Below are 121,896 nucleotides of genomic sequence, written 5' to 3'. Positions count from 1 at the left end.
AAAGATTTTGATTCAACGGGTCTAGGGAAATACACCAGCAGTTTAAAGCTCCCCCAACATGGATTTAAGCATGCAGCCAGGACTGGGAATCGCGGATGTATTTCAAAAGAATGTGAAGCCACGTTTAAAGAATCTTTTTAGGTAAAGGCAGACCTTTCTTAGGCAAAACAAAAAGCAGATATTTAAGAAAAATTTGTTTCTAATCATACAACTATAAATAAAAAGCCACATAAAATACTAAAGTAGTCATAAACCAATTATTTAATTGAAGCTATAAAAAAGAGGCAATATAATTGATAAAATAATTAGGAAAGAATATTTAGCATGTTTCAAAAGATTTAAAACAGGAGCAGGACACTTTACAAAAAGTTGTGTGGGAAATAAAATTCTTAAACTATAAGTAGAAATGTAACATATTACAGAGTATCTTATAAAGTACAATGACAGAAATATAAAAGGACTATGTATGCTCTAAGTCTGAAAACTATTAGTAGTGGCTACATATTTAAATGTACAGTTCCTGGGTATGAGATTCATATTACTATACACAACTTCCAAACCAGTGGACAATATTTTCCGTTTAACCATGAGTAGTATCATCTTCTACAAAGTCTTTGGCCATCTCTGCTGTGATCACGTCAATATGACTAACCTGAAGAAAAAATGTTAAAAACTGTGTTAAACCTTAAAAAAATATCAGTGTTCTCACTGTTCAGAGTAATATTTTAAAAATATGGCCTCTCACCTATAAATTTTACATATCAAGTCAAATGAGTCTAAAACACTGATGGATAAGACCTTTATAATATTGTTTGTCGAAAGCATGAGTTGAAAAATTTTCTGCATTTTAGAACTCTGAAGATCTGGGTAAGTACTAACGTCTAATTATCAAATCATGTTTTTTCAGTTTTTATTATTTTGCTATTTCAAAGAATCTTAAGGCTGAAGACATCAGGAAGAGATGTGTGGCCCAGCCAAATAGAAATGACCGTATATAACTTAAAGACTGTACACTACAGGATATTGTCTCTTAATGCCGATGAAAATAAAACCAATGCAACGAATGCCACAAAAACTAAACTTCACAGGCATTTGAAAGAAAAGGTTTTTTTTTTTTTTTTACAAACTCATAAGATAAGCAACAAATTTCTAAGTTTTCCTTTATGATTTAAGTAACATAAAACAAGAATTTGACAAATACAATACAAACTTAAACTCAATGTAAAAAAAATTTTTTTTTACCTTATTTCTAAACTTTACACCATAGAATTTGTCAGCTGACTCAAGCAGTTCAGGCCTAAAAGTAGTTGTAATAAATTGTGCATGTACAGCAAGTTCCATAATCATATCTATAAAAAGAAATAGTTAATAAAACCATTTTCTGAGTAGATCTGAACATTTAAAAAGCAACTATCTTCACTCTTACCTAAAATTCAAAACAGCCTGTGACTTTATTTTTCATACATATATGCAAAATTACCAACTTACTCTCTTACATTAGGGATAGATCTTTTACCCAGTATCTTAAAGTTACAGAATATGAAGTAGTGGCTACTCAACTCATAACACAGCATTAAAATTGTCAGAGCAAAACAACTTTTCTCACACACAAAACAAGAACAACCTACCCCTGCTACCCACGTCCCCAAAGATCTTTTGAATTTACTAAAGATCAAATATAGATTCTTTATTTATTTTTAAAGATTTTATTTATCTTTAGAGAGAGAGCATGAGTAGTGGGGGAGAGGCAGAGGGAGAAGCAGGCTCCCTGCTGAGCAGGGAACCCCACTCAGGGCTTGATCCCAGGACTCTGGGATCATGACCTGAGCCGAAGGCAGATGCTTAACTGACTGAGCCACCCAGGCATCCCCAAATATAGATTCTTTAAATACAGAATCAACATTTAATGTCAGGGGTTATTCAAACATTGAGAAAAGCAAGTTTTAAAAAGAGAGACTTCTGTGTAAAAGTTTAACTGAAGGATTTTCAATTGACAAACACATCGACCTCTCACAGAATTAAGCTTTGTAGTCTAATACTAAATTCTAAAAAACTTACTAAAAGAAATTTTAATTATAGAATATACACCCTGTCTAGTCCCCCCAAATATCTTAGGCAACAAGAATTCACTACCAAAGAGGCAAGTTATCATTTTTAAGCAAGTTCTCATTGTTAAGTACAAACCCAAACTACCTGACACAGCCTTTCTGTGCTGGGCATCCAGAGCCTGGTCAATTTCATCAAACAGGTAAAAAGGAGCTGGGTCACATTTCTGAATAGCAAAAATCAGAGCAAGAGCTACCAAGGATTTCTGTCCACCAGAAAGCTGTTGCATTTCTCTCATTTCACCCTGTTTTCCTGTAAATGACACCTAAGAGAACATTTAACTGAGTTAATACCCAAAAGGGGTAGAATCACCATCACCTCTTAAATCACATACAGTGCACCAATTTAATTTGTAAAATATTCTACAAATGCCACTACGGTAATACTGGGGAAAATTGGATATAAAGGTATTTTACCCTAATTCCAACTCCAGTGAACTGGTCAACTGATGGGACACTGCTTTGTGACCCAGAACCCCTCTCACTTTCACCACTTCCTTCTCCTTCATCCTGAGACTGACTGCCCTCCACATCTCCTTTCTTCATCACCAAAGTAGCTTTGCCACCAGGTACCAACTTCTGGAATACTTCACTGAAGTTCTTGGATACCTTTAAAAAGAATGAATGAACAAATGAATAAACTACGTGGTGATTCAAATATAAATTCTGCTTAGGTGGCACTGCACGTATTATTTCTTAAGGCAAAGACAAATATTTAAAAGCAATCACAAACATTTTAACCAGAGCAACAGACTGAATCCTTTTAAGAGCTGTGTAGGATATTCTAATTAGTGTGTTAGAAAACTATATGCTGGATTTGTTCACTTGTATTAGATCCAACTATCAGTGGGGGAAAAAACTTAAAAACCTTTACAAATTGAGTAATAAACTGAATAACAGCTGAAGCTTTTGTCTTGTGTATGCAGTAAATACAAACAGAAACATACCTGCTTGAAAGTTAACTGAATAGCTTCATATTTTCGAAGTTCAAGTACATTCATCAGTTCCATGATTGATTTGTACCCCCTATCCAACTCTTCTTGTCGTTTTATTAACTTTTCTTTCTGCTCAGAGAAATTTACAAACTGATCTAAAGCTTTTTTGTTAACATGGCTGTACTTCTTCAATTCTGTGTTGCACTGTTCAAGTTTTCGAAACAACTACAAAGAGAAAAATAAATGTATAAATAAATTCACATGAAGAGAAATTTGCAATAAGATTTCAAATTTAAAACTACACAATATACCTGTTTGAGGCTCAGTGTCTGGTACTTTTCAAATGCTTCCTGGGGAAGTGATCCAAGTTCTCGAATTTTCTTCATACACTCTTCTTTCTTCTTCAGTAGCATGCCTTGTCGATTTGTCATCTTTTCTAGTTCTTTAGTATCATGATTTATAGCATCCATGTGTTCTTTTTCCATATTTTTCCAGCGTTCCATACTCTTCTGAAGCTCCTTAATTCCAGCTTCTGTTTTATCAATGGAATTGTCCAAATCTAAAATAGGGGGAAAAAAACAAATTAAGCCATAATGCCTATTTTAAAGCTAGAGTACTATTTGATTGAAGATTTTAATGGCCAAATCGATCAAAATAAATAGGTTTTAGGTTTTTTCTCTTTGTTTAAATTGTACTGTGTAAATCCATGAAACATTTAATTCAGGACAAAAATAAGAGTGTACATTAGTCAAGTATATATTTCTCATTAAATGTTTATAAAAAATTTAAAAAATTTTCTTCTCAGCAACTAGGTGATAAACTTAATTCAGCTACTTCACATTTTTGGAAACAAAATTAATAATTATGGTCTCTCATAAAATTGTCAAAAACATTTCAACAAAACAAAGGTTACTATTTATAATCAACCCACTAAACTCCATTCACCATAAATTATTTATTGTGATGGAAAACACACAAAATCATTAGTGCATGCTTTTGCCTATTTGGGTATTTCATTTTGTAGTAAACAATTTTATCAAATAAATAAGCTAACTTTTAACAAAATATAAAAAAAAATTTTTACTAAACAAAAATTCACCTTCTGATCGTGCCATAGTATCTTTTACTCTTTTATTGATTGCTTCAAGTTCTGAGGTTGTAGCAGTGAGAACAGTACCCCCTTCTGTCTCTCTCAGTTCATTAAGTTCCTGCAAGATAAAAGAAACTTAAGATCATTAAACCACAGAATATGAATTTTGTTAGTTTCAAAATAATTACGTCAACAGTTTCCAATAACTGTTACTTTTTTTGCATTAATATATAAAAATTTAATCATCCAATTGTTGATATACATTTGTACGGTTTTTAGTTTTTGACTATTATAAATAATGCTATGAATATTCTTGTCTTTTTAATCAACCTCAATAAAGTATAATTTACATCCAATAAAATGAGCCAATTTTAAGTGCAGAGCTCAGTGAGCTGTGATAATGTATATACCCACAGAAGTACCACTAAAATGAAGATACAGTTTTTCATTAAACCAAGAAGCTCCCTTGTACCCTCTATAATCAGTTCCCTCTACTCATGGCCCCAGAAAACTATCATTCTGCTTTCTATTGCTAAAGATTACTTTCCCCAATAGCTGTTATTTTGAATAAGCATTCAAGAGAGAAAGAAAGTACACTCTGTATAATTGCAAATAGTTAAAGTATCCATTAAAGGGGGAAAAAAAGGTAACAATATAGTAACTAGAAAATTTCTCAGCGACTGACTATACTGAGAAAACATTAGTTACTAACACTTACTGAGTACCTAGAATGGGCCAGGATAATCATACAAAACAGGTTTTACTGTTATGCTCATTTTTCACAAGAGGACACTGAGGCTTAGGAATAATACATTACTTGCAAAAGATCGTACACTAGATGGCAGTGCCAGAACTCCAACTCAGGGTATGTGCTTTCTGTCCCCAAAGCCCATGCTATCAAAGCCACTCGTGTTTAAGTTCTTTCAAAAGGTTATGGTCATCAACAAACCCCCAAAAAAGAACATACCTGTTCTACTTGGTCCAAGCGTTTCCTCAAATTCTCATTTAGGTATGTCTCCACTCGAGTAATGATACCTTCTAATTTAATTCTTTCATTCAACAACTGTCTGTTTTCCTAGAAGAAAAGAAAATTATTTGTCTACATAGGCACGCACATTTCACACACAGGAATGCTGTTAATCTGCTGTCCTCTCCATTACTTGTGTTCAAAGGGCCTGTAATAGAAAGCCCTATATTTTCTTCATTTTCTGTCTTACCTATTCAGAATGCTCAGTTTGTGTGCTTGGTTCTTTTTATAAGACATCCTGCCAAAAATATTTATCTACTTTTCATTTTTTGGACTTAGTATTTACGTCTCTGTAATACAAAAATCAAATGTTTAACCAAGGGGTGTCTGGGTGGCTCAGTCCGTTTAGCATCCAACTCTTGATTTTGGCTCATGTCATGATCTCAGGGTCCTGGGACTGAGACCCAGGTCAGGCTCTATGCTCAGCATGGAGTCTGCTTGACCCTCTCCCCCTGACTCCTCCCCCCACTCGTGCTCTAATAAACAAAATCTTTAAAAAAAAGTTTAATCAAAAACAGTGTTAATTATATAAAGGCAGTCAGATCAAAAGAGACAGCAAAGCTAACAAGCTCAATCTTACTACTAATAAAAGTGCATTAAATAAGATGAAGAAAATAAAGACTTCTTGTATAATCCTAACATACCCAGAATGGTTTAGAAAAACTTACTTACTCTTACAGGTATGAGAAGTTCAAGTCTCATTTTTCTATTTTCTCAAAGTTCCCTTCTTTTGCATTCCCTTAGTAGCAAGAAACTTTTTACAACAGCCAATTATACTTTTACAACAGCCAATTATAAACTTTTTACAACAACCAATTATACTTATATAAATTGTACTTGCCTGCTGAAGTTGACGAATTTCATCATTCAGTGCATCTACTCTCTTCTGATCTTCCAGACTAAGTTGTGAAAGCAAATCAGTTCCCAGTTCTGCTTTCAACGATTCTCTGGTGGACTCCATAGCATGCAAACTTGCCTCCAAACTTTGTAAGCTACGTTGCTATGTGACAGATCATCCATTTATTAATAAAGGTATTAGTCACTGCATTACTTATTAATAGTGAAAAATTGAGAACAATCTATATTTGATATTAAAGTGAACTGAATCATATCAACTCAAGTAACTATTAGGTATCCACTTAATTTGATAATTATAACTAAATAGCAGTAAGAAAAATACTTATGATACAATACTATCAGGGTATATGGGACCAATCATATTCCATGACTGAATCATATAAAAATCTTCTTACATATTAAATATTAATAAGAACAAAAAGAAAAAACTGCTAGAATGTGTTAGGGTGGTATAGCTGGACAATTAAAAACTATTATTTTAGTACTACTGATGAACTAAACAGTTTTTGTCAAAGCTTATGAGACTAACGTGTTATTACTTTTAATTTAGCAATAATAGTTTGGCTTCTACCCTGTTTAGTAGAATTTGGATAAAATATTCAAACAACTCCATAAATAGTGCTTAACAGACAAAAATGATTACTAACAAATTAACGATCATCAGAAAATACTATTATGCTATAGCTCAAAATGCCTACTTGTTCACTGAAGCTGGACAATCTGAATGCGGACTACAAAATGAGACTTTGGGTACCCATGGGTGTAAGTGCAGTATAGATAGGGGAAGTCCAAAAGTACAGGTCTACAAAAAATGGAACATATAAACTCCAGATAATAACCTATGTAATATATGGTCCATCCCAATTCTAAATAATTAAAATAGATCTGTAACAAAAGGGACATACTTACGAACCTTTGGCATAAAGGTTTTCTCTGACTGCTGCCTCTTCTCTTTTAACATCTTCATTTCTGATAATATGCTATCTCGAGATGCTTTAAATTTCCTTTGCTGGGTCTCTATCTGCTGCATTTGGTTCATCAACTGATCAATTTCATTATTAATCCATATACAAGGCTAAGGAAAATTCTCTCTAGTTCTTTTAAAAACATGTGTATCCCCTCCCTTTTCTTTACCTCCAAATAAAAGTTATTTCCTCAAATTTATGGACCATAACAATGCTAAGTTAAATACTACACTGTATTATATCATAAAGAAGCTTAAAACATTTTACCCCACCATTTCTCTCAAAATAACATATATTTTACTTAAAGCTATATAAAAAAAATTCTTGGGAAACCCTAAGAGAATCTGAATGAGGTGTATGCTTTTTGTATCTTTTCAAGAAATATTTACTGTGTTATCTATTATCCTTAAAGCACTATAGAAGGTAGTTATGTATGAAGAGGAGGCCTTGTCCAATGTAGAAAAATACCACCTAGCTGGATTATCAAATACAGGAAGGTAGTTGATGTATGTTGTCAATATCCTCCTTTTTCTTATGTTTCCCAATGTTTTCTTTGCGCCAACATCTTGCCAAATTTGGGCAGTTCTAAATATGCTCTGCAGACCCCTGCAAAGTCAAAACTAACATGTTTATCTACCTTTTGCTCTGTGCTGCGGCTTGCACTGATGGAACAGAAGCTATAAACCCACTTAAAAAAAAAAATTGCCACTTTCAATTAAGAATATCCCAGGGGTGCCTGGGTGGCTCAGTCGGTTAAGTGTCTGCCTTCGGCTCAGGTCACAATCCCGTGGTCCTGGGATCAAGCCCCACGTCAGGCTCCCTGCTCAGTAGGGAGCCTGTTTTTCCCTCTCCCTCTCCTCCCCTGTTCCTGCTCTCTAGCTCACTATCTCCAAAAAAAGAGAAAGAAATCATTAAGAGTATTCCAATGACTCAGTAAAAATGGTTTTTCTTGATGCTTGAGTACCTATTAGGTAATCTTCACACCCAATGTGGGGCTTAAACTCATGACCCAGAAATCAAGAGTTGGATGCTCTACCGACTGAGCACAGTAGGTGCCCCTCAAGTATCTACATTTTTAAAATTGTGTGATGTAATTCAAAGTACACATAAAACACTTTTGCCTTATACCAAAGTACTGGGGTTAATTTAAGAAAATGCAGAGGTACAATGTTTCTGTTGTGAGCTAAACTAGCCACTCTTCATGGAACACCAGTTTTATCTGAAAGAAGTGAAAGTACTATGTTTACTAAGACTTGGATTTTGATAGCCTTCGTCCACTAATACATCTGCACCAAATGACCTTGAAATAAAAATCTAATGCACATTTTTCAACCCCTGTGTTTAACTTCTATGCAGTAATGTGGCATTAGAGGCCCCAACCCTTCTTTGAAACACTAACCTCATTTTCTTTCTACAATGCTGACCAATCCTCCTCAGTTTCCTCTATAACTTTAAATTTTAGTGCACCTCAGGTTCTTTGCTCTCAGAAATAGACTGACTCACTGCTCTCAGCTTTAAATATTAACAGCTAAGGAAAGAATCAATATTACAAGAATTTTTTCCTTGTCTTCAGAAGTTAACTTTTGACAACAATATAAACTCCCATGCTTAAATAAAAGTCAAATGTGGAATTTTTTCCCCGCTGTATGAGAAAACACACTTAACATGTAAAAGATTACATATTTCAACCCAAACAGTTCTCCATCGTGGCACAAGACAAAAAGATATTTTCAATATTTCTGCGCAGGTTTTCATTGAGCTTTGCTTCAAGCTCACCTAGTTCTTCTTCTGCTTTTCTAACATCTTTTTGCAATTCAAGTCTAGACTTCCTTGTGTCATAATAACCTCCGGTTAGAGCACCCCGATGACTAACTTGGTCACCTATAAACAAAGCACAAGGAAGGTAGAAATTCTGTATAACAATTTCTTTATTCAGTGATAAACTGATTTATAATCAAACAACTAATTTAAAGGCTTTACCTATTTAATGAGAATTTAAAAGGATTTAAGCCACTCTGAGAAACTTCTGCTTTCCAACTGTTAAAATTTGCATTAAAAAAGGTGCCTTCTAGGTGAACCTGAACATCTGCCAGAAAGGAAGGAAGTGCTAAAGACCAACAGGGACAGGTCAAGAGGACACAGGACTTGGGAGTTTGGAATTCCACTGGCCATATTTGGGACAATGTGAACATCCACAATAATAATGGCAAGTCTTGAGAAGTTTTTGAATGCTTTTAAAAGCAGAGATGGGGTGCCTGGGTGGCTCCGTTGGTTAAGCATCCGACTCTTGATTGAAGCTCAGGTCATGATCTCAGGGTGTTAAGACTGAGCACTGTGTCAGGGTCTTCACTGAGCATGGAGCCTGCTTGAGAGTCTCTCTCTTCCTCTCTCCCCACCCCTGCTAGTTCTCTTTCTCTTAAAAAACAAAAACAAAAACAAAACAGAAGACTTGAAAGAATTTAAGAATCACCATTTGGAAACCCCCAGTGTATTGAGTCAAACCACTGGTAAAAAAATTGTTGGGGTGGGGTGCTTGGGTGGCTCAAATGGTTAAGTGTCTGCCTTCATCTCAGATCACGATCCCAGGGTCCTGGGATCAAACCCCACATTGGGCTCCCGGCTCAGCGGGGAGTCTGCTTCTCTCTCTCCCTCTGCCTCTCCCCTGCTCATGCTCCCTCTAGCTCTCTGTCTCAAATGAGTAAAAAATCTTAAAAAAAAACCCCCAAAGTTGTTGGGGAACCTGATATTCATGTTTTCTTAAAGCATAGTCCCACATATCACTTATTAATTACGAAGAGGAAAGGGCACCTTTACAACTGAGAGATTGCTACTGGTCAAACTTAGCACCACTAACAGTGGGACACATTGTGTGATGCAGTAAGAATATACATCACTCATGCCAAGAATGTTTAAACTGAATCTCATGATGAGGAAGCAGTAGGACTAATCCAGAAAATGGGACATTCTATGAGAAAGTCAATTTCCTGAGGGTGGGAAGGAACAGGAGCTGTCCTATATTGAAAGAATCCAAAGAGACGACATTGCATGTATCCTTGATCGGATTCTGGACGGAAAAATATTTTGGGACAACTGGGAAATTTTTAATGTACTTTTTAAATGATGGTATTACTGGGTTATGTTAAATTACTTAGGTGTAAAAACTAATGATGTAATGTATGGGGATTAACAGAAGAATAAAAAATAAATAAATAAATAGAAAAAAAACAAAAAACAAACAAACAATACATGCTTAACTTTTAGAAATAAAGCATCATAATTTTTATAACTTATTCTCAGAGGTAGTTCAAAACAGCAAAAAAATTATCTATAAAGATAAAGCTGGGGGGGTGTGTTACCTTCTTTCATCAACAAATAAATTATAAAGAAAAGGAAAAAATTGAAAAATGAGAGTAGGTGAACTTATATACCAAAGGTTCTTAACCTAGACTCCGTGGATAAAATTCAGGATATCCATGACTTAGGTAGGAAAAAAAATTTACATCTTTATTTTTATACTAACTTCAAAATGAAATTTAGCAAATCCTTCTGTTATAACAAATAAGAATCACAGTGGTATTATCAGTACTTGTGTAACTCTGTTACCAAGAGAAATAACAGCTATTTTCTATCAGATTATATTTGTTGCAAATCTCAAAATATTGTTTACGTGTATCAGTAGTTCAAAGTTTTATTTATTAGACCCACTGCTAAATCTTGTTTTTGAATACCCTTAAGAATAAATTATTATGTCATATTTGAAAAAATATTGTGATTACCATGTCAATATGATTGGCTTCTTTTGTGATCCAAAGCATTTTATTTTATGCTCTTAAAAATATTTTGAGAAAGGGCTCATAGGCTTTACCAAAGAGCCAAAGGAGTCCACAGTGCAAAAAACGTTAAGAATCCCCACTACAGACCAAATGATTATACTTAAGAGACATCAACTAAATATAAAGTGTGGATCCTGTCTGAACTCAAACCATTTAAAAATGATAAAAAACTGGACATGAATTTTGAAATACTTTTAAAACTAAAATGGAATTTATCTGTTCAAAGCTAAGAATTACTATTACAAACCTTCCAGGGTAATGCAGTCCATAGTAAAAGCACGGGCTAGCTGAGTTGAAACTTCCATGCTACGACAAATAAGTGTTTTCCCAAACACATGTTTGAAAGCTTTGTCAAATCTGGGATTGTACCTCAATTTACTTATCATAGGAATCGCATCCTAAAAATGAATATTTTGTCAGGATAGAGATCACAACACAGTTAATTAAAACATGTTAGCAAAATTATGAATTACATCTTTATGAAATATAAACACAAATGCTTTCATTTTATTCTGAAGAAGTTAGAAAAATCACTCTACTGAAATATCGTGGAAATTATGTTCATGTAATCATCCAAGTTTTCAAGAGCAGAGAAAAATGACAAAGAGTTTAGTAGCTGTGGAGTCAGACAGCTCAAGTTCAAATCCTAGTTCTGACACTCATCAGATATATGCTCTGGACAAGTTGCTTAACTTCTCCATTTAATAGTTACTTCATCTACAGAACTGCAGTAGCAGTACTTTCCTGATAAAGTTGTTAAGACTAGACTAGACCAGACAAACTAATAATATGTGAAACACATAGGATAGCATCTGTCACACAGAAGGGCTAAATAGGGGAGTCTGGGGGGCTCAGTCAGTTGAGCGTCTGACTTTTGATTTTGGATCAGGTCACGATCTCAGGGTTGTGAGATCAAGCCCCATGTAGGGCTCCAGGCTGGGCATGGAGCCTGCTTAAGATTCTCTCCCCCTCCCTCTCTCTCCCCCCACCTCCCACCTTCCTGCTCCCCCTGCTGGCTTGCACTCTTTCTAAAAAGAAAAACATTAAAAAAATTTAAAAAATGCTAAAAAAAATGTAAACTAATACTATTTCCTCAAAATGTTTTCATTTTATTTTATGTATGTCTTAGGTATTCAGGAAAATATTTTTTACATAAAATTTTCCCTTTTTACATTCTTCTAATTCTTCTAAACTATTAGGAAAGGATTTTTCTAATTTTCAAATTAGGAAATATAACCTAAAACAGTGCAATAAATATGTTAAGCTTAAATCAGTAATTATAAAGAGAACACCAATGTAACTACCATGGAGGACAAGAAATAGAACACTGCTGACACTAAGAACTGTGCCCCTTTCCTAATCACATAGTGGTTACCTATTGGAGGTGACCACTATCATAACTTTTGTGATAACCATTTCCTTGTACTTCTTTCAAATTCTATCATCTAAATTTAGTTTTGTCTTTATTTATTTATAAGATTTTTTTATTTACTTATTTTGGGAGAGTGGTGAGGGGCAGAGGGAGGAGAGAGAGAATCTCAAGCAGACACCCCGCTAAGCGTGGAGCCCAGTCTCAGCCAACGTGGGGCTCGGTCTCAGGACTATGAGGATCATGACCTGAGCTGAAATCAAGAGTAAGACGCTTAACCAACTGAGCCACCCAGGTGCCCCTGTCTGTGTATTTAAAGGGAACCATACTATATGCATTCTTTTTTTTTTTTTTTTTTTAAAGATTTATTTATTTATTTCAGAGAGAGAGAGCATGAAAGGGGAGAGGGTCAGAGGGAGAAGCAGACTCCCTGCTGAGCAGGGAGCCTGATGCGGGACTCGATCCTGGGACTCCAGCCAGGATCATGACCTGAGCTGAAGGCAGTCGCTTAACCAACTGAGCCACCCAGGCGCCCCACTACATGCATTCTTGAGTCTTGCTTCATTCACAGCATCACATCTGTGATTACATTTTCCTCCCCAAAACTTCAAGGATAATTTATAGATTTAAAAGAAGAAAAAGGTGGACCCTTTAAAGCAGCTTTTAAGATTCTCACTGTACCAGGAGCACCTGGGTGGCTCAGTCATGATCCAGGGGTCCTGGGATCAAGCTCTGCGTGGGGTTCCCTGCTCGGGGCGGGGGGGGGGAGTCTGTGTCTCCTTCTCCCTTTGCCCCTCCTCCCTCTCGTGCTAATAAATAAATAAAATCTTAAAAAAAAAAGATTCTCACTGTTCCACTTAAATTCTTACCATTATCATAGAGTTTCAGCTCTAACCTTAGACTAGGATAGTAAAATAGTTGCTAATACCATCAACATTCTGAAACCAAACGCCTCAAAGCAATTACATTTTTCTCAAGAACACTGTCTGAGGAATATTCTTAATCCATTTAAACGTATACCAGCAAGTAACAAAAGCAACATTGTTTTCAGGGCCTATTATCTTACTAAACATTTTTATTTAATTTATAAGCCATTTAAAAAGTATATTCAAAAAACTTAAAAAAAAATTTACTTCAAATGACAGTTCCTTAGGGATTTCTTCTCCTTAATTTTGTCACCCTGGGATAATCTCTCAAAGTATCCTGTACTTATGTATTTTAACACTTTACACATTTGCAGTGATTTGTTTCATGTGTCGCCTGTGACCTGTCTCCCTTCCCATCCCTACCCAGTAGTGACTATGCTGTAACAGAAGCATGTTTATCTCACAGACCAGTGAATCCTAACGTACAGTGCCGTGCACTAGTATGTGCTAACCACAAGAAGAAATAACCTATTGAAAGAAAGATAGACCTTCACACACACCAACTCACATTGGTTTCAGGATAGGCAGTATCCCTGACATCTAACTTGTTAAGAGGAAGAAAAGTGACCTCTCCAGGAAGATTCATTTTATTAAACTCCATCAAAATCTTTGTGCTGACTTCATCTGAATCAACAATATGATAAAATAACCTGCATGTAAACAAAACAAGACACATCTTTATTGCTAGACTTTAAAGTGCTATAAACATTTAGGCAAACAATTCACTTTTTTTTCTATGCAACCCAATTTGTACTGAGGTAGGGTGGGAGGGAAACTACTTAGAAAATTCCAATGAGGAGAAGGAGAGGAAGCCCCAAAAGGGATAGTTCTAGCTTCTACAGTTAGGAATACTTAACATGTACATCTTTAAAAAATTAAATAAGCAACTAGGATAAAAGAAGGTAGTGGGAGACAGATTATACTAAAATTCCAAAAAGCTTATTCTTATTCCTTCTTTCCTTCAAAAATTCAAAATATCAAACAAAAACTTTACCTGTTGCCAGCAGTGACTTCCACGCATGTGTAGAAAGCAGGCTCACATTCGAAGTTATTCATCACGATGCCGTGATAGCCATTTTGAACATGCTGGTTTATTCCTTTCCTACGAAAGTGGTCCAGTACTTTGTTTATGCTGTCTATTCCATTTAAAATAGCCTGTCAAATTGTCAGAGATGAAAAATATTAAAATAATATTTCTAGTGGCATTCCTGCTGGTAAGAAACAAATCCATTACTTTATACATTAAAAAATACTTCAGAGATTAAACATCCTCCCCAATGCCACATCACCCCCTTGAAAAATGCCAATTACATGAAACACTTTATTATGGGTTCTGTTCTGACACTAACATTAAAAATGGGACTCTTCATCTAAAAATCAAAAGTGTTATCATTAATGCATGGGTTATAGTAACGCTGCTTAAACAAGACCCATCATTTCAAATTTATAGGACAAGTGATTTACACTCTTATTTATCACCTGAAACCAAGGACTTACAGCTTGAAAACTAACAAATTCTTGTGTAATAACTGGCTCAATGTAAACTGAAGTAATGAAAAGAACCTGCTCACCTTTCCTGTTGCTGCTCTAAGAAGTTGCTGTTTCTTTTCAAGATCTTCTCTTTTAGCAGCGAGTGCTTGCTGTTCTGCATTCTCCTCTCTCCACAAGTAACTAATCAATAAAAATTAGACTGTCTTTAATTTTAAAAGCATTAAGATGCACCAACAGTATATAGTTTAGGATAAAATACTGAAAAAAATATCAAATTTGAATAGTTCATTTACAACTTTTTAAGATTTTTAAAAAGATTTATTTGAGAGAGTGAGCAAGCATGCACACGTCTGGGGGAGGTGAAGCAGACCTCCCCACTGAGCAGGAAGCCCAGCTCGGGGCTCGGTCCCAGGACACCGAGATCATGACCTGAGCCAAAGGCAAATGCTTAACCGACTGAGCCACCCAGGAGCCCCAACATTTTCTTCAAGTAATTTCTACACCCAAAGTGGGGCTTGAACTCACAACCCCAAGATCAAGAGTTGCATATGCTCCACCAACTGAGCCAGCCAGGTACCCCTAGCTCATTTATAACTTAAAGACCATTTAACAGCTAGTAATTAGTGTTACTCAAAAAAAATTAAGGCATCGGGACACCTGCTGGCTCAGTCATTAAGCATCTGCCTTTGGTTCAGGTCATGATCCCAGGGTCCCGGGACTGAGCCCCGCATCGGGCTCCCTGCTCCACGGGAAGCCTGCTTCTCCCTCTCCCACTCCCCCTGCTTGTGTTCCCTCTCTCGCTGTGTCTCTCTCTGTCAAATAAATAAATCTTAAAAAAAAAAAAAAATTAAGGCATATTTTAGTCTATACTAACTTTCTTTCACTTTGTAATTCATCTTTCTTATTTTTTACTTCGTAGTATTTTCTGTCCAGTTCTTCTACTCGAGCTTTGACTTCATTAAGATCCTGATCCAGTTTCTATGGAAATAAAAATAATTTAAACTTAAAATACAATTTCATGCAAACTAGTCCATAGTAAGAGCAAGATCAGTAGTTGCTAGGGGAAGAAGGAAGGGGAAACATTTTGGGGTGATGAACAGGCTTGTTATCTTAAGCGTGGTCATGATTTCACAGATGCACTCATATGTCAAAACTTATCAAATGATACATTTTAAACACATGCAATTTATCGTTATGTCAACTGTACCTTAATAAAGCTATTAAAAAATTCAATTCTAACTTTTTAAAAATGCCTTTAGGCAAAAGAACACATCAAGAGAAAACATAAACCATAAAATGAATTACTCTATAAAATACTGCTAAAATAGAATTTACTCACTAATAATCTAAACCTTTCTACTAGAATTTTAGAAGAAAACAATACATTCACACCAATCTCAAAATACTGCTCAATAGTTTTCACACCACTCCCTCACACACATACGATAGATTGAGAATTATACTAAGAAGCAAAAGGCCATTCTACATAATTCAGTCAGCACTATAAAATCATCTCTATCCAGTATAAAGGACAGACTTCACCAGTGGAAGGTGTAGCTGAAATACTGCAAATATAATGAAGTTCAAGCTTGAGAAAGAATGAATAAAAACTACTGAAAAATCTTGGCTCTTCACCAGGCTGTTTCAAAAAGAGCATTTGTTGAGGTTGTTTCCATGAACTCATGACAAACACATTTTCTTTCTTTTAGGAAAGGACACGTAGCTATCACAGCTGAAACTATATTAATTTCCAAATAACTACCTGGGATCAACCTGTGTTTTCCACTCCCTCCATAAAATATCCTGACCAAAGCACACTGGACTCTAGAGGCTATGAGGCTACTGTCTATTACTCCTGGTCACTTTTCTACCAGTTATTTATGATTACAGAGCCAGTGGGTTTGCTCCCCACTATGTTTTCATTTATGCTGTGATTACATTAAATATTAAACAGAATATGAAGACAAAGAAAAGAGCTGTTTCTTTAAAAACTTGATTTAGTTCTGGATACACTCAATGGTGACACACTAAAAACTGAATTAAATGGGGAAATTAACTCTAAAAGATCGAAAAATAACGTAATACATAAACACATATAGTAATATGTATTTTATAATAAAAAATCATAATTCAAAATGTCAAATCACAAAGTTAAAGACTAGAAAACTGGTCCAGATTACAAGATAACAGAAATATGACAACTAAATGCAATACATGATCCTAGATTGAATCCTGAATTCTGTTTTCATCCAGCTTTAAGAACTGTATTTATATATGTGGCTCCTAACAAAATAGTCTCCTGAGAACTCCCAATCACTACTCATACTCAAAAGAAACATCTTGGGCTCTACATGAAAAGACTGGTATGTACTCTGGTGGGGGGATGTTGATAATGGGGGAGCCTATGCATTTGTGGTGGTAGGAGGTATATGGGAAACCTCTGTACCTTCCTCCCAATTTTGCTATGAACCCAAAACTACTCTAAAAAATGGTCTTAAAAAAAGACTGGTACATGAGCAAACATTTATCTTTTTAAGCAAAATACTTACAATATATATAAATATATGTATGTTTACATGTGTATAAACACAAATACTACTACATATAAAATTTAATATACACACATACATATATGAAGATTTTATGCATTTAGTGACTTTGATATAAACCAGTAACCAACTGGTACAGATCTCATGAGATAAGAGGATTCCTCTGTGTAGGTACATATATAACTTCCTCACCCTACACTTGTCCTACATAATCCCTTCTCATCACTTCTATCATCTTATATACAGCCACACATAACACTTCACAAAGCATTTTCCCCCTTTCTCATTTTAAATAACATGAGATCTTTCTTATTCTGGAAGTGATTTTATCTTCTACTTCAATTTTTAAGAAAATGCTACTAAACATGCACAGTACATAATGTTTTATTCATTTAGAAAATCTTATAAAATCACCACTGCCTTAACCAACAAAAAATATATTCTGCAGTAAGTTATTAAATTGACAGAGAATTGTAAAAGACTGTAAAAATGGGAAAAAAATTAAATTAGTTACTCTGAAATTATATTTTAGACTTGTTTATCACATTAAAATTAAGGGTAGTTCAGGAACATTCTACCAATTCATAAAAATATATTTTAAAATATACTCAATCTACAGGAACACTCACAGATATGGAAAAAATCTTCCTTGAAAACGAAAACTACCATATAAATATTAATGTATATGTGTAAATATTATGTATATAAATATTAAATTGTGCTGGTCTTTTCTAAATAAGTACCTGTTTCATATATTTTAAGAGTAGCAGTGTACTGTTCAAAAATAAAACTTAAATAGGTAAAATGTACATGCCTTCTGAAAAATTTTCACAAAGCAGCTATAAAAGTTCTTACGTTATACTGCTCCAGGTTTTTCTCTTTATTTGCCTCAGTGTCCTCCAAATCCTTATGGATAGCAGCAATCTGTCTTTTCTTGTCATTAATAGCCTGATCTAAAGACTTGAGTTCCTTTTTAATCCATTTATCCCTTTCTTCCTTTGATGTAAACTGGCTTCCTCGACCCTGCTTTGCATAAAGATCTGTTCTTTCCTGGGTAGCTTGGGCCAATCTATATAAGACAGAAGAAAAGAATGGATTAAAAAGGAGAAAATAAGCAAGTTTAACTACAATCAATATGTCAAGAACACAGAGATAACAGTCATTTTCAAAATTCCGTAAAAAAAATATAGAAAGCAACTGGTATCTAAAAGAGCTCCTTGGGCCAATACTATATAAATTTCATTTTGAAAAGTCACAGTTAAAGTCATGTGAAACAGCCCATATCCTAAGGATTTTGGGCAATGTCTTTACTCCAGTTCTGGGTTAGTCAGTAAAGCTAGAGACAATTCTAATATCCTATCTCAGGAATTTTCAAACTCTATTTAACTATATAAACATTTCTGGGGCGCCTGGGTGGCTCAGTTGTTAAGCGGCTGCCTTCGGCTCAGGTCATGATCCCAGGGTCCTGGGATCGAGCCCCGCATCGGGCTCCCTGCTCGGCGGGGAGCCTGCTTCTCCCTCTCCCACTCCCCCTGCTTGTGTTCCCTCTCTCGCTGTCTCTCTCTCTCTGTCAAATAAATAAATAAAAAATCTTAAAAAAAAAAACAAAAACTATATAAACATTTCTAATTCCTTATAATAAAAGACCATCAACGTTAAAAGGCAAGAGAAAGACAAAGAAAATATTTACAATACACAGAATACTAAAACAAATACAGATTACAGACAACCTTATCAAAGAATAAGAAAAAAAGGGGCAAAGGAAATAAAGAATTCACTAAAAAAAATACTGGTGGCATAAAAACATAATAATGCACTAAACCATGAAATCAGCAAAAGTTGGCATGTTCAATCTACATACAGATACTAAAATGTCTAGATGCTAAAACAGCAATAAAAAAAGGAAATAGGATGAAACAGAGTAAGATGTCATGTGGGTAAAAAACAAAAAAACAAACCATCATCCATGTTTTTAAAAGCCCAACAACATCTAGGCAAGTTATTTATCTTAGGCACGTTATTTAACCTCCCAGAGCCTCAAGTATGAACTTACAGTGAGGATACTGTGAATCTCTTAGGGCTTCTAAGTGAAAAAAATGTACGTGATATGTATACAATAACGCTTGGCCCACAGTAGCTGTTTAACACAGGCTATTACTTTGAAATTGGATTTAACTTTTGCCCTTACTGTGTCTTCTTAACTCATAACTATTTAGCTTTCACAGAGGAACTATGTAGAAGGTAGAAGTATTGGTGAAAGAAATCCCAGACCTAGCAATTCCTCGCTCTTCTTTTTCTTTCACACTGTTGAATTTAGGTTCTGTTTCTGCCAGTTCTTTCTGCTTTTCTTCTATTTTTTCAAGCAGCTTCTGCCTCTCTTTTAATAAGCGTTTCTGTAAATAAAGCAGGATAAGTAAAAATGCAACCTTAAAAATTTGTTTAAGTTTAGCATAAAATATTTTCTCATGACAAAAAAATTCATGAGAAAACTGATCCTGCAACACAAAACTAATTTTTAAATAAAAGAAACAAGGAGACAGTACTGAGTTGCTACTTAAGTGAAAATTATTTTAATGTGCCAGATCTTCTACAAAAATTTAAGCATGCACCCCCGTCACAGAAAGGATGGTCTTCTGTAATTCCTATTCAACTGAACACTTACGTCTTTCATTTTTAGCATTTTAACTTACCCTTTGTTCACTATTGCCTGCCAATTCATCTTGTAAATCCTTGGCTTTAAGCTCTAACTTAGTCCTCTGCTTAATTTGCTCTTGTCTTTCAGCGCTGAGCTGCTCCTTTTCTTCTTTCATAGCTGAAATTTTTGTTTTCAGTTCTCTAACTTGGCGCTCAATATCCTAGTCAAAAAGTATGAAATAGAAATGAGTCAAACAATTAGAAGTATAAAAGCAGAGTTTTTACACCATTAGTTCTGTCCCTTTTTCCTTCATTTACACTTTCAGTACTATTCTGTCTTTCCAATACTCAATCCCAATGACATGCATTTGAAGTTACCATTCCCTAATTCTGGTACAAAAGGATTTACTGTGCTCAAAAAATGTATGTTAACCCAAGCCTAGTTTATAATCTTACCTCCATCTTATCTCTTGCATCCTGCTGGGCATCTCTTAATTGTCTGGATTTTTCTCCACTAGTCTCTCGCTTAGCAGAAAGCTGCAGGGAACAAAAAGCTGTAATTTCTAACTCATTTTGTATTTTGTTTAATACTTCATAACATGTAGTAAAACTGTAAAATATCTGCTAAAACAAAATCAATTCACCTGAAGTTTTTTTTAATTTTTAGTGGTTTTAAAGTAAAAAGCCCCTTTAGTTTTAAGTATTACTAAAAAGCCAAGAAAAAAATTCATGAAGTTTTTTATTATTAAGTAAACTCCACCCCCAACATGGGGCTTGAACTCATAACCCCGATATCAAGAGTCCCATGCTCCACTGACTGAGCCAGCCAGGCACCCCTTCATGAAGCTTTTAAAGGTGGCTTCCCTCATTTTGGTTTGCCTTGCACCACCACCTGATGACATTTCAGATAAAACTATAGCAAGGACGATACAGGTCTAGGCATTTTCCTTGGAATAAATTGAAAGAACAAATTTACTGACCAATGATTTCATTAAGAGGTTTAAATTTTTTTTTTTTTTATTTGACAGAGAGAGAGATAGCAAGAGCAGGGACACAACAAGCAGGCGGAGTGGGCGAGGGAGAAGCAGGCTTCCCGCTGAGCAGGGAGCCCGATGTGGGGCTCGAGCCCAGGACCCTGGGATCACGACCTGAGCCGAAGGCAGACGCTTAACGACTGAGCCACCCAGGCGCCCAAGAGGTTTAAAATTTTTTTTAAGTTTCTATTTAAGAATCCCTGAAAAGTATAAATATAGAATGAGCTTAACCTAGTCATTAAATAAAATCACTCTGAATTTAAATAACAAAATTCTTTTACCTCATCAAGTTTAGCACGAGTCTCGTTAAGTTCCTGGTTGTAAATGGTATATTCCAGGGCTCGTCTCATTTTATCCCATTTTTGATACTGAGCTAGTTCTTCCTTTTCTTCCTCTAAGGTATGTAATCTCTCTTCAATGTATTTTAACAACTCATTGATTTTTTCCCGTTTGCCCTCTTAAAAAGAAATGAGAGAGGGGTGAAGGAGTTGAATAAAATTTTTATGTAAATAGTATCTATTCTCAAATATACCGTGAGTTAAAATTAATCTTAAGAACTACAGCATTATAGAATAGTATGTGGTAACCAAATCTAAGATACTAAAATGACAAAATGCTTTATTATGAAAAGCATCAGAGAACGTTACACATGGTGACACTTTTTAAGTTTTTATTATTTTAGTTCATATATAATGTTATATCAGTTTCAGGTATACAGTACAGTGATTCCATAATTCGATACATTATACAATGCTCACTGTAAGTGTAGTTACCATCTTTCACCACACAATGTTATTACAATATCATGGGCTATATTCCCTATACTGTACTTTTCATCTCTGTGACTTACTTTATACCTGCAAGTTTTTCCTCTTAATCCCTTTTACCTATTTTACCCATCTTCCCCCAGCACCACCACCCTGGCAACCACCAGGTGGTTCTCTATATTTATGAGTCTGTTTTGTTTGCTTGGTTTTTTTTTAGATTCCAAATATTAGTGAAATCATGTATTTGCTTTTCTCTGACTTATTTCATCAGCATAATACCCTCTAGGTTCATCCATGTTGTCACAAATGGCAAGATCTCATTTTTTAAAAAGTGGCTAGGTAATACTCCATTGTATGCATATACCACAACTTCTTTATCCACTCGTCTATTGATGGACACCTAGGTTGCTTCTACCTCTTGGCTACTGTTAAGTAATGCTGTAATAAATGTATGGGTGCATGTATCTTTTTGAACCAGTGTTCACTAATTCTTTTATTACATGTGGTTAAGGGCCTCAGTTTAAACTTCCTTTAAAGGCAACTGTGCCTTTCCACAATATTTTAAAAAACCCTACTAATATCATTGATGTCACTGATTTTCAACTTTTATAGTAATAGCATTATCTATAACTTCCATATATTGAACACCCACTATATTCCAATCATGGTGCTACTCTGCTCCTCTACTCACCACCATAAACTATGAAAAAGAATTTTACAGATGGAGAGGTTTTAGACCAGAGAGATCAAGTCACAGTGTCAGTTAATTATTAGTTATTAGTCAGATTTTGAACTCAAAACTGTCTGACTCTTAAGACATGACAGAACACAGAACTTGAAAAGCAAAGTAGGGTTTCCATAAATACATGTACTAAAGAAGATTCAAAGTTTTCCATTTACTTGCTCCTGAACAACTTAAAACCTAATGCCAGCTGACACTCCCAGCAATTTTGAGGACTGCATCCAATTCTGTTATCTTCACTAACAATGAGGACAGTGGAGGCACAAAATAGTTGACCTACAAAGGCATTATTATCTAACAGCAATTCTTTATTTAAAGAGAGAAATTTGAAATCTCAAAACTTAAAATGTCACAAACTAATTTTCTCTCCATTCAGTACATAGGCCAATTACCAAACAGTATACTGGTGAGAAAAGACAGAAGCCCTTTCAACTATAATAACACAATGAAAAAGTAATTCATAAAATATGGCAGAATCACACTTCTTTACCTGTTTCTTTCATTAAAGATATGCTTTCTTCTTTTCGTTCATCATATACTCTAGTACCAGCTACTTCTCTTAATAGTTTTAGTCTCTGAGAATCTGGTGCTGTGGCCATCTGGTTGATCTACAAATTTCAGAAAAATAATTATTATGTAGCTACAGATTGCTCTTTAAGAACTCTACCTTGAAAGAGTTTTCACATGCTAAGTTTTGAGTATCACGTCAAGAATGTAATTTGTGCAGTGCATATACCTACACACCTATATGTCCTTTATTTAAATGAAATTTATCAAATGAAAATCCAAATAGAATTGATACATTCATCAATCTAATTTATGAATAAAACTCTAAAAACAAACATCCCATCACCACACTTTTTCTCAGTCAACACTGTAAGTTGTATAAAAGATGAACTCCACTTGGAAAGAGCAAAGTATTTTTACAAGGCGGAAACTATAACTCTATATTTTTAAAAAGCTATAATGATACTATTAAAAATGTAACAGGGGCACCTGGGTGGCTCAGTTGCTTGAGCGTCCAACCCTTGGTTTTAGCTCAGGTCATGATCTCAGGGTTGTGAGATCAAGCCCTGAGTCCATCTCTGTGCTCAGTGCAGAGTCCGCTTGAGATTTTCTCCCTCTGTCCCTGCCCCCACTTGTGTGCACTCTCTCTAAAATAGAATCTAAATAAATAAATAAATATATATATATATATATATAACAAAAATAATATGCATTATTATTACTTTTTAAGTAAACTCTACACCCAATATGGGACTTAAACTTACAACCCCAAGAGTCACATGCTCTACTGACTGAGCCATCCAGGTACCCCAAAAATGGTATGCTTTAAATAGAGACAGATAAAAATAACTAACAGGGGTAGTGACCATTAAATAAAATAAGCAAAAGCATCTTTAAAATCTTAAAAATATATGGCAGGGCACCCAGGTGGCTCAGTCAGTTCAGTGTCCGACTCTTGGTTTTGGCTCAGGTCGTGCTCTCAAAAGCAGGTGATGGAGCCCCACATCAGGATCCACGCTGGGCAGAGTCTGCTTGAGATTGTCTCTCTCCCTCTGCCCCTTTCCCTGCTCGCATACTCTCTAAAATAAATAAATAAAATCTTGAAAAAATATATATGGCCAAAAAAACCACAGAAAGTGGTACAAACTAGTGTCATGCAACTTTAAACAACAAGCATGAGTTTACCATATTCATAAAAATAAAACTAATCATTAAAGGCAAAAAATGCTCTCACTGCATTAAAAAAGTGAAGTGAGTTACTCTCACTTTCACATAAAAAGAGAACCAGCTCTGAACTAAGACAGTATAGTCTATCAAAAGCATATAAATCAAAGAATCCCTCTTCAGATCTTTTTTTTTTTTTTTTTAAAGATTCATTCGAGAGAGAGAGAGAGAATGAGAGAGTGTGCACGCACACTCAAGTGCGGGGAGGGGCCAAGGAAGAGGTAGAGAGAGAATCCCCAAGCAGACTTCCCAGCGAACATGGAGTCTGACGCAAGGCCTGATCTCAGGATCTGGAGATCATGACCCAAGCTGAAATTAAGAGTCGACTACTCAACCGACTAAGCCACCCAGATGGACCCCCTCCATCAGATCCTTATCCCTGATTACCCCAAATATGGTCATTCAACATATTCACTTAAAAAATATTTAACAAATGCCTACAACATTATGCCACTCTGCTGGGCACTGGGAAAGGAGCAATGAACAAACAGAAAAGGTCTTTCCCTCCTGGAACTTACATTCTAAGTGGAAGACAACAGGAAATAAATATATACCAGTACAGTCTAACTGTTAGGAAAAACAGAGAATAGAGAAAACATGTAGGGCTGGAGTAAAGGCAATGCTCTTTTAGTTGAGGTAACTTCCTGAATGGCTTATATGAAATGACATATAAGTAGAAACTGAAATGAAGTATAAGGGCCTATGTTGTATGTGCGTAGGGAAGACTCAGATAAATAGTCTTTCATAATCAGCCTCCTTTTAAAGAAATTCCTTGCTTATAAAGCTGGTCTTTTCAAAAACTTGTTCTGCATTTCCCAAATGCAAAACACCATACTCTTCCTAATCACTTCTCCTGGATGCTACCTTTCCAACACATATCTAAAAATCCTCCAATATGAAATAAGTGGACATTTAAAAAGAACTTTCCCCTAGTCCAAAAAAAAACACTACAATAAACTATGAGAAGACTGCAGGCTATGTTCTAAAAAAAGAAATTATCTTAGATATAGTTTAAAGTATATGAAGAAACAGTAAAAGTATGTAACTACTAAAAACTATAGAAAATATAATCTCTACAAGAAAAAATAATATGTGGCATTATGGTAGATTTCTGACAATGTAAGCTTTCTAACTATTTTAGCTGTGTGATATATTAAGTAACAAAGCATTAATTTTAGGAAGTAAATTTTTTTTTTTTTAAAGATTTTATTTATTTATTTGACAGAGAGAGACACAGTGAGAGAGGGAACACAAGCAGGGGGAGTGAGAGAGGGAGAAGCAGGCTTCCCGTGGAGCAGGGAGCCCGATGCAGGACTTGATCCCAGGACCCCGGGATCACGACCTGAGCCGAAGGCAGACACTTAATGACTGAGCCACCCAGGCGCCCCTAGGAAGTAATTTTTTTCAAATGTTATTTTTATAGAATTTCTATAGTATTTTTTTTTTTTTAAGTTAGGCTTCATGCCCAGCGTGGAGCCCAACGCAGGGCTTGAACTCACAACCCTGAGATCAAGACCTGAGCTGACATCAAGAGTTGGACGCTTAGCCAGCTGAGCCACCCAGGCACCCCTCTATACTATTCTTAAATACGATCGTTGTGACTTTCACAAACCAAAAACGTCTTCCAGTACAGGACATCTTATTAAGTGATACAGGCCACCAAGAAGACAAAATCCACCAACTGCAGAAATGATTCTATCCCACTACACAATAGATCTACTTTGTACTTTATGGACACATAAAAGGTAATACTATCAATACAAAATAAATCAATGAAAACAAAAGACAGTAAGATCCATTTTTGCTTCAACTTAACCACTAAAAACAATAAACCAAGTTCATCATTCAAGGGAATATACTCAGAAAACAAATTCTATAAAAAAAGGACATACAATTTTTTTACCTTTCCTTGTTTTACAATATAATAAGGATTGCTTCGAGAAAAACCAGCACTTTCAAGGAGATTCATCACATCATTTTTCCTGTTAATAAACATTGAAAAAATTTTTTCAGATAAATAACCCAATAAGCAAAAAAATGAAGGCTGACTCCTGGGTTAAGCATGAGGGACTATAGTCATTAAACCATCTATTATATCAGCCTCAGAGAATCCTGATTTTTTTTTTCCCCAAAAAAGATATTAGCTATTTGACAGAGAGCGAGCGAGAAGAGAGAGCACACACACACAAGTAGGCAGAGCAAGAGGGAGAAGCAGGCACCCCACTGAGCACAGAGCCCAATGCGTGGCTCGATCCCAGCCTCTTGGGATCATGACCTGAGCCAAAGGCAGATGCCCAACCAACAGAGCCACCCAGGTGCCCCGAGAATCCTTTTTCTTATGTTAATGCTCTAAATACTGGTTTGTTGAACACAAGGTATATATAAAACCCATATAATGAGCTAAGTAAAGTACTTTCACTCTTTTGTAAAGAAATTAAAATGTAAAGAAAATGCTTACGTGACCATTTTCTTGTCTAGGAAATACTGATCCTTTTTGGCACCAATAACTCTTCTAAGTGAAACTTCTTCTTTATCAATCTAAGAGAAAATGTAAAAGCCTAAAATTAATTTCACAGTAAAAGTGGGAAACTTTTTAGTTAATAAGGTCATTCTATAGTCCCTAACCATAACAATTATTTTGAAACTTCAATTCTCACTAAAGATATGCTATGAATATCAATTCTTAAGACAGACACTTTTTCACAACAGCTTACACACCCCCATCTGTTTACTAGAATGTTCATTATAATTTTAAGACAAAATTAGTATGTAAACTGTATAGCTATTTTAGCAAAAACTAAATTATAAGACCTTAAGTACAGTTGTAAATGTTTCAAAGCTTGGAAGAAAATCAGCTGCATCAATAAAATTCTCAACATTATTACTGGGGAAAAAATCCATTACTCACTGGCAACCGGTTGTCTGAATTATCAAAAATAATCTCCACAAAAGCAGAAATGACACGAGGACCAGTACCCTCCTAAAACATGCAAAAATTAAACATCATTTAACCGGTATTTTCACATTCTTTATCTTTTTTTTTTTTTCCTTTAAATACCTTTAAAATTTAGTACATGGTAACAAACCTAATTTAATGGAGAAAAATTTCTATCAGACTAGTATATATCCTTCTTGTCAAACGAGCAAAGACACTGGCTTAGGATAACAATACTTCTCAACCAAATGGCTTTAGATTCTAACTAAAAACATGAGAACTATTCAAGAGATATCAAAGTCAGATGTATTTAGGTCTTATTCTGAAGATCACTTTATTAGAACCTAAGACTCCAGGCACACCTAATTCTACCTATTTGCTAATACCTGTAATACTTGAGGCTTTTCTCTTATAGACTCATTTAATGCTGGAAAGGAACCCTAACAAATTATATAATTACTGGAACTCAGCTTTTTTAAACAATTTGCAATATGCTACATAATCTTAAATCTGCTATGACAAGACACACATTTAACATGTGTCACATATAGACCAACTTATGACCCAGCTACTGCTATACCAAGTCCGGAAAATTTCCAGAGTTTAGAAACTGTTACTACATAGTGATTCAACACAATAAAGAATGATACTTAAAGAGACTATTCTTTCAATGCCAATCTTAGAAACCTAAAAAAAAAGTTCATCTACAGGTAACCAGTTCTGATTACTGGGCTAAAAATTCAAGTTTAAGAGAGCAAAATAAAAGATAATGGTTAAAAAAACAAAAATAACCAAAACACCTCCCTAGTAACTGTGAGATACTCTATTGAGATATACTAAGGAATTTCACTTTCTGGTCTTAAAACTAATTATAAGCCACATTCAAACCAAAAAGAAATCTTATCATTTTACTACAGCCTTTTATAATTTTTTATCCTTAAATTTCTTTAGTTCATTATTCATAATTATTCCATGAAAAATTCTAACAATTTTATTTACTATAAATACACTTACCTTTCATATTGGAAAATGCTGTTACCATTTGACTTACAAATACGGCCAGAAATAAAACAAGTATGTTGTTTAGTTTACAATTGTTGCTTCCCTATACTCCCAATTAACTTCTGGTTCTAAGTCTCAAAATTCCTAATTCCCAACCTCAAACTCTTTTTTTCTCCTCAGCAAACCTGCTTCTGAGCATTACCAGACCATACTCTTAATAAAGAATTTATTTGGAAGACATACCCATCTATAGAAAAATCCTACAATTTTCTTACCATTATATAAAAATTAGGCCTTTGTCATGCATAATATAGGAGGCTAAACTCCACAGCAGAATACACTTAAGAGAGACTGTATCATGTTTACAAAAGATCTGAAGCCTGAACAAATGATTTTATTTACCAGAATCAACAGGGTAGTTTAAAAAATACAAAGTATCAGTAACCTCTCAAAGCAATTTCACTCACATGCAACAAAGCCAATCGCTGTTCCGGACGAAGATGACTGAACTCATCACTAAGAACAAACTGAATTGCTAAAAATACAAAAATGTAACTATTAGTACAGTCCAAAAAAATATCTATGCCTTATTTATAACTCCCCATACTTTCTACCAGGTAATGAACAAGGCAGAAAAAGTAGATTATTTATTCCATATATGCAGAAGATCTGCATGTATTTCAGACTAATTAGCTTGGAAATGATAAGAAAAATACGAAGAAGTTTCCACTGAAACATTTAAGGGAAGAAAAAGAGAACACTGAGGTAACAAAAAGAGACATGCAAACTAAAGTCTACCTCTTGATCAAAGTATACACTGAGTGGTTAACACTTTGTACCCACTGGATATAAATAATATATATCAAAATATTTATTAACAAAATAGAATATATTCCTAGAATATCCTTAACTGGATACTTTTTGTCAAAAGAAATTGAACTAAGTGGGAAATACAGGGACATTATTTCAGATTCCCACCTTCTACTGCAATGCTTGCACTGCCCTTACCTGCTGTAAGAAACTATTCCTGCTTCCATATAGGGTACCTAACTAGACCACCCTGTCCTAGAAATGAAACTCTACTCAGCTGTCCTGTTTCCAGTCCACCCCCAAGAGACCTTTGACATTCTAAGAGTCGAGTGTGCATGTATGAATGTGTACACTAAGGGTGGAGTGGTTTATCTTTTATAATCACCTTGGGAGGATAGATTCAAATTGCCTTCATCCCCTGGAGATCATGAAGTACTTCTACTCCAATCCCATTCTCTTATCACCAAATTACAACCACTGAAGGCCTATTGATTTGTGAGCACAGAAGGGATTTGTGAGCACAGAAGGGATACTTACTAAGTCCCCCGCTATTCTCAAGCACTACTCAACTAAGAGGTTCAATATTTTTCAACTTGCTTCTTGTATAGTCCAAAACTGTTAAAATGTTTTTTCTCTCCGAAGGATTTAACAGAGGCATTATTATACTTAATTGCGTTTTTTAAAGATTTGTTTATTTGAGAGAGAGAGAATGAGAGTGTGGTGGGGAAAGGCAGAGAAAGAGAGAGGGAGAGAGGATCTCAAGCGGATTCTGCACTAAGTGCAGAGCCCAATGGGGGGCTTGATCCCACAACCCCAAGATTATGACCTGAGCTGAAACCAAGAGTTGGATGCTTAACTGACTGAGCCACCAGGTGCCCCACTTAATTTTCAAAGCTATTTAACTATTTTCTTTTTTTTTTTAATATTTTATTTATTTATTTGAGAGAGAGAATGAGATAGAGAGATCATGAGGGTCAGAGGGAGAAGCAGACTCCCTGCTGAGCAGGAAGCCCGATGCGGGACTCGATCCCAGGACCCAAAGATCATGACCTGAGCCAAGGGCAGACGCTTAACTGACTGAGCCATCCAGGCGCCCCTATTTAACTATTTTCAAATTGACAACAGTCTTTGTTGAATCTGTGATTTTTTACACCCATCTTTCAAAAAAAAAGATTTAGAAAGCATTTTTCTAGAAGATGAAACAGAGGGGTGCCTGACTGGCTCAGTCAGTAGAGCATGTGACTCTTGATCTTGGGGTCATGAGTTCAAGACCTAGAATGGGTACAAAGCTTACTTTAAAAACAAATAAATAGGGCGCCTGGGTGGCTCAGTTGGTTAAGCAGCTGCCTTCGGCTCAGGTCATGATCCTGGAGTCCCTGGATCGAGTCCCGCATCGGGCTCCCTGCTTGGCGAGGAGCCTGCTTCTCTCTCTAACCCTCCCCCCTCTCATGTACTCTCTCTCTCATTCTCGCTCTCTCAAATAAATAATCTTTATAAATAAATAAATGAATGAATGAATGAATGAATGAAAGAAACAAGCAGATAAGCCATTCTCCAAAACAGTATTAGCTATTCTACTGCATTTATATTTTTATATATATATACATACATATATATATGCATTTGCAAAATTTAGATACTGCACTCAAGTTTAAAAAGCACTTCCATTTGTGTTATCTCATGATTCTCACAGCCCATCAAAGTAGGCAGGTCAAAGACCTCTTTTTATTTTTTTTATTTTTTAAAGATTTTATTTATTTATTTGGGAGAGAGAGAGAGAGAAACAGCATGAGAGGGGACAGGGTCAGAGGGAGAAGCAGGCTCCCCGCTGAGTCGGGAGCCCGATGTGGGACTTGATCCCAGAACTCCAGGATCATGACCTGAGCCGAAGGCAGTCACTTAACCAACTGAGCCACCCAGGCGCCCTCAAAGACCTCTTTTTAAAGTGCAAAGAGTACCTTAAGAGATTTTTGCCTAGTTTTTCACCTAATTAATCACTAGGTATAGAGAACTCAGATCATTATATCATTATACTTGAAATCCTCTACACTAAACTACAACCCTGTGTGAAGAAGTATTTTGAGTTTCATGCAGACCCAACCTCAGAAAACCAATTTTTCTAAGTAGGCTCCACACCAAGCATGGAGCACAATGAGGGGCTTGAACTCACAACCCTGAGATTAAGACTTGGGCTGAGATCAAGAGTCAGATGCTTAACCAACTGAGCCACCCAGGCACCCCTCAGAAGGAGCCTCTCAGAAAACCAATTTTTATTTTTTATTTGTATTTTTTAGAAAACCAATTTTTAAAATAAATTACCTGAAGATACCCAGGTCTTAACATATTTAGAATTTAAAAAACAATACTTACCATAAAAAAAGTTACTTTTTCCAGATCCATTTCTTCCCACTATAAAATTTCAAAAAGTACATGTTACTTTGCATAGAAACCAATAAAATTAAAACTTTACTGAAAATATTAAAAAATTTATATTCTACTAACTTAACATCTTAATATTTGAAGTTAAATACAAAAGAGTAAACAAAAGAAATCAATAAACAAAACAGCTTCAATCACCAAATGAGTACAATTTTTGTATAGACATCAGATGGTTTTTTCTCTTATATTTATTTCATTGATTATTTTGCTCTTTTCTATTTTTTTTTTAAGATTTTATTTATTTATTTGACAGAGACAGAGATAGCGAGAGCAGGAACACAAGCAGCAGGAGTGGGAGAGGGAGAAGCAGGCTTCCCCCTGAAAGGAGGGAGCCCGATGTGGGACTCGATGCCAGGACCCTGGGATCATGACCTGAGCTGAAGGCAGACGCTTAACGACTGAGCCATCCAGGCGCCCTTTTGCTCTTTTCTAATAGTTTAAAATTAATAGGAATAACCAAACGTTACCAGGTTTTCATAATTTACAATCATTACTATGGACATATAATTCTTTTTAAATTATATATAATGGAAAAAAAAATAAAAAAATAAATTATATATAATGGAAATCCTTTTAATAATTTAAAGATTCACGTTACTTAAATTTTTAATGCTTAAATAATCATTTTAAATTCTCAAACTATTTGCTTATTAAAGTACTTATGATCAGCCCTACATATCATGTATAATCTCAGAATCACAAAAGTATAGGTTAAGTATAAGGTATTTTTTTTTAACTCCCTGAATTCAGAAATAAACAATTCTATACATAAAAAGATATCAAATGTTTCAGATTTAATGAATTCATTTGAATTTTGTTCTTCAGCAAAATTCCCAATCTCTCTCATCTTGACCAAGATACCTGAACAAATTAGTCCTTACAGTTATCATCTTTAGTGCAAAGTAAAGCCTAAAAAAACAAATCATTTCTGTTGTGCCAGAAAGTAATAAATCGCTTTTTAAAAAAGGCATATGACTGGGCGCCTGGGTGGCTCAGTCGTTAAGCGTCTGCCTTCAGCTCAGGTCATGATCCCAGGGTCCTGGCAATCGAGTCCCACATCGGGCTCCCTCCTTTCGGGGGGAAGCCTGCTTCTCCCTCTCCCACTCCTGCTGCTTGTGTTCCTGCTCTCGCTCTCTCTCTCTGTCAAATGGATAAGTAAAATCTTAAATAAATAAAAAAAATTCTTAAAAAAAATAAATAAAAAAGGTATATGACACAGAGGCCAGCTTGAAAAAGATTTCCACTGGCTTAATCTAGGACAATCTGAGCACCAAAATAATTGGATGAATTATAAATTTGTGCTGGAAGGGGGAAATAATCCATGACTCCAAACTGATAATAAAATGACAAATAGCTAAGGAAGGAGAACTCTTGCTCACAGAATACCACACAGTAAATGTGAAAGGAATGCTGGAAATGGAAAATCATCATTTTGTAACCATCAGAATAAAGGCAAGAATTATCAATGGATGCTAAATCTAGGGGGAAATTCTGAAAAGGAGCACAATATTTGCATGGTCCAAAAGTATTTCCCATCCTCATACTATTTATTATTTGCAAGAGAACAAACACTATACAGTAGAAAAACCAGATAACTACCTAGACTAGGTGATCAAAAGTAACATCATTTAAAAAGAAGTAGAAAGAATGATTCTTTACCTCCAGATGTAATATCCTCAGAAGACCATATAATTTATGTAGTATTTTTTAAAAACAATGTTATAAAAGACAAAGAAAGGCTGTGGAACTGATCCAGATCAAAGGAGACTAAAGAGACATGACAACTAGTGGCAGTACCTAATGCTAAATTAAATTAGATCCTGTAGTAAAGGAGGAAAAAATACTATAAAGAACGTTTTTGGGTCAATCAGTATAACTGGAAAATGAAGAGTTTATTTTATTAATGTCAAATTTACTGAAGTTGATAACTGTACTGTGTTTTATGTAAGAAAACATCCCTATTCTTAGAAAGTATACATTGAATTCAAAGGTAAAGGACCATGACCTACATAACTTACTCTATGGAAAAAAAAAGTGTGAGAGTGAGTGCAAATGATAAAGCAAGTGAAGAAAATGTTAACAGGTAGATTAGCGCCCCAAGACTTAAACAGAAAAAAAAAAGATTACCAACAGATTACACAAGCCCATTTTTATTTAAAAAGGCTTATTTATAGGGGCGCCTGGGTGGCTCAGTCGTTAAGCGTCTGCCTTCGGCTCAGGTCATGATCCCAGGGTCCTGGGATCGAGCCCCACATCGGGCTCCTGCTCAGCGGGAAGCCTGCTTCTCCCTCTCCCTCTGCCCCTGCTTGTGTTCCCTTTCTAGCTGTCTCTCTCTCTGTCAAATAAATAAATAAATTCTTTAAAAAAAAAAAAAAGGCTTATTTATATAGACGTACACGAGGTAGATCCAGTTTATATGTGCCCCAGATTCACCTGCCCCAACCCAAGTCTTGGTTGCCTGTCAATGGAGAGGCTCAGTATCCATCACCGTAGGTTGTTTCAGCCTACCCTAAGTATGCACTGAGGTCAGATCTGTGAAAAACCAAAGGAGGCTATAGTTCCCTGACTACTTAAGGGAGGGTTAGTCCCCAGAGTAACACCATCCAAGAGCATGGGGGAAATTAATGCCCTGTGTGGTAAACTTTGACCAATCAGAGACAGAGACTATTCCTTTCCCATCTGATCTTTCCCACACATGGTGGGTTCCCAAAGTCCCTCTGCAAGTTATCTAATTTGACCACAAACTAGCTGCGCCTTCTTTATAAAGCTATGACCAGCTTTCCCACTCACTCTTGCCCTCAGACTGCACCTTCCCATTAAAGCTTATTAGTAGCTGAGTGCGCCTTGCACTGTTTTCTAGGAAACCAGGTTTAACACAGGGATAGATTGTTACTATTAAGAATGGCTAGGGCGCCTGGGTGGCTCAGTTGGTTAAGCGACTGCCTTCGGCTCAGGTCATGATCCTGGAGTCCCGGGATCGAGTCCCGCATTGGGCTCCCTGCTCGGCGGGGAGTCTGCTTCTCCCTCTGACCCTCCCCCCTCTCATGTGCTCTCTCTCATTCTCTCTCTCTCAAATAAATAAATAAAATCTTAAAAAAAAAAAAAAAGAATGGCTATTTCTGGGCAGGATTACAGTTTATAGTTTTTTTTCCTTTTAGCGTTTAAACTCTTCCATAATGTTCTATAATTAACATATTTCTTTTGTTAAAAAGCTACAGAAAAGGTAACCTTAAAAAGGTATATGCTTGGGGGCGCCTGGGTAGCTCAGATAGTTAAGCGTCTGCCTTCAGCTCAGGTGATGATCCCAGGATCCTGGGATCGAATCCCGCATCAGGCTCCCTGCTCAGCGGGGAGCCTGCTTCTCCCTCTCCCACTACCACTGCTTGTGTTTCTGCTCTCCCTATCTCTCTCTGTCAAATAAATAAATAAAATCTTAAAAAAAAAAAGGTATATGCTTGGTACATTCAAGCATCATTTAACTATTAAAACAAGAGTTTCCAACATCAAACATCACCACAAGAGATACCTGCTTCCCAATCTTTTTTTTTTCAAGGTCAGAATCATTAAATAACCAAAGTAGTATGCTTTTACAGGATATTTTTAATGTCCATCTCAGTCTATACTACTTTGGATCTTTCTTATATTATTAAGGTACCTGTTTTTAAAACATGTTTAAGCAGTAAAATCGTATTAGGTTTGTTAAAACAAAGAAAAGAAAGAACACTTAGACAATTTCCTTTGTAACTGTAACTATTAACAACACTAATGTTGCAAACAAAGTAGTAAACAGCTATCTGATAATAGCTAAAACAAAAATATTTGATAGATCCTACAGACAAAATCTAATCATCATAGGTAATAACGGTCATCATTATAGCTCATTTATAAAATTATACCATTGATATAATTAAGATATCCACCTACTTTTAACCTGTAAGAAATAATATAAATCTAGTAATTATTCATTTTTTTCCATTTCTAAAGATTTTCTGATTGATGACAATCAGAAGGCACTTGTAATCAAAATGTAAGTAAAATACTGGATCAAGCTATCCTTATGGCACACAAATTATTAACTATTCAATAGGTACAGCAGGGAGGAAAATGTTTTCATAATTTATTTCCAACTACAAGCTACAAGTGATGTACTGAGGGTAGGTTTTTTTCTTGCCCTCAATTTTTTTTTTAACTGAAGTATATTGACATTCTTGCCCTCAATTTTTAAAATTTATTTATTTATTTATTTTTAAGATTTTATTTATTTATTTGACAGAGAGAAAGAACACAAGTAGGCAGAGTGGCAGGCAGAGAGAGAGGGAGAAGCAGGCTCCCCGCCGAGCAGGGAGCCCGATGCGGGGCTCGATCCCAGGACCCTGGGATCATGACCTGAGCCGAAGGCAGATGCTTAACTGACTGAGCCACCCAGGCGCCCCTAAATAATGTTTGCCCTTTACTAATCTCGGTGAGTGCGACACACTGAATTGTGTCATTCCCCTCCCCCCCATTCATATGTTGGAAGTCCTAATCCCAAATGTGATGGTATTTGGAGATGGGGGCCTTTGGGAGATAAATCAGGATCAGGTCAGGTTGTGAGGGTGGGGCCTTCATGATGGAATTAGTGTTCTAGTAAGGAAGAGGGAGAGAGAACCAAAGAGGTCATGTGAGCATGATGATGAAGATGGTGACTTCCAGAATGTGACTATGCTGGCACCCTCATCATGGACTTGAATTTCCAAAACAGAAAATAAATTACTGTTGTTTAAGCCACCCAGTCTATACTTAATGGTAGTCCTAGCAGTCTAATATACCAATAAACCACATAAGGGGGATAACGTATAGAAGTCTGTTTATAAGAGTTTCATCTAGCCTTTAAAAATTCAGCAGGATGTCAAAAAACACTTTTGCTGGCTGTATCAGCAAAAAATGGACACTCTCATCCGAAGAGTCTTTAGACTAAATACTGTATTTCATTTCTTTTTTTTTTTTTTTAAAGATTTTATTTATTTGACAGAGAGACACAGCAAGAGCAGGAACACAAGCAGGGGGAGTGGGAGAGGGAGAAGCAGGCTTCCCGCCGAGCAGGGAGCCTGACGCGGGGCTTGATCCCAGGACCCTGGGATCAGGACCTGAGCTGAAGGCAGATACCTAACGACTGAGCCACCCAGGTGCCCCTAAATACTGTACTTCAGAACAGTAATCATTGTAACTCTTTATCCTCACACATATACTTTCTCATTTAATTTTCCCAACAGCCCTATAAGATGGGTATCATTAGGTCCACTTTACAAATGAGAAAACTAAAGCCCCTCCCGGAGTCAAGTTTGAAAGAGTATGTATCAGAACTGGGATCTGAAACTCATTCTGTTATGCTCCAAAGTTTATGCTCTTCCCAACAAGCTGTATGGTGTAACTTTAAACAGTATGACAGAAAAAAAAATCTGGGAACAATCTAATTTGTGAATAAATAATGGTCATCTTTGACATAAGGCAACAGTGGGCATTTTAATTAGGAAATGACATCTCAAGAACAGAATAGCTCAAATGTTAAATTTAGTGTCATTCGCTATAATCATAGACACACTTTCACACATACAAGGCTACCTAAATAAAAATGAGTAACTAATGATCGTCTTATGCAAATATTTTAAATGTATAAAATAAGCAATTCATCAGTGTAGATAAAAGACATGCTATTTCATATAGAAAAAATATGTATAAATTCATGTAATATTCAAACCCAATTCCTCTTTCCTTAAGCCTAGACAGAATTTAAATGGTCTATACATATCAATCTGATTTTGTAAACCACCAACACTTACCGATAACATTATGTTTTGAGCTGAAGGGATCTACAATTGTTTGATCTCTGTAACTCCGGAAACCCTGGATAATAACCTAATAAATAAAAAAGATACTTTTCAGAGAATACATACTAAAAGAAGTAACTCCTAAACTAACGTTTTTCCTTGCTCTTCTCTTTCCGGTTTCTCATGTAATGCAAGATGGAGAACTTTCTATTCCTTGTAAGAGAAAGTCATTCTGAAAAGTGGTGATTAAAAATCTTCTTAGAAAAGTCCGTTTAAGTGAATCATGGAACACTTCACCTAGAACTAATGATGTAATGTATGGGGATTAACATAAGAATAAAAAAAAAAGTCCGTTTATTATTAACCACTGGCTTTTTTTTTAAGGAATTGTAATTAGTAACCTGTTAAGGAACTCTCAGAATCAAGTACATTGTGTGTAAGATTCGCTGGGATGCTAAACATTACATTGCTTTGATAAAAACGTGTCAAGCAGGCAGGCTGGCCTCCGCTTCCCTTGCTCCAGGAGCGGTGGGCGCTTCTTTCGGACACACCCGCCCGCCCAAATAAGCAGCCGTTCCGAGAAGAAGGTGCTTCAAGTCCAACACACCCAACGGGGAAACTTCTCTCCAAGAGCGTGAACGGGCTCATCTTTGCGGTGGACTCTTGCGCGGGAAGACCCCTTTGACAGGAGTAAACAAGCGAACGAGGCGGCGCTACATATTCTGCCAGGAGGAGGGTCCCTTTCACGTCTCCCGCAATTCGGGGACAAAGACCCCGGGCTAAGCTGACACCCCAAGCTGAGCCCCCCAGAGGCGCCTCCGGGCCGGGAGACCACCGCTCCATACACCCCACGCAAAAGGCCCGCGCGGGGCCATCCGCGCAGGGCAACACAGCTTCCCGCCCCGCCGCCGCCGCCCCCGGCGCGGCCCCCAGCCAGCTCGGGGCCCTCAGCCCGCACCCGGCCCACCCGGGAAGGCCCGCGCCCTCCAAAGCTCTCGGAGAGACTGCTCCGTCAGACGCACGCCCTGCGAGGAGGCCCGCGCTGCAGGCAGGCGCCCCAATTCTCCGCTGCCCCCCGCGCTCGCGGGGCGGGGCCTCTCCCCTCCCCCGCCGCCCGCGTCCAGCTCTGGGTCCACCCTGCCGGGAGGCGGGAGGCCCCGGGTCGCGTCGCGACACCCTAGCCTCCAGGAGTGTTCCTCAGAGGCCCGTGAGGGGGTGGGCGGCACGCACAGGCCTCACCTGTTTTATGTACATGGTTCCGCGCCCCTCGCCGGGGAGGACTCCCCCCGAGAAGCGACAGCGCGGCCGCGGGGTCCAGTGAGGCGCCTACAGGACCCCTCCCCCAAAGCGTCGCTCGCTCCCGTCCAGCCAAACAAAATGGCGGCGCCCGTGGAGGCGGAGTCCGCGCCTTAGACGGAACCATCCTCGCGGCCCCTACAGAGCGTAGGGGGAGTCAGGGTCAGGTCTGTTCTTTCCTTTTGACCAGAGGAGCCTTCTACGGCGTCCCTAAGTGGGTTTCATTTGATTGCTTTATTTGTAGCTGAACTTTTCCTGAGAATTCGCTGGAAGCTTCTTTCGGAAAAGCCTTGATCGTGAGGTTGGCTCGTATTCCCTCCGAGAGCGGAGCGAATGGTTGCGTCCACAAGGGGGGAAAGGTTCGGCGCCAAAGCCAAGTGTGAGAGTCCGAGGGCCAGTAGCGGAGCTTGCCGGTGAGCACGTGATCCCTGGCTGTTTAAAAATGCTCACCGCGCGCCGCGGGCGCCTGTGCGCGAGCTTGCGGAGCGCTGTGGACGTGCGGTGTTCGGCGTGCGGAATCCTTGTTGCTTTCTGTGTTCTCCCTCGCTCTGGGAACTTGTGTCAACTTAGAATGGCCCCCACTGGCTCGGGACCGCACACTCACAGCACAGCCCGGAAGGGGCTTGACGCTCGAGAATTTGTTTTAATAACGTGATAATTAATACCCTGGGAGCTCTTACTACTTTTCCGTTTGTTGTAAATCTAGTCAGACATGGACAATTGCAACAAAAAGAAATTAGGTAAGAATAAAAGCTCTTCTATTTTTTTAACAGCCTGAAAGATAATAGGTGCTAGCAGCACCCTAGATGTATCTAATCTCATCGGTCTTTTTTTTTTTTTTTAAAGATTTTATGTATTTATTTGAGAGAGAGAGAATGAGAGCGAGCACATGAGAGGGGGGAGGGTCAGAGGGAGAAGCAGACCCCCCGCCGAGCAGGGAGCCCGATGCGGGACTCGATCCCGGGACTCCAGGATCATGACCTGAGCCGAAGGCAGTCGCTCAACCAACTGAGCCACCCAGGTGCCCTTTTATTTATTTTTTATTTTTTTAAAGATTTTATTTATTTATTTGAGAGAGAATGAGATAGAGAGAGAGAGCATGAGAGGGGGGAGGGTCAGAGGGAGAAGCAGGCCCCCCGCCGAGCAGGGAGCCCGACGCGGGACTCGATCCAGGGACTCCAGGATCATGACCTGAGCCGAAGGCAGTCGCTCAACCAACTGAGCCACCCAGGCGCCCTAATCTCATCAGTCTTAAGGGAAAAACTTCAGTTAGTTAGAAATTGGATCTCTGGGCCGCTGTGAAATTACCTGCCATTCACATTGGCGGTCCTTGCTGCCCCTCCCGCAGCTGTGGGCTGTTCCAGCCACAATTATTTCTAGATGGAACTATTTTTAATAGCCTGCTAACTTCATCCTTGTCAGCACTCCTTGGTGCTGGCAGAATCCAATCCTTTACAGCTCTTGGGGTTAAAAAAAAAAAAACCTCTTAAACATTTCTCCAGGATTAGTGTCCCTACACTGTCAATTTCTGTGGGATTGTAGGCATGTTAATAAAGTTCGAAACCTCCAGTTCCTATTCTATAAAATGAGGACGGTAAAAATCACTTAATTTTTAGAATTAAAAATAGAATCTATAAAATAATTATATTTACTCAAATTGTGGAGATGGATGCCCCTGGGGCTTATATGAAATTGCAGTCTGGCTGACATCTTGATTTCAGCTTAATGACACCTGAGGAGAGGACCCAATTATGCTTTGCTCAGACTTAGGACCGTATTTCAAAAAATTCTGAGGCTGTAGACCTTTTCTCACAAATACTCAACCTGGTTTACAGTATCTGGAGCAATAAAGACTCCAAGGACCCTGAAGGTGAAGTGTAGGGCAAGGGCTAAGTACACACATGATATAAGACCCTGGATGTCATAGTTTCTCATTCTCCTCCTCATACTCCTCCGTTGTTAAGACATTCCAAAATAAAGCTCTATCTCTAAGCTATTGTCAGTTCACAATCTTTTATCATCCCGGGAAGGGATCACAGACTGAATTTACCTATCTCTAAGTTACTTCTCCCAACCTCTTTTTTTTTTTTTTTAAAGATTTTATTTATTTATTTGAGAGAGAGAGAGAGAGCACGAGAAGGGGGAACGGGAGAGGGAGAAGCAGACTCCCCACTGAGCAGGGAGCCCGATGCGGGACTCGATCCTGGGACTCCAGGATCATGACCTGAGCTGAAGGCAGTCGCCCAACCAACTGAGCCACCCAGGCGCCCACTTCTCCCAACCTCTTAAAAAAGATTCTTTTTTAAAGTGTGCCCTATCTATTCTTAGGCTACACAGATTTTCTATGGGTACCTTCCAGTCCAGTGATCAGGAAGGAAATATCTCATTATCGCTCAGTTCATTTTCAGTTCTTAGGGTCCCTAAGAGATAGAACTAGCACAGCAGAGATGATCCCAAATTATAGTTTTCAATTGGTGACTCCTTGGTCAAGTCCCAAATCACCTAAGAAAACCTAGAAAACTCTCATCCAAGCAAGATAGAACTATAGCATTTGTGGGAAGATGAGATTCAAAAGAAAGACAAAATCTTTTATTGCTTCCCTCCTGGATATATAGGAGACATTGCAAAACTTCTTTAGGGAAAAAACTTGGGAGGAAGCCTTTTCAGTTACCATGCCCCCAAAGCCAAGACTAAACACTTGATACTGTTGGCAGGATTTTTTTTCTCTGTTGGTGCCCGCGTCACGCCACTTCGAAGAATGAAAGAGGTAGACCAGACAGAGTGGTGGGCAGGCTTATTGAACAATATCAAAGTGATAGCACAAAGGAGGAGAGAGAGGACCCGAGAGGGTTGCCATCGGGGTTTCTAAGTCTAGGGGTTTTTATGGGCTTTGTTGGAGGGCTGTTTTAACCTGATTAACCCTCCCTGTACCTGTCATCCAATCAGGGTCTTGTCATCTATCTATCACATGCAAAAGGGTGGAGGGCTCCTTTGTGTAAAATCCTTTAAAGGGTGGTTTCCTCTTAGGTCAGGAGGCCTCCTCGTCCCCGCCTGCCTTTCTTCCAGTTATTCTTCATCAATACCTCACAGGAAGTAAAGATTCTCATCCCTCATTCTCATCCCTCTACTGGATGATGTTGGGGAAATTGTCATTATTGGAAAAACCCATTCAAACCCATTCAAAAAACAACTGCCTGAAAACCACCAATAACCTTCACTTCGATTCCCTATTTGTGTTATCTTTATGCCACAGTAATCTTCTCATCCCTCTACTGGATGATGTTGGGGAAATTGTCATTATTGGAAAAACCCATTCAAACCCATTCAAAAAACAACTACCTGAAAAACCGCCAATAACCTTCACTTCGATTCCCTATTTGTGTTATCTTTATGCCACAGTAATCTTCATATTTTTATTTTTAAAAACTCAAATTCATGTGTTAACATTCTATTTAATTCATTAATGAGAAGCTCAATAAGATGACGAAGCTGGTTTAAAAGATCAAAAACTGAAATTTAGATAGTCATTGGGAGAAAAAAGAATGCTAAAATATTATTCCTAAATTAGACACAAAACTGGTAAATACAGGGTGATAAACTATAACCTTTAAGATAATCTAGTCTACTAGTCAAAAGAGATTCATCACAGGTTATCAGTTTTCTTACAGTTTTTACAAAATTATACACTATTTGGGCCCTAATCAATTGTGAATACTAAGTTGTTAGTAACATTAAAAGGTCATGCAATCTTTTTTTTTTTTCCCCCTGTAGTTCCAAGTTTGGAGTCATTTTTCCGAATAAAGACCTTGCGAATAAAAATAAAACTTAGAGATAAACTTTCTTGGGTACCTTAAATATTCCCAACAAGTTAAGGACCAAATTCTCAACACCTTACAGAATGTACAGTCACTCCCTCCATAGAATCAATCACATTGGGGAAATTGGAGCTATAATGAAAAACTTAGTCATTGGAAAAATAATTGCCTGAATAAACCTTGGGTTAACCTCCATAATTACCTCTATACTTGCACCAAATCCCCACAGCCTTCATATTCCATAAAAATGATACTATACAATGTGTGGCCTTTTGTGCCCGGCTTCTTTCACTTAGCATAATGTTCTCAAGGTTCATTCATGTTGGAGCCTGTAGCATATAGTAATAGTACAGAGGCTACATTCCCTCTTACGGTCGAATAATATCCCATCGTAGGAATAGATCACGTTCTGTTTGTCCATTCATCAGCTGATGGACACATGGGTTGCTTCCACTTTCTATTAGGAATAAAATGGCTATGAACATTCATGCTCAAGTTTTTGTGTGGATATAGGTTTCCATTCTTCCGAGTATGTCCCCAGGTGTATAAGAGCTGGGTCATATGGGAACTCTCCATTTAACTTTTTGAAGAAGTGCCCAACTGATATCCAAAGGGGCTGTGCCATTTTATTTATTTATTTGTTTTATTTATTTATTTATTTAATTTATTTATATTTGACACAAGCAGGGGGGAGCAGCAGAGGGAGAGGGAGAAGCAGGTTCCCCTGCTGAGCAGAGAGCCCAATGCAGGGCTCAATCCCAGGACCCTGAGACCGTGACCTGAGCCAAAGGCAGCCGTTTAACTGACTGAGCCCCCCAGGTGCCCCAGGCTGTGCCATTTTATATTCACACCAGCAATGTGTGAAGGTTCCAGGTCTTGGCAAAACTTGTTATTGTTGTCTTTTTTTTATTTATTTATTTTTTATTTATTTTTTTTTTCAAAGATTTTTTATTTATTTATTTGAGACAGAGAGAATGAGAGACAGAGAGCAAGAGAGGGAGGAGGGTCAGAGGGAGAAGCAGACTCCCCACCGAGCAGGGAGCCCAATGCGGGACTCGATCCCAGGACTCCAGGATCATGACCTGAGCTGAAGGCAGTCGCTTAACCAACTGAGCCACCCGGGCGCCCCAAGTTGTCTTTTTTATTTTAACAGCCCTAGTGGATGTGAAGTGGTATCTCATTGTAATTTTGATTTTCATTTCCCTAATGACTAATGATGTTGAGCATCTGCTCATGTCTTTCATGTTAATTTATGTATTTGACTTGGAGAAAATACCTTGTCCATTTTTAAGTTTGTCTTTTTGCTGCATTGTAAGAGTTCTTCATACATTCTGGACACTAGATCTTTAGGTCAGATACAAGATTTGCAAGTATTTTCTATTTCTTTGGGTTGTCTTTTCCCTTTCTTAATAATCTCCCTTGAAGTACATAACTTTTACATTTTAATGTCATCTGATTAATCTGTTTTTTGATTTGGTTGCTTGTGGTTTTGGTGTCATATCTAAGAAATCATTGCCTAAATTTTAGTCCAATTTTGATAACTGATATCTATGAAAGGAGTCAGCTGACTACTTTACACTGCCTGGAAAACACTTCTCCAGAAATCTCAAGTACTCACCCCTCACCTCATTTAGGCCTCTGCTCAATTTTAACTTTTCAGTAAGGTCTCCTTTGACTACCTTATCTAAAGTAACCTACCCCTTGGTTACTCACCATCCTTGATACTGCTTTATTTTTCTTACAGCACTCTCTATCTGACATTCTCTCTCTCTTTCTCTGTCTCTCCTCTTTTTCATTTTCATTTATTGCATACCTCACTCTCACATTGGAATGTATGCTCCTGGAAAGAAGGAATTTTTGTTTACTTTGTCAACTGTTGGTTACTCAGTGCCCAGCATAGACTTGTAATAGGTGATCAATGATACTTTGTTAATGATTCCTCAAATCTCCAACGCGGTGTTAACAAACTTTTTCATCTTTGCCAATCTGAAATATGAAAAATGGTATTTAAACATCTTTCAATTTGCATTTCTATTTCTGTGAGTGAGGTTTAGCACTTTCTCATACATTAAAATTCATCAGGGCTCCTGGCTGGCTCAGTGGGTAGAGCATGTGACTCTTAATCTTGGGGTCATGAGTTTGAGCCCCACATTGGGGTAGAGGCTACTTAAAAGTAAATAAGTAAAAATGGTTTTTTAAAAATCATCTTTAGGGGCGCCTGGGTGGCTCAGTCGTTAAGCGTCTGCCTTCGGCCCAGGTCATGATCCCAGGGTCCTGGGATCGAGCCCCGCATCGGGCTCCCTGCTCCGCGGGAAGCCTGCTTCTTCCTCTCCCGCTCCCCCCGCTTGTGTTCCCTCTCTCGCTGTATCTCTCTCTGTCAAATAAATAAAATCTTAAAAAAAAAAAAATCATCTTTATTTCTTTCTGTATAAACATCATTGTTTTCAATAGATGCTATTTTAATAAGTAAATACATTTCTTTAAAAGGATTATAGATGTCATAGAGTTTGGTCATTCTGTACTTTATCAGGGTTTGGAATAGTGCCTGTTGAATGAATAAAAAATAACTACCGGAGACAACTATGAGAAAGTGAACAGAGGCTCCATGAAACTTTTCAATGTTTAAAAAGAGTCCTCCTAACTGAAGGGGATCTCCTAGGCTCAAATATAGAGAAGAAAGGATTAGCTTCCTTGGCAGCTACTCATGGACCTTCTTTTAGTTTCCCTGCACTAGCAGAGCCTGAGAGTAGGATTTGGGGGCAGGGAGTGATCCCAGGGAGCAGAAGTGATAGAGTGGGAAGTGACAGAACAGGAAGGGAGAAAAGTCGAGAACGTGTGCAATGGTGAAATTTTTGCTCACGTGGGCACAGATGATCAATCCCGCTGGGAGACTCCTGAGGAAACATGTACCACATGCCTCAGGACTGTCACACCAAAGGACAGAGAGACTGAGGCATTCATCTGCCAATTCCCATCTCCCACTGCTTGAAAAGTACCCTTGGATGCGTACCTCACCCATGCTTGGGAACTGCACCTGTAGTTAGCTGTGCAGCCTTCCCCAGCCTCAGAAAGACTGAAGGCAGAAAACCAGACAGCCGTAGTGGCACACCCTTGAGGAGAGAGTCTGCCGACATGTATGGAATCTCTAGTCGCCCGCACTGAGAGCATGTGTGTGGCCTTTGTGTTGTTACTCTTTAGTCTTCTATTGGCTTTGAATGTTTCCACGTGCTTTTGTCTTATCTCACCATCTGGATTTCACACGCCTTGAAGGCTGGACTATTGGCCACTCTAAGGTGTATCATACAGTCTCTTGGGATTATATAATGACATACACACACTTGTTGATTGTTTTTCATTCATTCGTGCATTCGTCAGAAAATGTGACGATCATGGTTCTGCGAAGAAGAAAGGAAGATACGCTCTTCGAATTTTTACCTAGCAACCTTGCCTTTTGTTGTCCAGGGTCCTGGATTTGCCTTTGTCCCAGCATTTGTGCATCCCAGAGAAGGAAACTAGACAGTCTCATCAGCCCTAGACCAGATGTCTAGGTGAACATTAGCTACAGGGTGTACTGGGCGAAAGAGTCGGAAGTCATGAAATGAAATCTTTGCTGTCTGCAGATCATGTCTGAAATATGTTACCTTCTCAATTGATTTGTTAAAAGGAGAAAGGGGTGGTCATTGGGGTCCTGATTATATTATCTAAGCTGGTTTTATAGTCTTAATAATGACTTCTGTGGGAGGAAAGCTGGTGAGTCTGTTATATGGAAGAGGACTGTGTCCCTGTGCCCAGGTTTCATCCTAGTTGGTCTAGACAATGCCACCAAGTACAACTGTGTAGACTGCACCACACAGCTCCTGGGGGCACCATTCCCATAGTTGTGCAATATGGAGACCTATAGATAAAAATTGCAAATGGAAGCTCCTTCACAAACAGGAAAGACTGAGAGATGAGAAGTTTGGTAGGTGTCTCTGCTCATTGAATGGTGCCAAGTAACTGACCCCTCCCCACATGACTTTACCCTGGGGAAGATATTGAAGGCTGGGAAGCTGGTGGGTGAGATCTCATCTCCCTTACACCAGTGAGTTGAAAATAATAGTTGTGGCATCTACTCTATACCAGACTGTGCTAAACAATTCATGGATAATATTTAGTCCTCAACAACCTTGGGAACCTTGGGCAAGCCATGCAGGTCTTCAGGTCGGTACTACTTCAAGTGCACTCCGAATCCTTGAAGCCTATGAACTGCTCGTTACCAGTTCACAAGGAAAGCAGTACAGAATTAAGAGTAGGCTTTTAGAAAAGTTCATAGTCATTTAATATCCAAGTGCATGATCAGGGAACTTACCTTGTTGAACAAGGGATAGACCAAGTACTGTCCATGAGTCATGTGTTTTGAGAGCTGTGTATGTAGTAGGACCATGTTACCATGTGTGATATTTCAAGGTTAGTTGGTCAACGGTAAACAACACATGTAAAAATCTGAGAAAATAAAAGTATTTCTTTAGATTGTTATTTTTACCTATTAAAGATAACTTCTTTTTGTAAAAACTATATTTAAAATTTATCATTTAAAAATATTAGCTAAGGGACGCCTGGGTGGCTCAGTCAGTTAAGCGTCTGCCTTAAGCTCAGGTCATGATCTCAGGGTCCTGGGATCAAGTCCCACATCGGGCTCCTCGCTCAGCAGGGAGCCTGTTTCTCCCTCTGCCAGCCGCTCCCCCTGCTTGTGTTCCCTCTCTCTCTCTGACAAATAAATAAATAAAATCTTTAATAAAAATATTAGCTAAATTAGGGAAGCAAATTTTCATAGTAATATTTAACTATAATTTACAGGTGTCAAACTTCACTCAACTGCTTTTAATCAAGAAAAAACATACTTTTCCTACCATGCAAGCAGCAACAATAGTACAACAACAATGACTAATGAAAGTGGTTCTGAAGAAATTAAAACCAAAAGAATTTGTACCAGTTTTACTTGGAAGTATGGTTCCTCACATATTGAGCTCAGTTTTGTAGCCATAATTGCTACTGAAGTGCTGAAACTCTAGTGTGTTATTTGCAGAGTTGTATTAGCTGATAAAGCTAGTAAATAAAGTCATCGAACTTAGGTAGCATTTACACAGAAAACAAAAGAAATACATTCAAAACCTTAAGAGAGAGGGAAACAAATCATGAGAGATTCACTTCTCTTTCTCGCTCTCTCTTTTTTTTTTTTAAGAACACTTGGGAAGGGGCGCCTGGGTGGCTCAGTTGGTTAAGCAACTGCCTTCGGCTCAGGTCATGATCCTGGAGTCCCGGGATCGAGTCCCGCATCGGGCTCCCCCTGCTCGGCGGGGAGTCTGCTTCTCCCTCTGACCCTCTTCCCTCTTGTGCTCTCTGTCTCTCATTCTCTCTGTCTCAAATAAATAAATAAAAAATCTTTAAAAAAAAAAAAAAAAAAGAACACTTGGGAAGAGGGGCGCCTGGGTGGCTCAGTTGTTGAGCGTCTGCCTTTGGCTCAGGTCATGGTCCCAGGGTCCTGGGATCGAGCCCCACATCGGGCTCCCTGCTCAGCGGGAAGCCTGCTTCCCCCTCTCCCACTCCTCCTGCTTGTGTTCCCTCTCTCACTGTGTCTCTCTCTCTGTCAAATAAATAAATAAAATCTTTAAAAAAAAAAAAAAAAGAACACTTGGAAAGAAAGACCATTGAATTTAAAAAACTGATAGAAGCAGAGGTTCCATATTTCACATATAAACATTGGAAATTTGTGTCTTACAAAGTAGCATTTTGAGATGCTAAAATTGAAAAAATAGACATTAGCAAGGACTGTCTTAACGATCTTGGAAATTATGGCTGAATCTGTGCCAAAGAAGGTAAGTCAAGTATTATTTTTCATAGCTAGATAAATTTATCAACCAGCTAATGACATGGCAGATTGTCACAAAAGAAATACAGCTAGTAAAGTATTTTTCATTGCAAGTTGTTGAATGTTCACATACTGCTAACGTGACAATTACTTGAGTGTACAGGCAATTTGAACATGGTGGAGATATGAGGGAGAATTATTTTTTTTTTAAGATTTTTTTTTTAAGATTTTTTATTTATTTACCTGACGGAGAGAGACACAGCGAGAGAGGGAACACAAGCAGGGGGAGTGAGCCACCCAGGCACCCCAAGGGAGAATTTTTTTCAGCTTCATTGATGACAAACACAACTAACAGTGAACCATATAAAACTATGAAGAACTATGTTGTTAATGAATGTGGCTTGAGTTTAAGTTTGGCGTAGGAATATGCTCTAATGGTGCAGCTCCTTTGACAGAAAAACATCCTGAAATTATTACCCAAATTAAATAGCTTGCATGAGAATGTAAATCAACACACTGCTTTGTTCATCAAGAAAATTTTACAGTGAGGGGCGCCTGGGTAGCTCAGTTGGTTAGGCGACTGCCTTCCGCTCGGGTCATGCTCCCGGAGTCCCTGGATAGAGCCTCTCATCGGGATCCCAGCTCAGTGGGGAGCCTGCTTCTCCCTCTGACCCTCTCCCCTCTCATGCTGTTTCTCTCTCTCTCTCAAATAAATAAATAAAATCTTAAAAAAAAAAAAAGAAAATTTTACAATGAGAACATTTCAGTTAAACAGGGTCTAGTTCATATCAAAAAATTATGAATTATGCAAAAGCTAATGTATTAAATTTGAGATTATTCTCTTTTTTATGTGATAACATGGAAGCTAATCATCAACAACCATTGTTGCATACTAAGATAGGGTGCTTCCTGAAGGGGAAAGTTCTATTGGGAATGTTTGAATGTGAAACAAACTTTTGGTGTTTCTAGAAAGTAAAAACCACCAACCCTTATAAGGGCCCAACCTTTTGAAAATGTGGTTTGAACAACAGACTTGTTTATTTGTGTGATATTTTTGGCATTTTTGATGATGTTACTATTTCTAAGCAAGGAAAGACTATAATATGATTTTCAATGGCAGATAAGATCAGAGAATAAGAATAAAAGCAGCTTGGAAGAAAAGAGTTTCCACACTGTTATACCATGCTCCATCATTTAACAGCAATTACCAAAAAAGTAGGTGATGATCTTGTTATTGCACATCTATAAAACGATACAGCCAAATGACTTACAGATTTGACAAAATTGTTTAAATTTTATTTCCATCAAAAGAAGATCTGTGCATGGGAAATTCACAGATCCTGAAACCATTGCCTTCATTGAAAAATAATTTTCAGCACTATCAACAATAGCCAGACTATGGAAGGAGCCCAAATGCCCATCAACTGATGACTGCATAAAGAAGATGTGGTAAATGTATATATACAATGGAATACTACTCAGTCGTCAAAAACAATGAAACCTTGCCATTTACAATGACGCAGATAGAGCTAGAGTGTATTACGCTAAGCAAAATAAGTCCGTCAGAGAAAGACAGATACGATATGATTTCACTCATATGTGGAATTTAAGAAACAAAACAGATGAACATTTGGGAGGTGGGAAAAAAGGAGAGAGAGGGAAACAAATCATGAGAGACTCTCTCTCTTTTTTAAGATTTACTTATTTATTTTAGGTGGGAAAGGCAGAGGGTAGAGGGAGAGGGAAAGAGAATTGTCCACTGAGCGTGGAGCCCAACTCAGGGCTCTATCTCATAACCCTGATGAGATCATGACCTCAGCTGAAATCAAGAATCAGACACTTAGTTGACTGAGCCACCCAGGGGCCCCAAGAGGGACTCTTAACTATAGAGAACAAATTGAGGGTTGATGGAGGGAGGTGAATGGGGGATGAGATAGATGGGTGATAGGTGTTAAGGAGGGCACTTGTTATGATGAGCACTGTGTGTTGTATGCAAATGATGAACCACTGAACTCTACTACTGAATCAATATTGAACTGTATGTCAACTAATTAGAATTTAAAAAAAGATAATTTGATTTAACTGTACAATTGTTGAACAATACAGGTTTGAACTGTGCAGGTCCACTTCTACGCAGAGTTTTTTCAGTAAATACAGTACTGTCAATGTCTTTTCTCTTCCTTAGGATTTTCTTTTTCTTTTTTTTTAGAGATTTTATTTATTTATTTGACAGAAAGAGACACAGCAAGAGAGGGAACACAAGCAGGGGGAGTGGGAGAGGGAGAAGCAGGCCTCCCGCCGAGCAGGGAGCCCGATGTGGGGCTCGATCCCAGGACCCTGAGATCATGACCTGAGCCGAAGGCAGAAGCTTAACCACTGAGCCACCCAGGCAGGCGCCCTTCCTTAGGATTTTCTTAATGACATTTTCCTTTCTCTAGCTTACTTTATTATAATAACACAGTATATAATACATATAACATACAAAATGTAAGTTAATTGCTTATGTTACCAGTAAGTCTTCTGGTTGACGGTAGGCTATAAATAGTTAAGTTTTGGGGAAAGTCAAAAGTCACACATGGATTTTCAACATCATGGGGTTGCCCAACCCCCATGTTGTTCAAGGGTCAGCTGTATCACTTTACAGGATAAATTGGTGGAACTGGCAAAGGATGGAGAGGTGAGATGTATTTTGAAAATCAGAATCATTTGCTTCATCTTGGATAAAAGTAAAATATGAAAATCCTGAGCTTCGTGAAATTGCTTTAAAATTTCTTCTTCCAGGCATGCCTGGGTGGCTCAGTTGGATGAGCGTCCGACTCTTGATTTCAGCTCAGGTCATGATCTCAGTGTCGTGAGATAGAGCTCCAACTTGGACTCTGTGCTCAGCAGGAAGTCTGCTTGAGATTCTCTCTCTTCCTCTCTCTTCCCCTCCCCACAGTGTGCTCATGCTCTCTCTCTCTCCAAGATAAATAAATAATCTTTAAAAAAATGTCTTCTTCCATTCCCATCAACAAACCTCTATGAGACTGATTTCTCCACTAAAGCTCTTATTAAGACAAAACATAAAAGCAGTTTTGCTGAGCATTGTACGTTGTGAGTAGCATTATATTCCATTCTGCATGGACTAAATAGGCTAACAAGCCATAAAAATGTGCATTTGTCCATTAAAAACCCATAATCTTGATATACTGTTTATTTGAAGTAGGGAATCACTATATTTCACTTATAATTTTCTGTTTAATTGTGAATGCAGAACGACAAAATGTCATTAGCACAATAGCAATTCTCTATATTAATCATCTATAATATGCACATTGAATGAACAACATGTAGAGATTTTGCATTTATTTTACTTTTTCCTGTGTTATGTTTTGATTATATTATTATATTAGGTTTTTAAAATTTTTGTATTATAATTTATCTATTAACTCATTTTTTTTTGAATTTTATAAATGGATTGATTTGCAACAGATAATTTTTTTTAAATACTGGTTCTTCACCATAGTGTGAGAGCTCTGTACATGTCACCTTCATCTGTAAGGTTAGGATAAACTGCCAACTTGAATCCAACACAGTTTTGGATGGTGTAAAGTCCAATGAGTTAGGAAAAAAAGGACCACTCAGTCTATGGCCATATCATCCTGAATGCACCCAATCTTGTCTGATCTGGGAAGCTAAGCAGGGTCAGGCCTGAGTAGTACTTAGATTGGATTCCGCCTAGGAATACTAGGTGCTGTGGGCTTAAAACAAAACAAAACAAAACAAAACACAGAAAGGGACCACTCATTCCTGCAGGAAAGATGAGCTGTTTGGGGTTTCAATTTTTCATGCTTCCCACTAGAGGGCAGTCAAGAAGTACTTGTAATTGTGGGTGCATCTTAAAGCCAAAATTGCTCTTAAACCAAGAGACTGAAACATGTAGGAAACAATAAAACAGAGCAAGCACAATTACCCAGTGATCATTTATTGAGTATAGTTAACACTACCAAACTGTACGTTTAAAAATGCTTAAGATGGGGGCGCCTGGGTGGCTCAGTCGTTAAGCGTCTGCCTTCTGCTCAGGTCATGATCCCAGGGTCCTGGGATCAAGCCCCGCATCAGGCTCCCTGCTCCGCGGGAAGCCTGCTTCTCCCTCTCCCACTCCCCCTGCTTGTGTTCCTGCTCTCGCTATCTCTCTCTCTGTCAAATAAATAAAAAATAAAAATCTTTAAAAAAAAAAATGCTTAAGATGGTAACATTTGTATTATGTGTATTTCCCCACCACTGAGAGAGAGACAGAGAGAGACTCTTCAGGCCAGAAGCCTGGAGTGGGCAGGAACCGTCCACATTGACAACTCCAGCTCACAAGATGTGGAGAGAAGTGGAGACACACAGGCTGACCCATCACAGGGGCGGTTGAGCCTCTTTTCTGGGGCACACACACTTACACACACATGTACTTTTATTCCGGTATTGCTTTACCCTACTTTTCCAAAGTCAACTGTTTTAGGACCCCTCTCTCCATAATTAGTCAGTTCATTCAACATTTACCAACTACCTCCTTGTTCCAGGCACCTTGGAAGGCTCTGGAGAACAGCTGTGAATGAGCTTCTGCCTCGAGGTGTTTAGAGAAGATAGTTCTTTCTGTTTGGGGCCTTGAAGGTCCTGCATCTCCTTCAATCACTGGCAAGTGGGCCACTTGGAGCTGTTTCTCAAGCGTTCTCTTGAGAAGGTGGGGAGACAAGGAAGCAAGAGGGAGAAGAGCTATAGAACCACAGAGCGATCTAGGGTCGCCTTGACAACAAGATCAGGGGAAATGGCCAAGCCCTTGAGGTACCAGGGCTGGACTCAGCCTTGGCCAACTGTCTGTGGAAGGATGTCACCTTTTGACTCTAACAGAACTTCACTGAAGTGATTCTTTGAGATCCAAAGGAAGAGGGGCCCACGCTTTGAGGAACTCATCCCACGTCTATTCCAGCCTTTTTCCGAATCTGTAGGAACACAGGAATGTCCTCACTCTGAAGGCGGGCTGACACCTCTGGGAGCAGTGTAGGGTATGGGTAAGGGTTTGGCTTAAGAATCAAACAAGCCTTAGTTAAAACCCAGGCTGTGCCCCGTGGTAGCTCTCTAACCTTGCACAATGTCTGTATGTCTGAGCCCCACTATCTTCATTTTTAAAGTGGAAACATCCTCAAAGGGTGTTGTAAGGATGATATTATAAAATGTATGTGAAGTTCTCAGCACAGTGCCTGGCATGCAATAAGCACACAATAAAGCTGAACTGGAGCTCAGAGTGCATCTTACCCCACTTCATTCTACAGATGGGAGAAGTGAGGCCCAGTAGCCTAGTAATGGTGGAAAGATGATAGATTTTGGAGTTAGACCTGGTTTGAATCCTGACTCTACCCCTGGACTTTAGGAAGTTCCCTTAAGCTCTCTAAACCTCAGTTTCCTCATCTGAGAAATGGGACAATCAGGTTGTTCTGAGGACTAAATGGAGATATTCTGTAAAGCACCTGGTACCAGGGCCTGGCATATAGTAGTTGCCCAATAAAATGTTCCTTTGGGTCCTTTCTTCTCTTTGGTTGTCCAAAGTCATATTTGGCTCACTTTCTTTCTCTCTCTTTCTTTCTTTCTTTCTTTCTTTCTTTCTTTCTTTCTTTCTTTCTTTCTTTCTTTCTCTTTTTCTTTTTCTTTTTTTTCAGTAGCATCTGTGCCCAGTATGGAGGCCAATGTGAGGCTGAGATCAAGACCTGAGCTGAGATCAAGAGCTGGACACTCAACAGAATGAACCACCCAGGTGCCCTGGTCCTAACTTTAAAAATGCAAGCCTCAGGGAGTTCATGCCGACATTCATGATGCAAACATGGAAGTCAAGCAGCTTTATCTCAACTCAAATCCAATTCCTGACCTTGGGCAAGTTACTGATCCTCTTTCTGCTGCATTTAACTTGTCTGTAAAATGAGGATAATAATAGTACCTAGCTCCTGGTGCTGGTACGAGGATCAAGCTCTTTTGAAGTGACCCACAAATGTTTATTAGCATGTCCTGCAACCATGGCTCTGATCTATAAGAGACTCTCAGGTAGATAAGTAGTAATGCCCATCTTCCTTCCTTCCTTCCTACCTTCCTTCCTTCCTTCCTGCCTTCCTGCCTTCCTGCCTTCCTGCCTTCCTGCCTTCCTGCCTTCCTGCCTTCCTGCCTTCCTTTTTTGTTCATTTGTGTGCCAGGCTGTTAGAGCTGGGATTCACAGAATTAGACAAGGCCCCTGCTCTTGAGTTGCTCACAATCTACAAAACTTAAACAATGGCTACCTGATTGTGTGTCAAGGGCTTTGAGGAGAGGCCAGACTCTGCAGTCAGACTTCAGCCCTGCCACTCTGTGACCTTACCCGAGTGACTCAACCTCTCTGTGCCTCTATAAAATAATATAAAATGGGGATTATCAGTCCATTTCATTCATGGGTTTGTTATGAAGTTTGAATGGTTTCGTAGCTGCGAAGTGCTTAGAACAGACTGGCACATGGTAAGCAAACTATGTGGGCTTGTTCAGTCGATAGAAGCATAAGCAGAAATGACATCAGCAGCATTCAGGGGAGAGGGTGGAGTCCTAGAGGAAGAAATAGGGAAACCCAAAGAAATTCAGTGCACTTCCTACATGTCAGGCCCCCTACATTTCATGTTTTGAAATAGTCCCACCAGCCAAACCTGGAAGGGACCCTGGAGAATATTTTGTTAAAGATTCACAGTTTACAGATGAGAAAACTCAGGTCAGGTGAGGTGAATAGAATAATAGCCCCCAAATATGTCCAAGTCCTAATCCTCAGAACCTATGATTATGTGACCTTACATGGCAAAAAGGACTTTGCTTATGTGATTAAGGATTTTGAGTTGGGGAGATTATCCTGGATTTCCCGGGTGGGCCCAGTGTAATCACAAGGGTCCTTGGAAAGAAGGAAACAGGAGAGTCAGAGAAGTCAACGTGATGATAGAAACAGGACCTGGATTGATGTGGGGCCAATGATTTGAGGAACCCGTGCATGCGTGAACAGGGAGCTCTGATTTCCCCATACCCCTTTACTCCACGGGTGCCCTTCCATCGATCTGAGCCTTCGTTCGCTGCTCATTGTCCCAGGAACCAAATTTGCTATTTTCAGCTTTGATGCAGTGCCCTCCTCCCCACCCCCGCCTTTAGAGACAAAGCCAGAGCTTTACTCTCGAAGTGGAAACCAGGAGTGCCAACAGGAAATGAGTGCTATTAGCTATCTGGAAATCTTTTCAAGAAAGAACTCACCCTAGATGAGATTTGTGAACAAGGCTGATGAGATTTGGGAAATGTAGCCAATAGCAGATAAGCAGTCGTCTAATTGTCATGGGTCCTCTGTGAGAAAGATGTGGTGGCTGGCTTGGAAAATTGGTAGGAGACAATCATCAGACCACAACTGGACAGGGCAGAGGAGGACTTACGAGGCTGGGAAGCCAAATTTACGTATTTGGACAGGAATATCCCTAGAATGGAGAAGAGAAAATAGACTACTGCTGCTGGAGAGAATAAAAGGGTTCACTAGTGATCAAGGAAACAGGCCCTACTGGACTTGGTAGGTGGGAGCACAACCTGACATCAAGTTCTTGGAAGGCTCTTTGTTAGTTTCTACCAACAACTCTCCTTTAGGAAACTCATCATAGGGGACAAATAAAAGACGTTCAGCTGCTAAGATGTTCATTTTAGCATTGTTTATCATGGTGCAAATGCTCAGCAATATGGGATTGTTAAATAAATGATGGTATGGCCATGTAGTAGGACACTATGCCAGATTTAAAATGTCGAAGACCAGGGCGCCTGGGTGGCTCAGTTGGTTAAGCGACTGCCTTCGGCTCAGGTCATGATCCTGGAGTCCCGGGATCGAGTCCCTCATCGGGCTCCCTGCTCAATGGGGAGTCTGCTTCACCCTCTGACCGTCTCCCCTCTCATGCTCTTTCTCACTCTCTCTCTAAAATAGATAAATAAAATCTTTAAAAAATAAATAAATAAATAAATAAAATGTCGAAGACCATTTCAAGACATGAGATGTTAGTACACACTCATAATTGAAGAGTGGATTGTAAGATGGCAGGAGAGTGGGATTCCATCTTTTTTGTTTGTTTGTTTTGTTTTTATTTTTTATTTTTATTTTTTTTTAAAGATTTTATTTATTTATTTGAGAGAGAGAGAATGAGAGACAGAGAGCATGAGAGGGAGGAGGGTCAGAGGGAGAAGCAGACTCCCTGCCGAGCAGGGAGCCCGATGCGGGACTCGATCCTGGGACTCCAGGATCATGACCTGAGCCGAAGGCAGTCGCTTAACCAACTGAGCCACCCAGGCGCCCTGTTTTGTTTTTAAAAAGCATGCAAAGCCTGGAAGGACAATTACTAAAATGCTACCAATAGCACCCTTTGGATGATGGGATTATGGAAGGTTTTAGTGTTTTATCTTTTAGCTTATAGGATATTTTCGATATTCAATTATTAACATGTGTTACCTTTGCAAATGAAAGTTATCTATAAAAAATAATTAAAAGGAAGTGACCAATTGCTTCTGTCTAGTTTGTGCCTGGATCTTCCCATACGCGTTATCCCACTTATACTTTAGCACAGTATGGGGGGCGCCTGGGTGGCTCAGTCGTTAAGCGTCTGCCTTCGGCTCGGGTCATGATCCCGGGGTCCTGGGATCGAGCCCCACATCGGGCTCCCTGCTCAGCGGGAAGCCTGCTTCTCCCTCTCCCACTCCCCCTGCTTGTGTTCCGTCTCTCTCTGTCAAATAAATAAATAAAATCTTTAAAAAAATAAAAAAACAAAACAGTATGAGTTAGGTGTTATTGTGCCCACTTTGTTTACCGGGAAACTGATACAAAGACTTGAAGCAACTTGCTCAAGGTCACACAGTTAAATAAGTGCCGGAGCCACGATTTCAAACCAATTCCTTCGCGCTCATAGGCCACCCTCTTTCTACGACACCACTTGCTTCCCCCTAAAGAATTGCCAGTTCTCTCTATGCTCTTTCTGTGGTCGGAGCAACCCTCGGCTTATGTAGTAGCCTTGGCTTGCCTTATCCTCAGGAGAGGGAACAGTTCTGCTGTTGGACTCCAGGAATCGCCTTATAAATGAATACCTTCATTTCCTGTTTCCTCATTTCCACTCTTGTTATGCCTTAGAGTACATCGGTCCCTCCAGACCCGATGAGGGCTGGGGGACTTGGTGGGTCAAGGCCCAGGGACCGTGCTCGCAGGCATTGCTACCCTAGCTGCTTTCCTGCTTAGCCTCCTTCACTCTAGCTCCCAGTGGGTCATCTGAAATAAGCTGGGGCTTCTATAAATACCAGAAGGTGGGTGATCCCCGCCCCCTCCCCGCCCCTACATGCGGTAACCCAGGGCATTGAGATAAACGCTCAGTTTCCATTGTGCAAGTCGACCTGGGAGGGATGTATCTGAATGGTCTCAGTCTCCACACCACTTAGCACAGTGCTTGGTGTGGAGAAGACACTCCGTCACTATAAACTGTATCCATGGCTACAAGGAATCAGCTAGGTCACTCTCCCCGCCAGCCGTTTTCCTCTTCTCTCCCCTTAGGTCAAACATTGTCCAAGTGGCAGAGAACTGAGCAAGCCACTAGTATAGTCTGAAGACTTCCTACTATCCAAAATGACTAAAGGGAGGGTGACAGAATCAAACAATTTTTGAGTGCCTGCCTGGGATCAGCATTCTGCTCTTTCTAGTATTCATTCATATTCAGCTTGTTGAATGTCTATGGGCTAAGCCTTGTGCTGGATGCCACAGAAAATAAACAGGTAAAAAAAGGATATGTAAGGAGCTTCTTATTTGAAGCATAGGATTTAAAAAAAAAATTATTTAAAAATTATTATACAGTAAAATTGATTTCTTTCCTTCTGATGTATGTTCCGTGCATTTTAGTATGTATAGATTCATGTAACTAGCATCACAATCAGGATGCAGAACGAAGTGTAGGAATTTTAATTTCCATTTAGCTATTGAGGAAATTGAGGTCCAGAGAGTCTGAGCGATGCCCCGAGGACAAGCACCCTGGTGTTAACACAGATGACAGAAGGAAATTGGGATTTTGCTGTGGAGTCCGAGAGAGGCTAAGGAAGGGATCTGGTTCCAGGTATTGGACCTTGAAGTGGAAATTTTCGCTTTTCCAGGGATGGTTGCAAACTTCAGTGAAGTCTATTCTGAAGATTTTAAGAAAACCTTCTGGGAATTTAGAATTTAGCTGGGTCCAGTGATTTACTCTCTCTGATTACCTGCCCAGCCTCAAAGTCTATAGCTTGTCTGCAATAGCTGATTTTATGAAGCATTTGGACTCATTTTCTTTACACAATATGAATACTTGGTAATCTTTTGCCAGTCACTCCTGGTCATATTTGTGACTGTCACTTGATGTACCCAAAATGAAACAATCGCTTTTCCGACTCCTCTCTTGGGGAAAGCGTGCTTGGCTGCCCTTATCACAAGCCTGCTTTTAACTTGATGTGTTTAATGAGTGCCATCCTGGAAAACATTTCAGTGTTGTGAAAATGTAAATTAAAAGTCAATAAAGTGGATTAAAAGATCGAGAGTCTCTTCCAAGGAGTGTCATGCACTCACATCTAATACCTCTCAAATACCCACTGTGGTTGCTGAAAGTTTATGTAATTAATAAATACACATGGTTAAAACTGATATTAAGTGACCAATAATTTCCTTCCCACCCCACCCCCAGACCCTAGTACCTTGGTCTCTCTTTCCAGAGGCAAACATGATGACCAGTTAACTGTGTATCCTTTTGGGAAGTTACTAAGCAATCAAAGGTATTTTATTTATTGTCTATAGAATATGTATTTATGTATTGTCTAAAGGAAATATGCCATCCCATATTTCCTGACTCTATTCATTCAAGTAAGTCAACGGAGGGTGGGCACCAGGGATTCAAGGACAAATACAGCAGTTGTGATTTTCAAAGAGCTCATAGTAGAGCAGAGGGGAGCTTATGTGTAAACAGGACTGAACACAGAGTTCTTGGATTTGTGGCCCAGATGCTCCTTGGTCCCACTCATTTGGTCCTGACCCATCCACCACTGGTGCCATCTTGTGGCAATGGCTGATTTGCCTGTAGTTACATACAGGGCTGGTCTAAGGCTTCCAAGGTAGGGCTAAGCTTGCCTTCCCAGTGGAAAGGGAAATTCTTCTCCTCAAAGTCCCCAACAGGAACCCAGAAGCCCACTCCCACAGCTGGTGACCTCTAGCCTGGAGTAAGCCTCATGAACAACTTCCTTCCAAAGTGCTTGGAATTCCCACCCTACCACCATTGGGTGGGAAGGGACTTTAGAGAGTGACCCATCTCCATTCCAGACTTCCCCTCCCACACATCCTTCCCCCACCATAGGGTCTTCTGGCCTCGGTGGGGGTGGGAACACACCAGTGAACAAATACTCCCTCCCTGGGGCAGCCTACATCTGGACTGGTCACCCAACACAAAGGGCTGGAAAGATCTTCCCTTTATTAGCTGACACATGTGGCCCTCTGACAACCATCCACTGTCCCCAGTGCAGGATTATCCAACAGACACACCAAATACAGCTTATGGAATCAGCAAAGTGGAGGCCACTGAAAAAATGATTTTTTTTTCAAAGAACATTGATAATTGATAAAATAAAAGCACTGAAGTGGTCATCAGTGGAAAAATCAGCACATTACTAGACTTCCTTATACTTGTTTTTAGGATGGGGATAAGGGTGGGCAGGAGATATCATAATCTTTAGAGGCTGAAGGCCCCTAAAGATCTTGAATGGGCTCCGTCGTCCTAGATTCTGCGTTGACTCAAAGGAAGTCTCCTTCTCAGATAGCTTTCAAATATCTGATGACTTCCTCCACTCTCACACTCAACTTTGCTGTAGTTTGTCAGCCTCCAGGAAGCCCTTTTTGAACAACTGGGAGAGAATTGGGGTTTCCCCCAAGACACACAACCCCATCTGTATTTGTCTTACTCGGTGTCCTGACCCATGTACAAGGAGACAACAATACCCCCGAGTGGGTGCCCACACAGTGCCCCCAGAGTCAGTGACTACTCCTTTACTTCATGGCTGAAGCTTGCACATCCGCCCACCTGTCCCCATCAGCCTTACATCACCAGTCTGGAGGGATGGGGATCATCCCTTCACCTCCTTACACAACCCCAGGCTCTCCCACCAGGCTCTCCATAGCAGGGCTGTGGAACGGGGCTGACATTGAGAGTTGGTGCCCCTCAGCCTGGTAGGATGAGGGTATAAGAAGGGGTGACTAAGCCTTTCTAGCAACCCAGGGGGTCATAAATATCATGGCTCTTATTACTAAACAGGGTATGACAGAGAGAGGGCTCTGGAGAATAGGGGGCCCTGAATGGAACAGGAAGTGGTCACTGTGATTCAACCACAGAGCTTTTCCCTGAACGTTGTCTGTTAAGAGTGACACAGCATTTGGGGTGGGCGTGGGGGTGGGTAGAGAGATATTCAAGTTATGGGCTGGTCCTGCCACAGAAACTGGGCAGCGAAACCAGGAAGGAGAGCTCCTGCAACATTGGTATCTCCAGGGGGCCACTGCCAGCCCAGATCCCAGCCCTGTGGGAAAATGCTTCTCTGTAGGGGTGGGACAGTCCCCAGGAGGCAGCATCTCCCTGACCTCCCGGGGTCAGAGACCCAACTTACTAGAGCTGCCATTTGGACAGATTACTTCTCTGAACCTCTATTTCCTTATCAATATAATGGAAATAATAATGGAGACAACTAAGCGGGTTGTTGTGAAATTCAAATGAGATGTTACATGATTATCACTTTGAAGAGAGATTGGCATAGGGTAGGTGGTAAGAAACAATAGCTGTTATTATTCTGTGTTTGTTATAACCAGAGACTCTCAGAGGTGGAAATCTTAGCCTGAATAATCCATTTTAAAGAAAAGAAATCTGAAGTGTCAAGAAGGGAACTAATGTCTTCACAGGGTCTCCACAGCTGTGCCTAGAACCAAGGTCTCCTGCTTCTCAGCCCCTTTGTCTCTTTCTCTTCCCCTTTCCCCACCCCTCCTTCTTCATCACACCATTCACTGTGTCAACCATTTTATGTATGTGATATCATTAAATATCACATACATTAACATCGTTAAAAGGTAAGCAGAATTGTTCCATCTTTCAGATACCATGTCATTCAGAATGCTTCTATCCATTTTCTCATCAATTTCTCTAGAACTCTGCCCTTGCTGTCCTCCCCTTTCCAGGAAGTCCTCCTGGATTAAAACTCCCCCAGAACTCTAATCCCTCTGAGACACTGTATCCTCTCAGCTATTAGTGGACAACCTGCTCAAGCGAGTACTTCTGCAACCATCAACAATTGACACAAACATACAGGGGAAGAGGATAATGTCAGTCAAACGTGGGTCTTTCAGGGGTGCCTGGCTGGCTCAGTTGGAGAGCACGCAACTCTTAATCTCAGGGTGGTGAGTTCAAACCCCATGTTAGGTGTAGAGCCTACTTAAAATATTTTTTTAAATGGGTCTTGCAAATCATAACTTTAAAAAAATTATTAAAAATTGGGGCATCTGGGTGACTCAGACAGTTAAGCATCTGCCTTCAGCTCAGGTCATGATCCCAGGGTTCTGGGATTGAGCCCTGCATCAGGTTCCCCGCTGAGCGGGGAGCCTGCTTCTCCCTCTGCCTGCTGCTCCCCCTGTTTGTACTCTGTCTCTCTCTGTTAAATAAAAAATAAAAAATCTTTAAAAAATTATTAAAAATACTTTTATAATAAACATAAAGTAGTAATAATAGCCACCTTTTTTTTTTTTTTTGAGTGTTTATTTTATGCCAAGCTTTCTTCTGGGTGATGTACAGGGAATATTTTTAAATCTGCATTTATAGTATTCTCAGCAAGCGAGGAGGATTCCTCAACAGCTTCCATCCTTCCAGGGTTTTCCCTGGCTTCTGGCAGCTCACCCAAGGCGGTAGCAGCCTGTGGGCAGCTTCCACTCTCAGGAGACGTCCAGTCTCAGATAAAGCCACAGAGCACTGGGATGGGGGACAAATACCCCAGGTACATCTGGGGACAACCAGTCAAATACATTCATTGTGGTTTTAAGCCTATTTCTGAGAGGAGACCTGCCCTCTCTGGTTTGGTTCTGATCCCCTCAGTTTCAGGGTCAGCCTGAGAATAGGCGCCAGGTCTGTGGTGTAAAGTCTAAGATCTTCGGGGTACATTCTCAGCGCAGTGGGAGAATCGCTCTTTCCTCTCTCCCTAATCTCTGAGACCTGGTCACTCACCACTCCTTCCCCTGGCTCCTGACCCTGTCTCTCTTACACCAGTAAGCTTGTTGCAATTTCCCCCAATACACCTGGCAGTGTCCTACATCTGGACTTCTGCACATTTCCTTCCCTGCCTCAAATACTCCTGCATCCCCTGCTCGCTGTCTGAGAACATTCCTGGGGAATTAAATAAAGACTCCATGTGGGCCTGTCTCCGTGGACAAAACAGGGACTGGGATTTAGTCTTAATTATTTATAAAAATAGGCTGCAGGCCTATGGGCCCTAGTTTGCTGATTTGATTTTTTAAAATATTGCATTAAAATATTATTTATGGGGGCACCTGGGTGGCTCAGTCATTAAGCGTCTGCCTTCGGCTCAGGTCATGATCCCAGGGTCCTGGGATCGAGCCCCGCATCGGGCTCCCTGCTCTGTGGGAAGCCTGCTTCTCCCTCTCCCACTCCCCCTTCTTGTGTTCCCTCTCTCGCTGTGTCTCTCTCTGTCAAATAAATAAATAAATAATCTTTAAAAATATATATATTATTTATGTTGGTCCTTGAGTGTTTTGGCACCCCCCCTTAGGTTTTTGTACTCAAAGCAAGTGCCCCACTCTTCTCACACTATTCCCTGCCCTGTTTGTTTGCATCCCCAGAGCCCCAGCATACTTCCTGCAGGTTAGATGAATGAATGAATGAAGAGGAAATCCTAACATCACACCTTGTACTGGGCTGTGGGGAGCAGCTGAGTGCCATGATGTCAACCCCGCCTGGCCACTTCCTAGCTGTGTGTCTTTGGGCAAGTTACTAAACCTTGCAGAGCCTCCATCTCCTCATCTGATGAGTGGGAATGACAGGTCAGGGTTCTCCCACCTCACAGTATTGTGGGAGTGACTGGCGACTCCCCCTGCTGGGGCACCGAAAACTGACAAATACACAAATACCATAGTTGGGAAGCCACACGTGGACTCCTCCGACCACCATGAAGTTTTACGTCCTCCTTCCCTCCCTCCCTTGCACCTGCTCTCGGAAAAAGGAACAGAAACGACTTCTTACTGACATGGGAAGTGATCCCCACCAGGGGAAGCTGAACTTTTAATTGGCACCAAAGCCTTAAAGTAAAGGAAGTGAAGTGGAATTTCAGGTGCGGCCCGGAGGAGGAGGCTTTGGGGGTGGGAGAGCTTTTCTGAGTCACTGACGGCACATCCAATAAATAATGTCAAGGATAGTGCTTCCAAAAGCTCCAGCCACTCTCCTCAAGAGTAATTCACTTCTTCTTGGGCCTCAGTTTCCTCCCGCATGAAATGAGAGAGTTGGACAAGCTGCCCTCTGAGCCCCCTGCATCTTCGAGATTCTGATGGTGCTTTGGAAGGGCAGGAGGGGGAAGAGGCGCCTTGCGTTTCCCTTTGCCCTTCTTAGATAACCGTTCTGGTCTCTTCACTCTCACACAGGCGACCCCCGCAGGACCAAGCCCCAGCGCAGGGTCCTGGGCAGGCCCAGGATGGATTCAGGAGCACGTGGGTGTCCGGGCCCCCGAGACTGGGGTGGGGGTGGGGGTAAAGGTAAGCGCTCCGCCCCTCCGGCCCAGGGGAGCCGGGCTAGGTTGGGGCGCATCCTCTGCCCGCCCCACCCTCAGAGCCACCCTGGCTGGGCGCGGGTGCCTATTGCACAGTTGCCGCCCCGGGAATGCAGCCCGGGCAGTTCCCACGGGGCTCCCAGCTCAGGGTGGGACCCCGTTCTTGGCAGGGCGATCAGAATCACGCTCGGCAAAATATTAATTATTGTTGCTTCCAAAGCCCCACCACTGGCAGGTGCCGGGCCCTGCCCAGGAAATCCAAATAATCAGCATCATTGCCATTTTAGTCACCCCCCGGTGGGGGGGCCAGACCACGTGATAACCCCCCCCCACCCCCGCTGTTGTGTTGTGGTTGGTTTTGTTTTGTTCTGTTTTAAACCAGCGCCGCTTCCTGGAACCCAGCCTGACACCCGCAAGTGGCAAGTGCCGGGAGACCAGTGGGGGCTGGGGTGGGGTGGGGGTGAGTAGGGGAGAAGTGGAGAATGTGAAACTCTTGGGGATGAAAGAAAGAAGAAACACTCACTGTCCAAGCAAATTTATATGCGATTCTCCTCATTTTGGAGAAGAGGCTGAGAGATGTAAGAAAATTGCCCCAAGTCCCCAGTTGGTAAGAGGCAGAGTTGGGACACTTCCCACTACACTAATGGCAGGTGATTGCACAGGCAGGATTAACTACCCTGGTCTAATCAGTGGTTGAGCATATTGGGAACGTGAGAAAGCAGTGGGCAGGCCAGCCATGTCAGGGTGTCAGTGGCGCTGTGGGACTCATACTCTTGGTGGCAGTGAAAATGTCCCATCACAACACAGTGAGGTGGTATGCATCCAGGAAGGTCATGCCCCCCTGACCTGCCTCAGAATTGTGGGAATTTTAAGAGACAGACTCTTAAAAGTTTCTTGGAACAAAGTGCTTAATTGATGACAGTTAAGCCTCAATTAGTATTCCAAAGAAGCGTTCCAGAATCAGAAATAGTTTGTGAAAAAGCACTCCATTTATAAATGCATACCATTCCCTGTCCTCTCCCGCTTCCTGGATAAGTGGAAGCAACACTTGGGGAATAATTCTATCTACTCCACAGGATATTTTGCTGTTCTTAAGAATAATGATTATGAAAAGTCTTTAATAACATAAGGAAATGCATATGCTATAAGGTAGGAGGCAAGACTGTACACACAGGACGATCACAGCTATTTGAAAGAAAAAAAAAAAGGAAGAAAGAATGAAAGAACCCAAACCAATACATACAAAACAGACCAGCAGGAAACACGTAGATGTTGACAGTGGTTTTCTGTGGGTGGTAGGTGATTTCTTTTTTTTCTTTCAACTTTCCAGTATTTACGGCATATATTACTTTATAGTAGAAACTAGCCATACTTTACTTTAAAAGAGAGAAAGTGGATGATAATAGTAATATAACAATAATTACAACAACAGGGTGCCTGGGTGGCTCAGTTGGTTAAGTGACTGCCTTCGGCTCAGGTCATGATCCTGGAGTCCCAGGATCGAGTTCCGCATCGGGCTCCCTGCTCGGCAGGGAGTCTGCTTCTCCCTCTGACCCTCCTCCCTCTCATGCTCTCTGTCTCTCATTCTCTCTGTCTCAAATAAATAAATAAAATCTTTAAAAAAAAAATAATTACAACAACAACAATAGTAAACTAGCATTTACTGAGCATATACTGGGTGCCGGGCACAGTGCTAAGCACTTTACTTGCTTAAAAAAAAAAAAAATCCTCAGAGCAATCCTATGAAGTGGACATTATTATTATTATTTTTAAAGATTTTATTTATTTATTTGAGAGAGAGAATGAGAGAGCACATGAGAGGGGGGAGGGTCAGAGGGAGAAGCAGACCCCCTGCTGAGCAAGGAGCCTGATATGGGACTCGATCCCGGGACTCCAGGATCATGACCCGAGCCGAAGGCAGTCGCTTAACCAACTGAGCCACCCAGGCGCCCCTGAAGTGGACATTATTAATGTCTCTAGTTTACAAAGCCTCTGAGATATTAGGGCATGTGCTAGACATTGAGTTTTTGGCTGTCCTGGATCCAAAGCCCCCTGGCTAGCGCGCAAGACTTGCCCTTATGTGTGGGCTTGAAGGAAGGAAGCACTCCCCACCCCCTCCTATCCCTGAGGTCCAAGAGCAAATCCTCCCACCTCAAGCGGACGGTGGGTGGATGCTCCCGCCTGAGGCCTGGGCCCTAGACCCCAGCACGCTGAAGGGTTAGAACTCCATTTGCTGTGATATCTGGCTGCAGTGGTATCAACATCCTGACTAGACACTTCCCGGCCAAGGGACAGTTTTGTGTCTCCTACCACTCTGAGCCTGGAGAGCTGCCTTCACTTCTGCTCCTTTCCTGACACTAGCCCCTCTTGACCCCCTGCCGACTGCATTGTATTTGATACCCTTCTTTGTTTAAGACAGTCAGGGTCCATTTCTGTGGCTTGTTACCAAGAGCTCTGACTGATATCAGTGATTTTCCAGCAGTTCCAGAGCAAATGGTGGAAGCAGGACTCCAGTCCAGACCTGTCCATCCAGAGCTCAAACATTTAACCAGTCCTCCTGTGCTACCCACTCTTCCCCAGCATATGATAAACATTTCTTGAACTTCTAGAAAACAAACCAGAAACATCGTTTGGAAATTTTTCTCAGAAACAAAGGCCCCACCATCCCCCCTACTGCCACGGGGGCCTGGCAGGCCAGGCAGTAAGCTCAAGGCAAAAGCCAGGTCAGAGAGGAGCCAAGCCAAGTCTCCAGTGACTGCCCTGCCATGGGACCCGGGAAGGAAGAGAGGCAGTTCAGGCCTCACCGGTACTTCCTGACTGCTGCCAGAGAACTGACTCAGGGTGGGGTCTCCTCCCCCAGAAACCTTCTTTGACCTTTGGCGTCTGGGAGAAGAACCTCGGGTGTGATCCCCATGGCACCCATGCCAGGTTATGATTGTTGGTTTGCAGGTCAACCTCCCAAGCAACTGTAAACTTCTAGAGGACAAGCACTGGACATTTTCCCCCTGAAACTCTCATGCCTAGCACATCAGTATTATTGGAATGAATGAATGAATGAAGGGCTTGTCCCTTCCCCACACCCAGCAGTGGGAAACTTTAAACCCTGGAACATGTCAAAAGCATCTTGGCAAAATAGAACCACCACGGGCTTTGGAGTTGACAAATCTTGCTTCAAGCCGTGGCTCTCTTACCTACAAGCAGATTCTTCCTTGACCTCCCTGACCCTCAGGTTCCTCATCTGCAGCATGGGGATAGTAGCTAAACTCTCACCCCAAGTAATTGGGAAAACAGAAACAGTGGTTGGGACACAGTAGGAGCCTCAGTCTATCCCAGCTTGCTTCTGGCTCCCAATACTCGATTTTGATTTGCTTCCCTCTTCCTGCCCCTCACCTGAGTAAATATCCAACAGTAGGGAAAAGGTTAAATAAACTATGGCATACCAATAAGAGAAAATGTTAAGAAGTCAATAAAAATGTGGCTTAACCAAAATTTTTAACAGAATAGAAGATGGCCATGTATTCATGTGAAGTGAAGAAAAGGCTAAATTATTTATACAGTATGACCTCAGCCATTTGAAATGAGTATGCATATGCATGCTTGTACATGCAATAGGCAATTTCTGGAAGGATATGCAAGAAAACTCTTAACAGTGGTTTCCTCTTGTGTGGGAATAGAAAGTTGGGTTGGACTTTTTCCCTTTATAACCTCTGTCCTTATTTTATACATATAAAAAATAGAGAATAAATCATCTTATAATATAAATAAAAAATTTGCCATGATTATGTATTAATCAATAAAAACCCCCAAATGCAGAAAAAAATAAAAAGGAAATATAACAAGATTTCAAAAGTGGTTATTTGGGGAGTGGTGGAATTAATAAAATACTTTTCTCCTTCATATCTTTCCATATTTTCCAAATGTTCTGCAATGAGCTTATAGCTCTTCTATATCAGAAGTAAGGCAAACCTCGTTTCAGTAGCTCCTCTGGACTAGGAAGCAGGGGGAGGAGGAGCAGGTGAGTGTGTCCAAAGGGCCGAGGGAGCCCGAGGTGGAACTGGGCAGAGGCAGTTGTATTTTTGGAGCCCTGTGGTTCCTGCTGAGTCAACTAACTAGTTGCTTGGCCCCAGCCTGCCAGGGGAAGCAGGAAATGCTCCCACTCCTGCCCTGGTTCACTCTTAGTCATCCTCTGGGAAAGCAGGGTAGGGGTGGGGGCCGGAGGGTAGTTGGGAGTCTCCATCTACCCCTGCAGCCTTCTAGGCAGAGAAGTCCTGGGAAGGAGTCTAAGACAGAGATATCCTATCCACCTGGCATTGTCCCCTTGGGGGGGGTGAGGGGGCGGCAGCTGGGAGGGAGCAGCAGGGGTTGGGGGAGGGGTGCTGGGAAAATGCCCCTTTGGCCTCCAGCAGGCAGCACTGCACCCCCCTGTGGAGCTGCTGTGAAAATTAATTACCATTTGTCCAGAGCTTTGAGATTCCCCAGATGAAAGGCACGGCAGAGGAGTGTCACCATGAACACGTGTTCATGGAATGGGCTTTTATCCCAAACACCCATCATGACAATCACGTGTTCCTCTCCTAACCTCCCCCAGCCCTGACATCCTGGCCTCAGAGCACCCGAAATTGAATGTCGGTATCAAATCCTGCCGAAGGGGAGGAGGGAAGGGCAGGGGACAGTGGATCCCCCATCATCCTGTATCTCAGATGGGTAAACTGAGGTGCCCCTTCCCCCCCCCCCCCCCCCCCCCCGGTTAAAAGGAGGAAATTATGACAAAATTGAGAAAAGCGAGGTAAGAAGACTTGGAGAGAGGGGTTGTGGATTAGTTTATCCCAGAACCCAGGCCTCTGTCCCTCTTGTGGACTGAGGGATGGAAGGAATTCTAGAACTCTCTGGCTCGGGGCATGCAGTGCCGAGTAGGTTCATCCCCAGGTGTGCAAGTTAGATGGATTTCACTCTAACTTCTAATTCCTCTAGCAAACTGAAGGATTCTCTGCTGATTGCTTCGAACACTTGACCGTGGTGAATTCTGTCATCTCCTGGCTCTGTGAATTTGGGTGAGAAACTCTTTGGTTTTCTGGATTCTTTTTGTTCTGTCTTTCCCTCCAAATTTTAGGCAAGATAATTGATCCGTAAAGCTGCTTCATGTGTTTCTGGGCAGGTGTACAGAGCAAATCGAACAGACAAAAGATCATGAAGGGGCCAGGCCCTCCCTCAAGGAGACTGAATTCTTATTGGAGAGTTGGACTCTCCCTTGCTTAGAAGACACTTAAACAATATAAGAGGTCAGACAGACGAAGGAAAGGCCTAAGCCCCAAGAAGAGTAGGACAGTTGTGGACTAGAGAATTCAGGAGACTTTCCTAGGACCCAAGTAGGGAAATGCAAAGGGCCCCGGCCTCAGTAGAGACAGTGAAGCTGCCGCTGAGGCCAGAATGGAAGGTGCATGTGAGGACGGGGACAGGCAGATGGGCTGGCTGGGTGAGGTTGAAGGTCCCTTGAACACCAAGCTAAAGAACTGGGGTTTTGTCCAGAGGGCAAAGAAAAGCCACTGAATGTTTCTGAGCCAGAGAATGAGATGATGCAGAGTTTGAGAAGAGGTAAAATACTTTCACCAGGAGGTGAATTTTCACATCTCCGAGTCAGCCACCCTACCACGAAATTCACCTTTTCCTCCTCAGTCCAGCCGCTGACTTCTATGTCAGCTAATGATACATGTAAGCACAAAAGTCACCTCCCTGACTTTTGCTCTCTGACACACTACCAGCTGTTATTTTCTTTATAGTACTTATCACCTTTGGAAATGAACTTGTTTAGGCACTTGCTTACTTCCTTTTTCTCTTGTTGTCCTTAGAATGTAAGCAAAATGAGGTAGGTGGGGCACTGTTACCTATTTTGTTTGCTGTTTCATCTCTAAGACCTAGGACAGCACTGGGCTGGTGGCAGATGCTCCATGTGCATTTGTGGGATGAATGAATAAGTGGATTGATTAAAAATGGATAAATGGTACTACCATGTTCTCAGTCACCCTGGCCCCTTGACTTGTCCTCTTCCTCCTCTGCAGGATCCAGTTGTTCTTTCCATGTCTATGGATATTATCTCTGCATCTCTCCCTGTCCTCCTCCTCCCCCTTTGCATTTTACCCCTTGATCCTCTCAAACAGTGTCTAAACTCCTTAAAGGCAGTGGCTCCTCGTTATCATTTCCCCATGGGGCTCAGTACAGGGCAATGACAATTCCCACTGATCTGGTCTTTATAGTCTTCCAAGTGCTTTTTTTTTTTTCTTTTTTAAAGATTTTACTTATTTGACAGAGAGTGACAGCGAGAGAAGGAACACAAGCAGGAGGAGTGGAAGAGGGAGAAGCAGGCTTCCCGCATAACAGGGAGCCCAACGCGGGGCTCGATCCCAGGACCCCGAGATCACAACCCGAGCCAAAGGCAGACGCCTAACGACAGAGCCACCCAGGCGCCCCTTCCAAGTGCTTTTTACACCATCCTGGTATACCTAGGACTCAAACCTCAGTTCTCATCTCTAAACTACACACTTATTCCATTATTACTCTGATTGATGCATAATTGCTGGTGAACGAATGAACGCTGGAAGTGCTCAAGATCCATTGTAGAGGGAGAAACTGGAAGCAGGAAGACTTGGTTCATATGGAGATGTTGGTTCATATGGAGAAGAGGAGAGTGAGGGAAGGGGGTGTGGTGCAGGGACAGCCAAAAGCTGGGGCTAGAGAAGGTTGACTCCTCGATTACTCTGTCCCATGTGTCAAGTACCCTGTCCCCCTTGTCTTGTCACTTAAGACAGAAAGATATGTACTCAGGAGAAGACACTAGAGACGAAGTTAAAGCCGGGGAGGTGGTGGTGGGAGATTCCGAGTCCAAAAGAGACATTATTTACTGGTTTGTAAGCTCTTGTATTTATAAGCAATAAATATATTTTTTTAAAGATTTATTTATTTATTTGAGAGAGCGAGAATGAGAGAGAGAGAGCACATGAGTGGGGGAGGGTCAGAGGGAGAAGCAGGCTCCTCGCTGAGCAGGGAGCCCGATGCGGGACTCTATTCCAGGACTCCGGGATCATGACCTGAGCCAAAGGCAGTCGCTTAACCAACTGAGCCACCCAGGCGCCCATAAGCAATAAATATTAAATATATAAGCAATTCCACTAGACAGAAATTACAGAGGACGGGGGCGCCTGGCTGTCTCAGTCGGTTAAGCATCATCCTTTGGCTCAGGTCATGATCTCGGGGTCCTGGGATCGAGCCCTGGGTCAGGCTGCCCACTCCGTGGGGAGTCTGCTTCTCCCTCTCCCTTTGCCTGTGGCTCCCCCTGCTTGTGCTCGCATTCTCTCTCTCTCTCTCTGACAAATAAATAAATAAAATCTTAAAAAAAAAAAAAAGAAATTGCAGAGGACAGGGGCACCTGGCTGCCTCACTTGGTGGAATGTGCAACTCTTGATCTCAGGGTTGTGAGTTCTAGCCCCATGTTGGGTGTACAGATTACTTAAAAATTAAAAAAAGGGGCGCCTGGGTGGCTCAGTCGTTAAGCGTCTGCCTTCGGCTCAGGTCATGATCCCAGAGTCCTGGGATCGAGCCCCGCATCGGGCTCCCTGCTCGGCAGGAAACCTGCTTCTCCCTCTCCCACTCCCCCTGCTTGTTTTCCCTCTCTCGCTATGTATCTATCTATCAAATAAATAAATAAAATCTTTTAAAAAATAAAAAAAATAAAAATAAAAATAAATTTTTTTAATTTAAAAAAGAAATTACAAAGGACAAAAAAGTATAAAGAAAATATAAAATGAAAGTCACCAGTTTTTTTACCATCCAGAAAAAGTCATTCTAACATTTGATGTACATCCTTTTAGACTACATAAACATCAATATAAATATAAGTATATATGCACTTATATTTATATATTTATATAATTATATTATATATGTTTATATATTTTGTTGTATATATTGTACATACAGTATATGTATTTTATATATGTAAGTAGACACACACATTTGTTTTTTTAATAAAATGGGATACAACAGTTTTGTAACCTGCTTTTTGTTCACTTAATAATATGTAGTGAACACAAAGGAAATTTTATAAGCCCAAAGGGCAGTTTGAAAAGATAACCTTTGGGATAAACAGGAAGCCAGAGAAGATATATGAGCATAAAGTGAGTGGCTAAGCTCTGTGGTTTTGATAAATATTATTAAAGCAAATAAATCTTAGATGTCCTGCCAGGTTAGGTAATTATTAGCTCTCTATCAGCAAGGTCGCTAATTCATAGACTCACAGGATGTTGGTCTTAAAGAAGGCTTTGAGATGATCTAATTCCATCCCCTTGACTTAGGTATTGAGAAACTACAAACCCAGAGACATTAACTAATGTGCCTAAAGAGGCATGACTGGTGAGCCACGGAGCTGGAATGAGAACAGAGTCCTAATTCCCATTCCAGTGCTCTTGCTACTAACCCACACCGATCAACTGTGGATATGCTCTTTAGCCACAGGCCCTGATGTGTTGAAAGGAACGGGGAGGGATGAGGCCCCAAACCCAGCGGTTCTCCAGGTGTATAATATTACTGGAGCTGTGTGTGTTAGGAGGGCGGCAAATGTCCTCAGGCAGGTTACGGGGATGGCATAGAACAGAGTACTTGAGAGGGGTTGGCTCTGATGTCAGACCACCAACACACCAAACAAATCTTGGTTCCCTTATTGATCTTGCTGCATGACTTTAGGCACTTTAAACTTTCTTGCCTCATTTTCTCATCTGTAAAAAGGGAAGAATAGCAATATCTACCACATCAGATTGCAGTGAGATTTAAGAGATAATGCACACCAAGAGCTCAGCAAGGTGTTTGTCATATGGAAAGAGTTCAATAAATGTGAGGCATCATGATTATTAATGCTCTGGTGTTGAAGGTCAATGTCCTCGTAAGCTTTAAAAAGAGCTTAAGGGCACATCACAGCTGTCCTTGACTGTGACATCTGTAAGGAAGAAGGATTTAGAAGCCCGACTATGGAGCTGTGTGAGCCCTGTCCACTATGAGGGCAGGAACCAAGATAAACTATCGCCCAAGGGAGGTCTGTAGGCAGCTGGGGACTGTAGGCAGCTGGGGACTCAGAGACTTTCTGGTATTCTCACTGGAAGTCATGCCTGAGATATAACAGTGAGGTCATCCTCATACTCCCTGGGCTAGCCAATTATTATATGAATCAAGGATGTAATTTTTTCCCCTCATTTTTCAATCTATTTAAAAGATAAGCAACTGTTTCAAGCAGAAAGCATAACAAGTTATTATGAGGTTTATAACTGACATAGAACTCAATTCACTACAAGAGTACAAAGAGTAGGGAGGGGAATATGTAAATATGTTATTATAGGTTCTTTCACTATATGCAAAGCAATAGTACTATTTGAAGGTAGTGATGCATTAAAGCTGTATATTTTAAACCTTAGCACAACCGTTAACAACAACAACAACAAAATAAGTGTAATCAATAAGCTAACCGTGCAGAAAATGTGAAATTATAGAAAGTACAACGGGGCACCTGTGTGGCTCAGTTGGTTAAGCGTCTGCCTTCAGCTCAGGTCATGATCTCTGGGTCCTGGGATTGAGCCCCGTGTCGGGCTCCCTGCTCAGTGGGGAGTCTGCTTCCCCCCCCCACTGCCTCTCCCCTCCACTCATGCTCTCTCTCTCTCTCAAATGAATAAATAAAACCTTAAAAAAAAAAGAAAACACTCAATTTGTCTAAAAGAAGTCAGGAAAAGAGGAAAACAGGTGTAAAACACAGAGGAGACAAATAAAACATCAACAGGAAAATAGTAGGTGTAAGCTCAACATATTGATAATTACATTAAAGGTAATTTTAGAGAGATAGATTAGACAAGAAAAGCAAGACCCTACTACATGTTGTGTACAAGAAAACGACTCTAAATATAAATACACAGATAGATTAAAAGTAAGATAAACAGATGCACCATGCAAACACTAATCAAAAGAAAGCTAGAGGGGCGCCTGGGTAGCTCAGTCATTAGAGGCCTGCCTTCGGCTCAGGTCATGATCTCAGGGTCCTGGGATCGAGCCCCGCATCGGGTTCCCTGCTCAGTGGGAAGTCTGCTTCTCCCTCTCCCACTCCCCTGCTTGTGTTCCCTCTCTCGCTGTGTCTCACTCTGTCAAATAAATAAATAAAATCTTAAAAAAAAGAAAAAAAAGAAAGCTAGAGTAGCGATATTAATATCAGGAAATACAGACTACAGAACAAGGAATATGACCAGAGATAAAGACAGGCATTTCACAGTGATAAAGGGGCGAATTCATCAAGAGGACACAGCAGACCTAGACACTGCTACACCTAACAGAGCTTCAGAACACATGCAGCAAAAAACGGATGCAACCGAGGGGCAGCTGGGTGGCTGACTCACTCCGTTAAGCATCTGACTCTTGATCTTAGCTCAGGTCTTGATCTCAGGGTGAAGTCCTGCATTGGGCTCCATGCTGGGTGTGGAGCCTACTTAAACAAACAAACAAAAACAAACAAAATGAACTAAAAGGAGAACCAGCTAAATTCCAAGTGTAGTTGAAGACCTCAACACTCTTTTCTCAGTAATTGATAAAAAAGTAGACAGACTTAGCAAGGATAGAGAGGACTTGGATAACATTGTTAATCAACTTGGCCTGACCTTTCATAACACTCCACCCAAAACAGCAGAACACACATTTTTTTTTCCAAGTGCACATGAAATATTCACCGAGACACACCATATTGAGGCCATAAAATCAGTCTCAATAAGTTTAAGGGAGCAAAACCACACAAAATATGTTCCATGACCACCACAGAATTAAACTAGAAATCAATAACAGAATGATATATAGAAAATCTTCCAAATTTTGGAAATTAACTAAACAGATAAAAAAGGGAATCATAATGGAAATCAGAATATGTTTTGAACTGAATGAGAATGGAAACATAACCTATCAATAATTTGTAGAGTGTTTACAGGAAAATTCATGGCTCTAAATGCTTGTATTAGAAAAGAAGAAAGTATAAAATCAATGACAGATTTTTACCTTAAGAAGCTAGAAAAGGAAGAGCAAATTGAACCCAAAGTAAATGAGAGGAGGGAAAAGTAAATATGAGTGGTAACCCATGAAGTAGAATATGGACACATCGTACAGAAAAATCAATAAAACCAAAAGCTAGTTCTTTGGAAAATATAAATAACATTGATAAATTTCTAACCAGACCAATCAGGAAAAAAACAAGGAAAGACAAAAATTACTAGTATCAGGCATAGGACAGGGAACACCACTCTAGATCCAAGGACCGTAAGATGATCGTAAGGAAACATTATTGACAACTTTATGCTAAACAATTCAGCAACTTTGATGAAATGAACAAGTCGTGTGAAAGATACAGACTACCAAAGCTCACTTAAGAAGAAATAAATAACTGGAATAGCTCTATATCCACTAAAAAAACCCTGAATTTATCGTTAAAAAGCTTCGCAAAAAAGAAAACTTCAGGCCCCAGTGACTTCACTGGTAGGTCCCACCAAATAGTTAAGGAAGAAATAATACCAAGTCTATACAATCTCTTACAGAAGTTGGAAGAGCAAGGAACTCTTCCTAAATCATTTTATGAGAGCTGCATTATCCTGATACAAAAACTAGACAAATACATGACAACAAAAGACTAGAGACCATATCCTTCATAAACACAGGTACAAAAATCTATAAAGGAATATTAGTAAGTCAAACCCAGCAATACTTAAGAAAGATAACATGTCATGGTAAAATGGGGCTTATCCCAGAAAAGCAAGGTTTGATCAGCACTCAAAAATGAATCCACGTCTGGGCGCCTGGCTGGCTCAGTTAGTGGAACCTCTGACTCTTGATCTCGGGGTTGTGAGTTCAAGCTCCACAGTGGGTGTAGAGATTACTTAAATAAAATCTTAAAAAAAATCAATCCATGTAATGAAATTAAGAAAAGAACTTCATTTACAATGGCATGAAAATACTTAGGAATACATTTAATGACAGAAGTGCAAGACTTACATACTGAAAACTACAAAACTGTTGAAATAAGGAAGATCTAAGTAAATAGGAAGATGCCCCATGTTCATGGACCAGAAGACTTAACATCGCTGGGATGGCAGTACTCCCCAAACTAACCTACAGATTCAACACACACCCTATCAAAATCCCAGCTGATTTTTTGGCAGAAATTGACAAGCCGCTACTAAAATTCAAAAGACCCAGGATAGCCAAAACAATCTTGAGAAAGAAGAACAAAGAATTGAAAGACTTACACTTCCCAATTTCAAAACTTACTACAAAGCTAAAGTAATCAAGATAGTGTTACTAAATCTCAATTATAAAACATATAATTCATTTAAAGAAAATTTTCAATAGATACTTTACTAAAGAAGATCTATGAATAGCCAGTAAGTACGTGAAGTAATTGTTAACATCATTAGTAATTGTAGAAATAGAAACTCAAAAATCCAATGAGTTACCGCTACATACTACCAGAATGGCTAAACTCAAAAATACAAAAAAAAAACAAAAAAACCCAAAACTAATTAATACCAAGTGTAAACTAGAATATAGAGCAACTGGTACTCTCGTTCGTTAATGGTAGAAATGCAACTTATCATGTGACTGGAAATATGTCCACAAATGTCCATAGCAGCTTTATCCATAACAGCCAAAAGCTGGAAACAACCCAGAGAATGCAAAGGGGCACAAGGAAATTTTGCAGGTCAATAAAATAGCCCGTATCTTCACTGCGGCGATGTTAACATGGCTATAGGTATACATTTGTCAAAACTCATTTAACAGTAAAAATTAAATAAGTGAAGGGGCACCTGGGTGGCTCAGTCGAAGTTAAGCGTCTGCCTTCGGCTCAGGTCATGATCCCAGGGTCCTGGGATCGAGCCCCGCATCGGGCTCCCTGCTCCGCGGGAAGCCTGCTTCTCCCTCTACCACTCCCCATGCTTGTGTTCCTGCTCTGTGTGTGTCTCTCTCTGTCAAATAAATAAATAAAATCTTTTAAAAAAAAATTTAAATAAGTGAATTTCATACCATGTAAATTATACCTTAATAAAGCTAATTTTTAAAGATAATGAACATCGTTATTTAATTCCCATTGTGACAGTGCTCTGAAGGGAAGCCATAGGTACCAGGGGAACATTTAATATGGAATCCTGAAACCTGGGAAGGTTTCCCTGAAGAAGTGAAATCATGAGTGAGGTACCAAGGAGATCCAAAAATGAGCAGGTAAAGAAGGGAAAGAATGAAGCAGAGGAAGGAATGTGTGCAAAGGCCCTGAGGCTTGAATCCTCTCCACAGCAGCCTTGCCAATAGAAATCCCACTCTGCTTGCCCAACCCTTACACCAGTGGGTAGTTCACTGCTGCAATTATTGTAATTAATAATCATGACCACTATTCATTGAAGACTTACTGTGTCTTTGACTTCACACCAGGCAATTATTCCTCCTGACGTTTACTCTTCAAAATTGTACCCACAAGGTAGATTCAATCAGTATAGCTCTTTTATGGATAAGAACTTCAAGGCTTAGGGACATGAGGTAATTTGTCCATGTCCACACATTTAGCAAAAGCCAGAGCCAGAATTCACACTCAGGCTTATGAAACTCTAGCCCCTGAGTTCCTAGACACCACTCTATACAACTTCAGTCAGACCATTCATTGGCTCTCCTCTGGAGGCCACAAATCTTGACCTTTCCCTGCTCTTCTTCGTATGACATAGTTTCCAATCCTTTCATTGTCCATTATCTGTAAACCCACCAGTTTGTCCACATCCTTCTTGAAATTCAGTTCCCAAATCTAATGGCCCAGTAATCATGTTGGAAGAGAAGGCTGTCAAGTTAATAAACTCTTGCCATGAGATCTCGTGAAACCCAGTTCTAAAGAACAAATAGATGTCATAACCACCTTTAAGGGATGTAGACATGGAGACACACTATCGAGACACTTCTGAACTTCGTTTTCTGGAAAAGTGTGGTACAGAGAAAGAGTATGGTTTTGGGAGTCCAATGCAAGTTAGGTATCCTGCCTCTGACACCCACAAGCTCTAGCTATGTAACCTTAGGCTGGGTATGTCACCTCTCCGTTTTCTCACCCATAAACAGGCCTAACAGTACCCACTCTGCTGGGGTTTTGTGGCCCTTAAGTAAGAGAACATACACAAAATACCCAGCATATAGCCTGCCCATTGTAAGTGCTTTTTAAAAGATCTTTTTGAAGGTTCTAAACTCATTAGGTTCCCTGGGCCTGGCAGCTATGCTTCCTTATTCTAAGTCTACCTGAAGACTGGAAATAATTTTTTTCATCTTCCTCCCATAGAGATATATTTGAGAGGTTTTTCCTCTCAAGCAGCACATTTTCTCCTGGCTGCTAGAGAAGCCTGGAATGAAAAGTGTACAGATGCTTCTAGGGTCTATTTTAAGCTCCCACCTAGTGGCTTCTTGGTTTCTGTAAACTTTACAAGTGAATGGTGGTGGGTGTGTGGGTGGGAAGCAATTTGATCTACTGCTATAAATACATACTACCAGAATGTTAACTTTAGGTACCATAATTCATCACCTTAGGGTGCTCACTGGCAGTAGAACGAGACCAGAAGGGTTGAGTTTCATTGTGCCCAGGCTATGTGGTGGTTTCCTGGGCCTTCGGATCCAACACTCAGTTTGCTGGAATTGAGCACTTTACATGGCAAGTTAGCCAAGTATATGGTAGGGTCCCTGCCCCTTCTAGCTGAAACTGCCCCATCTACAGCCCTGCTCAGGGAGGCTGATCCAGGCAGGTCTCTGAACTTAGAGGAAACTGATTGGTCCCAGAATGGACACCTGACCTAAGGGCAGCTGACCCGTGACTAACAGGGTGGTGTGGTGACATGAATTCTGACCAATAGGGTGACAGTCATTAAATCTAGGAAACTTGTTTCCTCTAGGATTGGGAAAGAATTGGCAAATGGCATGGGGTAAAGGAGATTATGTGGAGAGATGGAGAGCCCAGCTTCTGGTCCTGACAGTTTTTCATTCCCAGTTTTTGTTCATTCACTCCTTTACTCAATCAATACTTACTAAATACCCACTACAAATCAGGCCCATGGTGGGTCCCTCTCTCTCTCTCTTTTTAAGATCTATATTCTTTTATGTATTTATTTTTGAGAGAGAGAGAGCAAGCAAGCATGTGAGCTGGGGGAAAGGGGCACAGGGAGAGCGATAGTCTCAAGCAGACTCCCTGCTGAGCAGGGAGCCCAATGCGGGGCTCGATCTCAGATCTCAGGACCCTGAGATCATGACCTGAGCCAAAATCAAGAGTCAGACGCTTAACCAACTGAGCCACCCACCCAAGTGCCCCCCTGGGGCCCTCTTGAAATGCAATGTAATCTGCTCTCCTGGTGCTTGTCTGGAGAAGAGAGACAGTAGGATAATCATGGATAAATAAATAATCTTTAAGCTTTGGTGAAATATGAAGAAAAAATATAGATAGGAAGCTATGAGAGATGAACAGAGACATTTGACCTAGTCTGGGAGGGCTTCCCTAGAGAGGGGAAGTTTGAGCTGAGACATAAAGACCAGTGGGAGTTATTTAGTTAAAGGGTGAATTTAGGGGAGAAACGTGTTCCAGGCAGAGGAACTAGCATGTGTAAAGGTCTTGAGGCAGGAGGGAACATGGCGTGTGTAGTGGCTGTCAAAAAGCCAGTGTGTCAAGAGCAAATAGACACAATTTGCATCTATCCACAAACCTTTTTCCTTAATGTGGTCTGAGGAGACTCTTCCTTGCAAACAAAAGCCCAATGGACAAAAGCATCTAGTATATATCCCAGGTGCTCAGAGGGGTAGATTAGTGAAATGACTTCATCTTTGCTCTACAATTTACTAGCTGTGTGACCTTGGGCAAGCTACTTAATCTCTCTGAGGCTCAGCTTGTGCATTTGGAAATGGATATAGTAAAAAATGTACGGAGTGGTGGTGAGCATTAGATTTGACGATGCCTGGGTGCCCGCCTAGGTTGGTTTGTAGTACATGGTAGGTGCTTCCTACACACTTTTGGTATTAGCCAAATGACTGAGAGAAGACTAGGGCTCAATAAGAACTCACTTCTTTTTTGTACTCCAGTGAGAGTGGAGGTGGGGCCAAGACTAAATACAGCGTTCAAAACAAGTTAGTAAACAATACAAGAGAAATAAGGGATGCACCAAGGCGGAGCTCAGTTATTAGCACAGGTAAACACAGCAATGTGTACAGGCTGCCATGTCCAGGGAGCTGGGGCATGAAGTATGCTGGGACCAGAGGGGAGAGGATGAAGCTGGAGCCTAGAAGAGGGGAGCTGGGGAAGGGGATTGTGTGGGGCTTCAAAGGCCAGCTCCAGTCTGGGACAGAAAGTCCAGTGACAGTCATTAGTGCTCATGGACTCCCTGAGGGCAGGAGCACTTGGCTCTCGTTCCCCCAGGTTCTAGCAGGTGCTCAGCATTAGTGGATGGAGCAGTGATGGGTATCTAGGCATGGAGTCACATCCCTCTCATCTGGTGTGTAGAGATCAGGAGGGGCTGTATTGTGGCTTTGAGCAATCTGTCCATCTGTTCCAGGGTTCTGCCCATTAAATGTTTCCAGCAGCAGAATACAGGGCTGAAGTGGAGGGCAGTGCCAGAGATTGAGAGACAAGGAATGAGGCTTGGGGTCTGGACAGGGTTTATCCCAGAAAGAATACAGACCTTGGCAGAGTTACTGAGAAGGCAAAGGAAGCCAGTCCCGTGGATGAATCCTTCAGACTGAGATGGAGAGTTGCAACACTGAGGAGAAACAGGCTTCTTTCCACGTTTTTATACACCACCTCATTCCATAAATGCATCGTGGTTTGTCTAATCTTTACCACCCAAGGGTGGGTTTGTTTTTTTGGTAAGTCACTGTGGAAATGGAAATAAAAGAAAATGGGGAAATTTTAATGGAAACAAAATAACATGGCATAAAGTCATTGCAGACAATTATATAATTGTCACAAGGTAGGCGAAAACTTTCTTTCTGGGCTGCCTCGTGGCCTGAGCAAGGAGGGAAACAGGGCAGGCGTGAGCTTTATGGTGTGCAGAAGATAAACCACCAGCGATTCAGAGAGATAGAGCCTCTGAGGGTATTGAGACCGGGGCAGCATTTTTCCTGGATCCTCACAGGAAGGAGACCCACGGGAGCACAGGGCTTCTGCCAGCACGCTGGTATGTGACTGCTCATACACTTCCTGCCCCCGTTGGGCCCAGCTCGGGAGCGAGGGTGGACCTGAAGGGGCTCACCCACAGCCACAGCTGGGACGCAGAGTAGGGGAGAACTACTATCTCTGTTCTCCCAGCACTGGGGCTAGAGACCAACAGAGGTGGTTCTTCACAAACTGGGGATGAAGGAGCCAGACACCACCACCCTGAACTCCCCACCTGGCACTGGAAGCCAGTGAGAAGTTGGTCTTGACACAAATGGAGGTGTAATTAATGAGATTATTAGGGGAGTGAGAGTCAAAAGCCATCCCCAGCTGTGGGGCTTCACTTGGCTTACCCTCCAGTGACTCACTGGCTTATGAGCAATCCTCATATGCCTGATTTAGAGGACTTACTCACCCTTCAGAGAAAGACTTTAATGCAATAAAGCAAATGTCAGCAAGTGGGACGCAGCTTAGCACATCACCCCAGCCTGCACCCAGTTCCCCACCCCGTCTCTCCCTGCTCCAGGCCCCTCCAGCCACTCAGCACCCGGACAGGCTTCCGGGTCACATTCCAAGAGGCTCAGGGATTTGAATCCCCGGAAGGAACTCAGGCATCAACATGACCAAACCCTGGAGAATTTTGGTCCAGCGAGGTTATTAGATTAGCTCCAAAGTGCTAGAGTTAGGGGCAAGGTGAGGGCTAGAAGCCAGGACTTCCCTCTTCCCTGTCTGACGTTCTTCACTCCACTTTCCGTGAAAGCCCTGCTTGGCTTATGCAGATGAGGGGCATGAGGCGAAGGAAATGCAGCCTCTCTGGCGTGGGTGGCATCTTCCCTGAGGACTTGCCAAGGAATCTGTGGAGGGAGAGGGGCGAAAAGGAAAGGCTTGCAGAGAACAAGGCCTCAAGCCAAGCCTTTGAGGTGAGATGTTTAGAAAGAGCTGAGCTACCCTGGGCTAGGCCGCCATCTTGCTATTTGTGGACATAGTGCCTGAGCGGGGGAACAGGCCATCTCTCTGGGCCCCCCAGAACCGAGGGGTATGTTTGGAACTCCCACATCAGGTCCTGATTAGGAAACAGGCCCCAAGAGTTAGGCTGAGGCAGAGGCCTCGCCACCTGTGGGGAGAAGTCATTATTGTTCTTTCCTTCCTCCACCAACATAGGAAACAACTCAGTGGACAAGTCGATCCAGCTTGGGATTTAAACCCACTCATTGGGGCGCCTGGGTGGTTCAGATGGTTAAGCCTCTGCCTTCGGCTCAGGTCATGATTCCAGGGTCCTGGGATCCTGGGGGAGCCCCCACGTCGGGCTCCTGGCTCAGCAGGGAGCCTGCTTCTCCCTCTCCCTCCGTGTCCCCCAACTGCTCATGCTCTCTCTCGATCTCTGTGTCTCAAATGAATAAATAAAATCTTAAAAAAATAAATAAATAAACCCACTCATTGACTGAGGGAATTACCTGGCAGAATTAGTCCCAAGGGTGAAAAAGAACCGGGGCAGGCACTTATGGTGAACTGTCACCTAGTTCACTTCTGTCCCTTGGGCATTTTTCCAACCTTTTCTAAGTGTGTCTGCCACGTGCCAGGCACTAAAAGGAGGCTGACCACAAGCTTGGCATTCAGGTTTGCTGTGATCAAGGGCCTTGAGCTTTAAGGGACCTTGGGGATCCTCTAGCTCATTTCACTGATGAAGCATCTGAGACTCAAGAACAATTTGCCTGGGCTCATGGGAGTCGAGAGCCCTGAGTGGGTGGATGCTCTGACCACCTCTCTGTGTGGCCGGCACCTAACGACTCCTCTTGCAAGTGAGCTTAGGGAAGCCTCTCAGTTGGAAAGCAATATTCTGTATTGTTAAGGTCACCGGCCGTGAGCAGATGCAGACTCAGTCTACAGTGGTACAACCCCCGTCACCCTAGTGCTTGTCTGGATCCAGTGAAATATGCTGTGTCCCCACCTAAATGTACTCCTACCTTATTACCCCAACTCACCAACACGAAGCATTGCCTTTTTTTCTTTTCATCTTTTTATTTTGCACTATAAAAAAACAACATCAACAATAACAACAACACCCAGTAACATACTGCTTTTCTTCACATTCATATGGATTTTAGGAAATTATTGCCTTTTCCCCCGGAGAGAACCTACAGACAAAAAAGAAGTACCACATTACAAAATCTGCAAACCCCAGAAGTCCACAGCTTGAAGACAACCCCCAGGGGCAGGGAAGATAACGTGTGTCACGAGAGACAAGACAAGCACACATTAAGGACAGCAAGCTGGGGAGACGACCGTGTCAATGCCACTGACCCGGACGCGGCGGGTCTCTCTTTCTCTTGGCACCCGCTGCCACCCCCTGAAAGGAGTGATTTTTGGTCGAAGGTCTGAAGAACTCCTTTCAAACGACACAAGAGATGCTTTGAGGAGAGGGGTGACGAGGAAGGTTCAAGTATGAGTAAGAAATCATGCGAAGTCCGAAGTCAGGGAAGAACCCACAGTGGAAAGGACACCCAGAGAGGTCGACGTCTTGCTACTTCAACCATCCGCCTCCAGCTGGACCCAAGAGGGAGTCTCGGAAACATGGGAGGGTTCAAATCAGCATCTAGATGGCGTCCCTCCAAGCCCTGGACAGGTTGCTTTCCTGACTGGGTGGTGATCAGCTTATGCCCTGAAGCAACAGACAGATACGGAGACTGCCAAAGTTAAAAAAGTAAGGTGGAAATTGTGCTTCCTTCAAAATGAATTGGCTTCGTCATTGCCTTTTCTCCTGGTCTAGCAACTGCTCTCTCCCACATTGCTGTGGGTATTTATTGCCTTGCGCTGGAAATGAAAAGGCGAGCTCGGAGGTGCTGGGCCCGGGCGGTCCTGAGAGGGCAGGGGGTCTGGAAGTACAGTAGTCGGCACGCGCTGTGCTCTCATCATGGCTTGGCCTTCCTTCGGTCCCCAAAACCTATCCCCGCCGTCAGCGTCAAGTACGTTTGCAAGCCTGGTGACCGCTCATTGTCCCGCCAGGGCAGCAGGACAGAGTGAGGTTTTCAGTATTGCACAGGTATGAAATGTCCACGAGTTTCAAAAAAGCAGAATCACAGTTGTTCTTGGGGCTGGGCTGGTTCCCCGATCCCGGTTTTAGCAGGATGTGGCTGTGGCCATGGGGCTCCTGCCGAGCTCTGAGACTGTCGAGTGGGTGGGCACGGGGGCCAGCACCGAGGTAGGGAAGGTGCAGTAGGAACCCTGCAGGTCAGGGCTCAGTGTCTGCAAATGGGCTATGAATGACGAGCTTGCTGCCTCCCCTTGGCAGGAGGGAGCCTGGGGCGTGGAAGGCAGGATCTCAGACTCATACTGCAGGAGCTGGCCCATGAAGCCAAAGTTGGGCGACACCACACTCCTCCGCTGCTTGATGTAATCGAAGGCATCCTTCAGGCGGAACTGCTTGGCTTTCATGAGGTAAGCCATGCAGATGGTGGGCGAACGGGAGATCCCAGCCTCACAGTGGACCAGGACCTTGCCTCCCTTTTCCCTGACACAATCTGGAAGGAAGAAAAGACAGTGAGGACGAGTTGGGACTGGAACCCAAAGGCAACGATGCCAAGATACAAGGATTCAACACAAAAGTAACCTAGTCATCAAAATGTCACATCTGTCCAAGAGCTGAGGTTCCCAGTCTTTAATTTAATACCCACTGGCAAGGACAGAGCTCATGGGGTCCCCCCAATGTCTATCCCCATGTAGGGCCTTTCTCATCTTCAGACGTGCTTCCCTGTTTTCCAGGATACTTGCACAGATTCTGTCCCTGAAGGTGCCAGATCTGGGGTAATACTCCCTTTCCTGGAGATGCCATCCTAACTTGGGTTCCACGGATGGGTTTCAAGAGGACATTGCAAAATCCCGGACATTGCATGCAAATTTATTGGGTAGGTACATTTTTCTGAGAGCGCCCCAGGGTCAAAGACTGACTCAGAAAAGCAATTCCTGCCTTTTGGGATCTGATTCTAATGGGGAGGACCTAGGCCCTCTCCTGCTAGAGGCCTGCCAGCCTCCCTGGGTACCCTGTCTGGCTGTGCCAGGGCGGGATGCTTGGCTCAGCTCCCAGGGTTCCCACCACCAAACATACGATAAATAGTGCACAGCCACTGATTATAGCCTGGCTAAGTGACGCTTACTAGACTGGAAGATATAAATGGCTTTCGCAAACTCCATCTTGCACAACAATGGGACTCACTGCTATAAAGCTACCACCATCAGTTAGCATTCTTTAGCTCAATATGACAAGGTCTCCCTCCTTTTCTGTTCCACTCCTCCCCCCAAAAGAACTGCAACAGCTAAAAACGAGGAGCAAAAGGTTACGCATATATATATACACACACATTAAAAACCACAATTAAAAACCACAAAAAACAGTCTTTCCAATTCCCTCTCTTGCTAGTGAGGAAACAATTACAACATTACAACACAGGAAGTCTGAGGTACCTGGTACAATGTAAAGCCACAGTTGTGCAAAAACACTTAAAGTTTTGAAGGGCAAATAAAGTCAGCTCCCTTATCCAGCTCCCTCCTCAAGTTCAAGACGTTTACAAATGAATCTGTAAGATCTAAAAGATCAAGTTTCTGAAGAGTCAAGGAGGAACCCCGGAGTTTCCTCAACAGAACAAAAGTCCCAAAGGATACAGTGTAGCTCATTAGAGGTACCCCCAATTTAGTCTGACTCAAAAGAAAAAAAGTTCCTGTAAATTAGTTCAAAGGGGACCCCAACCCTTAGGATTGCACGGTCATGACTCCGATCTTCCTTTGCTCCTTGTAGACTAGCTTTTAATTGCCCAGTGCCACGTCCAAGAAAGCAAAGGGCCTAGAGTATGCTGTTTTTGCTCTGCCCCTCAGGGCTTGTCTACCATGTGCCCTCCCAGGCCCTCCCCTGGGAAGGGGTCAAGTGCATGGTATGGGCTCAGTGCCCCCCTTTCACCAGCAGGGCAAGGAGTCTGGGGAAAAGCATCATGTGCTCTCAAAAGGCTGTGGGTTTGTGTGGTTGCGTACACAATACACAGGATGGAGAGGGAGGCTTCTGAGAAATGGATGGGGGCGGGTTTCATGAGCTCACTGAGTAGCTATCCAGGTAATTAAATAACAGGCAGAGAAGGGCAAGGCATTCCCAGGGTCAGGGAGACAATGTCAAGGGGTTCCCATTCTGAACCCATCATTTGGGCTGCCTCTCAGAGATCCAAAGTAATCCTGTCAGCCCAGAGGCTCAGAGGACCAGGACAGGCTCAGCCTTCTGCCTCCGGAGACTTTCCCAGTGGGTTTCCTATAGAGGAGAAACCACGTGTGATGAGCACAGGGCCCACCATGTGGCTGAAGGGGGTCCCCTTAATTGCTACCTGCCCTGAACAGTTATTGCTGTGCCCAACACCTGCCTTTCCCCCTCCAAAAGCCCTCAAAACAAGATAAGGAAAGTCACATCTCAGCTTCAACACCTACGTGTGTTACAGGGGAAGAAGGCAAGGCCACAAGGTTGGGGAGTCGTGCCTGCAAACCTGAAACAGCCACCGAGGCAGAGAGGGGGGAAAGAGAAGCTGTCACACGAGGGAACAATCCAGCCTATGCTCAAGCGGTGGAAATCCAAGGCCCAGACCCTTTCCAGGCAGAGAGGCCAGAGGTTTCCAGGCCTGTCCAGGGGACTAAATGATAACTGCCCAACACAACACATGAAAGATGCCAACTTCGCTGTGCACAGAGCATGGAGCCTGATCAAATGCTATCTCTAATCCAAAATTAGCTGAAAATGCAAAACAAATTGCCCCTAAAGCAGTCTGCCAAAGACTGTGAAAAGCTGCCAGGGCCCTCGGGGCTCGGTGTGTAAGTAGTGCTCTCTCAATCCTTCTGTTGGCTTTCTAAAAATGCCCCAACCTACGTAGGAGCACAGTGAGGATCGTTCTTTCCCTCCCTTGCTTCCCTGGCGTGGAGCATTACGCACGGACACACTCTGCTTGCCACCCAGCTAGGAAAAATAACAAGAGCGGCAGTGAGTATTGCCATAAAATTATATTAATTCATTTATCTTGCAAATTAAAACTCCTATTAATAGCAACTCAAATCCTGCCCTCTGCCTCTTTGGTGGCTGCAGCCCTTCCTGGCTCCAACTCCTTGTGGTCGCATAGACGAGACATTTTTCTTCTTGGCAAAGGCTAGCAGCCTCCATCGATACCTCAGAACCGAGAACAGGTGCCCCTACTGGGCTCCCCAAACGACTGAGGACGAGTGACTGAACCTACCGATGAAGTCTATTGCTTCTTGAAAGTGGGAGCTAATGTCGGCTGTGTGGCTGTCTTCCACGGGGATCCATTTGTAGTGTAGGTGGGTGGTGCAGGACTCGGAAATCCGCCGGGAGACATTCAGCAGGGCCGTGATGTGCAGGTTGGCGAGGAACTCGCACTTGGATGCATGGTAGGCACTTCCAAGGTAGAGGAACGGAAGGATTTCAACTGGGCCGCCCTGGAGGGAGGGGAAAAGGACAGCCGGGAAATATTGGATTAGCTTGCTCCTTTAGGAGACGAAGCAAAACAACCCCGACCTACTTGTTGTAAGGTGGGAGGTTCCCTTTCTGGTTTCCAGGTAGAGAGTTCAGAGCCAGGGTAGTTCAGCCCAGAGTGTGGGGAGAGCCTGGCAAACGCTCTACCCGACGTGGCTGCCTTGTGACTCAGTGACAGCCAAGCCCACGCAGCAAAGATGTTTCATTTTCTTACACATATCGAGGTAGGGAACGCTAGCAGCCTTCCTGTGCCGACAAGGATGAGAAGATGTGTGTGAAGAGGAAGAACGGAGAGGCTTATGCTCACATCCCAGCTGCCCCAGCAGCACCAGGGCAAGCCTTCTAACCTTGGGGCAGCCCTGGCTTCGTTCGAGACGGAACAGGTAAAAACTCAAGACGAGTGCCCCCACCTTACAGTCCTGATATTTTCATGGCGTATTTCATCAAACCTAGGAACCCGATGATTGATCCTAAGACACATGTGGGTTTCAGAGATGTTAAAGTGTGCCCCCCAAAAAGGTTGCTTCTTGGAAGTGGAAATGACCACTGTTTACCTGGAATCCCTAAAGAAAACCTATTAAGCCAAGGAGAGAGGGGTTCCTCCCCCCCCGATCTTTGTCACGTGGGACTGAGGGTTTGTGAGAGATGCTTACATCATTACCCTTTCGGAAGGCCACCCACACACCAGGTTTCCAGTTAAGGATGATCCCAATTAGAAGCTGAGACCATCTACCCTGAGGCAAAGTTAAAAACAGCTAGCTGGTCAGACTCTGGCAGCCTTAGCAGCTCCAGGGTGGCAAGAAAAACCAGAGATAACTGGGACAATGGGAGGCCCCAGAGACTGAGAGAGAAACACTGGGCTTGGGGGTGGGGGGCGGCGGTGGCAATGGCTAAGTCTCTGGGAGCCTTTCTCGTATCATCCATCCGTTTTCTGTGTTCCCATTTCCTGTCCCAGAATAAAAGCGGAACGGAAACTCTGCCGGACTCGTAATAGGGAAAGGGGTGTAGGATGAGGGCTAGCAGAAGGCAACGCTCAAATTACCTGGCATGTGGTGTGTGCTTTTTCTTTCCTGAGAAATCAAGTGTTCAAGCAAAGGCCAGTTTGGCCACTTAGAAGAAAGTCACAGAGGATTTTACCAAAGACAGGAAGAGTAACAACCAGTTTTTTATTTGTTTGTTTGTTTTTTTAAGTAGGCTCCATGCTCAGTGAGGGGCTCAAAATCACAACCCTGAGATCAAGACCTGAACTGAGATCAAGAGTTGGGTGCTTAACCAACTGAGCCCCCCAGGTGCCCCAACAACCAGTATTTTTATTAGCACCTACTAGAGCTGGCCCTTGGACTTAACACTTTCGATGTACCTACATAGATCTCTCCCTCTCTTTAGTGCCTGGAATCTTACCCAATTACTTCTAAAGCCTAGAACAACACACCCCTGAAACCATGGGTCTTTCTTTTTCTGAATCCTCTGTTTAGACTCAAGAGGAAGAAACCAAAGGACTTCAGAAACCCCAAAGGTTAACACAACCTTGCTTGGCTTCTCTCAATGCAGAGCGCGTCTAAGAAATAGCACTAGGGGGTTCCCCGATGAACCTTGGGAGATACGTCAGGGCCTCCCCAGTCCTCTCTTGGCCAAAGGTCTGCTGTGCCTTTGCAACATCCTGACAATTCTCGTTTCTCTTTCACTTTCTGAGAAGTGAGGGGAAAACACCACCCAAACAAACAGAAAATAGAAATCCAGCTAAACCACATGCCCCTGGCTTGAATGCTGAGGGTTCATCATACGCTGTGTTTTTTAATAAAGGAAAACAAACAAAATAATAACCCTGGCACCTTGCCAAGCTAATAGATTTCCTGACCAGGGATCCCATTCCAGGGAAGTCACTTGGCTTTACTGGGAAGTTTATTCCCAGGGGCAGAGTTCTGCTCATGCCAGGCAGCATCCAGATGTCTTCCTTCTTATGATCTGGACATGTTAAGTACATGTTGTGGGAAATACTTGAAAAGCTCCTCCCACCAAGTCAGGTGCCTAGGATGGGCCCCTTCCAAAAGAGGTTCTGTTTCTGTGGAAAACAGAACGAGGCCTTGAAAAGAACCAGAGTTAAGAGAAGGGAGGCGTTCTGGGCCTACTGCTGCCAGCCCAGCTACAGGATTCTTTGCAAAGAGATCATCTCCAGTTGTGAGACACGTTTTTTCCCCTCTGTAAAATGGGAAGGTGGGCTTTGAGCTCTGGTTTCTGCCAGCTTTGGGTCCTTGCCTGCCTTTCCCTCATCCTCCAGCACTGAAGGGGACCCCTGACTGAGCCTTTCACACACTTTCAGGCTTTAAAGAGTTGCCAGAAAGTAACATTCCTGGAAGGGGAAAAAAAAAACCCACATATTTGTAGGAGCATGAAATCCTCTACAGTGTCTCTTGATCTTCTCTGGTTTCAGAATTTATGGAATTGTAAGCAGCAGAAACCCTTAGAGCCTGCTTAGCCATCCAAAGGGTAGTTTCCCCACAACCCTCCCCCAGTCCCGTTTCCGTTAAAAATAACAAAAAGACACATCTCCACAGGTACTAGGTTGGTTTGCAGAAACTGCAGAGCATGAACGATTACAAAGAAGATTAACACAGGAAGCCTAAAAGTCAGCTCTGAAACATCTTCAGGGAAACCTAAACTGATATTCTGAAGCTTCTCTGCACTTCCTAGGCCAACTAATAATAATGTATCTTTCACTTCCCCTTTTCTCCAGAAGCTGTCAAGCGTCCTGTGGCTCCTTTGCTCTTGTCAGCTTGTTTGCTGGAAAGAAGCCCATTTACTCTTGGATGGAAACTCAAGTTGGCAAGCAACAGCTCTCTGAAGCTAGAGGGCTCTGCCAACACCCTGATCCAGAAGAACGCACCAGTGCTACTGAGTGGGGAGAGGGAGAGCCAGGGGGCCGAGGAAGGAACGGAGTCCGTAGCCAAGACGGCATTTCCAAAACCACTTACCTGGTCATAGGCTGGCCTGTAGCTGAGGCTGAGCACTGGTTTCCCACACTGGCTCATGAGGGCTTTCTCGGTTTCAACCTTCTCTTGTGAAATGGGCTGTACGTCCACACAACACTCAGGATATTCTGAGTAAAAAGTCTCATATCCTCCTGCAAGGTTAAAAAAAAAAAAAAAAGGGAAGATAGATGTTAAGCATTGATTTCTCAGGCTTTTAGAAAATGTCCAGAATTAATCAATACCCTAAGTGTGGAAGAGTCAATATTAAGCTAACATAGATTCTGGTCTTGTAAAAAAAATTGAGCCAAACCAACTAATAGCTTTGGAACAGAAATGGGCTACACACACACACAAACACACATTCCGTCTTTTCTAAAAAGTTATAGTTCAGAGAGGCAATGATTAATTTTTGCATCTATCAGAAGCAGCTGAAAGGAACTCTGACATCTGGCAATATTTACAAAATCCCTCCAGAAAACAAAAGCTATTTTCATTTACTTATCTAAAATGAAGGTGTGATTATGCAAAATTGCATTCACTTGCAAGAAGAGACTCCTGAATTGGTCTGTTTCATCCCTAGCCCATTAGCTCTGAACTGGACTATAGATGCAATCCCCTCTATTCATAAGGGAATGGGGGCTAATACGAGGTTTAAACTCAGTGCAATAAAACAGCCCTGCCCTTTCTCACTCCCAAGGAGCTAAAGAACACTGCTGACAATCCTCTCTATAGGTCCAATTTTGAGTAATCAATCTAGTTAATTACCTTCCAAACCAAACTGGAGGCACGAGGCCTTTAGAACTTAATTCTCAGTCCCAATATGTAAAAACTGTTTCTCTCCCCTTCAAGACCACCTACCCTTCCTATCTTCCTTAGCTTCCCCTCCTGATCTTTCTTCCCTACAAGTCCTCAAATGATAACTACCAGCAGGTATGACTGTAAAAATCCTTAATATTACATTTAAACTTCTCCAGATGGGTCACTTAAGGTAAAAAATACTCTCTGACCAAGTCACAGAAACTTGGGCATATTAAAGAAGTCTCAGGCCCAGAACTCAATGGGAAAGAACCAAATGAAAAACATGCCAAGTGCTGCCAGGTGAACAGGACAGTCTCACTTGGGGAAGCCCTCACTCCCAATCCAAAAGGACCCAAGGGACTTCCGAGAGCCTCCAGAAAACCTGCTATTTCTTTCTGACCCAGAGAATTCACCTAGGGTCAAATCATCAATTAAATATGCATTCCGAGCCCATGTATTTTCCACAAAGTCCCCTCTTTCTTCTGTCTCTTAGTGGTGTGATAGGCCCACAGTGGAGCCCACGGTGGCCTTAAACCCCTGCAGTAGACAAATGGTTAATGGATAACATGGCAGTCTCCAGCTCCCTCCCAGAAGCTGCAGCCAATTCCTAGAATGAGTCATCTTGCCATTACTGCTTCCTCCCAGCTTGCTGGAACTGCCCCCGCCCCCATTGAGTACACTCAAATCTCCTCTGTGGTCACTTCAACAAAAAGCCCATTGGGCCCTCCCCAGATGAGCTTCTGGTCCTCCTGGTCATGATAGGAGACCACACGCCAGGGAGTAACGGAGGTGGGAGGTGGTGGTGTTTGTGGCTTAGTTTCCTCCTGCCCCCACTGTAGCCCCTGGACCCTTTCCCTCCTAGGATGTAGACAGAAGGTCACACTTAGGGACCCACAGCTTCACTGGAAGAGGGGACCCTAGTTAGTAAGTCACTTCCTATGCCTGGGCCTCCAACATTTTGGGTTCCAGGGCACAAACCGAGTGATACGGGATGGGAATATGGAGTCAAGAGTGGCCCAGGCCCTCCCAAACTTTCCCAAGAATGAGGCTTGGGAAAGACAAGCCTTCAGGCCACCCCAATTCTTGTCTTTAAATAGCACACTTAAAAGAGATGGCTGTCAGGACAGACAGGAGGTGCGGGTGTGGGCTGGGTCCTGCCTGCCTGTTGACAAAATAAGGCAGGCAGACAAAGCTGCTCAGTGTAGTTGAGGGACAGATAAACAAGGGGCTGTCTCTTCAAGCTGGGGTCAGGAGTCCTTCAGATTAGATGGTCTCTTTCACCCACTCCCTTCAGAGGCAGGGAGAGACAGACCGTTCTCTGGTGCCTCACTTCAGCTGCAAGAGCTGTGGGAATTCTTTTGGCTGCTTCAATCCTCTTCAGTGATTCTGCTTTTGATCACCGCTGCATGACCAAGGGAGCAGAGAAGCTGTATGGACACTGTATATAAATACACACTGACAATGCCATTAGGTCGTCATCCCATTTTAGTGTAATTTGGGGGAGGGGGGGTGGAGGACGATAAAGGTAAGTATAAAAGTCATTATTGCCCCAAGATCTGAAATGCTACTAGATTAAAACCTGAATTCATCATATCTGGACATGAGGTAGATGAAGAAATAAAAATTTTCTTGGACAACAATTTAACATTCGTAGTGTTATAAAGTAGCACTAAAGATAAAAGATAAAAGATACTGTTAAGTATCCAGCAATTCCTATTGAAATTTAAAATGCACACAACTATCAACCTGGCAGTTCTCAGAATCTCACTGAAAGACAGTGCACACGTAAAGCATTTGAACAAAAAATATACCCAACAACATCGCCTCAAATAGCGAGGTTGAAAGCAACCTACTGGCTACCACCAGGGGACTGGTTTAAGAAGTAAGGGGCACCTTACTCAGTAGGTTAAGCGTCTGCCTTTGGCTTGGGTCACGATCCCAGTGCCCTAGGATCAAGCCCTGGGCCTGCGCCGGGCTCCTGGCTCCCTGCTAAGGCGAGGAGTCTGCTTCTCCCTCCCCCTGTTCGCATGCGCCCTCTCTATCCCTCTCCAATAAATATTAAAAATAAAAATAAGTAAAATGGACACGTATGCTCTGATAAGGATAAATCTCCCAAGATCTAGTTAAGTGAAAGAAGCAGGAACAGGAAATATACAAAACCATTCTATTTTTTAAAGATACTGGTGGAAGGGCGCCTGGGTGGCTCAGATGGTTAAGCATCTGCCTTCGGCTCAGGTCATGATCCCAGGATCCTGGGATGGAGTCCCACATCGGGCTTCCTGCTCCTTGGGAGCCTGCTTCTCCCTCTACCTCTCTCTCTCTCTCTGTCTCTCATGAATAAATAAATAAAATCTTAAAAAAAAAAAAAAGATACTGGTGGAAAACTAACTTGTCTAAAGACGAACAAAAAAATAGTTGGTGGCTGTCTCTGGAGAGTGGAACTGGGTTCAAGGGCGTGCAGAAGACCCACTTCTAATCGTACAGCCTTTGTGCTTTTAAAAATTTTACCTGTGTGTGTTACTGTCATTTAAAAAAAAAAAATTTTAGACATGAATTTTCCCAAGATGTGAGTCTACAGAGCCTACAGAGCCGCTTACTTCCTGTGGCAGTAACTTCTAAACAGTCAGCATGACCCCCCCTGGAGAGGGGTGGGGAGCAGAGGTAGGACCGGGGGTTTCCTGGACTATATCTTTCATGCTACTGGGAAGGCAGTAGCTTTTCCTGTACTCATGGCTAAGAATGGGAGGCAAAAACCACCATCAGGAAGAGAAAGAAATCCCGGGCTAAGCGTGAAAACTTCTGCAGAGCTTGGAGGGCATCCCTCCTTCTCCTGCAAGCTCAGGCTGGTGGAGAAGGAAGATGATCATCTTCTGCCTGTCATCTCCCTAACAGGAATAAACAGGGGACAGTCTGCAAGAGGTGCTAATAGAGGTGGGCGCTGCGAGTGTGCTCTCCAGGTCTGGAGTGTGTGAAATTCCCCAAGTTGCGTGGTTTTGAAACAGGGCCCTCAACGCTCAGTTCACTGCACCCGAGTTCTGAACCACATCGCTGCTGTTTCTCAAGGAGTCTGCAGCAGCCCTGGCAGGGCCTCGGGGCACAGCTTGGGCTGAACACTCATCTCAGCACTGTGGACTGTCTTCCGTACGTTGGAAGTTACAAAGGACCTAAATACAAGGCGGGAGAAGTCATAGGAAGTGACCCAGAAATCAATGCTCTGTAATTTGAAAGTCAGTCACTCACTACCCGGGCCGGGGAAGTCGAAGTCCTCTCTCCAGCAGGTGTAATGGACGGACCGGTGGGGCAGCTTCTGGGGCGTCTCAAACCAAAGGCGACGGAATCCCCTCCACCACCACCCTGCTACACCTCTCCTAAATCCTGGGGCTCGCTGGCCGGCAGCCTCCCACCCCTGGCAGACAGCAGGAAGCCAGCCCCGGGATGATCTGGGGGGGTGGGGGGGAGGGTTTGAGGGAGAAGGTGAAAAGGGTGGGAAGGCTGTCAGCTCCAAATGGAGCTAGAGAAAGGCCTGGGAGGGGAGAAGGGAAGGCCGGAGGAAAACAATAAAAAGCAGTAAAATGAAGTGGAAAGGAAGGGGAGGGACTGGCCCGGGTCAAAAAGGCAAGAGGGGTCGGTGAAGACAGCCTAACATACGTTAATGGTCCAGGCGGGAGGAGAGGGGACGCCGCGGCGCCACGCTCCGGGGGGTCGCGACCTGCTGATCCCGCCTGATCTGCCTGTCAGAAAGGCTCAGAGCCCAGGCCCCAGCGAGGGCGGCTAAGCCGGCGCCAGCAAACGGGGGCCCGCGCCCAGCACGAGCCGACGGCCCCCGCGGCCGAGAAGCGGCGCCCCGGCCGCGCAACCAACCCCACCCACCCAGGCGGCCGGAGCTTTCGAGGAACGCGGGTGGGGAGGGGGAGGCTCTGAGGGCTGACACTGGCAGCGCCCTCCCTAGCGCCCGTCAAGCCCCAGGGCGCAGACTCGGGCAAGTGGAGACTGCCGGGTGCCGGTCGCGGAAGGCACCCCGCACGAGGAGGGGACCCCAGAGCCCCGGGGCGTTCGCCGCGCGGGGGGGGGAGGTGGGGGGGAGGGTGGTGACAGGGGCTCGGCGGCCCCGACGCGCTCACCTTTGAGGAAGTAGACCCGCGGGCCGGCGGGCAGGCAGGCGAGCAGCGAGGTGAGCACGACCCGCGCGGCGCTCTCCTCGCGGAGCTTCTGCCAGTGGCGGCTGCCCTGGTCGAGCACGACCACGGCCGCCACGCCGCCGCCGCCCTCCTGCAGCAGCCGCGCGCGCGCCGCCTCGTCGGGCAGCACGTAGCGTGCCGACACCGCGCCGCCGCGGGCCCGCCGCAGCACCACCGAGTTGAGGTTGACGTTGAGCGAGCCGCGCACGCTCGAGGCGGCGAAGGCCAGGTAGGGCCGGCAGTCGAGCACCACGCAGCGCGCCGCCGCCTCCTTGCGGAGCATCTTGCGCAGCTGGCGCCCGTCGAGCGACGTGACCTTCATGCCGCCGCCCCGCGGTCCCGCGCCGCGCGCCCCGTAGGTGCCCACGGCCAGGGTGCCCGCTGGCGAGGCACGGGAGGGCGACCCGCGAGGCTGCGGCCGGCCGGCCGAGCGAGCGAGCGAGCGCGGCGCCGGTGCGGCCGCTCAACTCTGCTTTCCCGCCGCGGACGCTCGGCAGCCGGCCCGGCCACTCGCCGCCCCAGAAGCCGGGGATTCCGCCAGCAGCGCCGCGTTTTATGTGAATGACGGGGCGGCCTGTGACGTGGCTGCCCATATAAGGCCGAATATGGGTATTTCCCCGCCCCTTCGGGCTGTGGCCACGCCCCGCGGAGCCGGAGGCGTGGGGCGGGCGCCGGGCGTTAGTCAGCCGGAGAAAGAGGAAGTGGAAGGCGCCTCCCTCCGCTTTCTGAGGCTTTGCGCGGGGAGAGACTCACTCGCGCATCACCGAGGGCTGCCGGTGGGGTGTCAGGAACGCCACGAGGCCGAGGTGACCCACGCTGTGCGGGAAGCGGAGGAAGCGGAGGAGGCAGGGCCTGGCGCCGCACAATCCGGCTTTGAGTTTCGTAGACGTAGGTTCCGAACCTGCCGGGTGGGGGCCTGCCAGGCACCGAGCCAAGGCCGGGCCGAGGGGAGCCCAGGGCCAGTGCCCCCAGATGAGTCGGAAATGGATTTTGGTCTTCACCCAAGTCTTGACGCGTGAAGTGAGATGATAGCTGGGATTGGCTTCAAGGGATGGATTATGGATGACTCAAGATTGGGTTTGTGTTGGTAGCCGTTGAAGTTCGGTTATGGGTACCTTACACTGGGTTCGTGATACTGTTTTCTCCACTTTTCTGTTTGCTTCAAATGATCCATAATAAAAGTACCTAAAAGGAAAAATGGAGAGAAGAGCCAGCAAAGGATTAACAGCCTTTTCTCCGTCACACTTCAGTAATAATTAGAATAATTGTTTTTTGAGGAGCTCTTTTCTGGCCCCTGGAAAGTCTGTCACGGAATCAGCTGCAGCATCAACATGCGTCCGTTGATGGAGCTCAGTCCAGGCAACTATCCAGGTGGCTTCTGGATTTGGGGGATTATCTGTGGATCAAGTCTAATCCCAGGCAGTCTGCCCCCACCAGTCCCCAGCGACGTCAGGCTTCCCATCCCCAATCTTAGTGAACTGGACACGTTCCCTCATTCAGCAAGTATTTACTGAGGGTCAGCTTTGTGCCAGGGACCCTGCTAGCTGCAGGGACAGGTGTGAGGGAAACATGCTTCTACCCTGTAACCCGTGACCGGAGTGGGGAGGGGGCTGGCTGCTCAGTGGAAAACAGGCTGCCTCCGCTAGAAAGGTGCTTGTTTACTACAGACAGAGGAGAATGAGGTTTTTAGAAGGAAGCAGAAATCAAATTCTGAAATCACAGGCAATCAAACCGGACGCTAGATAGTTGCTATTGGGTCACAGCGGCATTCAGTCAGAGGCGCTGTCCTGGCCCAGACAGTAGAGACTTAAGGAAGATGGGATGTGGGGGTTTTCTTTCTCTGTGAGGTTATTCCTGCCAGCCTTCCCTGCAGTTGTCTCCCAGTGTCACCAGCAACATCCACCACCAGACATTTCAGCCAGAGCCACGCAAGCCTGGAGCACCCACAGGGCCAGGCTCTGTGTTGGGGGCTGGACACCAAAGTGAGCAGGACCCACTCTCTGCTCGGGTTGCCCCAGCCCAGAGAGGAGGCTTGTCGCAGCCACAGGCCGCCTCTGTAAGGTCCTGCAGTCAGTATGGAAAAGCATCCAGGCTGTAGGGAGTGGGGACCTGGAGAAGGCCTCCCAGAGCAGGGGAGAGCTGAGGGGAACTTCAAAGAATGAATTGAGGTTAGCCAGGCCTCAAGGGGGAGGGTGGAAGGCATTCCAGGCAGAGGAAACTGCTAGAGGTAAAGAAAAACAAAACAAAACAAAATGCCTGCTTGGTGTGTGGGAGACCAAGGCACTTCTGGCATTTATTAGAAAATTAAGCAGGGTCAGATGACGGAGGGCCTTGTGTGCCATTTACGGCATTTGGATCTTATCCTTTGGCTGGAGCAGCCCTGGATGAGGGGTCTTACTCAGTGACCTGGTCAGGTGACATTTGGGAACCTCTCTGAGGCAGCACTGTGGAGGATGTTTTATTTGAGAGTGGGGGTAGTGGTCCAGACTGGAGTCAGGGAGACAGATAGGAGGCTTTTGTGGGTAATCCAGGCCTGAGCTGATAAGGGCCTGCCGGAACTTGGCAGTTATAGCAGCGATTGAAGAGGCCACGCAGATGGGAGAAACGTTTAAGTAAATTGCCGGAAGGGATGGGATGGGGAGACACTAAAGGGGACGCCAAGGTTTTCAACTGGGGTAATTGGGGTAATTGGGTGAATGGTGACACCTTTAGATAGGGAACCTACAGGAACAAATCTGGGTGAGTTGCAGCAGGAGGGGGGGTGACATTCAGACGTGTTAATAAGTTAGAGGTGATCATGGACCACTCAAGAGGGTACCCAGTAAGGGGGGGGGGGGGAGTGGCCTGGCAGCCAGTGTAGAAAAGTCATCTGTCAGCCTCTGTTTCCATGTCCAACAGATCACCAGGTCCCAGGACTCTGCCCTTTCCAGTCCCGGGGCAGGGCTGGCTGGCTTCATGGGTGTCTGACCTGTATTGCTACACGGGGCCCCATGCTTGGTTTAATGCTCTGCTGTCACTCTCCTGAAATTCTTAATAATTTTTGGACGAGGAACCCTGCATTTTCTTTTTGCACCAGCTCCCATAAATTATGTAGCTGGTTCCGCCCATGGCTATCTTTAAAAGGCCCCATCATCTCCCATACTGGGCTGTATAGTAGTGTCCTGTTTCCCAACCTCCAAGCCTTCTCCTTGCTCTCTCATCCTCTGCAATGTGATCTTTTTTAAGCATGGATCTGAGCATAGAGCCCACCTGCTCTGCTCGGAAACCCTCAATGACACCTATGCACTGTCTGATAAAGTCCAGATTCCTTAGTAGAACACCAAGGTCCTCCTCGTTCTGGCCAGTTGGCCAGAGCCCACCTCTAACCTTGTTTCTCTCCTTCCTTTCTGCCCCTCCCCCAGGCTCCAGTTGTCGCCTGTTTCCTAAACTTGCCCAGCATTTTACTGACGGCTGCTTTTCGACAGGACCACAACTCATTCCTTTGTATAGGGATCCTTCACCTTCACACACAGCTCCAGAGCTACCATTGCACCTCCAAGAAGCTACCCCCTTTATCCCCAGCCTGTTAATCGGTTGCCCTCCTAGGGTCTCACCTTTGTGCAGTTTCTCCCTCCCCCAACCTGACACGTGAGTGTCATCTGTCCTGCCATTAACCTCCCAGGCCACACTGAGGATTTATCTCACCAGCTGTGCCTGCGTCATAACATCCAGCACGTGGTGGGAGCCCGATCCATGTGGTAGGATGGAATTCAGTGCTTGCTGAGACTTGCAAAGCTGGCTTTTTAGGAAACACCTGGGAAGAAAGTTGGCCACAGTATATAAATCACAGCGTTAGACCCTGGGTAAAGAGGCAAGATAGGAAGCTGTGGACACATGGTTTCCTAGGGTCAGGAACTGGGCTTCATCGGCCACAGGCCTAGCAGGAAGAGGAGGGTGTCTGAGATTGGAATTATGTAAATACTCATGCCTGTCCACCCTACTGCTTTGAATGGGGGTGAGGATGGGTTCAGGGAAAAAAAGCAGAATTTAAATTAATATTGTGAGTACATGAGGCAGGGCCTCTTCTCCCTGCCAATTATACTCAAAGGGAGACAAGAAGTTGTTTTTTGTTTTTAGTTTTTAAGATTTTATTTATTTATTTGACAGAGAGAGAGATAGCGGAGAGCAGGAACACAAGCAGGGGGAGTGGGGAGGGAGAAGCAGGCCTCCCGCAGAGCAGAGAGCCCAATGCGGGGCTCGATCCCAGGACCCTGGGATCACGACCTGAACCGAAGGCAGACGCTTAACGACTGAGCCACCCAGGCGCCCTGACAAGAAGATTTTTTAGGTTTCTCGGTGCTCGTTTGAGCAGTCATCCTAACCCTGACGCCCTGGTTCATCGTTGTGATCTGGGATTCTTACCCTTTGGAGGGTCGGGGTCACCCTTTTAAAAATGTTGTGGGCCTACAGCGTTCAGCTTCCAGTGTCAGTTACACAGACCTGGGAACTCCTGTGTCTGTCTCGGCTCATCTCAGCCTCAGTAGGAGCTTCTGGGATTTCTCCCCAGCCCTGCTTCCCAGCCCCCTGCCCATAAGGTGGGCCCAGGTGGCCAGTGACGATGGATCAGAAAGGACCCAAAAATGCCAGGAGGGGCCCAGGGCAGCCCCAGGGCCTGCCCAAGGATCCTCTCAGAAGGATGAATTTTGCCCCCCTCTTCATTTATTTGTTTCTGATTATGCAGGTAGCACATGCTCATTGTGGAAAATGGAGGGAAGTAAAAATGCTGCCGCCTTCTTCTCCTCCTCCTCCTCCTCCTCCTCCTCCTTCTTCTTCTCTGCTCTCTCAGGCTTATGATCCCAAATCAAGGCTGCCAGCCAGGTCTGGACCCTAGACTTGCTTCCCACCATCTTGCATAAAGGAAAGAGCACTGGACTAGGAGTCAAAGATCTGGATTCCCATCCAATCTCTGCTGTGGCCAGCTTTTATTCTTTTTTTTTTTTTTTTTAAGATTTTATTTATTTATTTGACAGAGAGAGACACAGTGAGAGAGGGAACACAAGCAGGGGGAGCAGGAGAGGGAGAAGCAGGTTCCCCGCTGAGCAGGGAGCCCGATGCGGGGCTTGATCCCAGGACCCTGGGATCATGACCTGAGCCGAAGGCAGATGCCCAACGACTGAGCCACCCAGGCACCCCTCTTCTTGAGTTAATATTTGTAAATGACTTTTGTGTGCGTGGGTGTTTTTCTCCCCATGGACCTCTCTCTCCCTTGCCCCCAGGTTTCTTGGAATGGGTCAATACAGTGTTTCCTCATGAGTCCACGGCACTTGCTGTGTGACTGGTGAGAATCACTCATCTTCTTAGAGCCATGGTTTCCTCTTTTATAAAATAGGGACATTAATGTCTGTTTGCTGATGGTGACTGATGATGACAGAATGTACATAAAGCTGTATTGCATGATGCAAGCCAAAGATATTTGTATGGCCACTGTTGCTAATACTATCCATCAGCAAAGCATTTACTCATTTACTCGGTTAAATCCTGGTGCCCTGGTACATTCAGTTTCCTCTTCTGTAGCTCATAGGTTAATATATGTAAAGTACTTAGAACACTGCCTGGCGCCTATTAAGAACTCAATGAATGTTAGCTAGTTGAACAGACTGTAGTATTTGTTCTAGCCAAGAAAAGACTTTTCTAATAGCACAGGAAAAAAAAAGATGGGGGTAGGCATGGCAGGGAAGAGGAGCTGCCTAACGCAGCTGGCAATCAAAGAATTATTAGAAGCCTATGAACTTGTTCTTCGGAAAATCTACTGAGTATAGGGAGATAGTTAAGAGTAAAAATCACCAGACCCACTTATAGTAAGGCAGGAGAGACAAGACGCCGTTCACACAATAATTGCGAAATTGGGTGGTTTTGAAAATGTTGAGAAATGAAGACATTTTACAAAAAGAGATGGCTAAAGCCTGGAGTATTAGAGCAGGTGAGCCTGGAAGAGGAGTGGGGACTTGATAAATAACCCTGCCAATTCTAAGAGCAAGGACTTGGGGGTGTGACATCCTGAAGTTCAAGTCCCTGGTCTGCCTCTTACTTGTTGTGTGACCTAGGCAAGTTACTTCACCTCTCTAAGCCACAATTCTCTCATTTGGAGAAAAAAAAAGGTGGGGGGGAGGTTAATAATAGTCCCTACCTCATAGGGATGATGAGAAGATTAAATAAAGTGCCTACAAAAAGCCCTCCTCTGTGTGCCTGGAGCATGGTGAGAGCTCCATGCGAGCCATCATTTTTCTTTATGAAAAGTGATTAGAGGCACCGAAGCACAGAATCTTGGCAGTAAGGAATTTTAATTCTACCTTGAAATGTTCCAGAAAGGAAGCTTACTGCCTCAGGAGATATTTTTGAATGAGGCCAAAAAAGGAAACAAGCATGTTCTGAGATATTATGAGATGCCAGGGATATCCTGAGCACTTCACTTATTCTTACAACCACCCTACGATGTAAGTACTATTGCCTCCATTTTATAGTTGACCCAGGTCACAGAACTGAAGCCGACCTCCCTGTTATCTTCCATACTTTCCTTCTACGTCTGGAGAAATACACTGTATAAGTCTAAACCCTGTTTGAAATATGTGAATAGTCATCTTGTCCCTTCTCTACTGTCTCTTTTCTAAGACAATAGTCCTCATTCCTCACAATAATGGTTTTCCAAACTCCTAGAAAACTTTTTTTTTATTTGCCAGAACTCTTTACTTGTGATCCCTGAATGAAACCAGGGTGCAGCAGAGAATGTCCATTTATTCACAGTTCCTGGGTTCTACCAAAAAAAAAAAAAAAAAAATTCCTGGACATGGTTAGAGGAAGGAAGAGATGATTTGGGAGAGCAAACTCCTGAAAGCAAAGAGATGCAGTTCTTCCCCTCCATGGAGGAGCCACAGGCTGTCTCTGAAGGATGGGAGCAGGATTTTTGTCCTCCAGTCCAGCCTCATCCCAGTGCCTGTTCTGCTGTTCAAATTCGGTCTTGATAAGGCAGGGGCATTTTTGAATGCTATAGGAAGTGGGCTGGGGTGGGAGGAGGTTAGAAGCAGCAAGTTTGTGGTCTCCCTAACTTCAACCTAGAAATTCTAGATTCAAGCCGGAAAGATAAATAGCTGGTGCAAGTACGTGCGCGCGCGCGAGCCCGCGAGCGTACACGTGCGCGCGCGTATACATGCGCGCCCTTCGGTGAGCCTGTATTAGCTACACAGTAAGACACCCTGGGGGCAAGGAGGATGGGAGAAACCACCCAGACTTGAAATGTCAACAGCCTCTGGGTAGAGATCTTGGCTGCTTATTTCCTCCACTCCTTCCCCCTCCCTCTCCCTCTCCTCCCATCCTCCCTCTCTCTTTTCCCCTCTCCTGTGTGTCTTGTGGTGTTTGAAGATGTTTCCCAGACTCCAGTCTTTTTCCGCCTTCATGGATTTTGTAATATCTGAATACTACCTCCTCTGTCATTCCCGAAATTAACTTTACAGAGACTCATTTAAACAAACAAAAAACCCTTATTCTGTCTTAAACCAAAGAAAGGATCTGAGGTTTGATAATCTAATTCTATTTTTTTATAGCAGAAATTAAAATATAGGACAATTGAGATGGGAGGTTTTCATCTGCGTGCTACCTACAGTAGTCTCTCCTGCTGTCAGGATGCTACCCCGCGCCAACTCCAACAAATTGGGTTCTGGAGCAGAGTGGCCAGTGTGTATCTTCTGTATCTTCTGAGCTACAGTTTCTTCTTGCATCAAGTTGGGATAATTAATAAGTTGTAAAGTAGAAACAAAATAATAGACATGAAAGTACTTCGTAAAGCGCTTGGGATATTCTTTCTCATCAGTCATTTCCTTGTTGTTGGGAGAGGTGGGGTCTGGAATTCTATCTCCCCTGGTCCAGAACTAGTGGAAAGCATTCCTAAACCTCAAGCGTTCAGAGCAAGGTCTTCGGCTAAGGCAACACCTGCCCTGCCGTGGGACACTGTGGGAGCCTCTTCTCCTCTCTGCGCATCAGTTCCTTGGCCTCCAAAGGGAGATTGGTTATGGCAGCACTTCTCAAACTTGATGTGCATGAAATCAGAGGAACCTGTTGAAATGCAAATCGTCGTTGTGGAGCCTGAGATTCTGCATTTCCAACCAGCTCCCACAGGATGCTGCGCCTGCTGGTCCAAAGACCACACTTTGAGTAGCAAGGAGTTATTAGTACTTAACGCCTAGAGGTGTTGAAGCTTAAATTAGGTAATACATCCTAAACATTTAGCGTGGGGCTTACTTCAGGAACTTATCCAATAGATAGTAGCTCTATTGTCAATACTATAGTGATTAGTATATATGGGGGGTAGGGGTGGGTTGAGAGGTAACCCCAGATAGAAGAGAGAATGATGAGACTTATTGCATCAGTGGGATTTGGAAAGAGCAAGGTACCAGGAGGCAGGTTCAAGTCCTAGCTTTATAACTCCTGCCATAGCTGTGTGAGTTTGGGCACATCTCTTAACCTTTCTGAGCCTCAGTTTCCCCCTCCTCAAAAGGGAAGGAGAATTGAATTAGATGGTGTCTAAGTATTTGCTTAGCTTTAAATCAAAACCTGAGGCCAGTAATCCCTGCTCTACCCCTCCCACCCCCACCAAAAGATACTGCTAACAGGCCTGACCCTGGCCATAACCTTGAGCTGCATCTATTGTAGGGATGGGCCTGCTCTGAGCTTGCCTTGACTACAGGGAAGATGAATAACTAGAGAGCTCAGCCTGGTGCCCTTGGCGTTCCTCGAGCCCTGGGTGACATCACCCCCGGAAGCCTCCATTCCTTGGCCAGCTTGTCCGAAGTCCTCCCTGTTAGGGTGGGATGATTTGCAGCCTAAGTGGGAGCGAGTTTGCTGTGTGCCCAGGAAAAGGATGTTAAAAAGACGCATTTTCAACATTCTATCCCACTGCTTCACCGCACTGGAGGCAAAGATGATTCATGACCAAACTCCTTGTAAGCATATATCACACCTGGCAGATGCCTGCCCTTATGCATGTCCCTCCAGACTCTGGACTCAAGACCCAGGCAGCTAGATCCCCCAAGAAACTTGCTTCTCGTTGGAAGAAATGGGCACCCAGCAACTTAGATCCCAAGTGAGAACAGGCCAGCTAAAATGCATGAGTCCCATGGCCTTAAGCACCTTGTCAGTGGTAGCCAGTTTATTAACCCACATGTCTGTGCTGAGACTTCACCATGAGAAACATCTATTGAGTACCAGCTGCATGCCTCTGGCTGGGCAAGTTTAGCTGAATAACTTATTTAACCTTTGAATTACATCCCAGCGAAGGTGAGCCTAGTATAGATGGGGGCACTCTGGTTCAGAGAGGCTAAGTGACTTTTTTAGGGTCACACAGCAAGGCATTCAAGTGTCATCCCCTGAGCAAAGTCCACCAGGTTGGGCTGACCCCTTCCTTCTCTCTCCTCTGTTATAAACTTGCATCAAAGGCCCTGTCCTTCACGGTTACATTTGATTATTTACATCTCTCTCTCTCCCTCTGTCCAAAGAGCCAGCTCTTAAGGCCCTTGCAGCCATAAGCTTTAACCTGTTCCATAGCTGTAACCTGTTCCATAGTTCCACTTTGCCCAATGAATACATGAAATTCAGTATGGTCTGAGCACCCTACCGCTCAGCTCTGGGCTGAGTGGGGAAGGAAGAGGAGCTCAAGAATTCATACATTAGGGGCCTACAGTCGGTTGTTACGGACCTGACTTTGAAAGAGAAAGAGGGTCCACAAGTCAGGCTGGACTTGGTTATAGATTCAAGGAGGGGTGGGGATTAAAATCAGGGGGAGAGGAGATGGTTGAGGGCCCAAGCAGTCAGGGCAGGCTGGGGAAATGTGTAGGAAGGGAAAACCAGGGAGCATTTACTCGGGCAGAGAGGAGAAAGGCTCTGTAGCTGAAGGAGACAGAATGGGAGACAGCACAGGGGTGGGAGGGGGAGGAGCCAGGTGTCATCTCCAGGGAGATCACCCTGGTGGGGGGCAGGGGAGTTCTGGGACCGGAGAGAAGGTGAGGGGAGGCTAGGTCTAGGAACTAACACCTGCTTCGCGCAAGCAGGCATTATGTATATGGAGTCTAAAAATGTTTATTACCCTTTGACCTAGTAATTCCACTTCTGGGAAATGATCTTAAGGAAAATCTCCAAAATCCGGGGGAGGTAAAGCTATATTCACAACAGTGTTCATCACAGAGCTATTTATAAGAAGGTAAAAATGGAAGCAGCCAAAACATTTCTCATGAGAATGGCAAAGAAATTGGTATATCCAGCAGCCATTAAATGTGATGTTTTCAAAGCCTCTGAATAACATTCAGAATCAATTATGTTAAAACGTTAAGGGAAATGGCAGGTTAGACATAATAACAATAGCCGCCTTTATTGAGTGCTATTTCCTAAAGCCACTGCCTAGGTGCTTTCCCTGTTGACCTCATGTAATCAATACAACAGCCCTGAGCGGGTGCAGTTACTCCCACAGAACAGATTTGGAGACTGAGGCTCACCCAGGTGAGGGCGGGGAAGCCCTGGGATTTGCACCCTGGTCCCACTCCGGTGTGTGCTGACCCCCACCTTATATGACATGATCACATCTGTCAAGGAGACGGGAGAGAAATTTATAGAACCCTACAAGTGTTCTTTTTCAGGGTGGGAGGTGGGGTAGGGGTGATCCCCCCTACTTTTCTGTATTTTCTAAATTTTTCCTCGTGAAGTTGTGATACCCTTTTTGTATCTTTTCCTAATTTTCAGTTCTTTATTCTGTTCATTAGTCTGCAACTCGTTTTTTTCCCATTTACCAGTAGGTCTCAGTGATCTTGTCATCTTGTGGATGTCCTTTATTCTTTGGAGGGGCCTCGGGTGATCCCACAGTACAGATTTGGCATGATTTATTTACCTGGGTCTCCCATTGAGGGACATTTTTTCCTACACACCTCTGGACAGAGGGTTGCATTTCTTTCAAGAACGGATTGAAACAAAGGACTTCCCGGGGGCTACACATGTGGTTTTGGCAGATTGGGGTGAGCGCTCCAGATTCAAGGACTGTCCCTGTTGGTAAACAGCCTGCTGGAGTGAGTGGGTCTGTTTGAAAGATCAGTTTCTCTGGAGTCTTAGGTTTCCGGAAATAATAGCCCTACACCCCACACTCCCCTTGGGCCAGCTCCATCAGCTGACCCTCCTTGGCAGGTGTAGAGCTTTTCTCTTTGGGGGAAGTTACCGATTAGGATCCCCCGCCCTTGATTCATATTGACAGGCAGCTAATCCTGTTTAGCTGTGGGCAAATCCTCTTCAGGAAGTCAGTTATTCCAATGCCTGTGGGCCACCAGGATACAGAACTAACTCTTTTTCATTCAATTCCACCAACTTCCCTGGAGGTTTGTTACAGCAAATGTAGTTTGAAAAACCGGAGCCCGAGCCAATTCCTTAGACTGGCCATGCCGCCTGCAGCCAGCATTGTCTGGGTCCTCGGCTGTGTGCTTCATTTACCCAGAATAAGGAGCTGGAGTCTCAAGATTTCAAACAGCTCCAGCCTTCTGCTGTGATTCTTCGAGGCCTTAGAAAGACACAGCGCTGCATCCTACTAGCTCTGTGCTCCAGGGTGAGTTATGAACTTCTCTGAGCATCAGTTTCTCATCTTTAAAATGGGGGTAGTGAGACCTACCTGGTAGGATTGTGCGAATGAAATGAACTAACTGCCAGGAGTCGGGCGCCGAGCACAGTGGCTATGCCTGGAAGCTGAGCAGGGAGTCATGCTTCTCATCCTTAAAGATCTGAGGAATGGGAGCCAAGGGCTCCCTTAGCCCAGTCTCCAAGGGCTTCCTTTGAGAATTTCTTATTCAGGCAGGGAAGCCTACACATTTCTCAGCCAAGGCAATGGCACCCTGAGCCACTTAAGCTAAAAACAAAAGCAGCAACAACCAAACACCCCTTCTAAAGGCATCTCTGGACCTCGTTAAGAATCCAAACCCATATAGCTGCTGTCTGGCCAGCACATCGGGTATGCCACGCGTTGCTTCAGCCTTAGCTTGTCTTCATTACATCACTTCATCCTGAGCCCTAACCGCCAGCCCATCAACCTAAAGCTAGCTCCCAGGAGGGGAGGCATCACCTTAGTGAAGTTGAAAGCTCTGGTCCAAAAGGTATTAACAGAGTGAAAAAACCAAGTGGAACAAAGAGTCTGACACTAGTACTGTAGGAAAAGGGGAAACCCGCTTACCCAGACAGGTGTGTGTTCATATACTATAGACCTTTTTTTTTTTTAACGATTTTATTTATTTATTTATTTGACAGAGAGACATAGCGAGAGAAGGAACACAAGCAGGGGGAGTGGGAGAGGGAGAAGCAGGTCTCCCACCGAGCAGGGAGCCCGATGCGGGGCTCGATCCCAGGACCCTGGGACCATGACCTGAGCCGAAGGCAGATGCCTGAGCCACCCAGGCGCCCCTATAGTATAGACCTTTTAACTCACTTACATGCATTGTGCTGGTATAAAAACTTCTCTAGTATAAAAGTTATCAGCTAACAGCAGTTCCTTTTGGGGAGCACAGTGTGCTCTCCCTGCTTACTGTTTGCCTTTCTGGTAATGAACACATCTTTTGAGAGAGGCAGTTATTGTAGTGGTTAGGAATGAGGGGATGTTGGAGTCAGACCATTCTGTTTGGCTTCATACTCAGATCTGTGTCTCTGCATCAGGCACCGAAGCTCTTGCAGCTCATTGGTAAAAGTGGGATGACAATAATAACAAAAGCAACCTCACTGGGATGTTAGAGGGTTAAGCAAGGAGATGCATATGCTTAGCACAATGCCTGGAATTCAGGAAGCACTCAGAAAAGGTCAGCTGTTATTATCGTTTGTATAACTTGTGTGTGTGTGCACACATATATGCATATAAATATTTGTATGGCTTGGGCCCAAGGGCAGGGGTATTGTGAGGCTGCACATGCCTTCCTGTGACAATCACAGCCATAAAAACAGAGGCGAGAATGCAAGCTGGTGCAGCCACTCTGGAAAACAGTATGGAGGTTGCTCAAAAAGTTGAAAATAGAGCTACCGTACGACCCAGCAATTGCACTACTGGGTATTTACCCCAAAGATACAAATGTAGGGATCCGAAGGGGTAGTGCACCCCAATGTTTATAGCAGCAATGTCCACAATAGCCATACTATGGAAAGAGCCAAGATGTCCATCAACAGATGAATGGATAAAGAAGATGTGGTATATATATACAATGGAATATTATGCAGCCATCAAAAAACACGAAATCTTGCCATTTGCAACGACATGGAACTAGAGGGTATTATGCTAAGCAAAATAAGTCAATCAGAGAGAGACGTGTATCATATGACCTCACTGATATGAGGAATTCTTTTTTTTTTTTTTTAAAGATTTTATTTATTTTTTAGAGAGCGAGCGAGAGGGAAACAGCATGAGAGGGGAGAGGGTCAGAGGGAGAAGCAGGCTCCCCGCTGAGTCAGGAGCCTGATGTGGGACTCGATCCCAGGACCCTGGGATCATGACCTGAGCCGAAGGCAGACGCTTAACCATCTGAGCCACCCAGGCGCCCCTGATATGAGGAATTCTTAATCTCAGGAAACAAACTGAGAGTTGCTGGAGTGGTGGGGAGTGGGAGGGATGGGGTGGCTGGGTGATAGACATTGGGGAGGGTATGTGCTATGGTGAGCACGGTGAATTGTGTAAGACTGATAAATCACAGACCTGTACCTCTGAAACAAATAATACATTATATGTTAAAAAAAAAAAAAAAAAAAGAAGATAGTAGGAAGGGAAAAATGAAGGGGGGGGACATCGGAGGGGGAGACGAACCATGAGAGACTGTGGACTCTGAGAAACAAACTGAGGGTTTAGAGGGGAGGGGGTGGGGGGATTTTAGCCTGGTGATGAGTATTAAAGAGGGCACGTATTGAATGGAACACTGGGTGTTATACGCAAACAATGAATCGTGGAACACGACATCAAAAATAAATAAATAAATAAATACAAATTCAGTATCTACTCATTAAAAAAAGGCATGAAAAGGAAATAAAAGGTATAATCTTTGGAAAGAAAATAATACATCTGTCATTATTCCTACATGTCATGATTATGTTCCCAGAAAATTTAAAGAAGTCTATAAAAATTATTATAATCAATAAATGAATTAAGCAAGATCTTTGGATAGAAGGTCAGTATTCAAAAGTCAACTTTGTTTCTAGATTTTAGCAATTAGTAACTGAAAGTAGAAAATTTAATGATATAATTTACCACAGTATCAAAAGAAATCAAATACCTAGGAATAACTCAAACGAAATGAGCAAGACCTCTACACAGCAAACTACAAAATATTTTTGAAAGAAATTAACACCTAATTAAATGAAAGAATATACTATGTTCATGGCCTGAAAGGCTCAATATTATAATGCTACAATAAATAAACTACTATGGTTCTGGCACAAAGACCTGCGGTGGAATAAAACAGAAACAGACCGGGGCGCCTGGGTGGCTCAGTCCATTGAGCATCTGACTCTTGGTTTCAGCTCAGGTCATGATCTTGGGTCCTGAGATCGAGCCCTGTGTGTAGGGCTCCGCGCTCAGTGCCGAGTTGCTTGTCTCTCTCCCTCTGCTCCTCCCTCTGCTCACACTCTCTCTCTCGCAAATAAATAAATAAAATCTTTCAGAAAAACAGAGGCGAGAAAAGAAAAGAGAACGTCTGCTTGTTAATAGCTCTGAAAGCCCTTGCCCCATGTGATCTTCTCTGTCTTCAAAAGTGGGGCAGTTAAAGGAAACACTGATTCAGGAAAGGGTAAAATGTTTACAGGCCCAGCACAGAGTCTACCCCCACCCCAACAGTACCCAGTAACAGGGTTAGATGGCGAGAGAGCTGGAAAAGTGACTCAGGTTTGTCCTGTCTCCTGAGCCAGGAGCTTCTGGGGCAGGAAGGAATCAGAGCTAATTCATTCATTTGTTCAATGAATACTTGCTGAGTGCTGCCGTGTGGCAGTCACAGATCTGAGCCCAGTCACAGATCTGAGCCCAGTGGGCAGAGAAGACCTAAATAAAACAGCAAAGGAACAAATGAAATCCCGTAATCAGGGGGCTCCATTCTTCTGGAGGTTGGTAGACAACTAAGCAAAATGAGTAAGACTTGTGGTGTGTGGGATAGTGATAAATGTCACGGAAAAAAATTAGCAAAGAAGGGTTGTAGGTATTATTAGGATGGTTGCGATTTTAAATAGGGAAGGTCTTGATGAGCAGATAACATTTGAGTAAAGATCTGGAAGTGCAGGAGAGACCCTGCACTAGCCAGGTGGAGAGAAGAGCGAACACAAAGACCTTGAGCTGGGAGCAAGGAGAACAGCAAGGAGGGCCATGGGGCTGGAATGGGGTAGATAAGACCAGCGGGCCCCAACAGGGGGTGATTTTGCTCCCCAAGTTGCCCCCAGGGGACAGCTGGTGGTGTCTGGAGAACTTACTTGTTGTCACAACTTGTGGTGGGGCGTTACTAGTGTCCAGGGATGCTGTCCAACATCCTACAGTGCATGGGGCAGCCTCCCCTGCTCTTAAAGAATTACCCAGCCCCAAACATCACTAGGGCCAAATTTGAGAAACCCTTGCTGAAATGAGCTGCAGGAGATCATGTCCAAGAAATAAGAGGCAGAGGATTAGAGGATGGGGGTGGGGAGGGAGACTGCCTAGAGCCTTACAGGCCTATAAAGACTTGACTCTAAGCCATTGGTTGTAGCTTAAACCTAAGGACAATGGTCCTTGATCTTGGTTCCGGGTGCTGGTTCCCTTTGGCTTCCTGGGTGTGGCCAGCCCTCAGGGGCTGGAAAGTGGAAAACAGGGAATGTCCAGTCATTAAGTAAGACTGGATCAGCATGTAAAAACCCAGTTTTGCTAGGAAGTTGTTAATCTGGATTAGATGAGAATAGCCCAGCCTTAGTCGCTAGCGGCCCTGAGAAATTCTGACTTCATCAAGGAAGTGAGCCTTTCCTTTCACCAAGTAGGTTGGTTGTAGTGCAAGGCCAGTGATTGGATGTAAATCTTGCCTTCTAAAATTTTTACTGTGCTGAGAGATGGGGGGAGGGGAGAAAGATTACCCCCCCCCCACTGATACGTGGAAGATTCTATGCAGGTCCTGCTGAGTGCACACCACTTGCTGGAAGCTGAGGTTAGATCGGTGAATGAACACACTGTGTGAGGGAGGGAGTTTGGGCTGGGAGATGACATACCCAGACCCTGCGACGTGGTGAGATACTTGCAGTCACAGATGAGTGTGGACCCTGGCAAGAGAACGGGGCTCAGCCCTGGGTGTAAGGGGGACAGGAGAGGTGGTGTCTGGGCCTTGGAAGACAAAGGAGCTCAGAAGGTGAATTACGGGGGGTCAGGCACCCCAAGCACCCCAAGCAGAGGGCAGGGTGAGGCAGTGTTTTCAGGAACTCCATTCTCTGTAGATTTCTGGGGCTCATCCTTGTAGATTCTTATGCAGGTCTCCTCAGGTCCCACAGCCTGCATTTTACCCTGCACCCAGGGATCTGTGGCCCAGGTATTTCTCCAATGCCTACATGTTGAAGGGCAAGGTTAAGGCATCCCGCCTCCAAGAGAAAGGCAGCCAAATGCTGCTGCCTTGAAGGGCAAAAGCAGAGGGGTCTGGCCTGCTGAACATGGCCACGCGGAGGGCAAGGGTTCCCAGCCTTAAGTGGCCTAAACATCACTATGGGGGGGGGGGGGGCGTGAAATTGCAGATTTCTGGATCCTGTCACAGACCCTTTGCCTCAGTCTCTTAGAGAGGTCCCTCCCGGGCGCCTGGGTGGCTCAGTTGGTTAAGAGAGGTCCCTCCCTCCCACCACGGAAATCTCAAAAACATGAAGACAGTCCCACCCAGTGTCCCACCTACTTATTTTAATAATAATGGCTGCTTTTAATAGAACACTTATTGAGTGCAGGGCTCTGTGCTGCATTTATTGTCTGCTTCAAGCCTCACAACAACCCAGTGAAGGAGAGAAAATTCTGATAAGGAAACTGAGGCGCAACAGTCAGGGCGGAAGTGGGAGCGAATGTAGCGCAGGCTTGCCTGACCCCAAACTCGAGACCTTAAGCTCTCTGCACTGCGTCCCTCCTGACGCTGTGCAGGGCACGACTATTGCTTATCTCCAGAGCTAGATGACAAACTATTGAGGGCAAAAGTTGCATCTTAGGCTGCTTGTATTCCTCAGACAGAAATGTCTTCTATTAATGGGGATTGCCTTCTCAGAAACAGCTAAAAGAGCTTTCTCTGGACCTTTCTCCCAGCCTGCAGACCCCCAGCCTCCTCAAATAGCATCTCCTCCTTTCTCTTCCCAGGTGGAGTCAGACCTCTCTGGGCTCCCGGGGTTCTAGTTCCTCTGCTCTGCGGCACTTGTCAGAAGGGTCTTGTATCTGAGTTCTCAGCTTTCCCTTCCTTCTGACGCATTCCTCCTGGGCTGTGAGCTCCTGCAAGTAGTGAGGCTGGCTTTTGCCCATCTGTCCCACGGAAGCAGCACCAAGTAGGCTCAGTGAATTTAAGGGGAGCTGATTGATGGCATTCAGATTCTAGATTTCTGCAGACATAAACCAAGGACTGGCTTTTCTTCTTCTTTATTATTTTTATTTTTTAAAAGATATTATTTTTAAAATAATCTCTACACCCAACATGGGGCTCAAACTCAACCCCAAGATCAAGAGTTGCATGCTCCACTGACTGAGCCAGCCAGGTGCCCCTTCTTCTTTAAATCACATTTGTTTTTATTTGATTTATTGGGTACCTACTATGTTCTAGGCACTGGCTCAGGTACTAGGAATTCATTAGGAAACAGGATAAATGAGTTCCCTGCTGTCATGGCCCTCCCTGGTAGTGGGGAAGACAGGAAACACACGAATACACTCAGCAAAGCCAGCCTCTGTGGTCAGGGTTGGAGAAAAGAAAGAGCAATCAGAGCAGGAGCCAGACCGGTCTTTCTGAAGAACCGGCATGTGAACTGATGATGGGATGATTAAAATGAGCCAGCAATGTATGAATCAGGGGAAGAACATTCCAAGTCCAAAGGCCAGGACCAGTGTGGCCCGTTTGAGTATTCACGGATGCTCCTATGGATGGAATTTTGTGGGCAAGAGAGAGAGGTAGAACAGAACTTGGTTGGAAGTTCAAAATGGGTCTTACTGGGCTAAAAGCAAATTGTCAGCAGGACCGTGTTCCTTCTGAAAGCTCGAGGGGAGAAGCCATTTCCTTACCTTCTCCAGCTCCTAGAGTCTGTCTGCCTCCCTTGATTCATGGCTCCCTTCCTGCAGTGGTGGGCTCAGTCCTTTTCACATTGAGTCACTCAGACTCAGTGCCTCCCTCTTTCACTTTTAAGGCCCCTTGTGTTGACATTGGGTCTAGGATAACCTCCTCACCTCAAAATTCTTGACTTCGTCGTATTTGCAAAGGTCGTTTTGCCATTGAAGTCACATACTCGCAGTCTCCATCTTTAGAGGGGCATTATTCAGCCTGCCTCCACCAACGTGGACACAACAGGACTCTTGATTTTTTCCCCTAAACATGCTCTTCCTGTTCCTCCCCATCTCAGAATATGGCACCCCCATTTATCTACCCCAAACCTGGGGTCCTCCTTGATTCCTCTTACCCTTGTGTCCCACCCCTGCCACATCTGATGCATCCAAAAGTCCCGTCTGTCCACTTCTCTCAGCTTCCTCTCCTGCTACTGGTCCAAGCCGCCACCGCCCCCCACCTGGACCCTGGCAGTGGCCTCCTAACTGATCTCTGCTTCTGCCCTATCCTCCCTACAGTTCATTCTCGAAACAGCTGGTGATTTTCATCATCACCCTGCTTAAAACCCTCCAATGGCTTCCCATCTCAGAGTTAAATCCAGTTTTTTTTCACCATAGTTTGCAAGGTGCCGCATAATCTGAGAATCTCCCAGATTATCTCCTACCTCTCCTTCTTGACTACTAAGGTAAGACAGGAGCTGGAACTGTTTGAGACTATTTTCTACCCGAAACAGCAATGATGCCTTCTATTAATTGACTCTCCTCCTTTGCCCAAGTTAAGCATTTAATCCTAAAGCAACCCAAGAGAAGCAGGTCAAGATTGGATTCCAACAATGATTTAACTTGAAATAACATTACCACTAATAACTGTCCTTCTGCCCCTCTAGCCAAGTATTCCAAACCTTTCCTGCTGACCCTGGTCAAGGTGCTGTGAACTATAGGAACAGTGCCTGATATACCAGGGCCTTAGCATTGGCCACTAGGAGTGAGGCTCTAGGGAGAAAATCCAAGTCTTCAGAAGACCTTGTCTTAGGTGATTTCAACAATAAGGAAGGTGGTACCAATGAAGCCTCTTGCAGGAAGCCCTCCCTGATTGCTTCAGCTCCCAGAGCTCTACCTTTCTCTCACACTTATAGTTTGTTTCATTTACTTCCCAGCAGGCTTTGCAGAAGCCAATATTGTTTCACATGTACATTTCACCCCTAGCATGTGAGCTCCTTGAGATTTTTGTTTGGTGTTATACTGCTGAATCCTGAGTGCCTAAAAGGGCCTCGCCCATGGTAGCCGCAATAAGTATTGGTTGGATGACTGTATCCTTCTAGCCACCCACGGACACTGGAGTTGGTCTGGGCCAGGCCCTGTCCTGGCTTCCAGGGATTTGCAGAAGTGACCCGTATAACTGCTTGCCCTCTAACTTCACCGGGGAGACAGACGTACTCACTGCATGCAACCAAAGAAAGGAGGAGGCCACGAGCAGGGGAACTGGACCTGCTTGTTGGAAGGGGAAAGGTGCAGATGGAAGTGAGCAAGACAATCGTTGCGGAGTCCCTGGTGGGGCAGGCGGCTGTGGGGAATGGAGAGCCACCACTGGGCAAAAGTTAGGAGCACAGACTCTAGAGCCCAGCTGTGTGAATGTGAATCCTGCTCCACCAATCACTCACTGTGGGATCTTGCCCAGTTACTTAATCTTGAGAAAAATGCAGCTTTCAAAACCTACTGCAGAGATTCTGATCTAGCAGGTCCAGGCTGGCTAGGAGCCTGTGTTTTTTGTTTAGTTTTGTTTTGTTTTTTACAAGCATCTCATGATTTATTATAGATGGAGCATAGACTTTACCTTGAAAACGGTGGCTTGCAGGGAGAGAAGGTCAAGCCGATCAGCAAACTGGAGGGTCAGGCTTTCATCTCAGTGATCTTTATCAGTCTGAAATCATAAATCATCCTTCAGAGTTAGACATAATACCACCTACTAGGTACTATGGAGAAGGCTTCGGGACAGCAGCCAAGGAGGATATCCACCAGGCCTTGTCTCCCCAGATCAGCCTAGGACACTCCCCAAGGGCAGATACTCAGGCACTCTGCGAATGTGCATTAATAGACCGATGGATTTTCTCGCTAATCCCCAGCTGGCTAGCGTAAACCCCACACAGCGGTTCTGGATGGACCACGTGAACTCCAGCGAGGGCCAGGTTGGTATGGGGGTGCCAGGAGGTAAGTGCCCAGCTCTGGTGTCTTCATTGCTTGGCTTGAACAAAGACCTCACAGCCAGGAACTCTGAGGAGCCAGATGCAAATAAATGCTTGGGAGATGTGAGTGAACCTCTCTGAGCCTCAGTTGAAATGAAAGGTCTGAGTGTTACCAGAGCATTCTTCATTTATTCATTTCACAAACATGTAAGTATCTGTCATCTGCCATGGTAACCTGGAGTAAAGGTAAAACAGGTGTCTGTCCGTGGTGAGGTTATATTCCAGAGGGGACTTAGATAAAAGCAAATAAAATATATAAATTTAAATCAGAGGGTAATAATGACAGGAAGACCATAAAAGAGAGTAATAGAACCGTGGGGGGGGGGGGGGGGCGGGGTGTTCCTTTTTTAGTTAGGGCAATCAGAGAAGGCTTCTGTGGGGAGGTGACATTTATCCTAAGCCTAGATAATGGGGAGCCAGCCATGTAGAGTCCAAGGGAAGTATATTTCAAGTGCAGGGTACAGCAAGTGCAAAGGCCCTGAGCTGGGAAAGTGCTTCAGATGTAAAACACAGCGTCTTCTACAGGGTCCTCAACAAGGGGTCATTTGGCCTCTGAGTGGCTGTCTGTACTGTCCAGGGCCCACAGCTCTCATCTAACAGACTCTGTAAGTCATGACATCATGGCTATAACCATGGCAAACACTGACGGAGAACCTCATGCCAACCATAACCTCTTCTCATCTGAGACTCACAATCACTCCTCAGGTAGGTGCAACTACTGTATTTGGGGCATTTTACTGAGACTCAGAGTGAGGCAAATTGTTCAGGTCACTTACTTGTCAGACGGAAGAATAGGGATTCCAATCCATGGCAAACTCTACAGCCCTGGACTCATAATGGATGTGTGGCATTGTTGATCTCTCTAAAGCAGGAACTCTTGGGCCTGGGGTGGTCCCTGCCTCTCCTTAGGCCGTTACAGTGGTCCCCAGGCCCGCTGGGCACTGGTCGCCATGCTGAGCCACCCCTCTGGCACATAACTAGCTGAGGGCTATGGTCTGGGGGTGGTGAGCCAAATCAACCTGTCTGGAAACCATTCTTCTAGGCAACTCCTTCTAGAAGTAAGAGCTGTGTTCTCTTCCCGGCCTGCCCCCTCCATGGCCCCAGGCAGCCACTTGAGTCAGCCCGAGGCCCGTGTGGGGGCGTCCTCCGGGCTTCTGCAACATCCTGTGTTCTGCCTTCTGCGAACCGACTTTCCATTACCAGGGAATCCCTCCCATTAGGGTTTGTTTTTACACCCTGGAGCTGACCAACCCACAGAACAATTAAAATGGCTCCCCCAGGGTCACCCGGAGCCACTCCTGCATTACACAGTCAGTCTCCAGCCTCCAGGGTCTGGCAGGAGCTTCCTCGCCTCCCTACCCAAGGCCTCCAATTCTGCTCCTTCTTCAGCCCACACTGTTAGGACCTTCTCTTCCAAAGAGCCTCCCTGCTGTCTCTGCTCCTTGAGCTCCTGTTGCCCTTTTGTCTGAGCCCTGAGAGTGGACTTCGGTTCCGCTCCTTCCTCTGATGAGGGCATGCCCTTTTCTCTAGGGAGCCACACCTCCTTCACTCCCTGCGATTAGATGGGGCTGTCATGTCCTTTCTCCTGTCATCGTGATTGGCCCAGGGACGGGCATGTGACCCAAAGCAGGCCAATCAGAATCCTTGCCTGGGATTTTGGATATGGAACATAGGGAGAAAAGCCTCTCTGTCTTTCCTTAGGGTTTGCTAAACTGGCATGATGCAAGCCAGGCTGGGGTTATCTACATGCACCCCTTCTCCCCTTATGAGATGGAAGCTACCGGTCCACGGTGGGAGAAAATGAAGCCAACACACAGAGAGAAGCAGAGAGAGGAAAGATGTGAGTTGCTCATTATTTGAGTTTTTAGAGTTCCTGGACCTGGCCCCACCTCAATGAATGGGCCAGATTTACTTATTTACTTATTATTTACTTACAACTTATTTCTGCTTGAACTAGTTTGAATTTGGTTTCTGGCACTTGCAACCAAGAGTCCAAACAAGTACAATCATTCATAGGGTTCTTTCTTATACTATCACATACAAAATGTCTTTTGGGGGGTCTGTGCTTCTGTCTTCTCATGTAGATGGCCATCTCACTCAGAGCAGGAGTTGTTTCTTTAAAAATGTTTATTGTGGGGGCGCCTGGGTGGCTCAGTTGGTTGAGCATCCAGCTCTTGATTTTAGCTCAGGTCATGGTCTCAGGGTTGTGGGATCTGTGGGCTCTGTGCTTGTGCTCAGCATGGAGTTTGCTTGTCCCTTTCCCTCTGCTCTCCCCCACCCCCCACTGCTCTCTCTCAAATAAATAAAATCTTTTTAAAAATGTTTATTGTGTATTTTTGATATAAAAGGGCATAGGCAACAAATAAAACATAATAATAAAGTTAACCCTTATAACCTGCTATGTGGCCTAAGAACTAGAACATGACTCAGACATGACCCTGCCTGTGGGCTCCTCTCCATCCGTAACCTGTCTGCCCCCAGGGGTAACGACTGTCCTAAATTTTATGCTTAGTATTCTCTTGCTCTAGAACAATTTTAGGACACATTTGTATGACTTCCTTAGAAAAAAGTTGTTTAGCTTTGTTTTTAAGCTTTAGAAAAAATGGTTTAGTGTACATAGTCTTCTGAAACTCGCTTTAACACACCATTTATTTCTAAGATTCATCCATCTTACTGCATGTAACTATAGTTCATCTATTTTCACTGCTGTGTAATATTACATTGCGGGAATAGACCATAATTCACAATTTTTTCCTTCTCCTGGTCACGGACATCTGGCTTTTTCATAATTTTACTCTTATAAACAATTCTTCTTTGAACATCCTTGTACATGTCTTTCACGCAGGTGCAAGAGTTCCCAGGGTATAAACCTAGGAGAGGAATTCCTTGCTAGGTTATTGGTGAGTGCAAGTTCAACCATACAAGATGGTGCCAAATCGTTTTCTAAAGTGATTATACCTACTTATCCCCCACCACCACCTTATGTAAGAGCCCCCACTGCCAACATCTTGACCAACTTGGTACCCTACTTCTGTCTCCCCCACTGTACCTAAAAGGGTTTTGGACTCGTAGGATCAAAAATGGTTCATTTACTGATTGCCTGAGACAGTGGAGTGGATGGGGAGGCAGCATGAAAGACAGACGTAGTTGGAAGCTGGAGAAGATGTAGAGACCATCTTCATCCAGAAAGGTGAACAACTAGAACCCCAGTATCTCAGATGATCAGTGCTAAGCGGATTGCTCTCTGGGCTTCTCTGGGCCAATGCCCTGGGACCCTTTTGGAGGCCTTCATGATTGCCTGATTCTGACCCTCAGGTCTCAGCAAGCTCTTTATGGAGACAAACTTCTAGCATGGGCCTGCTCTGGGGAGCTCATGCCTGGCAGTGCCCGCCTTGGAGCATTCCAGAGGAAGATTTTCAAATGCCTGTTCAGGCATGTCCCATGAGCCTAGGAGAGGACTTTAAAAACCCACCCCCTTGGGAATCCTATCTATGAGTAATACCCCCTACATCCATACGCGCCCTAATGTCCATTTCAAAGCATTGAGGTTTCCTTGCCCTCTTTACTCTTTTTTTTTAAGTTTTTTTTTTTTTTTTTTTTTAATAGCTAAGTCTTAGTAACATGGTAGAACTTTCTGTTTCCAGCCACCCCGGAAATTCTTAATCTTAGCGCGCGCGCGCGCACACACACACACACACACACACACACACACACACACACACACACACACACACACACACCCTCTCAAAGCACACATTCCTCACTTCAAGTCCAAGGCCTACAAAAAGAGTTTTCTGTTGAAGGTCAGCAGCTCTGACTGCATTTCTTTATTTAGCACATTGTTTTTGCTGAAGCTGATTCCAACACCTTTGAGTTCACGGAAGTGGAGCCCATTAGAAGAGTCGGCAGTCAAGAGGCTCCCAAACAGGCTAAGAGATGCTAAACTTAGGTTCATATGGCTACTGTGGTTTATTGACAGAAACCTCTTTCTCTCTCTCTCTCTCAGTTTTAATGGAGCCTGCATTTTCCTGCTTTACAGCCACCAACCTGTTTATAGTGGGAAGAAAGGAAACTTGGGGCTTTGGTCCCAGATGTCAACATCCACTCTTATCTCTGCCCTTAAATTCCCTACTCCTCCAGCAAGTGACCTACTTCCCAGGGCCCTAACATGGCTCTGCGACACTCACATCCGGGCCTCAGGCTGGCCCAGGCATGCAGATGAGGCAGCACTGTGTCTGGTCCTGGTGGAGAGGGCTATGGACCTGACTGTTGACTGGTCTCTTGGCTTCTGACCTGTGTCTCTCCTTCCTGCATCTTTTTTTTTTTTTAAAGATTTTATTTATTTATTTGTGAGAGAAAATGAGAGACAGAGAGAGCACGAGAGAAAGGAGGGTCAGAGGGAGAAGCAGACTCCCCGCTGAGCAGGGAGCCCAATGCGGGACTCGATCCCGGGACTCCAGGATCATGACCTGAGCCGAAGGCAGTCGCTTAACCGACTGAGCCACCCAGGCGCCCCTCCTTCCCGCATCTTGATGGCTGGAGCCTGCATGTCTGTGGAGGCAACCATGGCCTTCTCTGGCCCTGGCTTCCTCACGGCTGGCCCTGTCTATACTATTCCCGCCTATGGTTTCTGTCCTCTCTACAGGGACACTGGCTTTGTCCTGGGGCCAGCTCTCTGATCCACAGTGTGGGAGTGAAAATATCCACCATGCCAGTGAAGGTGGGCTTACACTTAATGTGCACACATCGTCAGGCGTCGTGAGATTGGGGAAGATGAAGCCCTTGGACAATGTCTTGCGTTGACATCATGATGGGGATGCCGTCAGGGTCAGCGAGGGCTGTGACTAGGGAGTGAATTGCTCCAACTGCTCCAAATAGCAATCTGTTGATATGTATTTAAACAGAAAAAAAAAAAATGTAATTCTCTCCCGAGCTAGAAATTCCACTTCTCGGAATTTGTTTGATGGAGACACCAAAGACCTATATATGAAAGTGTTTGTGGTGATCCAGTTTCTATTAGCCCAGACTATCTCAATTATCTCAAATCATCTCAGTACCTATTTTTCTATCAGACACAGCCGTGCAACGGTGTACCAGGCAGTTGCTGCAAAAGCATGAGATAGTATTCACGGACTCATATGAAACAATCTTCATGGAATATTGTTTGGTGAAAAGATGGTACAAAATCGTATACTATGCTAGCTCCATATTTTAAAGTAGGATATACATGTCTGTATATGCTGACAGTATTTCTAGACAAATTAAAGATGAATAGATAACAGAATATTTTCTAGGGATGAGCATGGGGTGGAGGGACAGTTATTTCTTTCTTTTTTTTTTTAAGATTTTTTATTTTATTTATTTGAGAGAGAATGAGAGAGAGAGAGAGCACATGAGAGGGGGGAGGGTCAGAGGGAGAAGCAGACTCCCTGCCGAGCAGGGACCCCGATGCGGGACTCGATCCCGGGACTCCAGGATCATGACCTGAGCCGAAGGCAGTCGCTTAACCAACTGAGCCACCCAGGCGCCCAGGGACAGTTATTTCTTGCTGTGTGCTCTTGCACTCTGAAGTTTTTGTCATGTGTAGGTAGGAGTTAAACATAATTTTGAAATATAAGAATGAATATAGGCTGTTTTTTATTCTAATTACTCCCAGGTTTTTATGTCTGGAACATATATATGTCACAGATAGTGGCTCTGACAATGACCTTTTAAGAATGGAAAGACATCATACATATTAGGGAACTGAAAGAAGGATGTGGGATCCCCAAAGTTTGGCCTTGCCCATGCCCACCACAAAGCTGCTGGTCTCGTGTGGCTTTAAGCCCGGGAAAGGGAG

The 121,896-nt window shown here is 43.2% G+C and overlaps 2 protein-coding genes and 1 pseudogene across 2 annotated transcripts; 1 reads left to right on the top strand and 2 right to left on the bottom strand.

Annotated features, from left to right (window-relative positions):
- Positions 1-243: 243 nt before the first annotated feature.
- SMC3 (structural maintenance of chromosomes 3) lies at positions 244-38,445 on the bottom strand. The gene is made up of 29 exons (XM_045878796.3): positions 38,289-38,445; positions 37,062-37,137; positions 31,174-31,212; positions 28,461-28,528; positions 26,965-27,036; positions 26,515-26,594; positions 25,960-26,038; positions 22,816-22,933; positions 21,098-21,273; positions 20,239-20,319; positions 19,839-20,003; positions 19,420-19,541; positions 18,004-18,217; positions 15,474-15,577; positions 14,680-14,779; positions 14,103-14,263; positions 13,617-13,758; positions 11,061-11,211; positions 8,709-8,861; positions 6,929-7,080; positions 5,999-6,157; positions 5,098-5,205; positions 4,140-4,248; positions 3,352-3,599; positions 3,053-3,265; positions 2,523-2,714; positions 2,194-2,371; positions 1,243-1,349; positions 244-652 (listed from the first exon to the last, which is right to left on the bottom strand). The coding sequence occupies exons 1-29, from the start codon at positions 38,301-38,303 to the stop codon at positions 581-583; spliced, it is 3,654 nt and encodes a 1,217-aa protein (XP_045734752.1). The 5' UTR covers positions 38,304-38,445; the 3' UTR covers positions 244-580.
- A 13,186-nt stretch (positions 38,446-51,631) lies between these two features.
- On the top strand, positions 51,632-51,750 carry LOC123847253 (5S ribosomal RNA; annotated as a pseudogene).
- Positions 51,751-83,060: 31,310 nt separating this feature from the next.
- Positions 83,061-96,054, bottom strand: DUSP5 (dual specificity phosphatase 5). The gene is made up of 4 exons (XM_045878795.3): positions 95,466-96,054; positions 90,550-90,698; positions 87,321-87,540; positions 83,061-84,584 (listed from the first exon to the last, which is right to left on the bottom strand). Exons 1-4 carry the CDS (start codon positions 95,842-95,844, stop codon positions 84,184-84,186), a joined length of 1,149 nt encoding a protein of 382 aa, XP_045734751.1. The 5' UTR covers positions 95,845-96,054; the 3' UTR covers positions 83,061-84,183.
- Between the last annotated feature and the right edge of the window lie 25,842 nt (positions 96,055-121,896).

This window comes from Mirounga angustirostris, unplaced genomic scaffold, assembly GCF_029215605.1.
Source record: "Mirounga angustirostris isolate CCGP_5_RB_7025 unplaced genomic scaffold, mMirAng1.0.hap1 SCAF_6, whole genome shotgun sequence".
NCBI lineage: Eukaryota > Metazoa > Chordata > Mammalia > Carnivora > Phocidae > Mirounga > Mirounga angustirostris.
This window is presented reverse-complemented; position numbering and strand designations above follow the sequence as displayed.

Bases quoted from the DNA above. Each gene is read 5' to 3' on its own strand.
- SMC3 (XM_045878796.3), bottom strand. The intron at 31,213-37,061 runs GTAAGTGTTGGT...GAAATTTTATAG, and splicing joins CTCAAAACATAATGTTATCG to TGGGAAGAAATGGATCTGGA. The intron at 11,212-13,616 runs GTGAGTTGGTGT...ATTCATTTTTAG, and splicing joins CTGCCTATCCTGAAACCAAT to GATGCGATTCCTATGATAAG.
- DUSP5 (XM_045878795.3), bottom strand. From the start codon at position 95,844: ATGAAGGTCACGTCGCTCGACGGGCGCCAGCTGCGCAAGATGCTCCGC. The intron at 87,541-90,549 runs GTAAGTGGTTTT...CCCTCCCTCCAG, and splicing joins ACAGGCCAGCCTATGACCAG to GGCGGCCCAGTTGAAATCCT. The intron at 84,585-87,320 runs GTAGGTTCAGTC...TCTTCCTTCCAG, and splicing joins AGAAGCAATAGACTTCATCG to ATTGTGTCAGGGAAAAGGGA.